This window comes from Kogia breviceps, chromosome 7 (genome assembly GCF_026419965.1).
Source record: "Kogia breviceps isolate mKogBre1 chromosome 7, mKogBre1 haplotype 1, whole genome shotgun sequence".
Lineage (NCBI taxonomy): Eukaryota > Metazoa > Chordata > Mammalia > Artiodactyla > Physeteridae > Kogia > Kogia breviceps.
The window spans coordinates 57,807,884-57,932,487 of record NC_081316.1 but is presented as its reverse complement, the minus strand read 5'-3'; the positions used below and the strand labels follow the sequence as shown (position 1 = coordinate 57,932,487).

Sequence of the window (124,604 nt, the reverse complement as noted above, 5' to 3'; positions counted from 1 at the left end):
CTCAAAAGATTTTAGTCGACTGGGTAAGACAGAAATATAACGGACAATTTCAATACAATGCAGTAAATGCGATGATAGAAGTTTTTAATGGATATTAAATTTATGTTGCTCTGGGAGCATGGCAGAGAATCAGTTAACCCAGCAGCATCTGTGGGCTGGGGATAAGAAAGGTCAATAAAAACTTACAATTTAGAGTTAAATGTGAAACTGTCACTATTTTATCATGTAATTATTTGTTGAATGCTTACTACATGCCAGGCACTATGCTAGGTGCTGGGAATTCAGAAATGAAAGTCAAGCTCCTTACCTCAGAAACTCATGGTCTAGAAGAGTAAACAGTTCTCTGATAGGGAGATAAGCTCGAAGGGCTAATAAGGAGCAAAAATGAAGAATCGTTTCTAGACATTCACGTCCTTAGCAGCACCTCGGCTGCACCCTGTAAAATCTTTCTGTGTCTCTAGTCAGCTCCCTTTGCCATTCCCCACGGCAGCTATTCCAAATCTTCACTCTCTTCATGCCACCAACCTACCTATTCTTGCCTCGTACTTCATGGAGATCACCTGTATTCCCTTACCTTCCCACACCCATACTTACCCACTTGGCTGTATCGACTCACCCGCAACTCTTCTTCCTCTAACCTCAGAAATAATGCACACCTCTTATTTAGTGCTAATCTTTCTTTTTGGGCTATTGATCCAGTATACCCATCTTGATCATCTCGCTCTACTGGCTCTCTCCCCTTCCCCCACTTTTAATTTTGAAAAGTTGCAAAAAAAAAGTTGAAAGAATGATACAATGATATAGCATCTATACATACGACCTAGATTCAGTCATTTAACATTTTGCCTTTTGTGTATGGGTGTATTTTTTCCATTGGTCTACAGATATATATAGTTGTTTCTGCTGAACCTTTTTTTTTAAAATTAGCTTATTTATTTTTGGCTGCATTGGGTCTTCGTTGCTGTGCACGAGCTTTCTCTAGTTGCAGCGAGCGGGGGCTACTCTCCATTGCGGTGCACAGGCTTCTCATTGTGGTGGCTTCTCTTGTTGCAGAGCACGGGCTCTAGGCACGTGGGCTTCAGTAGTTGTGGCATGTGGGCTCAGTAGTTGTGGCTCATGGGCTCTAGAGCTCAGGCTCATTAGTTGTGACACAGGCTTAGTTGCTCCACGGCATGTGGGATCTTCCCGGACCAGGGCTCGGACCTGTGACCCCTGCATTGGCAGGCAGATTCTTAACCACTGCACCACCAGGGAAGTCCCTTTGCTGAACCTTTTTAAGATAAGCTGCAGATATGACATTTTACCTTGAAATACTTAAGCATGAGTTTTCTTAAAATAAGGACTTTCTTCTATATAATTATTGATATAGTATCATTATCACACTAAAAACTATAACAGTAGTTCTACAATATTGTCTAATGTTTAGCCCATATTTAAGTTTTTCTACTTGTCCCTAAGTTGTAATTGTTGTCGATGTTGTTTAACCAGGATTTCATTAAGGTGACTTCATGGTGTTTGGTTATGTCTCCTGTGTCTTTTTCTAGAAGTTCACCTCTTTTTTTCCACCACATTGGGTTTATGAAAATATCAGACCATTGTTTTGTAGAGTGTCCCACATATAGATTTTTGTATTTGCTTCTTTGTAGTATCACTACCTTGTCTCTCTGTCTCCAATATTTCCTGTAATTAAGGTCTAAAGACTTGATTAGATTTAGGGTTTGGGCAGAGATATTTCATGGATTTATGTTGTGCACTTCATGTTGTATCAATGGAGACACAGTGTCAAGTTATCCCACTATTAATGATGCTAAGTAAGATTGCTTGCTTAAGATGTTGCCCACCAGATCTCTCTAGTCTACAGGTACTTTTTTTCTTTTTGTTTTTCCTTTTTTTAAGAGTAAAGAGTCATTATTATAGTTGCCTACCAGTGGTGTTAATGAGTTTCCATTTCCTGCTCTCTATCACTGTGTACTCAAGAATTTTTACTTACTCAATGATTTATAGTCAGTTTCACTCATTCTTTTTGATACTCCATGTAATACTTGCTCCCTCACTTCTAGCTACTGTTGTTTATAGCCAGTCTCCATCAAAAAATAGTCACTGTCAACTTTCACATCACTCACTATTCAACCTGCTGCAATCTATCCTCTCTCCCCCACCTCCAGTGGCTATGGTGTTGGTGGTTTTCTAACCCTCAAATCCAATGGATTTGTCACTCCTTATTTATTTGATCTCTTTGCACTCTATATATAGGTAACATTTTCATGGTTTCTGGTTTCTCCTAGTCTCTGATCAGGTATGCCTGCAGGGCAATTTTTTTTTTCTTTTTTGCAGGGCCCTATATAAACAATTTGATTTTAAGATGTATTACAAAATTCATGGTCCCATGTAAGGTAGAGTAGTTCATCAATGAAGATTTAGAATAATGGATAAGAAAAATATGTGCATTTATTGCCCAGTCAGTGCATGTGAAGATTCTTTATAGTATACAGGCAGCACCCCTTTCTCAGGCCAAGGATATAGTCTCTTCATGTTCTTTACTGTCAAATGTGCCATTCCTGGCTAATTTCATATCTCCCACTGTGATTAAAGAGTAGTAATGCAGTTACTATTGTATTGAACTATATAGATCTTATCTCTAAGTTCCCTAATATCATTTATTTAATGCTGGTTACATCTTTACTCATGATGCTGCATCCTTTGTGCCACCGTGAGTACTGGCTTCCAGTAACTCTCTCAAATGTTGTTACTCTGCTTCATTGATGATTACCAAAAATGCAGGTCTTACATAGAGTATGCAGGAAAATGTGAATGATAATTCATTTTCTGGTTATATTATATTTAGCATTTGGACTTTTCTAGCATAAATGTGGAGCATGTATTCTAACCATGTCTTCTCTTGAACTTTTTAGGCTATAATTACTGCATTCCCAAACTGTGTGACTTCTTGGCCACACCCAGGAAGAATAGTCAAGAGGCCCATGGATGGAGCAAGAAGAGTAGTTTCATTTGTGCAAGGAATGCCCATTCCTCCATCAGCATGGCTTAAGCCCATATGTCACTTAAGCACAATGTCACTGTCAATTGGAAATGAGAGGACATTGATTGGAAGAGCCAGTTGGCATAGCAGAGCAGCAGCCTTAAAAGGCCTCAGATTAGATGGGCCTGTCCTGACACAGTGCAGAACCTGCAGAGAGGGTAAGGGGACCTCCCTGGTGCCAGTGGTGGGAGGTGGACAGAAGTTAAGAACAATGTCACCATCCTCACAAACTTGGTGGTCTACAGACCAAAGACAGTCCCATAGTTGGAACACAGACCAGAGGGAGCCAATGCACAGACCCACACATACAACTCAATCTCAAGGGTCAATAGTTTGGTAACCCAAAACCCTGAATTCATTCTGTGTCCAATGTGAGAGTCACCTAAACACCATTCTGGCAGCTTAGTTTCATACTATTGTGTGAAGGAAATATTGCTTCGGCCAGTAGTAATGGTTCACTCTTCAGACCCAGGGAAATTCCATAGGCACAAGCTCCTTAGAGCATTTGTTCCACATGAAGAGTAGGTAAGTGGATTAGAGGGTCAGAGAGTACCTCAAATGGGAGAAATGGCACGTGTCCCAGCATCAAAGTGGGACTTGAAAATCCCAATAGAGGCATTTTGGCAACCAAGTCTACGTGGGGACCAGATCCAGGCTCAGGGTGCCTTAGTCCCAGGAACTGGAGGTGAATTTAGAAAATCTTGAGGAAGACACTCCAAAGCATCAGTCTCCCTGAAGCATGGGGCTGGGGCAGGGTCCTTTCTTACTCAGGTCTTAGAGATACTGTCTGATCATCCCCTCTTATTATCCTTGACTGCTTCATTTGCCTGCCTTTTAAAAGATGGTGCCTCTTAGTGTTCTGTTATTGGCCCGTTCTGTCGAAAACCCGAATGAACTTTCTGGCCAACCCAATACATATACTCTTTGGTTGAATTTATCCACTCATCTATAGTTACCACCCATAAGCTGTTTAATTCAAAGTCTGTCTTTTATCTAGACTCTCCTGAGACCAAACTTGTATGTTAGTGTTTTATTATTCAGCTCAAAGTGTTTTATAATTTCCATGTGGGTTCTTTGACCCCTGAATTTTTTACAAATGTATTTCTTCATTTCCAACAGAAAGGATTCTTTCCCTAGCTATCTCTTTATGAATGATTTCTACCTGAATTACACTGTGGTCAGAAAAATTATTCTATATTATTTCAGTCCTTTGAAATTTGTTGAGACGTTTTCTGGCCCAATCTATAGCCAGATTGTAAATGTTCTAGGTGTGCTTGAAAAGAACATATATTCTGCAGTTATTGGGCACAGAATTTTATATGTGTGTATTAAATATATTAATCATGTTCAAATTATTTATATCTGTACTGACTTTTCCCTTGTTTTATTAATTATTGAAAGAGGGATTTTAAAATCTCCCTCTATGATTATGAATATGTATATTTCTCCTTTTAGTTCTGTTAATTTTTATTTCATTTTGAGGCTATGTTATTAGACACAAATTCAATCTTGTGTCTTCCTGATGGACATGGGGAAAGTCCCGTTTCATTGCTATTAATGCTTTTTGTCCTAAAATCTAATTGTTATTACTGTGCTACATTAGTTTTGTCTTGGTTAGTGGGTTTTGTTTTTGTTTTTCATTTCTGTTTTATTTGTTTATTTATTGGCTGCATTGGGTCTTAGTTGTTGCGCACAGGCTTTTCTCTAGTTGTGGCAAGCAGGGCTACTCTTCATTGTGGTGCACAAGCTTCTCATTGCAGTGGCTTCTCTTGTTGCGGAGCGCGGCCTCTAGGGCACGCAGGTTTCAGTAGTTGTGGCTCGTGGGCTCTAGAGAGCAGGCTCAGTAGTTGTGGCCCACAGGCTTAGTTGCTCCGTAGCATGTGGGATCTTCCTGGACAAGGGATCGAACCCGTGTCCCCTGCATTGGCAGCTGGATTCTTAACCACTGTGCCACCAGGGAAGTCCCTCATTTCTCTTTTAAATCTTTCTGTATCTTTATGTCTTAGAAATGTTTCCTGTAAACCTCACATAGTTTGGTTTTGTTTTACTGTCCAGTTTGACAATCTTTGTCCTCTAGCTGGAATATTTCATCCATTAACAATTAATGTAATAATTTAAATATATTTGAGTTTATCATATTTCATGCTTCCTGTTTATCCTGTCTATTCAATGTTTTGTGACTTCTTCTTTCTTTCTTTTTCTTATAATCCTCCCCAAAGACCTTAAATGTTTTAATCCATTTACTATTTTGTTTTTGTTTTTGTTTTAGATTTACCCACATATTTATGATTCTCTTTGCTCTTCAATTTATGTTTTATCCCAGATCTTATGTCACTTTCCTTTGGTCTGAAATATACCCTTCAGAATTTTTTTTTAAACTTTTATCTGTGTAGTTTTTTCTTTTAATCCAGAGTTGTTTTTTGAGTTTTGAGTGTCCCAGCTTTGGCAGTTTACTGTTTATTTATTTATTTGGTTGTGCCGGGTCTTTAGTTGGGGCAGGCGGGCTCCTTAGTTGCGTGCGGTATGCATGTGGGATCACCAGCAATCAAACCCAGGCCCCCTGCATCAGGAGCACAGAGTCTTAATGACTGTGCCAACAGGGAAGTCCCCAGAATTATTTCTTCTGTTGAGATTTTCTTGATGGAAAACTCAGGTTTTTTGAATTTGCATATTTATTTATTTGTTTGAAGATGTCTTTATTTTCACTCTCAGTCTTTTTTTTTTTTTTTTTTTTTTGGCCGCTCCACACAGCTTGCAGGATCTTAGTTTCCCGATCAGGGACTGAACCTAGGCCACAGCAGTGAAAGCACCAAGTCCTCACCACTGGACCACCTGGGAATTCCCAATTTTCACTCTCAATCTTGAAAGATATTTTCTCTGGGTGTAGACTTCTAGGGTAGGGGTTATTCTCTTTCCACTCACAATGCCATTCAACTGTCCCTGGCTCTCATTGCTGTTGAGAATTCAGCTAACTGCCTTTTTTGTTTTTTTAAGTTGATATTTTTCTTTCTGGATATTTTTATTCTGTCTTTAGTGTTCCTCAGTTCTATTAATGATGTGTTGAGATATGGATTTCTTTTTTAAATTCTTCTTGAGATTCATTAAGTTTACTGAATCTGTGCATTAGTGCCTTTCACCAGTTCTAAAGATTTCTCAACCATAATCTTAAAATATTGCCTCTACTCCGTTCACTCTCATTTGAGAATTCCAATTAAATGTGTTATGCATTCTCACTCTATCTTTCATTTCTCTTAACCTTTCCTTGATTGTTTTCCTCTTTATATCTGTTTGTGCTATACAATTTCTTCTGACCTCTTCATCTGTGTCTAATCTACTTTTCTACCTACCCATTGAGTTTTTCTTTCAAAAATTATATATTTTCTAAAAGCTGGATTTTTTTTTTAATTTGCTAGATCACATTTTAAAGTCTTCTTTTTCCTCTAGACATTTTCAGGTTTGTCTGTTACTACTTTAAACACAGTAAGCATAGTTGTCTTATATTCTGTGTTTGACAGTTTCAGTAACTAAAGTCTTGATAGGTCCCTATTGTCATATTTTTTTTTCTGTTGGTTCTCACTCATAGTGCCATGTTTCCTTGAGGCATAGTTTAGCTGGAGCTACTTGTTTTCTTTGGAAAATTATTTATGAGAATTCTGAGGCCCAAGAAAATGTTTTCTGGGGAAGGATTTCCATTTGCTTCTGCCAAGTGCCTGGAATCACTACCAGTATAAAACAACTTAAACTAAATTCATATTTGAGGGCTTTTTATTTTTTTTATTTATTTTATTGAAGTATAATTGATTTATAATGTGTTAATTTCTACTGTGAGAGTTTTTTAGATCTGCCAAATGAGCTGAATTTGGGTTGCTAAATCATACAGGGGTCAGATTATGACTATAACTTCTTAGGGACTGTTTCCTTCCTCCACTGCTGAGGGTTTATATCTGATTCCCCCTACACTGAAGACCTTCTGAGGTCCTGCCTTAATGGGCAATTCCTAATCCTATTAGATTCCTTACCATGAGCAAGTTCTCTTCTGTCCCCCATACCTCACACAACAAATGAAAACTGAGTTAAGATTGTCCCTTAAGCATTTTGTCCATCTTTTATGGCTGAATTATTTGTGACTGTATTACAGTATTTGACCTGCCATGAATTATCATTTAATAATAAATGTCCCAGGATTTTTACTCCTTTTAGATGATAAAAAAAAACTACCCTCAAAGTTGCACCTACCTTATTAGACTGTTAAACAGTTATTAAATTTCTAAATATTGGATCTCATCAGTTCTTAGCATTTTAGACCTGGAGGGGGCCTTGGAAAACATCTGAATCAGTGATTCTCATCCATAGGCTGCTCATTTAAATCACTTGGGACCTTTTAGAACCATATTGATGCCTAGATCTCATCCCAGACCAGATTTATCAGAATTTGTGAGGGTAAATCTCACATATCAGTAGTTTTTGTAAACTCTCCAGGTGATTCTAATGCGAATCCAGGGTTAAAAAGCACTGCTCTAAACCTCATAGATGAGGAAACTGAGACCCAAAGATGCTAAAAGTCTTCCCAAAATTCACATTTACATAAGGTTGAGGTTAGAATGTGAAGTACCCTAACTCTTACTCCAGGACTCTATTGCCCCATTCTGCCTCCTTTATTATTGAATACTAAATAAAGATTGGCAACATTTCTTTTAATTCAATAATTCATACAACAAACATGTGTTTTCTGGGTACTTGTCACTAATGATAGGATGATTAAATAGAAAAACACTCTGGAAACTTAAGGTTAGAGAAAAGCTGATGGAAAACTAGAAGGATTATCTAGTTAGCATTTGTTCTTTAAAGTCACTGCCTAGTCTGGATCTTCTACCTAAGGTGCAACGAAATGTTTTGGTTATAATTTAATACCAGGGGCAAAAAACCCTGTCTTCCCATTAAAACTGATATGTTTAATTATTTTCTAATAATGAGAACTGCATCCTTGACTATTTTTCCTTTTTCTTATAAAAAATTCCAAATCAAACATGATGCTCAGTTATAGCCACTGTACTGGGCCTTATGGTTTGCTCCCTCCTTTTAAGTGATCTGAATTTTATTTCCATTTTTATTAACATTATGGCATAAGTACCCTTTATTATAAAAATGCCTTATATTGGTTTTGAAAGGAAGTGGTGAAGTAAATTTTTACATTTAAATTTAAAAACCAACCTCAATTCATTAATAGATTGTTACCATTTAATGAGTAAAATATATGTAAACTGCTGTTTTTTATTTCCCTAGAGTGTTTACCAAGGAAAACATTAAAATATAGGCTCCTAAATTTATCTAAGGGAGAAATTTTAGTACATGGTTTTCTCAATCAGCATTATTCATTTTATAGATTTCTTTGATAATTATCAGTTGTGAAAGTCATATCTATACCTATTAGATGACTGATTATGTATGCATATGTACCAGAATCTAATGTGATACCACGGCCAGCCAGACTTTTCTTTTAGCTGCTGGTCTTTAAAGAGTCAATAACCATTTCTTGATAACCATAACTTATGTGGCAGACCTTTGTTAGTTTCTATCATTCATTAAAAGTATTCAGCAAATTGTTTGTTGAGTTTCAGAATGTATCTGGCACTGTGCTATGTTTAAGATAACTGCTATCAAGAAGCTCACACTCTTAGTACATGATGTCACATACATTATATCATTTAGCTTTCATTCAATCCTGTGAAATAGATATTGTTATCCCCATAGCCTCTAAATACCTCTTAAAGCTACTGTGAGAGTTAAATAGACAATAAATGTGGAACATGGTTCCACATTTGATGGTTCCTGCCATCAAATTCAGTGTTCTTTCTACACCACCACACCTTCCAATACCAGAATATTCTGTTTGCTTTCATCTACCCCTTTATTCTTCAGATACCATTTTGAATTAGCATCTGCTCTATGGTTGTAATTCCTTTACCCAATTCCAATTCCTCACCTCCACCATGGCTTCTTCCCATCTTTCTCCCTCTATTAATATCCAATCCTTTTCTGACCCCTTACTTCCCCCTGGCAACCCAAAGTATTTTTGGAAATGATCCCTTATCACTGATTCATTGTTGATGGCAATGTAATTGGTATGAATTCTGTGTAAGATAATTTGGCATTATCTATGAAAATTATAAAAGCATTTCCACTTGTAGGAAGTTATCCCACAATTATATTCATATATAAAGAAGTATTAAAGATATTCCATATAGCATTGTTTTTAATAGCAAAATAGTGAAACAATCATCAACATTTATAAATGGTTTTATGTGTGTAGAATATTACTGGAAGGATACACAAAAACCAGTGAAAAAAAATTTTTAAGTGAAAATCAGTATATGGCATTATATGTATACACGTACACATATAGACACATATAGACATATATACATATATATCTTTCAGGAGTATAGTGATACTTTAAACACTAGGTGCCTTCAAATGATGATAGAGAACCAATTCATTATCTTGAAAACTGATAAAAACAAAGGGAAAGAATTAAACATTTCTCTTAATTTTCTTATATAAACTGTACCATTGGATAAGCAAATAGCTGTAGGGAAGTTCTCCTCATAAAGACTCCAACTAATACATTTCATAAATGATAGAAATGGAATATCACCATTTTGCAATCCCCAATGAATAATGGATGTGCTCATTGAGCATCAGTGGCTGCTAATATTCCAAAAAGAGACAAGGAGCACCTGTCCGTTTACTAGATGAGTTGCTGCCTTATTCATGAATCATTCAGTAAAGCCAATTAGATCTTCAAAAAAACAAGATATTATATGCTTCCAGATGAAAGAATATATCACTTCCTTTAATCTTTTTTTTTCTTAGATTCCATATATATGTGTTAGCATACGGTATTTGTTTTTCTCCTTCTGACTTACTTCACTCTGTATGACAGACTCCAGGTCTATCCACCTCACTACAAATAACTCAGTTTCGTTTCTTTTTATGGCTGAGTAATATTCCATTGTATATATGTGCCACATCTTCTTTATCCATTCATCTGATGGACACTTAGGTTGCTTCCATGTCCTGGATCTTGTAAATAGAGCTGCAATGAACATTGTGGTAAATGACTCTTTTTGAATTATGGTTTTCTCAGGGTATATGCCCAGTAGTGGGATTGCTGTGGGTCGTATGGTAGTTCTATTTGTAGTTTTTTAAGGAACCTCCATACTGTTCTCCATAGTGGCTGTATCAATTTACATTCCCACCAGCAGTGCAAGAGTGTTCCCTTTTCTCCACACCCTCTCCAGCATTTATTGTTTCTAGATTTTTGTGTGTGTGTGTGGTACGCGGGCCTCTCACTGCTGTGGCCTCTCCCGTTGCGGAGCACAGGCTCCGGACGTGCAGGCTCTGCGGCCACGGCCCACGGGCCCAGCCACTCCGCGGCATGTGAGATCCTCCCGGACCGGGACACGAACCCGTGTCCCCCACATCAGCAGGCGGACCCCCAACCACTGCACCACCAGGGAAGCCCTCTAGATTTTTTGATGATGGCCATTCTGACCGGTGTGAGATGATATCTCATTGTAGTTTTACTTCCTTTAATCTTGCCAAAGGTATTGAACCTGAGTCTAATCTCGCCTCTGTATCTAGCTGTCAATTTGCAAAATACACACTGACAAAAGAACATGCAGACCTACACCAATAAAAACGAAATCAGCAAAATCCAGACTAGGAAACTGCATATCAGACAATGCATGTTCTTCAACAGATGATTTTAAGGAAAACAAAAAGATGGAGGAGGAGCCTGTAAATCATTTAAAAGGCACATGAAATTATTTTTAAATGGGCAAGACTAAACTCCAGTGCCTTGAGATGCACACTTGTGTATGTCAATTCCTTGATCACTATGAAAGTCAAGATTGTTTCTTTGAGAAGGAGAGGAGATTCAGGAATGGTTGGCAAAGTTCTATTTCTTGACTCAAATACAGTGTGTTTACCTTATAATAGTTTACTAAATGATACACTTGTTTTCCTGCATTCATGTTTTTGTTTATATTTTTTAATGTTTTAAAAGTAATTGAAAAGAATGTAAGTAGGTGCATTGTAACGAGGGAAACAAAAGGCACAGACAGGTGGAGCATCTCTCTCTGGGCCAGTCCTCATAGTCATTTTCCATACTTTGTCATTTACAGAAGTCAAGTAACTCACTCAAGGCCAAGGCCACATCACTAAGTGGCAGAGCCAAAGCTCTGATTTTTCCAGTGCACTGCACCGCCTCTCAGGCCTTAGGGGGAATGCTGCATGAGCCCTCACCTCTTAGGCCAGGCATTTCTCTGTGAGACAGCTTCTGCCTTGTTGACCAGTGGCTGCAGCCACTTGAATAATTTAAGGTTGAAGGCAGGTGAAGTATTCTGCACTGTTTTTATCTGATCCATCACTTGCACTTTCAGCCTAAATTATTTTGTGATGTGATAAGAGAAAATCATCTCCATGGGAGAGAAATGAACTCACCTATAAAAATCTTGCCTTTTCCCTAATAGGATTCAATCTGTTTCCTGCAGTTCCCTTTAGGTGCCAAGCTGAAGTGTATGACCACTTGGCCTATCCCCCTTCATCACAATTCCTTCACTGGCCGAAGAATTTTCTGCTAACTAGAGCTACCAGCTCTGCCAGGAGCCAAGTGTTTGTCCATCCCTTGCCTGCCTTGGGTGGGAAATGATAACTCATGACATTGCAAAACCCAGGGCTGACCAGTGGCTTTTTCATTTTGTATACAGAAAGTACAAGGGGTCAGGGCCTGGGTTGATAGACACAGCAGCACCTGTAATTAGATCCAGGTGCTGTATACACTGGCTATTGACTATGACTCCAATAATTACAAAGTCAACCAACCAAAATAGATGTTATCAAAGATGGCTAAAACAGAGACCTAAAAATCAGCAGGAGCTGGAGAAGCATTTTCCCACTCTTTGAAGATGTAAGCTTAAGATACATGTGTTTGGTAAAATAGGCATTTTTTCAGCAGGACTTAACCAGATTACTTGTCTCAGGGCTTGCAGTTTGGCTGGTATCAGATGAAGGGATTCATTGAAAGCATAAGCTTAATGGACATGATTAAGTTAACTGGAGTCAATAAATCCCATTGACAGTATGTTACAACTCTCCTAGATCTTGGGGTATTTCTTATGTAACAAAGGGGAAGTGGATATGGTAACTCTCATATTGAACCTGTAACTAAGTAGCCAATCAGCCCAATTAACTAATACAATCTGCTGTAGACTGAATGTTTGTGTCCCCCCCACCCCTGAAATTCATATATTGAAACCTAATCCCCAAAGTGATGATATTTGGAGGTAGGGTCTTTGGGAGGTGATTAGGTCATAACGGAAAAGCCCTTATTAAAGAGGTCACAGAGAGCTCCCTCACCCCACCCCTTGTGCCATGTGAGAACACAGTGAAAAGATGGCCATCTATGAACCAGGAAACCTACCCTCACCAGATACCAAATATGCAGGCACCTTGATCTTGGACTTCCCAGCTTCCAGAACTGTGAGAAATAAATTTCTGGTGTTTATAAGCCATCCAATCTATGGAATTTTGGTATAGCATCCTGAAGAGACTAAGACACCATCTCTCAATGGCCTCCTAGATGACTAATTTTTATTTCATATATGTAGTGTTATTTATTATGTGCCTATTATATGCCAGACACAGTGGCACGTGTATTATTTCATTTAATCCTCAGAGTAGCACTAGTATTCTGAGCACTAGTATTAGCTCAATTTTAAAGAAGAGAAAATTGAGGCACAGAGATAAAATAACTTGTTCAAGGCCACAACCACTATATGGTAGAGCTAGGGTTCAAACATAGGTCTTTTGTCCATGCTCTTCCCACAAATGCTAAGGCAAAGATTGCTAATTCTCTGCTTCTTCCTTTGTAATAAAACCCCTGTTTTATTCAGGAGAGAAATACACCCTATTGAAAGACTGTATTTCCCCGCCTACCTGGGAGGTCAAGTTATGGCCAGAAAGATATAAATGGAAATGTTGTGTGGAACTTCCAAGAAGTTTCCTTAGAATGAAGGGATCAAGCCCTTCTTCCTCCTTCCTTTCTCTTTCTTCCTTCCTGCTGCTGAGACTGGGACGTGATGGCTAGGCCTCCAGAAGCCATCTTGGACAGGAAGGTGATCTTGAAAGTAGAGGCCAGAATGAGAGAGAGCCCAAGTCACTGATAACACCATGAAACCACAGTACTACCCATTCCAGGCTTCCAACCTCTAGACTTCTTTCACATGAGAAAAAGAAAACCCTGCCTTGTTTTCTCGGGTTTAGTATTATATGTAACCAAATATGCCACACATATATCTGTATTTCACCCACATTTTGCCTTGCACAATTATCTAAAGCTAAATAATTCTGCTCTCGATGCCCACTAATTAGTAAAACAGCTGTCTGTGGCTCCAGGTTGTTTAACTCTTTATTTAAAAGGCCCAAAGAGAAAAGAACATTTGTATGCCTTCTATGTGTTAGGTACCCATATATATTATATTATTTCACATTCTCACTATTTCATTCCATGATCATTCCCATCAGTGCAAATATATCCTGCTTTAAAAACAAAACTCTTTTTTGACTTCATATTCCTCTCAACACCCCTTATCAGCAAAAACTCCTTAAAAGATTTATATTATAGCCACTGTTCATCTCTCTTCTGAGTCTCCCGAACCCAAGCAAGGCATTCTCTCATCCCCAGCACTCTGATAATATAACTCTTTCAGCATCACCCATGACCTTCACCCTTGCTAACTCCATGGTCATCTCTTAGTCCTTGTCTTTCTTAATATATTAGCAGCATTTGACACAGGTGATTGCATCCTCCTTGAAATACTTTCTTCACTAGGCTTTCAGAATACCACTCTGTTTTCTTCCTGTTTCACTGGTCATGTGTTCTGTCCCTTGCTGGTTCTTTCTTATCCCTGACTAAGTGTTGGAGTTCTCCAGGGTTCAGTCCTCAGTCCTCTTTTCCACTTATATTCACTTCTTTGGTGACATCAGTTTTATGACTTTCAGTACCATCATTGTGGTATCAGCTCCCAAATTTCTACCTCCAACCTGATCTTCCCAAATTCCAGAAACATATATATAGCTGCCAACTCAGTATCTCTATTTGGATATCAAATAGACAATTCAAACTGGACAGGTCCTAAACCAAACTCCTGGTTCACCCTGCCCGCCATAACTACTCCTCCAACAGTGTTTTCCTTATAAATGTCAGTAAAACACTACCAGTTGCTTAAGCCAAAAACTTCAGTGTCATCCTTGACTCCTCTTTCTCTACATCTAAACCACGAGCAATGGGAATTACCTGGTGATCCAGCGGTTAGGACTCAGTGGTTTCACTGCCAAGGGCCCGGGTTCAATCCCTGGTCAGGGAACTAAGATCCCACAAACTGCTGTGCAGGGCAGCCAAAAAAATAAAACAATAATAAATAAACAAACCATGAGCAAGACCTGTAGGCTGTATCTTTAAAATATATACAGAATCCATGTTTGAGGGCATTAAAAATTATTTAAAACTTTTTAGATATGATTGATTATAATATTGTTGTCTTTTAAATTCTTTTAGTGATACATTCTGAAGTATTTTTAGATGAAATTACATGATATGTGGGCCTTGCTGCAAAACAATACAGAATGGAGAAAATCAGAATATAGAAGAAACAAGATTTATCATGAGTTAATTGTTGAAGGTGAGTGATGTGTACATGGAGGTTCATTATATCAATACTAGTCTACTATGGTTTACCTATGTTTGACATTTTCTGTAATAAAAAGTTAAATAGTTCTCATCACACCCAAAAAATATTGTTTCTGTGTGTGGTGATGGATGTTAACTAGCATTGTGGCAATCATTTTGCAATATATACATATGTCAAATCATTATGTTGCACACTAATACAATGTTATATCAATTATAGCTCAATTTTTTAAAAATATGAGTAGCTCTATTTTTTAGTATTTTATTTTTAATTTTTTTTTAAAAATTTATTTTTTAAAATTTATTTTATTTTTGGCTGTGTTGGGTCTTCAATGCTGTGCACAGGCATTGCAGTGAGCAGGGAATGCTCTTCGTTGCAGTGCACAGGGCTTCTCATTGCAGTGGCTTCTCTTGTTGTGGACCACGGGCTCTAGGCGCACAGGCTTCAGCAGTTGTGGCACGTGGGCTCGGTAGTTGTAGCTTGCAGGCTCTAGAGTGCAGGCTCAGTAGTTGTGGCGCACGGGCTTAGTTGCTCCGCAGCGTGTGGGATCTTCCCGGACCAGGGCTCGAACCCATGTCCCCTGCATTGGCAGGTGGATTCTTAACCACTGCGCCCCCGGGGAAGCCCCAAATCAATTTAAAAAAAAAAAAAGTTAAATAAAATAGAGCCAGAATAGGAGCACTTCCCACAATCTCCACACCTACTCCCATGTCCCAAGTTACCTTCTTTCACCTGGATTATAGCAGTGATCTCCTTAAATAGTCTCCTTGGTACTGCCTTTGCCTGTTTATAATCTACCCTCAACAGGGCAGCAGGGTGATCTTGTTAAAATATAAGTAAAGTCACTCCTCTACTGAAAACCCTCCAAAGGCTCCAGCTCACTCTAAGTCTAAAAACCAAAGTCTTTGCAATGGACTCCAATGCAATGATCCATGCCACCACTCCCCTCAGACCTTTGCCCCTCACGTTTTCATTTTGTTTTAGCCTTGTTGGCATCCCTTTGCCTTGAGGCCTTTATACATTCTGTTCCCTCTGCCTAGAACACTTTTCACCAAAATACATACACCATTCACTCTGTCACTTCTTTCAGGTCTACTATTAAATGACATATCAATGAGGGCCTCCCTTAACTACCTTGTATAACATATCAACACTCTACCATCACTGCTTCTCTCCTTGCCCAGGTTCATATTTTCTACCCCTCCCATGCTAAATCAATTCCATGAAAGTAAGTTGTTTTTGCTTTGTTTTTTTAAACTTTGTTCACTGCTATAGTTTCTGTGACTAGAACACTACTTGGGACATAGTAGGTGCATGATAAATAAATGAATACCAGTGTAAAGACCCACATTTTATAATGAGGAAATTGAGGTAAGAAGAGGTTAAATAACTTGCCTAGAATGCTTTCCATGTTCAAAGCAGGGTCTTAATCTTGTCTTCTATACCAGTGCATTTTTTTTTTTTTTTTTTTTTTTGCCACATGGCATGCAGGATCTTAGTTCCCTGACCAGGGATTGAACCCGTGCCCCCTGCAGTGGAAGCACAGAGTCTTAACCACTAGACTGCTAGGGAAGTCCCTACCTGTGCACTTTCTACTCCAAAAGTGCTGAAAGTATTTCACAAGTTTACAATCAGGATTAAATGTAAATATACACATCAGTAAACTTTATAGAATTTTAGGCCACATACAAGTTGTTAGCTCTTATGGTTTCATCTTTAAGATCAAAGTCAGAAAGACTAGCCTGTTTCCTCAAGCTTATTTTTATCTAGATGTGAAAATACAACTATTCTCTGGGAAGCCTGAATAAATTCCAAGTATTAAAATTTAGATAGTCTGTCTTATGTTACTAATATGTGGTTTCCTGCAAGTAATGGAAATAAGATATTTTGGTTCTTGAAATCTTCAGAGGTGAGCACCTGGCCAAAAGCACAGCCACATGATTGTGGTTTAAAAATAGCTCCAGGTTTCATCTCTCAGCTGCAGATGTGTTTGGGAGTATATAGATAGCATATAGCAAGTATAGTCTGCCAGTCAGAAGATGTGAAATAAATGAGTAAATTAATGACAGTGATCCTCAAGTTTTTTCAAAACACTGATTTCCAATTTGCCAGAGAATTGTGTATCTGAATCATTACATTGCCCAAATGAGAAACACAATGACCTAAACATTTAGATATTTGGGGAATAAACCACATTTATAATTTTCTTCCAGTGATCTGTACTGATTTGTATATGAATAAGCATTTAAAAATTCTATTCGAGTTTGCAGTTTGTTCCATTTAACTAATGGAAAAAACCAATGTGCAAGTTGAAATAAACTTGTCAAAATTCCCTTAATGGCAAAAAAAACCAACAACAGAAAGAAAACACTTAAGAGTCAAAGCTTCTCCTCCAACTGGTGGTATTTGCCTCCCAGTCTTGGCTGCTTACGACTAACTAGGTCATATTAGAATCATATGAAATTGCCAATATCTGACTGATTTTGACCTAAAAAACACAATTTCACATGGTTCAAATTAACATTAATAGTAGAACACTTTGGGCTTCCCTGGTGGCGCAGTGGTTGAGAGTCCACCTGCTGATGCAGGGGACACGGGTTCGTGCCCTGGTCCAGGAAGATCCCACATGTCGCGGAGCAGCTGGGCCCGTGAGCCATGGCCGCTGAGCCTGCGCATCTGGGGCCTGTGCCCCGCAACGGGAGAAGCCACAACAGTGACAGGCCCGCATACCGCAAAAAAAAAAAAAAAAAAAAAAAAAAAAAAAAGGAATAGTAGAACACTTAAAACCACAGGATATATAAATTCAGAAGAGAAATTCCTGCAAATACATCTTTTTAATAAACGTGTTAAAAGAGCAAAATTGAGTCTCATACCAACTGCTGAGAAGCTCTCATTGGACAAAAACAAAATTATAGTAAGTGATTTTGCAAAGCCCAGTATTTATGAATGTTAAAATGTTAATGTCTGGCTTCCCTGGTGGCGCAGTGGTTCAGAGTCCGCCTGCCAATGCAGGGGACACAGGTTCGTGCCCCGGTCCGGGAAGATCCCACATGCCACGGAGTGGCTGGTCCCATGAGCCATGGCCGCTGAGCCTGCACGTCCAGAGCCTGTGCTCCACAACGGGAGAGGCCACAGGAGTGAGAGGCCCACGTACCGCAAAAAAAAAAAAAAAAAGTTAATGTCAAATAAGTTTACAGATTGCCTATGCTCAGTTAACTAAAGAGCACCATGCCAGGGAGCCCAAAGTCATAGTGTGATTCCTTTTTATCCTGTTAACTCTACCATGCTCCATGACCCACTGGAGCAGTCTTAATCCAGGACATTTGTCTCTCAAATGCATATCGTAAGGCAGAGTGAGAGGCAAGAGGTGAAGCGGGGATGAGTTTCAAGAAAAGGTGCAAATCAGGTGACTCCTGCAGTGGAGGTGAGAGACATCTAAAAGCAGATTCCTACACCTACCCTATAGTATATGATCAATAAATGGTGAATGAATGAACGGGTGAATGAATGAATGCCTTATTAGTAATGCATAAGTAGTCTCATTCCTAATTATGAAGGATAATATTTTAAATGATATCTCCAAAAAAATAGAAGCATATAATGTGTTTTAGCTGGAAGGTATCTCAAAGATATCTAATCTAGTGCCCATATTTTACAGTTGGGAAAATTAAGGCTTGAAATTAAATGATTACCCCGAAGTCACACAGCTTCTCAGTATCAGCTGGGACTAGAATTTGACTCATGCTTCTCAGTGTAATAATACTCCTTCCAATATATGATAGGTTAAAACATTTTTCTCACCCTTAGAAATAATTAGCATATAATTTTCACATCCTGAATATAGCAGAGGAATCTTATTTAGTGTTATAATTGGAGGAGGCCTTACTCAATGTAGCCCCATATTTTACAGGGAAGAAATCCATGGTGCAAAATGTTAAACAATTTGTCTAAGGTTAGCCAGTTAGAGAATCGACATTCAAACTCAAGCCTCCAGATCCCCAAATCCAGAGCACATTTCTTGCTGAAGGACATTAGTGTACTTAAAGCTTGTATGCTTTTTACATAGTTTGATGGCATATGATTGTCCAAATGTGGGCAACAGGAAATGTTTATTTATTTACAAGTACATGGGAAAGCAATTTCTATTCACCTTTTTAAAAAATTCTGTTACAAATAAAAAGTTGTTAATACATTCATCCTTTGCACACAAAATACATTCTTTTTACTTTTACTCTCAGTATGAATTATTTCTTAATATAAACCGAAGCTACAATGGACGGTCAAGTGGTTGGGCAATTTGACAATGTTTTTTCAAGACGGAAAACCCAAACTTTAAAGGACAGTCAATATATGTAAAGGAAATTGTATATTAAAAGTGCTCCTTCATTGAATCCTAGAAGATTGAGTGCTGCTCTCCAGCATGATTTGTAGCCGCCCTTTCAAAAAATGTGGAGGACTTGGAAATTCTCTATATGATAACAACTCAATTTCTACAAGACTGAAGCAGTCTTCATGAAGTTGACTATCTGAATGATAGGCTCATAGAAAAAATCTTATAGCCATATTAGGGTGTTAGCCATTATTCAGGAATCTCCTAATTGACCAGTTGATCTAAGATTATAAGTTGTATTCTCTAAGTAGCATTTTAAGAGGCCCTGCTGAAATGAACCCAAGTGACTTTGATTTGCTAGACTAAGTAAAAGATGTGAAAACATATGCCCACACAGAAAACTTGTATACAGATATTTATAGCAGCATTATTTATAATAGCCAAAAAGTGAAAATAACCCAAATGTCCATCAACTGATGAATGGACAGGTAACATCTGGTACATATATACATACAATGGAATATTATTTAGCCATAAAAAGAATGTATTGACTCATGCTATAACATGAAACATGGTATAACATGAAACTTGAAAACATTATGCTAAGTGAAAGAAGCCAGACACAAAAGAGCACATATTATATGATTCTTTTTATATGAAATGTCCAGGATAGGCAAATCTATAGTGAGAAAATAGATTAGTGGTTGCTAAATGATGGTGGGGAAGCAGGGAGAGTGATTGCCAATGGGTACAGAATTTCTTTGGGAGATGATGAAAATGTTCTGGAGTTAGATAATGGTGATGGTTGCACAACTTTGTGACAATACTAAAAAAAACACTGAATTGTACATTTTTTTTTTTTTTTTTTTTTTTTTTTGCGGTACGCGGGCCTCTCACTGTGGTGGCCTCTCCCGTTGCGGAGCACAGGCTCCGGACTCACAGGCTCAGCGGCCGTGGCTCACGGGCCCAGCCGCTCCACGGCATGTGGGATCTTCCCAGACCCGGGCACGAACCCGTGTCTCCTGCATTGGCAGGCGGATTCTCAACCACTGCGCCACCAAGGAAGCCCTGAATCGTACACTTTAAAGGGGTGAATTGAATGGTGTATGAATTATATCTTAAGTTTAAAAAGAGAAATGCAACTTCATTTTAAAATATTTTGCTCAGATTCCTGCTCCCTCATCCCCCTGTTTAATGTTGAGTGAAGTTTTCACACAATCACCTTTCTATACAATGTTTTCAGCTAATTGCACTCAGGTCATCATCAGCTTATATTTCTAACAGGCATTTTATTAAAAAAATACATGAACACATAAGACATGATACAGCATCCTGTTAATATATGCATATTAACATTTAAAGTCAAGTATTTTGTTTGTGTTGAAATAGATTTTATATTCAGATGTATTCAGATATTACTGAGAGCCTATGCTTGAAACCAACAACCAATTAAAAGTTGAGTTCATATGATTCCATGATGAACATGTATGTTAAAACTATGTTTACATTTTGATTGAAAGAGATAGGAAAAGGGAAATCAGGGATTCTCTAAGTCTTCATAAAACAGCTTCTCTAAATATTTTAACTAGCTGCTGAGAAGACCTCCAGAATTATATATTTTGTATTTTACTTCATCCCTATACTAAAAGTCATGCATTAAAATGTATGCAACAATATATATGGGCACACTTTTTCCCTTTAGATGATCTAAAAAAAACTCAACCCTTTATTATCTGAAATTTTTTTTATCTGAAATTTTAAGCAAAGGTTTTTTTTTTTTTTTTTTTTTTTGCTGAAAATAGCAATTTTACTCACACACTTACATTTATGTAAGTGTATTTAAGTAGCTCCCTTACATATCAACAAAGAAGCCCCAACCTTCTGGTATGTCTAGAGGACACTTCAGTGAGCAGAAATTAGAAGCCAGCATTCTAGTCATTTGAAATTTTCTACAACAGGAACATGAAAGCCCCAACATACCTTAAAGGGATAAAAGGGTTCACACACAAAAAAATTTTTTTAATAAATCAATTGACATTCATTGTCAGGGAGCCTACAAGAAAGTTCTACTAACATTCTGCAACTGTATAGGACAAGAGAATATATATTCTTAATGATTACTTTCCAGAAAGCAGTATGTTTAGCAGCTGTTTTTCAGAGGGTTTATCAAGTTTTGCTATTGTTATTTAATCCAGGCATAACCGTGTAACCTTAAACAAAAGCTCTATACCATTCAACCAACTAGTGACAAATTATCCTAGCAGACCAGATTCGTATCTTTTGTTATTCTGTGCAGGAATTTTTGCTTTTTTAGGCATTTGGTATTCCAATTTTCACTTCAGAACTTAGTGCACATGTAGAAAGGGAAAGAAACCCTGCTAAATTTAGGTGTTAGTAGTTACGTCTATCACATAATGTCATGTATGAAATTACATCCTAAAAGCAGTTGACAAAACTGGGATTCATGACTCCATTTTTACCAAGAGGAGAAAACAAGAGCCGCATAACCAGAATAATTCTTCAGAAGCATACTTGGTTATCAATTATATGTTAACTAAAGAAGAAAATACATGGATAACTGAAGAGTTAATCAACAGTAAGATTGTGATCTAAATCTGATATCAATAAGAAGCTAAGAATTTATAAATACCTATCCTGACATTCCCCAAGGGAATAATAATTATCACCTTAATGAGCTTTTTCTGTCAATTAAAAAAAATTTGAGGCAGAAGGGCTGTAATAAATGGCAAACATGGCCCTTTAAAAAGAAAACAGGATCAACCCATTTTTCTTCTAATGGAGAATGGGATCAAGAAGAGAGAAGTTCAAATTGCACTGTGAGGTATCTTGGTAATAAGGTTAAGTTTCCTGATAATGAGTTTATGACCCTGGAATTGCCCACTGGGTAGAGGGAGAGAATACCTTTCTTGAAGTAGGTAAAGAAGTGGAGTCTCTTGGGTAACAGTTATGCCCTAAACCAGAAGAATGGATCAAATAAGTGATTTTCTTTTAAGGCCCTTTCAGAAATGGAGTTTTTTTTTTAAGTCAGGAGGATTCCTTGTTTTGTTCTAAGGATGCATAGTTATATCAGACCATCCAAAGTCTGCTCTTAATCAAGGAGAAAACTAATATTTGAGTGTTTACTGTTTACCAAGCATTTTCAATTTATCTAACTTTACAATAATTCTGACAGGTATTATTACTATTAGTCTATCTTGTGGAGGAGGAGGAAACTGCAAGAGATTGTGCTTTGCATAATGTTATAGCTAATTCATGGGAATATTAGGACTCCTCACACCTAGCCTAGTGTTCTCCCTTCTAAATACCTCCCTACATCACTCACTGAAGTGTCAAAGTCACAACCCGCCAAGGGAACTAGAACACAATACCTCTGAAAATTCTGCTTTAACTCAGTGGGAAAGTAAAATTTTGACTCTTGCATGTCACAAAGTCAGTTAAAGAAGAGAGTAGCTTTTGTGCTCTGACTTCTTATCCAAAGGAATCAAAGAAATTCTCACCCAAACTGAAGTGTTTCTCACCATACTGATGCAAGACCAATGACTTTTTTAGAAAGACCAGTGAAGAGCCATCTACCAGCCTTGCAAGGATGCAAGTTACCTTGCAGGTGGAATCACTTGGGTAATGGGCTTTATTAGCAAATGTTGCTTATAGTTATCTCTGATTTTCAAATCAAAGACCTGTATTTTGTTACTTTCTACATAAAGCAATTTAGCCTCCGTTTTTTAAAAATTATTTTCAGATCATGCTTTTTCAAGAGAATCAAACCGACTAACCAACTGTCATTTGAGACTTTTCCAAAATAGATTTGGGGGACTGCTTTTTGCCAGTGACCACCAGCGCATCTGTGACAGGAGCTGCAAAACTTTACATTGGTAATTTATGGGATTTTAACTGAAGATTCCGCTCTGCTAAAGAGGCCTATCCTGAAATCCTGAAGAAATACCAACTACTCAGTAACACTGAGCTTGGCCTATGTTTGGCAAGTGACAAATACATAATTTCTGTGATTTCATGTAGATTTCAACTTCTACTAAAACAATACCTTTTTAATCTTTAACTCGAGAACCAGTTTGTGATTTCAACAGGACATCAATGAATGGACTTGGAAAGCAATCCCAGCCTAGGGCATAACAGCAAGCCAGTCTCGACCTAATGACATGTAACCAACCTCCTTCCTGGAGAGTGGGATGCACTTTGGGCAGAAGAGCAAAGCCTTAAAAAAAAAAAAAAAAAAAAAAACAGCTGTGGGTCAACAGATATTTAACTGCACTGTGTTATGAGAAGCAAAGTACTACAACATAGAATTGTAATAGGTCATCTGGGCCACCCCAACAAACGCTGGGATCATCTCCACATCATCTTTGCCAAGTTCTTATCTAGCCTTTGCTTGACAGAGGCAGCCCCTTCCATGGTGAACCAACTTTTTGAGAAAGTTCTCCCTGACGTGAAGTTCAAATCTGTGGCCCTATGACCTCTATTCAGTGGGCCTCATTACACCCCTTTGAACAACAGAGTCTTGCTCTAATGTACTAACTGTTCCTCTCTCTTTCCCAAGCTAAATTTCCCTAAATCTTTCAAATGTCTTAAATTTTAAACTCCTTCACCATCTTTGTTATGCCTCAATTTGATGGCTCCCCAAAATGATTGCAGTGTTCCCATGGGTTTAGGAAAGGAGATGAAGTATCATCTCCCTTGCTCTAACATTATTAATGAGCTGTTGGAAGGGATGATAATTTCTTAATTCAGTATGCTGTCTCCCCAGTGTGAGAATGTAAAGGAAGCCAGTTTTCCCTCCAAACACAAATAGGCTCATGTCACAGATATGAAATCCAAAAAGAAGAAAAAAAAAAACAAACACATCCCTCTCTTATCCCAAAATTAGTGTTCAACCACACACTGCTTACATAGAGTACATTTTGTCAGAAGGATGAGATAACACATGTTTTTTCACTGCTTTTCATTTTCAAGTTAAGTCTCAAGAGGATTATAGTTGCACTGAAACACATGTCAGGGCCATGGTTGAGGAGAATAAGTAACCAGTTGAAGTTAAAAAACAGTTCTAGAAAAAAGAAAGGGTAAACACTATAAGAGCTCTTCTACAGGCTAATAGGGCAGTATTCCCTAAAGTACTTATGATTATGAAATACAGAGTTCTGCAGGATTAAGAAATAGAAAATGTCTATCTTTAAAGCTATTGGTTTGATACATGGGGCAAAAAATTAAATAGTTTTTTCCTGATTATAATATGATCTCATTCACATAGCTTAGTTTATTATAAAAAAAAGAAGTTTTCATTTTAGTCAGAGGACCAATTCAAAATCACTTGCAACTGGTATTTATTCAGAAAGATTCATTAACTGAAACTTGATGCTGGATCTGGAAGAATTATGGGATAGTTTAAAGGGCAAATGAGGCAAATCATGATCTAACACTGGATGTCACCAGTGTTCTCCAAAGACATAAATTCATAAACAGAAGAAGAAAGAAAAATCCAGCCTTTGGTTAAATTCTGCCTCCTCTCTCCAGCAAGTCTAAATTGTTTACAGGAAATAGCCCTAATCCAAGTGTCTTATTTTGGCCAGTGTTTTTTACCTTTCTTACCAAACTCTAACTCAGAAATGGACACATTGTCAAATCAATCCATTTCACTTTCATTTTTAGTTATTTTCTTTCCTCTTTACTCAGGTAGAGGTGCTAACATGAAATGACTACAAAAAAAACAGAAGGAAAAAATGGCCAGGAAAAACTAATGGCCTATTCTAAGTAATCCACAGAAAGGATAACTGGCCCCATATAATCAAATTTAAATGTTAATATAATTCAATAGATCTAACACAAGCACATAAAGGACTAAAAAGCCTTGCATAGATAAAGGACAAAGCATAAAATCCTTTGAGGATACAGTCTAGACAAAGCCATAATAATATCATTAATATAAGCAAACTACATGATTTCACAGATTCCCCAAATCTGACTGTATGACATGAATATGATGTGTTGTAAATTGAAGAAAAGTTCACCATATATTTAGTAACATTATTTAAAAAAAGAAAAAGATCACACCAAAATGGAGGCAGACATGGACTCGGGTAGTCTTATGAGTCATATCAAGCCATACTGAATTATGAGAAAGCAACCCTCTTTTTCATCCACCATTAAATGAGAATTCATTTTTATTCAAGAAGGCTCATCCTAGCAAATATTGCCAAGACAGTAAGGACTAGTAGGCAAATGAGTAAGTTTAGGTCCTGGCCTGGGTTAAGATGGCCACATTTAATTAGCGTCCTTTCTCAAGTTCTATTTGATAAATTTCTGTTTAACTGAAAAAGCTCCTCTGGGCACTAAGTCATTTATTCAACTAATATTTATTGAGCACCTACAATATTGTCAGGGCTTGTTCTCAAACTTGAGATACACCAGTGAACAAGTGTCCATAAGGCCTAATCTAGAATTCATACAACTAAGAGAAAAAAAGAAACAAAGCCCTACATTCTCATGTGTCCCTGCTGATGTGCCATAGATGGGTGACTGTAAGTACAGAAAGGCTGGGAAGGGTAACAGGGAAGAAAGGGGCCAAGAGCAGAGCTTTCTAGTACCCTTCTGAGTTTGGCCAAGAGTAGATAAAGGAGACTGAGCCCTAGGAAATAATCTCAGAATGCAAGAGTGGCCCTACAACCTGTTATTTTACAACTAAATTTGTCCAGTCTAACAATGTTCTATTCTGTAAGTTCATAAAGCAACTTTATTTTCAACACACTTGCTGCTGTGAGACAAAGGTGAGTCATGATGTGCTGGTGGGGACTTTGGACTTTTGCCCTAAATGAAAGATAGTAAACCTAAACTTAGGGACATTTCCTCAACATTTCAAAAGAGTTCTGCCCACTTGGATGAACTTTTCTTAATACCTTTACTTGCTGGCTTGGTGGGGAAAATGGGAAGGGAAAGGCAACCATGATAAATTATTTTGTTTGGTGTTTAATAAAATGATTTTTCTTTCCTATAGAGATAGGTTCTAAAATAAAAGCAATTCAAACTTCTGGGATCACTTTCTCTTACCCATAGGATCAGGACAAGCATGGTGAGGCCAACCATAAGTATCAGTCCCTTAAACAATATGTACAGTTCCAATGTGCAGATAGGTCACTCTGAAACCTACTAAAGAAATGCTAGAAAGGCTTCACCAATACTGTGTCTCTACATTACTCATTGCTTTAAAACTCAATAGCTTTCACACATCAATAGATCAGGACCAAGACTGCCACCATCTACAGCAACAGTGGAATTACGTATCATATCCTTATCCCATTACTCATCCCTCAGTCATACTAAGCAGCAAGCTACAGAAACATCTGACAGCATCAACAGCAAATAGGTTTAATTATTTTCCCAATTTGCATTTATATCAGTGAACAAATTGGAAGGTATCAAAGTATGGCACTGAAGAAATAGTAACATATTCAGCAGCATGGCTTCCATTTTGAGTTCTGTTTTTAAATTGGCTAAGTAAAGGCATATATACCTCCATTTGAATTGGAGATTTGCAGTAACACATGTATATAAGGAAGGGAGAGAAGGAGGGGGATAAGGAGGAGAGGAGGTAAAAAGGGAAGACCAGGAAAGAAAGAGAGGAAAAGAAAAAGAAACAGGAAAGAATGAATGGTCATGAGTCTGAGTAACATTACTACAAGGAGATGACAAATGACTACTCAATCTGCTTCTACGAGCAGAATTTTTCTAAGGTTATCACTGCAGATATAAAAATCGTGAGACTTTTCATCTGTTGCTATTCTCATTTACCATACTAAAAACATCTACAAAATCCTAAGCCTTGGTCTGTCCAAGATGGATAGTACCAGGAAGTAAAAGATGTGATCTGCTATCAAGGACTGTGCTCTGCTTGGAACTCTGCACGGCAGTCCATTAATCCACAGTATTTTGGTCAGATTGGGTCTGTTTTCTCATACTACTCATAATGTCTTAGAGCTAATCTTTTATGTTAGGGTATCCACCATTCTCTCTTATTTTTTTTCCATTTCTCAAACTTTTTCATTTACTTAAAGGGCAGGAAAGATGGGAGAATGGAAGAAGAAAGTGGTAGAGATTTAGAGGGGAAAAGGAAAGGAAAAGTATTCCCTTTCCCAACAAATCTACCCTAGAAAAGGTGATAATGAGACTTTGAGAAAGACAGCTGATTACTGGACTTCCCTTTTTTCTTTTGTTTTGTTTTGTTTTTATTTCTATGAAATGTATTTAAGGACATCAATGTACTAAAACGTTTGGTCTGTGAAAGAGTGGAATCATTAGCACCAAAAGGAGTCATGGAGCTTGTATACATTAATAAAACAATGATTGCTACTGTTGTCACAGGTAAAGGCTTCATTTCATTTTTACATCCCAAAGTTCTTGAAAGTGCCCATGGAAAAAAGAAATAACACTTTTCAAAATCTCCATGGAGCCATCAGCACGCACCAGAGACAGGACTTGGCGTTCCCAGTTTTGGTTTACCTGGTAGACAAGAAAACCAGGGCCCCCAGAAGCCCTAAAGAGCAGCCCCCACATGCACCCACTGACGTGCAGGAGGGATCCCTACAGTACGTCTCCCCCTGGACTGTGTTCAGGAATGCGATTTACTTGCTTTTTTAAAAAAAACAAAAGCAACATGCTCTGCAGATCATGGAGCGCCTAGTGCAATTTTCTCCTTGATCCGACTCCAGACTGCAAAAGGGTGAAACCATTATATGTTCTGCTAATGCTGGCCTGTGGACGAGGCCCTTGGCCTGCCATGCTTTGTAAGCTCAGGAGCCCACAGGAGTCAGAAGGTCCTTGAGCAGGACCCATAGTCATTGCCAGATCTCCCCAGCAATTGGTGGCCCATCAGGGTAACTGCTGATTCCTCTTGCTTCTCCTTGCCTCAGCCTTTAGTTGAAATTACAACAAGTCAAATAGCTGATACTTTTCCCTTCTCCAGGTAAGGGTGAGGATACATTGTTCACAAGCGTGTTCTGCCTGGCTTCACTGATGAGGCGGCATGCCAAGTCAAGGAAGAGTTTCTCCACGTTATCGGATTCCTTGGCTGAGGTCTCCAGATAATACATGTCCTGAGCTTCTGAGAATTCTTCAGCTCTCTGCTGGGAGACCTCTCTCCTTTCTGCCAGATCAATCTTGTTGCCTAAAATAGCAGTAAAATCAAAGAGGGAATCGTCATTTGACTTTTTTGCAAGTTTGGAAACATCAAAATTCAACTTTGTATCTGAAGTCAAACCAGAGAGATGGGCAAGTAAAGCAAAACAAATGTGACTGTCGTTCCTGGATTGTTTATTTTAAAATACCAGTGCCATTTGTAATGTCAAAGAACTGGAAACAACCCAAAAGCCCCATCAGTTGGGCACTGGCTGAATAAACTACGTCACATCCATAGTTATTTGGAGCTACTTAGCACCATAAAAAGCAATGAGGAATATCTCTGTAGGCTGCCATGGAATGAGACATTAGGATATACTGTTAAGCAAATAAAGCAAAGTTGAAAAAAGTGTATACAATATACAATTCTTTAAGAAAAAGGGATGAAAAAGTACACTTTATTCTTATGTTTTTAATGGGAGACTGAAACAAAATTTTAATTTTAAAGATAATGGTTACCTATGAAAGGAACAAGCTTGAGGATGAAAACCAGACCTTTCTAAATATACTGCATTTTATAGATTTGACTTCAGAATCTTATCAGTGTTTCACACGATTACACAATTAATATGAAATTAAATTTAAAAAGCAATTCCTGGGCTTCCCTGGTGGCGCAGTGGTTGAGAGTCTGCCTGCTGATGCAGGGGACACGGTTTTATGCCCTGGTCCGGGAAGATCCCACACGCCGCGGAGCGGCTGGGCCCATGAGCCATGGCCGCTGAGCCTGCGCGTCCAGAGCCTGTGCTCCGCAATGGGAGAGGCAACAACAGTGAGAGGCCCACATACCACAAAAAATAATAATAATAAATAAATAAATAAAAAGAAATTGCTAAAGTTGAAAGCAAAATTCAACAAATGAACCTATTTATCATGAAGTGGCATAACAACACAAAGAGGAACTATTTCAGGTGAGTTGAAGATAATTTAACCAGTAATTTAACCATGTATCTCCAGTGGCACATACCCTAAGGACAAAAAGAATTGAAGGAAAAAATCTTGAACTGCCGCAGTAATTATCTTGTCGGTGGTAGTGTTGGCATCATTTTTCTGGGGCTGCTATACATGTTTTAGGGGATAAAGCAAATGAGTAATTATGCCAATGGCATTAGGACAGGGATTTTTAGCATGGGAGAAAGGAAATACGGATATAAGATTAATGAGGTTAAGTAAAATTTCTGTAGTCCTGAATTACAAATGGAAGTATCAGTGTGAATAATTCATGGTGTTATTTTATCTTTAAAAAATTTTCTATTTCTGTTTTGGAAATCTGACAAAGGTGATAGATATGTCAACTGTGTTACTTCCCAACATTGCTCATGGTAAAAGTGACCCTTGATTGATAAATTCCATCCGGCCTGGGAATTCTATGTATGAATTATAAATACCTAATGGAAAGCCTTAACTTTAGGCTTCCCTGAGTGTGATGATTCTTCATCTGAAGAGACCCTGAAAGTTAGGCCTCTCGGGTTGTTACAAGAGAGATGGGCTCCTATGGGGCATTGAGGCTTCTAGCCAGAGCAGATCCTACACTTGCCTGAAGTGAGCCTTTTCCCTTCACATCTGAACTGTCCCGGGAGGTCCTGGACAGCTCTGTGGACTGCTATGAGGGCTGCTTCCACTGAAGAGGAATGCTTGATGCTGGCTTACTACTAAGCTGTGTTTCCTGTCCTGTATCCTTCTAAGTGACTGTGATACCATGTGGCCTGTGTGGTAGTCTTGTCAGTCAAAATGTTTCACAGAGCCTAATGAGACAACCCCCTGTGGATGCTACAGAATTCACCACATACGCACACACACACCAGCTCTGTCCACTGAAAAGCCTAAAAGCCATCACCTAGTAAAGACAATTCCTATCACCTTGGTTGTAGCCTCTAAATACAACTTCCCATTGAAAAGAAACAGTGCTTCTTGAAGAAATGGCTAATTCCAGATCTGGGGCAGGAAATGCACTGGATGTGCCTCGAACACTTGTCATCACAGAAATCAAGAAAATTTTCAAAGATTCCTGGGTCATGTCAAAAGGACTCAGGAGCCCACTTGAAGAAGCTCCCGCTGTCAAAGTTGGAACAACTGAAGCATCAATAATAATAATTGCAAGGGGCTAGAATACATCAAATATATTTAAATTTATAGCAATATTCAAAATATAAACAAACTTTAATAGTTGCTTTTGGAAGACTAGGGAACCAACTCATTACTTTGGAAAGTAATAAATGGAAAAGAAAGAATGAAGCATTTTTCTTGACTGTCCTATGAGAACAGTACCTTGGAATACCAACTATAAAGTATATCTGCTAAAACGAAAAACAAAACCTAAATCTGACCAGGCTCTAGATCTACCTACGTATCTGCCAGAAATTTAGGTGATAAAGGAACATATCAAATGATATACCACCAGGGTGAAATAACAAAATTCAGACTTGAAAACTCCACAGGACAAACAAATGCTTTAACAAATAAATTCCCAGGGAGCAAAAATGGAGGGATAAGCTACAGCTAAAAGGAGAATCAAAAGACATAAAAATTAATTACAACATACAGACCTCATTTGGATCTTGTTTGAATAAATTTCTGATGGATGAGTCAATCAAGGAAATTTGAACATTGCCTAAATTTTTGATGCTTTAAGGAACTGTTAATATATTTTAGGTGTGAGAATGGCATTGTGGTTAGGTTCAATTTTTTTTTTTTTTTTTTTGCGGTACGTGGGCCTCTCACTGTTGTGGCCTCTCCCGTTGCAGAGCACAGGCTCCGGACGCACAGGCTCAGCGGCTGTGGCTTACGGGCCCAGCTGCTCCACGGCATGTGGGATCTTCCTGGACCGGGGCATGAACCCGTGTCCCCTGCATCAGCAGGCAGACTCACAACCACTGCGCCACCAGGGAAGCCCTAGGTTTTCTTTTTAAAAAATTTTTATATCTTTTATAGAGATACACAGTGAAATAATGTAAATTGAATTAATATGACATCTAGGATTTGCTTCAAAATAATCTGAAGGGGAAGGCAGACAGAAGAGATGGGGAAAAGATAAAATAAGATGGGCTATGAGTTGTTTGTTAATTGTCAAATCTGAGAGATGTGTATATGGGTGTTTATTATACTGTTTTCTCTATTTTGCTTATGTTTAAAATTTTCCATAATAAAAAATTTTTTAAAAGCCAGTGCTGGAGCCGCATAGCACAGGGAGATCACCCCTCTTTGTAACCACCTAGAGGGGTGGGATAGGGAGGGTGGGAGGGAGACACAAGAGCGAGGGGATATGGGGATATATGTATATGTATAGCTGATTCACTTTGTTATAAAGCAGAAACTAACACACCATTGTAAACCAATTGTACTCCAATAAAGATGTTAAAAAAAAGAAAGGCCAGTGCTGAGACTTTCCTGGTGGTCCAGTGGTTAAGAATCTGCCTTCCAATGCAGGGGAAGCAGGTTCAATCCCTGGTCGGGGAACTAAGATCCCACATGCCACGGGGCAACTAAGCCCTCGTGCTGCAACTACTGAGCCTGTATACCATAACTATAGAGCCCACGTGCTCTGGGGCCCGCACACAACTAGAGAGAAGCCCACGCACCAAAACGAAAGATCCTGCATGCCACAACTAAGATCTGATGCAGCCATAAATAAATAAATAAACTTTTTTTTAGAATAAAAAATAAAAAGGTAGTGCCTCTTTCATACTGAGCTGCCTAATCATGTCCCCTCATATCTTCATTTAACTTCCTTAGATAGATTCCCAAGTAGTAATGCTTTGACTCATGTTCTCAAGGGCTTTATGTCCAAAGTGGAGGGCTTTCAAGCTCTTCACAGCAAAAGTTCTCCAGTGTGCAGGAGGGTTTTCAGGACCGAGCATGGAGCGTTAGCTCATAGAGAGGCAGATACTTAACCCAGCAGCCTGAAGGAAAAGTCCAGCAATCTGTTACAAGGCAGCACGTTACAGTTGGATAAACACAGGCTTTGAAGTCAGTCTTACATGCTGAGTGACCTTGGGGAAAGAACTTCACCTGGCTGAGCCTCGCTTTCTTCATCTGTAAATTTGGGATCATGACACATAATATTCCTAATATGACTCCTGGACATATACACTAGCTATAATGCTTTATATAGTGTTTAACTTACTGTTAACCATGATTTTTAACTTAATGTTTCTGAGGTTCTCTACTGGATTTCCAAAATTCAGGTCTTTCTAGAATATACAACGTTCCTTCTTAGGAAGAAAACTTTGTTTTTCTTTTCTTTTTTTTTTTGGCCACACCACACAGCATGCAGGATCTTAGTTCCCTGACCAGGGATCAAAACTGTGGCCCCTGCAGTGGAAGCTCGGAGTCCCAGCCACTGGACTGACACGGAATTCTCGGGAAGAAAACATTTTAACAACCAAATATTATTAACATTTTTCCATCACCACTAGAGGATTTTAACAATCTAATCTGTCTTGCTGCAATTTCATTTTTAATGGGTGCATTTGTCACCACAAAAAAAAAACATGGGTTATTTTCTGCTTTCCCCCCATACTAAATAGAGGTTCTACCCTCCTACAAGAGGAAACAAACTGCAGAATTTCCCTTATTCTTTCTGAAAAGTAGAATTTTTCAAATCAGTATAAATGTAAGAAGGGAAAAAATTAACCAAAGTCCATTTTTTAGGCAAAAAATAATTGCTTCAATAATGAATTCCTTATCAATGTAGATATATTTTACTTCTAGACCAGCAGTTTCCATGGCCTAGATTTTTTTGTAATGTTCAGCAGCCCACATAACTTTCATGGCAATCCACCTTCTTCCCTAGAGCGTGCACTATAGGAAAATCAATCAGCAACATTTTCTACTTTACTTTTCTAAACCATCACCATGGGGTAGGAGCTATTTCATTTTCTCTTCAATTTCATTTAGAAGAACTGAATGTTGACCACATGAATTATACAGCTGTAGACTATACTCTCGGAAGGTACCAAGACACATGGCCTTATGTGATTATAAATTCTCTTATGCTCACAAATCAATGTCCCTCCTCATTAGTCCTTACTTACCCACTAGCACAGTGATGACCTTGTTGCTAGCATATTGTTCTATCTCCCGCAGCCACTCAGGAAGGCAACGGAAGGATTCCTCACAGGTTATGTCATAGGTGAGGATCAAGGCATTGGCGCTTCGGTAATAACTCTGGGTGATGGACCGAAATCTCTCTTGACCTGCTGTGTCCCAGATCTGAAGCTGTAAAGGCATAAGAGAAGGATCAGGTTGGTGAAGCAAAAAAGAAAGACAGCACTGCCTTGCTTTAGTTTAGAAACAGAAGCACCTTCACCCCAATAATTTCATGGTTATTTTTTGCCCTAAGAAAAAGGCACCTACAATTTTTTTAAAGATTTGTTGGGTGAGCCTGGTTAAAGATAGAGATTCACTTTGATTTTTGTTTTTTCTTTGTTAAATTATTTTGAGTTTCCCCTTTATTCTTCTTTTTAAGGCATTTAGATTATTTTTGTATAACTTCATTTAAAAGGTGAAATTAGGGTATTAATAATCTACTTAATTTTTATTATAAGCCTATTTCCCATAAGAATTGCTTTTTTTATCTGTAGACTCTTCATTGCTCATATCTTTAATTTTCCATTTTGTTTATTTTCTAAATCAGAAAGTATATTCCTATGTCTTGTTAAAGATTTACATTCACATAACATTTCAAACGTTCTCGTTTTGGTTATAAGCAATCCCCTCTATTCTTTATAAAAAATTTTAAAAAAAGACAACCAAACTATTGAGCACTTAGATGCCAAGCTCTATTCTAAACACTTTACATAGAATAACTCACTTAACCCTCACAACAACTCCATGAGGTAAGTACTATTCCTATATCCATTTCTTACATGAGGAAACTGAGGCACAGAGAGATTAATTAACTTGCTCAATGTCTCACAGCCAATATGTCCTAGAGCTGATTCAACCAGGCAGTGTGGTCCCAGAATCCCTGTTCTTAATCATAATGCTCTATTACAAAAGTCAGGATCCAGGGCAAGCTGTCACTGTGACTGTTGGCATTTCAGTCAGCAACTGGAGAGGGAAAAAAAAAATCCATTCAAATGAATATATTAAGGTATTATCTTTGTTAATGAAAACAGGAACAATGCCATGGCAGACAAAGAAAATAATTTACCTCCACCACTTGTAAGCTCTGTGACCTTGGGCAAGTCACTTAATCTCTTTGGGCTTTGGTGGTTTCTTTACAAAAAGAGGTTAATAATATGCAAACCTGCTGAAGTCATTTACCTGATGGTTCTAATAACAAAGAAGGCAAAACACTTCTTACTTCAACCTGAATTTCCCTGCACAGAGCAGACCTCTGAAAGAGAACTCTTCCCCAGAGCAACTGCTGAGTGCACAACAAATCCGAGGCCTTGAAAAATCACACCAACAATAATCTTCCCTTCTAACTGCATCAATTTCACATGTCACAAAATGCCTTCGCCCCCATTAACAGAACATCATTTCCTCAGGAGAGACCTTCTGGAACCTTCAGATTAGGCCAGATTCCCCATCCCCACCCTCAAATAATCTCTCCTGCAACCTACCCTGCAATTCTCCCTCACAGCACCTGACACACTTGAATCACTTAGTTACTTGAAATAACTTGTTTTAGAACCATCTTCCTCACTAGACTGAAAGCTTCATGAGGGGGAAGTTGGGGTCCATTTTACTCTCCGTTATCCCCTATACCAAATACAGTGTCTGGCAAAGAGTAAATGTTCAAATATTTATTCACGGTCTCATTTCATCCTTACAACAACCCAGTGAGGTAGGCAAGTTTATGCCTCTCTTTCATTAACAGGTTACTTGCAAGGCTGGGACACAGACTCCAGGCCTTCTGACTCCCAGGAGACGACTCAGTCCATACACCGTGCTGCTTTGCTGCCAGAGACTAATTTAAATGTACATCTGCATCCAAAGAGGATGAGGCAGTTGGTATCACCCTCTGCTCAGACCAATTTAGCTGAGGAGACTGATGAGTGACCGGTGGTCCCTGCCGCCAATCAGCAGCACACAGGCTCTCCTTTGATTTGGAGTCACAGCTGCCCTTTGATGATGTACATGAAAGCCTGTGTATGCTGAAGGCAACCATACAGATGTTACAGCTTTTGCCAGGACAAAAGCTACTTCTCTTCTCTGCCTCAAACCTAGGGACATGGTTCCCCTCTGCCAGGCTGTGTCTTAGAACAAGAGACTATTATTTTAACGCCGCACGGAGCCTCGAAAAACACTTGTGATTGTTAATACTGCCAATCATTAGAAATCAGTATGTTCTCATGACTGGCACATCTTGAGAACAGCTCTAAGAAAGAAAACCACTGAGATATTTTCTAGAATAGTGATTGTATGTCTTGGCTGAGAGGTAGGCTGTTTTCCCAAAGGGGCTGCCTGTTTCTAGCCTTATGGTTAATTCCTGAGAAGATCCATATTCCACTGCCTTTATTATCCAACTTGGTTTCACTATTCTCTCTGCAATTCATTTGCTCTTTTTCAGCATTTATAGATCATTAACAGATGCAGAACACTGTGCTAAGCACAGAGAGGATGCAAAGATAAATAAAACACAATCCCTGATCTCAAAAAGCTCCTAGTACAGGGAGGATGAATACATAGTTGACTAACCATGGTAAGATATGAGATGTTTTATTAAAGAGGGGCCAGCAGGAGAGTGTCTCCTGGTGTTAATCTTATGTCCATGAATATGTTCTCAATACCACTGCCCTGGGCTTTCTAACCATTCTCACCTCCAGTATGGGGCTGCACCATTGTCTACTCTCTTCTTTGTACCACCACTTACACCTCTATTGCCTCACTGCTACAAGAACGTACTGCAATCATTGGTTTACTACTATGTCCCCTTGTTAGACTAGGTTCTCTAAGGGTAAGGGCTGCCTTTTATTTAACCTTATATCCCTTGTGTCTTCCTAAAACAGGCCATGGTACGTGGTGGACACATTGGAATGATGGCTAACTGAATGAACAAAGGATGGTGCAATCACGAAGGATGGATTCATTCTGCTTAAATGATTAGCAGAGTATTAAAGAAGATTTCACAGATGAAACGTTTCAGCAAAATGACCGTAAGTTACTAGGGAACAAAGATGTTTTATCTAACACAGTGCCTGGCACAAAGCATCCACTCTAACACAGGATGGCTGGATAAATGAAAGGATGGACAGATGGCTGAAAGAGGAAATACATATGCATACTTTCAGGACTTTCCTATCTATGCAATATATACCTGATGAGAGAAAAATCCAGCAAATCTTCTACTTCTATTATAATTAATCTCCTAAGGTTAAAATGTCATTGACTGAGCTTATAGTTTTGCTTATTACTCATTACTTTATGATAGGCTAAAAAAAATCAGAAGTTAGGAGAAAATTCTATATAAGTTTGAATTATATTTTCTACCCAAGGTCACCTTCATAACACAGACCACTTTAAGAGAAGGGCCTCTTCCTCAACTTTGTCTCTACTGATTTGGCACTAGGACTTAATAGCTATGAGAATCTTTCTAACACCTTTGCTTAGCTGCCTGTGATGTTGGGAGTCATCCTAGAAAGAATGGGACTTGTAGGAGAGGCTGAGGGTGGGTGATGAGCAGTCAGGAGAGAAACCAGGGTTCTGGTCCTGCCCTGCCACTCACCAGGTGGGTGATCCTGTACAAACCACAGGTGGATTCTCTTTCCATTGGCTCTGTGGGGCCCTGAGAAAGCCTGCAAACTACTAGCAAAAAGACACTTAACTCTCACCAAGAAGAGGTATTCGGTAAATGCTAAAGAACACCAACAATAATAAGACAACAACTGCTTCCTTAGTGAAGCCTGGGCTGCTCTCCTCACGTGTCCAAGTGTTAATGAGACCCTTGGACTAATGTGGTTGAAGAGGGTTATTTTCTATCTTGATTCTACATATACAGCTAGAAAAAAATCGCAGGCAAATTAATTAGGACTGGATTTCGGAGATGAACCAACTCTCACTTCTCATAGACGAAGGTCCAGAAGCCTAAAGTGATGATGGGAACGGGCACTGTGCTGCGATACAAAGATGAGTAAGAGATAAACCTTGTTCTTGAGGAGCCTGTGGTCTCGTGGTAGAGTTCGATGCTATAAAAAGATGGATTTTAGCTGAGCATAATAAGTACTTAAAAATGAGGTTATGGTTCACAGAAAGTGGCATAAATGTAATACCTAAATCTGGGGATTCAGGAAGGAAAAATAAGGCTGTTCTTTAACAATGGGGACCATTTCTTATTCACTGCTATCTATTCTCAGGGCCTGGCACATGGCAGGCATGAACCTTTCTGGTCAAAGGAATGAACTCATACATATATATGTATATAAATGGGAAACCCAAATATCTGAAAATAAAATGCCTACAACAGAAGTTATCTTAACCCAGCTCCCTGGGATGGCACCACCTGCCTCTGCTGGAACAAGAGAGAACTACAAGTGGCTCTTCTTGCCGCTGCCTCTTGAGTGCACACTCCTGGCTCCCTTCTCGCCCCACCCAGCTCCTTCTTACCACCCCAATGCACAGTTTTTCTGACCTTTCCAGTTGGCTTTTATGTGGATTCCACACCCTGCTTTTATTTTCCAGAGCCCCCAGCTCTCCATCACTATTGCATTTGGTATAGATGTCTTTGCAGTAAAAAAAAAAAAAAAAAAAAAACCCTTTGAAGAGTCAGGGCTGGAAGAGACACTAGGCAAGATTCTGTCCCCCACTCAGGAGCCTCATCCTAAACACATCTCTGTATGTCTGTGACATGCTGTAAGAGCACCCCGGAGCTTCTCTGCCCTTCCTGAGGCATCTGAAGGTGGGAGTGCAGGTACCTATGTGAGAAGGATGCAAGTGACATGGACTCAAACTTGGGATGCTGAGGTTGGGATCTGGCTGGAACTCTGATGCCATGGTTCTCACTGTGCTGCTGAGGGTCATCCCTTCTTTCCATGGGACTCAGCTCTGGAAAGATCTGACCGTGGAATTTCACTAACTCTGAGGGGCACCGTGCCAAAGATCAGTATCTCTACCCTCCTTCCAAGTAATTTAGTCTTTTTTTTTTTTTTTGCTTCTTTTTTGGCCACACCACGCGGCGTGTGAGATCTTAGTTCCCTGACCAGGGATCAAACCCATGCCCCCTGCAGTGGAAGCACAGAGACTTAACCACTGGACCGCCAGGGAAGTCCCCCAAGTAATTTAGTCTTACTGCACACTTCCTTCCATCACCTCCCTCTTTCCTTGCTCCGAGATAATGGGCTTACTATGCCTTCATTCCCCCCTGCTCTCAGAGCAGTAGAGACCCCCGCCAGGGAGGCAGTGGGGTGCACTGGCCCACACAAAACTGGTTCAGATCCCGCCTACCTCCCTTGCTAAACTGTGTAGCTGTGGATAAATAAGTCACTCAACCTCTCTGAAAACTATAAAATGAAGACAATTTACCACTTACCTCACAGAGTTTACAATAAGGATTAAGTTAAATGTAAAAAGAGGTAGCAGGGGGATTGATGCATATTAGGCACTCGAAAAAGACTACCTCCCTTCTCCTGTTACTGAACTCAGACACCATAGCTCATACAGGTACGAAACCATCCAGAGGCCACAAAGGGGACGGGACCAGATCATGGACCCTTCCTGGACCCCTCATTTAGTATTCCTCCCTTACTAGGGATAGGGGTAGGGTGGTAGACAGAATAATTCTAATAAATGATTTATACAACAGAATAACCCATAATGAATGTAGGAATCAGGAGGCTCTTTCATGAAGCAGGCTGCTATTAAGAAGAAACAGGGAGCTCAGGTCTGTGCTCTGTGATGACCTAGATAGGTGGGGGAAGGGAGGTTCAAGAGGGAAAGGATATATGTATACACATAGCTGATTCACTTTATTGTACAGCAGAAACTAACACAACATTGTAAAGCAATCATACTCCAATTTAAAAAAAGAAGAAGAAGAAGAAATAGCTCTGCATAATGGCCCAACTCAAGAGATCCCGAAAAGAAATTTCTTCCTTGCTTTTTTTTTTGGCCATGCCACACAGCATGTGGGATCTTAGTCCCCTGACCAGAGATCGAACCCATGCCCCCTGCAGTGGAAGCACGGAGTCTTAACCACTGGACCACCAGGGAAGTCTGACATGACAAGAGACAGGACAAACTTGCCTTAGCTCTTCTCTCGCTGTCTTCCCATTTGTAAACACATCACCCATAACCCCTTCCTGCCCCTATAAACGGAAGAGAGGAACTCTGTTTGGAAATAAGCTGCCATGGCTGAGTATGTTTTAGGTGTGGGTTTCCATTAGGTGATTTAATAAATGTTATGAAAACACTACTTCCTCTCACACAACACAATGAAACCCTTATTGAACACTTAGTATCTTACCTTTACTTTTTCACCATTAATCTCCACTGTCTTAATCATAAAATCAACTCCAATTGTGGCTCCTTGTCCTGGGGGGAAAAGACCCTAAAGCAGAAATAATAGAAAATAACAATAAGCAAATCTTTCAATTAAATGAGATTCTCCCCCCACCCCACCCCATTACTACCCATCGCCAGCTCCTTCCTTTGGCTGAGTTAACTGGTAGAAGAGAGAACTCTGGTTAGTGTCATGGGAACCCTGTTTAATTTAACTTTGTGTGTATGTTTTGAGGGGAGGAGAAAGGAGGGTGAATGGGGGAGAGAGAAATGCTGAAAGAAGAAGGAAGGGGAAAGGGGGACAAAGAAAGGAGGAAGCAGACAGAGAAGGTAAAGGAAGAGAACTGGGAAAGGATGGGGGACCTGACTTCAAAGAATGAAACAGAAAAATCAGACACAAGGATAAGACACGGAGCTGCAGGGATGAGATCGGGATGGTCTGGGTGGGGGCAAATGGACAGGTGCTCTAAAAGGTAAGATCAAGGAAGATTAAAACTGGCTATTAGTCTAGGGCATTGGACAGCCATGGGGGTGAACAACCAAGATGAAAAAACAAACAAGAACTCAACACAAGAAACATGAATGAGACAGTGATCCTTTGAATTTCCATCTGCCCTGAGAGTGATAACTATTTCTGTACCATACAGATATAACTATATGAGATCAGGGCCAATGACCCTGGGAAGATAACTGAAGAAAAGCAGTCATCCAGGGAGACAGTATAGTAGAAATAGCACCAAACCCGGAGGCAGCAGCCAAGGATCTCTGAGTGACCTTAGGCAAACCAGTCCTTCTCTCTGGTCTGATGTAAGTATTTCAAAACAAAGCTTTACATAAAATTGGAAGCTGAACTAGGAAGGTATGATTTTAGTAAAATTACATGTATAATGTAATTTACTGTCATATAATATTTCCTATAAGCTTAAGGAGGGAGTTGAAGGTGGGAAGGAATTCTATCAAGAAAGAACCCTTCACCTAGTTTCTCTTCCCTCTTCACATTCATACTCCAGAATTTCCAGAAATTAAAGTAAAATGGACTTTATTAGCTCTGGGAGCTAAGACTGGGGCTTCTTTAATTAAGTCCATTCCCTAACAAGAGAGTTCTTTAATTAAAGTTTGAACTTAAAAGACTGAGCATCAAACCAACATACACTGTTCCATTGCACGTCTGCAAAAGATGTAAGTATAAACATTCATAACTTTGCTTACAAATATTGAATCAATTTTCTTCTATTTTGGTTTGGCTCAAACACAAGGCTGCCAACAAGCTTCAAGTTTATAGCTCCAGCTGTTTTGCAGTATAACAAATGCCAAAAAATAAAACAAATCCTTCCCAGTGTCTCCCTCATCATTTTGTTCCCCAATTCCTCATGCCTCAAAAACAGCTGAATCCAATTCATTTTAACTGTCTACTAAATAACAAAACTAAACATAATCCTGTCTATGAAATATGAACTTTGGGGGGAGTTGAGGGACTGGGAGGGGTAAAAAGTAAACAGAAAAGAAAAGTAAGAGGTGGTGTGCTTATTGGTAAAAATTACTGTTTAAAAATCAAAGTATTTTTACCCCTAATGACAAGAATTATGCTTTTAAAAAGAAAAGCCAGACTCTTATGGTCTCAGAGGTTAGAACATGCAAAAGATAAAAAAAATATCACGCTGTAGGGCTTCCCTGGTGGCGCGGTGGTTGAGAGTCCGCCTGCCGAAGCAGGGGACACGGGTTCGTGCCCCGGTCCGGGAAGATCCCACATGCTGCGGAGCGGCTGGGCCCGTGAGCCATGGCCGCTGAGCCTGCGCGTCCGGAGCCTGTGCTCCGCAACGGGAGAGGCCACAACAGTGAGAGGCCCGCGTACCGCAAAAAAAAAAAAAAAAATCACGCTGTGAACCAGAAGATCTGGATTCTAATCCTAGCCTTGCCACTAACATGAGATGCTAATAAGTCATTTCATCCCTCTAAGACCTGAGTTTTTTACCTATAAAATGAGAAGAGTGGACTGAAAAGTCTCTAAGGGAACTTTCAGTAATTAGACAAGGTCAAGGGAACTTCTGACAAAGGGACTGAAAACTTTACATCTCTGCAGTCTTGTCCTCCTGCCAAAAGCAGAAAGGTTACTAATGGTAGGGGGAAGTAAAACCAGTTGAAGTTTCCAATATTACGCCATGGCGGTTGACTGAGCCCAGATGCCTGTCAGCTTGTTACTTTTGATTTCACCAGGCCATGGCTTAGTAAAAAGTCCTATTCTGCGTTCATTATCATAGGAAAAACCTTGACATTTCCAAAGGTGACTCTGCCCTTAAGCTGTTTGTGTTATCCAATCTGTCTCTCCAGTTTTCCAGAGAACCACAGACTGTCAGAGCTAGAAGGGGCCTTGGAGATCACAGGGAGGCAGGAAGGCTCGGCAAGGGGGCGGAATTTCCCCAGGCTCATGGGACAAGAGCTGGGACAAGGGCCTGTGTCTCCACTCTCGAGCCAGTGTTCTCTCCTGGGCACCAGGTTTGCCCTGTGCCTTGGACAGAAGAGCTATTCTCAACCTTCCCCATTAGCACTTTATGAAAATGCAAGATGCATGCATGATAAATACTGAAAAGGATGCCATTCATAATTTTCCAGGAAAACACAGAAGATGGTCAACCTCAGAATGATTTCCCACCCATTTCTGTGTGAAATCAAGTATATAATCTCTGGCAGTAATTCTCAAAAGGGCAGCCCCAAAGGGAGCTTGTACTTACAACAAATGATAAGGACTCAACCCAGAGGGAACATTTAATTTAGTTCAAATAGTCCTTCACTGTTCTCATTTCATTCCCGTGGAATAGATTAGAAAAATCAGCATATTTGGTTGTAAACCAAAACAATTTGATCAGTTTTCTGGGAGGAACTGAGAGGGCATCAGCAGGGAGCTTGAGGGGTTTAATTTGAATTTGAGTTTTTAAAAAGTTAACATTTAGGTTTAACTTGACATCCAGATTCATTGGTTTCCAACTTTGGATTATTATTAACAAGTAATCTTTTTTTATCTGATAAGCTATTTTTGATACTGCGGACTGAAAGCAAAACCACTCACCCCTTTTACTAAAAGAAGCCACAAGAGGCGTGGGAGGGCTGATGGAGACCCACTGAGCCGTGCTCTCTGGAAATGGTTCAGAAACTCTAGTCTATACAAACTCTTACATATAAAATAAGCTGTGAGGATATATTATACAACACTGGGAATCCAGCCAACATCTTATAATAACTATAAATGGAGTCTAACCTTTAAAAATGGTGAATCACTATGTTGTACACCTGTAATATAATATGGTACATCAACTATACTTCAGTTTTTTTAAAGTTAAAAAAAAGAAAGGGAAGAGCAAAGGATATTTCACAGATAAAATAGTGGTCATGTTCACCATTGCTGAGACTTCAAATAAGATGAAAATTTTTAAATGTCGAAAAAAAACCCTCTAGATTAGGCTATGGAGCTGGTACACTTGCAAAGGGCTCGTTAAGCATTGGCAGCCAAGAGGCTGGCGTGGGTACCACTCACCCATCCTGTCAGGATTCCCTAACCCGACCCCAGACTTCAGACTTCTTACCTGAGTGAACCGTCGGACTAGGCACGTCTTCCCCACACCAGCATTGCCGATTAAAACAATTTTAAACAGGAAATCATAATCTTCCATACTCATTTACACAGCTGCAAGGCAAACACAGGCACGAGTGAGATGGGCCTGGTCAGACTTGCCCACAGAGCTCAAGCTGCACCAGCCCGTCTCCTCGGGAACAGCAGGGCTGACTCATTTGAGGAGGAATTTAATGCTCCCCTCTGGTGACCCTGCCAGCGAGAGAGGAACACAGGTGTTTGGTCACAGACGGACTTTATTCCTTCCCAGTAACCTCACGCCACAAAGAGCAAATGACACAGATGTCATTTCACCTGGTAAACTTTATTCTTCCAAGCAGTCAGGTCGCAGGTCTCTCATGTGATAAGATGTTTTCTTTCAGCATCAAAAGGAGATTGCAAATCTCTGTGCAGACAAGCTGGGGGTGCAAGGAAGCAGAGCAAAGGGGAGCCCATCCAAAGCTGAAAGGTGGTTTATGTACATGCTGTGAGTGCCTCTGGGAGGAAGGGCTAGAAACTGGGAGACTGAACAAAGGGAGGAAGCTTCCAGTCTCCTGCAGGTCCTGGGGGTCTTGGGGTCTTACCAATGGGATTACCGCCATCTTCCCTTCTATCACCACCCTGTTGCTATACACCTCCTGCCAGCCTTGCTGATGCTGCAGTATCTCCCAAGGTGCTGGTCTTTTCATTCCTATAGGCTGTGTACATGGTATTTCCTCTACCTGGGATGCCCTCCCGCCTACCCTTTCTGTGTTGTGAAGTCATCCCTTTAAGGACCAATGCAAGCATCTCTTTCTCTCTCAATTTTTCGCTGATCTTCCCCCAATAAACACGTTCATTGTTCCTCTGTCCTGAAACTTCATACAATGACGTCTGCCTCATCCTTGAGGGAAGGGATGATGTCTTTCAGCTCTATTTTCCTAGCCCATGGGACAGAGTTACACTTAGTAAATATCTTCTCTGTAGAATTAAATAATTAATTAATGGACCTATGGCTGAAGTGTAGGCCTTAGTTTCTTAATTGTGCTGAAAAGAATACTACCTGCTGTGTCTACTTCAGAGGACTGTGGTGCAGATTTGAAAGAAAAAAAAATAACTATACAAAAGAGCCTTGGTTACCCATAAAGCCCTATCCTGGTAAAAACAATTATTGTCTATTGAGTACCTACTACAGCACTGTGCTAGTCACCATAGGAAATACAGAGGTGAGACAGTCTCTGCCCTTGAAACCAACATGAGAAAAGTTAAAAAACAATAACAGGGCTTCCCTGGTGGCGCAGTGGTTAAGAATCCACCTGCCAATGCAGGGGACATGGGTTCCAGCCCTAGTTCGGGAAGATCCCACATGCCGCGAAGCAACTAAGCCCGTGCACCACAACTACTGAGCCTGCACTCTAGAGCCCGCAAGGCACAACTACTGAGCCTGTATGCCACAACTACTGAAGCCTGCATGCCTGGAGCCCGTGCTCTGCAACAAGAGAAGCCACCGCAATGAGAAGCCCACGCACCACAACAGAGTAGCCCCCACTCGCCACAACAAGAGAGAAAGCCTGCTTACAGTAACGAAGACTCAACATAGCCAAAAATAAATAAATAAAATAAATAAAATTTTTTTTAAAGTAACAAAGTTAAATAAAATTGAAAAAAACCAGAAAAAACCTCATTTCATAAGGTGAAGGCAGAACAAGCCCGAGGGACTCTGGAGGAAGAGGAAAAGGATGATCAGCGAGCCCAAGACAGTAAGGGTGCCTGGGAGACTAGAGCAGCCCGGGGTCACTCCTACCAGCCAGCTGAAGCTCAAAGGGCTGAGGGATGCAGGGTGGAAGGATGGAAGGAGAGTCCACTGCACTGCGACTTGTGAAGGAGACAGGGGAGTAGATTCCCTGTGTGCAAAGGTGGTTTCTATGTGGATTCCAATAATCCTTGGAAAGATGACTGACAGCCAAGCCTACGTGCAGGTGGCAGCCCAGGGGGTTCTATCTCTGTTCACCGGGACTGTGAAGGAAAAATATCTCTCTGTCAAGAATCTGGGTCCATAAACAGTCACTGAACTCACTATATGCCAGGCACTATACTTGGCACTTTATGTCTATTTCCATTTGTTTTTACAAGTTTATGAGGCTGGATTTTATGTTACCTGTTTCGCAGGTGAGTAAATTGAGGGTCACCCAAAGTCATAAAGCTAACAGCCAGACTTCAAGTTCAGAAGGTATACATGCCATCAAAAGAAGCCTCACTGCCATATGCTCCCACAGTCCCCTCCCCTGCCCTATAGTAACACTCACCAAGTTTTACTGCACTTAATTATTTGTATCTGTCTCACACTCCAAGTTCATCCCTCAGCATGCACGTGCACACGCACACATAGCTGTGAGATGCATGACAGCAGTGAAGTCCCTGTCTGATTGAGTCCTGACCCCAGCCCCTCCCTATCATCATCATTGTCACCGTCATCATCATCATCACCTCATTCTTTTTTTTTTTTTTTTTTTTTCAGTACACGGGCCTCTCACTGTTGTGGCCTCTCCCGTTGCGGAGCACAAGCTCCAGACGCGCAGGCCCAGCGGCCATGGCTCACGGGCTCAGCCGCTTCGCGGCATGTGGGATCCTCCCAGCCCGGGGCACGAACCCGTGTCCCTTGCAATGGCAGGCGGACTCTCAACCACTGCGCCACCAGGGAAGCCCACCTCATTCTTTACTATTAACTTACTGATTCTCACAACACTCCTATCAGGTAGACACTGTTAGCATTCTAACTTGACAGATGGGGAGACTGAGGCACTGGAGAAGTTAAATAAGAAGTCATTAAGGCCCTACTTAACGGTGGGTCCCACTTCACTGATGGAAGTGAAATTCAAACCCAGATAGCCTGGGTCCAGCTCCCACATCCCTGAAGCACTGCCCTACAGAGCCTTTCACAATGCCTGGCTTATAATAGCATCTTAAGAAAAATCTGAAGAAATGAAATGACGAAGGGTAAGACTCAATAAATGTGATTTCCTTTTTCTCTTCCCCTCTGGCTTCAAATCCAGCACTCTTTCTGCCACACTGTAGCAGTTTAAATAAGAATCAAGGTCAGACTCTGGCTAAAAATGCAGGGATTAAAACTCAATAAAGCTGTTAAAAGTGAAAAGGAAAAAAATCTCAGGGCTAGGTGCAAGGAGAGCAGGAAGATGCGAGGCTCTGTGGCTCACACACGGACCACAACTCACTACTTCCTAAGTCAACAAAAAAAGAACACAGTACTGGGCCACATTCTTTTTCTGTGCTTAGATCGTTTGCAACACATTTATTTCTCCATCTTTGGCAGAGGTCAAAGAAACAAAGCAGAATCGAGAGAAGAATGTCCAAAAATAAAGACCTGAGAAACAGGGCTCCTAAGAGAAGGTCAGCAGTGCCCAAATTATGCACCTTCAGGAAAGGAAGGCAAAGAGTTACGTGGCCAGAGTCACATTCATAGTCAAGTCTCGGGTAGTGACCACCTGGAGCAAGCCACAGGGTAAAAGTGAAGGCCCTTCTCCTTTCTATAAGAAATTACTTCAATGCTCCGTTGAATGTTTTTTTAAATAAACTTCTGGGGGGAAAAGTGTCTGGTCTCTTTAGAAATGCAGGCTGCCTGGGGCTACGGCTGGACTGTAAACTCCAGGTTACTGGCTGTGGTTACTGTTCTAATAGAAAACACATTGCTGGATGAAAAGCTCACAAAAATCTCTGGAAACTACGTTCTGAGGAAGGCTTTCTGTTTGGGAAGTAATGTAACAGCTCAGGCATCACCAATCACCAAGTGATGAGACAGCATCCAAGGAGGGGGATCCCACTCAGTAGTAGTTAGTTACACGCAGCCCTAAAACTGACAACAAAAGTTGCACCTTGTCTGGGGAGCAAACATGTCACAAGATATGCTACTGGCCAAGCACAATTCTAAGAACTGTATATTCTATTATTGTTCATAATAGCTGACACTTAATTCAATGTTTATTATGTGCCAGGTATTCTTCTACATGTATTCACTCATTTAATCCTCACAACAACCGTATGAGGTAGGGTACTATGATTACCATCCCTAATCATAGCAGAGGAAACAGGCACAAAGAGTTTATCCTAAAGTCATGCAGCTAGTTAGTCTTAGGACCAGGACCCAAAGACAGATCCATCTGACTCCAGAGCCCCGCTCCTACTGAAATAGGATGCTGCTGCCCCCTGCCTCGAGGTTGACAGCGTTGCTATAACTGTCATGAGGGCTGCAGGGTCAGTTGAATGTGCCGCGAGGTCCCTTGGAGCTGCAGTGTTCTGGAACATCGCTGGTCTAGGAGCAACGCACCCACATTGAAAGGACCACACACTGATTCTAGGTCGTACAAGCACAGCTCCTCATGATGCCCTCCAAGCCCAGGTCTCTTTTAGGAGCTGGACCCAGACTTTTCCTTGAAAACCACACCCACAATTCAGTCACCATTTGTCCCTGTAACCACACAGTATCAGCACAGGGAATATAAACAGGAACACTACTCAGATAAACAAACCAAACCTCAAATAGCATCATCACCACAACAGCTCTAAATAAATGGATATGTACAGAAGATTCAAAAAAAGGAAAAATAGCTGAAAAGAAAAAAATGAGTTTAAAAAAGATAAGGAAACAAGATGTACTATGAAAAGCTTAAAAGAAAAAAAAATTCTAAGCAATGTGATTTTGGCAACATAAACCATTTATCAAAGTGAACCTTTTAAAAAACAAAACAAACTCTATTCACTGCTATACATCAGAACATTTTTTCCCCTTGCCCTTTTGGGCTCAGGGTAACAGATAAAGTCAAGGCTTCTGGTGAACACAGGGCCAGATCCCTGCCCTGCCTTCTGACCCCCAGCCCCAGAAAATGATACTCAGGCGACTTGCCCTTGTTCAAAGACGGTGTGTCTCATGCAGGTCCTTTTCTCTTTCAAGGTCTCAACCTTGGTCTATAAACGGAGGGGGTGGGTGAACAGGCGCCAGGGCCCCTCCTAGGACAGCCCCTCCCCAGGACAGCCCCTCCCCCAGGACGGCGTGTGCTGCCCCTTCTCTAACCCAAAGAGACAGTATGAGTGCTGAAGGAAACCAAGAGACCTGGGTCTGCCAGAGAGCCGTGTAAAGTTTCTGAACCCCTAAAATCGGGAGAGTATTAGAACCTACACCACTGAGTTGCTTGAGAGGCAAATCAGGTAATATATGGAAAAGTGATACATAATCAAATGTATAATAATCAAATGTTTTAAAAATATAATAATCAAAAAAAAATTTTTTTCCTCAACCCTCTGATAAGAGTCACATATACTGATTGCAGAGCATACAGCCAAACAAAAAGGAAAGAAAATCACCTGGGGAAAATCTTTCTCCCTACCCACACCCCGCCTCGGGGTAAGTCCAGTTAATATTTTTGCATACATCCTTCTTGTTTTTTTAATATATATATATTCTCACATCTATGCATTTTTTAATTTATGGATTTTTTAAACAAAAATAATCATAATATTACAAAAAGTTTTTTTGTTTTCTACAGAGTGCTATTTTCCCAAAACCCAGAATCAGAACTCACAGTATACAAAAGAATGGACACCCAGAATGTCCATCAGCCTTCACTCAACATTTGCTCCTATGACCCTAAAAACTCAGGAAGGGGGAGGGGGAAGATAGTGACATAACTGAGAAATACTAAATACTATAACCCAATGTTGGAGATTTAAAAGCTTTTGAAAATTTCCACAATGAAGAAAACTGGCTAACTGTTTAATCCAGGATTTACCAAACATGACTTTAGCTGAAAAATCTTTTCTTATATTAATACCTTTTAATATCCCTTGCTACTAAGCCTCCACAAAACATTAGTGTGGTAAATGTTATTTTATAGCATTTGAAATCAGGGCTACCCAGGTGGGGTTGCTAGAGGGAGGGAGGAAAGAAGGAAGGAAGAGAAGACCTAGCTAAATTTCAATTTGAGATAGCAACAAATAAATTTTAATATGTTTGCTCCAAATATTACATGGGACCTATGAATAATTTTTTAGTATATAAGTATGACCCAAATACTTCCTATGACATACTTTTTTTAGGCTGAGCTGGGTCTTCGTTGCAGCACACGGGCTTCTCTAGTTACGGCATGCGGGCTTCTCTAGTTGCAGCACGTGGGCTCAGTAGTTGTCACTTGGGCTTAGTTGCGGTATGTGGGATCTTAGTTCCCCAACCAGGGATCGACCCCGGGTCCCCTGCATTGGGAGCATGGAGTCTTAACCACTGGACTGCTAGGGAAGTCTCTGGGCATTCTATATTTTATCTAGCAATGCCTACCCAGGGAAAATTTGACTCAGCAGGTCTAGTAGAAACAGAGGCCCTAAGCACAACCCCAGCTGTGGAGGAAGATGGGCAGGACATGAGAAACATCAAAAACAACCAAACAAGGAATAAAAAAGGGCAGCAAGTGGGCTTCCCTGGTGGTGCAGTGGTTGAGAGTCCGCCTGCCGATGCAGGGGACACAGGTTCGTGCCCCAGTCCGGGAAGATCCCACATAACGCAGAGAGGCTGGGCCCGTGAGCCATGGCCGCTGAGCTTGCACGTCCGGAGCCTGTGATCCACGATGGGAGAGGCCACAGCAGTGAGAGGCCCGAGTACCGCAAAAAAAAAAAAAAAAAAAAAAAAAGAGCAGCAAGTAACATGTGAAGAAAGCATTACTGAGCTGGGGCTCTTCAGAATCTGGGCCAGATTCCAGGGACTGGAGAGCTGAGCAAGTGAGTCTCTCCCTCCAGGACAATCCCAGGGCACTGTGGACCTTCCTCCAAGTACATATCCACACGTGCTCTGTCTGGTGGAGGGGGCCATGCCCTACACGTCTATTGCTCCTACTATCTGTCCTTAAAGACAAGGACCACGCTTCAACAAGATACTCGTGTCTGCGTACTCCACTGGCTGTGTTCAAGAATTATACAATGAATTGGAACTCTTTGATCTGTCTTTTGCTCTAACAAGGTTCTGTCTCAAGAAGCTCATTATTGCTTAATTACTAGAAGGCAATTACTAAACATTACTTTAATCAACTGCTGCAGCTCACTTGCTTTACATCAGCTGCTAATTTCAAGTTTCTGTAAATTAATTATTCTTCTTGGCCAGGGAGGGCAAACACCCACCTGTGCGTGGCTGCTCCTCATTCATCTGGCCATAATCCCCAGTATTTTCGTACGGCCCTTTACAGTTTACCAGATGCTTTCACAGACATGATCTAATCTGGACCTGCCAACAAGAACTGGTTCTTATCATTCATTAGGCAGGAGAGGAAACGGGAGGGTTTAGGTGATAAAGTGATTCATCCTAAGTCACACACTGGTGAGTTGCAAGGTGACCTCTGTATCCTACGCACCTAGAACTTCTCCCCCTTGCGTGAACACACTGTTTTCCTAGGTTCCTGGGTATTTGGAACATGATTTGAACACTTACTATGTGGCAGGAACTGTGCTGTTTCCATATATAATCTTACTTAACTTTTTCAACAACCTCATTAGGTAGGCTTATTTTTTTTTAACATCTTTATTGGAGTATAATTGCTTTACAATGGTGTGTTAGTTTCTGCTTTATAACAAAGTGAATCAGCTATACATATACATATATCCCCATATCTCCTCCTTCTAAGTAAGCTTATTATTCTTATATATAGATAAGGAAACTGAGGTTCAGAGGAGTTAACCTATTGTTCAAAATTACACAGCTAATGAGTGAAAGTATCAGGATTCAAAATCCATGTTTTTCTGTGATAAAATTAAGTTGGAACTCTGTGAGAGTTATACTAAAATAAATTCCAGATGGATTAAAGATTTGTATTTTAAAATGAAAACATGAAAGTGCTAGAAGAAAGCAGGATATACATAAATATATAAAGCTTAAAGTGGGGCAGGCTTTCTAAGAATTTCTCAAAATCAAAGCCATAAAATAAAGATATTGACCCATTTGACTAATTTTTTTAAAATTCTGCATCGCAAAACAGTAAAAGATAAACTGACTAAAATACCTGAAATGCATATAACTAAGGGCTAATTTCCTTAAAAGCATAAAGAGTTCCTACAAATCAATAAGAAAAAATGAATAACCCAATAGAAAAAAAGGGCAAAGGACATGAGCAGATAGTTTACAAGAAGGAAATTAAAATGGTACTTACATTAAAAAAAAAAAAAGATCAGCCTCACTCATATAGTTTGAGTAAATTCAAACTATAATGAATTTATAATTATAAATAATAATTTATAATGAAAACTATAATCAATTTGTAATCAGAGGCCATTTTTCATATCATATGGCAACATTCACGCTGTATTGGACAGAGTGTAGAGAAATGGGGCATTGAGTACTGCTAGTGGGAGGCAAATCAATGCAACTTCTATGGAGGGCAATACTGAGTTAAAACTAAAAGGGCTGGGCTTCCCTGGTGGCGCAGTGGTTGAGAATCCGCCTGCTGATGCAGGGGACACAGGTTCGTGCCCCGGTCCAGGAAGACCCCACATGCTGCGGAGCGGCTGGTCCCGTGAGCCATGGCCACTGAGCCTGCGCGTCCGGAGCCTGTGCTCCACAACGGGAGAGGCCACAACAGTGAAAGGCCCACGTACCACAAAAAAACCCAAAAACAAACAAACAAAAAACTAAAAGGGCTATTATAACCCCTCTGACCCAGTAATTCCACTCCTAGAAATCTATCCTACACTTATACTGATACACATGTGCGAAGACACATGGAGGAGGATATTCATTACAACAATGTTTGTAATAGCAAATAAGACCTAAATCCATCAGCAGGAAAATAATTGTACAGATGGTGAAAACTATACATCAGTATACCACGCAGACCACTATGGATATCTGTAAGATACATTAAGTGAAAGAAGCAAGGTGGAGAATGGTGTGTATAGTATGAAAAGAGGGGCATATAATTATTTATCTGCATATGCATAAAATATCTCCGAAAAAGAAAACTAGCAACAGTGTTTGCTTCTGGAGAGGCTGTAGTATGAAGCTCTATCTGAGAAAGAAGATAACCTCTAACTCTTAATAGACTCTGCCCTTTCATTCAGTCTACAATAGTACTTAAAAGGCAAGGTAGTTGTCCTAATACAGAGAAAGCGGCCCTTTAAAAAATGTCTGTTTGGGGGCTTCCCGGGGCTTCCCTGGTGGCGCAGTGGTTGAGAATCCGCCTGCCAATGCAGGGGACACGGGTTCGTGCCCTGGTCCGGGAAGATCCCACATGCCGCGGAGAGGCTGGTCCCGTGAGCCATGGCCACTGAACCTGTGCGTCCGGAGCCTGTACTCCGCAACGGGAGAAAAACTGTTTGGGGTGCTCTTTTTTTGTTCTTCTCTTTGTCTGCCCTGCTGCACCCCTTCCTGTGACAGAGAGTCAGGAAGGAATGTCCCACCCAGGTTCTGCAGTTGCTTTTTCTAGTTCATGGTGTATATTAAAACATGTCCAAGAGCAGCGAGACTCGACATGTAGGCTCATTCTTTCACATTAACTTCCCTTAAAACAAAGTACCCATCGTATGACAGCCAAATCCAATGGACAGAAAAATAGTCTATTTGTGTTACTAATAAAAACAAAACTCTTGCCCATGTAAATCATGTATTACCACTCAGAAATTACTCTCACTGTATCCTGACACAGAATCTTCCAGAGGAAGCAGGAGAAGCCTGTCCTTTTCTCCCCATCTCACAGAAATGGCATTTGAAAGCAGGAGAGTGACTCGCCTCAGGCCACTCAGCGTGCAAGCAACAGAGTCAGAAGAGACACGTGGGTCCCCTGACTCTAAATCAGAGCTGCAGCCAGGACAAAGTCTGCAAATATAAATCCCTACTGGGCGAGGCCACGGGCCTAACCACCAATGGAAGCTGGCATGGACCTGTGGATGGGAGGCAGGTCAAAAGCAGCCCTTGGCTTGCTTGCATTGGGAGGGATATTACGTCCAATAAAAGGAATCTCGAAGAGAGGAAAAAGAAAAAAAAAAAAAGCAGCCCTTGGGAATAGTTTTTAAGACATGCAAATAAATAAATAAATAAATAAAGTAGGCCTAAGAGCTCCACAATATTACTTTCAAAACCAAGACAATAAAATATTTCACCTTCTTCTTTGTACATATTGTCTTTTATATTTTCCTTTTTCCTCGAAATACAAAATGGATTTGGGATACCAGACAAAGAAGAAAAATGAAAAGTAATCCAAGAAACAGCATTTCATCAGAATGTTAACCAAAGCACGGGGTGTCCAAATGATCTTGTTTAAGTAAACAATGCTCTTTCACCTTCCACAGTGAGGAGGTGTCACTGCCCTGAGCCCAAATGTGTTTTACCACATATAAGTGAGAAGAGGAGGGCGGGCCACTGCTGAGGACCCACTTGGGCCCCCATTCAGTTCACTCCCCAGGCAGAGCTAATTTGTTTTGTACCACAGCACCTGTAGGCAGGTGCTTGACCAAGAGCCTTGGATGCACTTGGTAGTATTGGCACCTTGATTTCCAGGGGAAAAGGAAGATATCCTTTCCACTCATTAATCCCTTTCCAAGATTGGGAGTGTCATTCTGCAAAACATGTTTGTTGCACTGATCTAAAAAAGGCCTTCCCCAGACCCAACTTGCTGTTTCCAGCTTCTGCACAAGCCCAGGCCAGGCTCCCTCTATTGTTCTCCTCCAACAATAAACAATACCACCCACAAAGATCTCCGGGGATGGGGGGCAGGTTTGTTCCCCCGTTGTGTTCTCTAAATCGGGGATTGTGTCTAATCTTTCCTCTGCAGAAGCTTTCCTGCGCCTGTTTGGCTGCACCGGAAGGGCCTCATTATCAGCATCTTTAGGCTCCTCCCTCAGGGTGAGCGCACAATGTGGCCCAGCCAGGAGGCCAGAGGTCACAGCTGCAGCCCCAAGCACTTCCCTCTGCCTTAGGGACCCAAGGCAGACCAAGGATGGAGGTACCTCCTAACCTGTCACTCCAGGCTGGACCCAACCCTCATCTGTTTAAGCTGATTCCCTCCTCACTGGAAGGAGATAAAGGAAAAGGGAAGCAAGTGTCCACGTGCTCTATGACTCAAACGGATGAGGATAAAATGTAGCAACTCTCCCAAGTTTATCTCCCAAGATCGTGCCAGGTCCTGTGTCAACACAGGAGAATGACTATTTGCCTAGAGCTTAGAGGCTTCATACACACCAGCCCATTTCATCCTTGAAACAGCCTTTTGGGTGGGATTTCGTAGTTACTATCAATAAGCTTTTACATCTATAGAGCACCCCAAGTTTGCTAGGTGCTGTCCTGTAAATTACCTTATCTGCATCCTGGCAAATTCCTATCTGGAAGATGGGGTAGATATTCTCCCCCATCCTGGTCCCCCAACACACACATACACGCACAAGCACAGAGCCTACCATAAGCCATTTGTCACCAAGGCCTGCAGATGTGCTGTCAGAAATGTATCTTGAATACCCCCCTCTGCACTACCTTTGTCTCTACCTCACCAACCTGGCTCAGGCCCTTGTCACCTCTCACCCAGCCAGTGACGTCTAAGCAGGTGAAGTATAAAGTGGCACGACTTTCCTCACTAGCAAGTTTTCAATATTTATCAAAAGCCTTAACAACATCCACACTCTTTGATCTAGCAATTTTGCTTCTGGAAATTTTCCTAAGGAATGATTCCAAGATGTGCACAAAGGTTTATTCACAGTAGCACACACAGAAAGTTCATTCCAGTATTACTTAGAATAGACCCCCGAAATGGAGCGAGTAAAGCCTCTATCCAACAATGGAAAAATGGTTACACTTTTACTGAGCAACATGATATAACATTATGAAATATATACTTGGAAGAAAATACAGTTTTTTGGGTTTTTTTGTTTTTTAAAAATATTTATTTATTTATTTATTTTTGGCTGAGTTGGGTCTTTGTTGCTAGGCGCGGGCTTTCTCTAGTTGCAGCGAGCGGGAGCTACTCTTTGTTGTGGAACACGGGCTCTAGGCATGCGGGCCTCAATAGCTGGGGCACATGGGCTCAGTAGTTGTGGCTCATGGGCTCTAGAGCGCAGGCTCAGTAGTTGTGGCTCACGGGCTTAGTTGCTCCGCGGCATGTGGGATCTTCCCAGACCAGGGCTCGAACCCGTGTGCCCTGCATTGGCAGGCGGATTCTTAAGCACTACGCCACCAGGGAAGCCCGAAAATACAGTTTTTAACAGATCTTTATTGGAGTAAAATTCCTTCACAATACTGTGTTAGGTTCTGTTGTACAACAAAGTGAATCAGCCATATGCATACATATACCCCCATATCCCCTCCCTCTTGAGCCTCCCTCCCACCCTCCCTATCCCACCGCTCTAGGTGGTCACAAAGCACTGAGATGATCTCCCTGTGTTATGCTGCTACTTCCCACTAGCTATCGGTTTTACATCTGGTAGTGTATATATGTACGTACCACTCTCTCACTTCCTCCCAGCTTACCATTCCCACTCCCCGTGTCCTCAAGTCCATTCTCTAGTAGGTCTGCGTCTTTATTCCCATCCTGCCCCTAGGTTCTTCATGACCATTTTTTTTTAAGATTACATATGTATGTGTTAGCATACAGTATTTGTTTTTCTCTTTCGGACTTACTTCACTCTGTATGACAGACTCTAGGTCCATCCACCTCACTACAAATAACTCAATTTCATTTCTTTTTATGGCTAATATTCCATTGTGTATATGTGCCACATCTTCTTTATCCATTCATCTGTCGATGGGACACTTAGGTTGCTTCCATGTCCTGGCTATTGTAAATAGAGCTGCAATGAACATTGTGGTACATGACTCTTTCTGAATTATGGTTTTCCCAGGGTATATGCCCAGTAGTGGGATTACTGGGTCATATGGTAGTTCTATTTTTAGTTTTTTAAGGAACCTCCATACTGTTCTCCATAGTGGCTGTATCAATTTACATTCCCACCAACAGTGCAAGAGGGTTCCCTTTTCTCCACACCCTCTCCAGCATTTATTGTTTGTAGATTTTTTAATGATGCCCATTCTGACTGGTGTGAGGTGATATTTCATTGTAGTTTTGATTTGCATTCCTCTAATGATTAACGATGTTGAGCATTCTTTCATGTGTTTGTGGGTAATCTGTATATCTTCTTTGGAGAAATATATATTTAGGTCTTCTGCCCATTTTTGGATTGGGTTGTTTGTTTTTTTGATATTGAGCTTTACGAGCTGCTTGTAAATTTTGGAAATTAATTCTTTGTCAGTTGCTTCATTCGCAAATATTTTTTTCCATTCTGAGGGTTATCTTTTCATCTTGTTTATGGTTTCCTTTGCTGTGCAAAAGCTTTTAAGTTTCATTAGGTCGCATTTGTTTATTTTTGTTTTTATTTCCATTTCTCTAGGAGGTGGGTCAAAAAAGGATCTTGCTGTGATTTACACCATAGAGTGGTCTACCTATGTTTTCCTCTAAGAGTTTTATAGTGTCTGGCCTTACACTTAGGTCTTTAATCCGTTTTGAGTTTATTTTTGTGTATGGTGTTAGGGAGTGTTTTAATTTCATTCTTTTACACATAGCTGTCCAGTTTTCCCAGCACCACTTATTGAAGAGGCTGTCTTTTCTCCATTATATATTCTTGCCTCTTTTATCAAAAATAAGGTGACCATATGTGTGTGGGTTTATCTCTGGGCTTTCTATCTTGTTCCATTGATCGTCAGCATTTATTGCTTCTAGATTTTTTGATAATGGCCATTCTGACCCATATGAGGTAATACCTCACTGTAGTTTTGATTTACATTTCTCTAATAGTTTGTGATGTTGAGCATCTTTTCATGTGCCTCTTGGCCATCTGTATGTCTTCTTTGGTGAAATGTCTATTTAGGTCTTCTGCCCATTTTTTAATTGGGTTGTTTTTCTGATATTGCGCCCCATGAGGCATTTGTACATTTTGAAGATTAATCCTTTGTCCTTTGTTTCTCCCATTCTGAGGGTTGCCTTTTCATCTTGTTTATGGTTTCCTTTGCTGTGCAAAAGCTTTTAAGTTTCATTAGGTCCCATTTGTTTATTTTTGTTTTTATTTCCATTACTCTAGGAGGTGGGTCAAAAAAGATCTTGCTGTGGTTTATGTCAAAGAGTGTTTTTCCTATGTTTTCCTCTAAGAGTTTGATAGTGTCTGGCCTTACACTTAGGTCTTTAATCCATTTTGAGTTTATTTTTGTGTATGGTGTTAGGAAGTGTTCTAATTTCATTCTTTTACATGTAGCTGTCCAGTTTTCCCAGCACCACTTATTGAAGAGGCTGTCTTTTCTCCATCGTATGTTCCTACCTCCTTTGTCGTAAATTAGGTGACTATATATGCGTGGTTTATCTCTGGGTTTTGTATCCTGTACCATTAATGTATATTTCTGTTTTTCTGCCAGTACCATACTGTCTTGATTACTGTAGCTTTGTAGTATAGTTTGAAGTTGGGGAGCCTGATTCCTCCAGCTCCATTTTTTTTTCTTAAGATTTCTTTGGCTATTTGGGGTCTTTTGTGTTTCCATACGAATTGTAAAATTTTTTGTTTTAATTCTGTGAAGAATGCCACTGGTAGTTTGATAGGGATTGCATTGAATCTGTAGATTGCTTTGGGTAGTACAGTCATTTTCAATATTGATTCTTTCAATCCAAGAACATGGTATATTTCTCCATCTGTTTATGTCATCTTTAATTTCTTTCATCAGTGTTTTATAGTTTTCTGAGTACAAGTCTTTCACCTCCTTAGGCAGGTTTATTCCTAGGTATTTTATTCTTTTTGTTGTAATGGTAAATGGGATTGTTTCCTTAATTTCTCTTTCTTATTTTTTGTTGTTAGTGTATAGGACTGCCAGAGATTTCTGTGCATTTTGTATCCTGTGACCTTACCAAATTCATTGATTAGTTCTAGTAGTTTTCTAATGGAATCTTTGGGATTTTCTATGTACAGTATCATGTCATCTGCAAACAGTGACAGTTTTATTTCTTCTTTTCCAATTTGTATTCCTTTTATTACGTTTTCTTCTCTGATTGCCATGGCTAGGACTTCCAAAACAATGTTGAATAAGAGTGGCAAGAGTGGACATCCTTGTCTTGTTCCTGATTTAGTGGAAATGCTTTCAGTTAGAAAATACATTTTAAAAATGCTTAGTCTGGGTGGTGGGATTATAGATTATTTTCTTCTTTATATATTTATATCTTTTCTAAATTTTCATCAATAAACATGATTCATTTAGAAACAATACACTTTATTAAAATACACGGACTCAATACTGGTGAGTGAAACAGGAGATAGGTACACACAAACCCAGCTAGTGACCATCCACATTTTCAACTGGCTCTTCTAGAAAGCAGCATCTTCCTTGGTACAGACCAAAAGCCATAACAGAGTTCAAACCTTCCATGCCAAGAGCTCACTACTGGGAATTCACTTTAAGAAAAGAACTGAACGAACTCAAAAAGCAACATGATCAAAAATTCTCATTACATCTTATCTAAAAGAACTGGAAACAATCCAAATGTCCAACTCAGGATAGTTCTGTATGGAACATCAACACCATGGAATGCAGGGCAGCCATTAGACATGCCAGCTATGAAAACTATGTAGAAATATGAAATAATGTTGAAAATAGGCTGTAAAATTAAAAGAATACACAAAGCTGCATTTGTCAGAACTGCAGCTGTAAAAAATAAGCATGTATGTGAACAAGGGCATTTCAAAAGAACATATACTGTGTTTGGATTATGAGATCACAGGGAGCTTTTTGTTTTTGAAGTTTCATTCTCCCCACACCAGCTTTTTAAACAAGTTTTTAACATTTTGCATGTACCACAGACACATTTTTTTAAAACATAGAAAAAGGGAAAAGGAATTACCAAAAGGAACACAATCACTGCCAGCATTTTGATGTGTTCTTCCCTGTCTCTTTTTCCTATGCACTAGATGGTTTGGTTTGGTTTTGATCACTGTAAACATGACAACATTTTCTTTAAAGTAGTCACAAAATCATTTCAATTTTTAAAAACCGGAGAATGTAACATAGACCTGTAGGAACATACAGCAAAGGGTTTTTTGAAATACTATCAAGAGAAATGACCTCATACAATGTCTGACTGTAAGCAAAAAACAGCAATATCGCACCCCTGTGACAGAACAGATGGAATGATCAAAGTTCCTAACACCTGCGGAAGACTCGCAGGCCAGTATCAGTAACCATAAGTGGGGAGCATGGAGAGTGCTGTGCTACTAAAGTTGACATCGTTGGAAATTAGATGGAATTTTCTCAGACTTGGAAAAGATAATAGATATAGCAATGGACTAACTTTTCAGATCAGAAAAAGCTTGAAGGGATCAAATCCAATTGGTCAGCTGATCCAGAATAGTTAACCTCCTTGATATCTACTGATATCCACACCAGCATGGACCCCTCCAGGGAGAGAAACAGCAACAGGGAAAATCACTATGTAAGCAATGCCTGGGCTCTGCTGCCGATTGAATGTGGTCCCTGGAGAGAGTGAAGGGAGGCTGAGTATGCTGTCTTCACGGTGGGGCTCAGTTTCTGCAGGAGTGTGACACTTTGGGGCTTTTCAAACAACTGACAAAGGATTAATCTCCAAAATATACAAGCCTCTCATGCAGTTCCATATCAAAAAACAAACAACCCAATCCAAAAATGGGTGGAAGACCTAAATAGACATTTCTCCAAAGAAGAGATACAGATTGCCAACAAACACATGAAAGGATGCTCAGCATCACTAATCATTAACAGAAATGCAAATAAAAACCACAATGACATATCACCTCACACCGGTCAGAATGGCCATCATCAAAAAAACTACAAACAATAAATGCTGGAGAGGGTGTGGAGAAAAGAGAACACTCTTGCACTGTTGGTGGGAATGTAAATTGATACAGCCACTATGGAGAACAGTATGGAGGTTCCTTAAAAAACTGAAAATAGAACTACCATATGACCCAGCAATCCCACTACTGGCATATACCCTGAGAAAACCATAATTCAAAAAGATACATGCACCCCAATGTTCATTGCAGCGGTATTTACAATAGCCAGGTCATAGAAGAAACCTAAATGCCCATCGACAGACAAATGGATAAAGAAGATGTGGTACCTATACACAATGGAATATTACTCAGCCATAAAAAGAAACAAAATTGGGTCATTTGTAGAGATGTGGATGGACCTAGAGACTGTTATACAGAGTGCAGTAAGTCAGAGGGAGAAAAACCAATACTGTATATTAACACATATATATGGAATCTACAAAAATGGTATAGATGAACTGGTTTGCAAGGCAGAAAAAAGAGACACAGATGTAGAGAACAAACATATGGACACCAAGGAGGGAAAGCAGGGTTGGGGGCGGGGTGGATGGTATGAATTGGGAAATTGGGATTGATGTATATACACCACTATGTATAAAACAGAGAAGTAATAAGAACCTGCTGTATAAAATAAATAAATAAAATTCCAAAAAAAATTCTAGAAATGGCTCAATCTATACATACTCAGTAAAATTTGATCCATAGTTCAACCAAATTCATGGTAAAATAGAGTTTTGAATTGTAAGATTTTTTAAAAAGACATGTACCCCAATGTTCATTGCAGCACTATTTACAATAGCCAGGACATGGAAGCAACCTAAGTGTCCACTGACAGATGAATGGATAAAGAAGATGTGGCACGTATATACAATGGACTATTACTCAGCCATAAAAAGAAACGAAATTGAGTTATCTGTAGTGAGGTGGATGGACCTAGAGTCTGTCATAGAGTGAAGTAAGCCAGAAAGAGAAAAACAAATACTGTATGCTGGGCTTCCATGGTGGCGCAGTGATTGAGAATCTGCCTGCCAATGCAGGGGACACGGGTTCGAGCCCTGGTCTGGGAAGATCCCACATGCCGCGGAGCAACTAGGCCCGTGAGCCACAACTACTAAGCCTGAGCGTCTGGAGCCCGTGCTCCGCAACAAGAGAGGCCGCGACAGTGAGAGGCCCACGCACCGCGATGAAGAGTAGCCCCTGCTCACCGCAACTAGAGAGAGCCCTCGCACAGAAACGAAGACCCAACAAACCCAAAAATAAACACATAAATAAATAAATTTTTTAAAAAATACTGTATGCTAACACATATATATGGAATCTTAAAAAAAAATGTTCTGATGAATCTAGGGGCAGGATAGGAATAAAGACACAGACATAGAGAATGGACTTGAGGACGTGGGGAGGGGGAAGGGTAAGCTGGGACGAAGTGAGAGAGTGGCATGGACATATATACACTACCAAATGTAAAATAGATAGCTAGTGGGAAGCTGCTGCATTGCATAGGGAGTTCAGCTCAGTGCTTTGTGACCACCTAGAGGGGTGGGATAGGGAGGGTGGGAGGGAGGGAGATGCAAGAGGGAAGAGATATGGGGACATATGTATAACTGATTCACTTTGTTATAAAGCAGAAACTAACACACCATTGTAAAGCAATTATACTCCAATAAAGATGTTAAAAAAAACAGGACCCCTCAATACAAACTGACTATTCATCTCTTTAATGCATATCTAGCAAAGCCTCTGTCTTCTGTTGCAAGGTTGGGGGAAAGCTGCTGGGCTGATGAGATGCCACCGCTAACATAGCAAACCTCACTCAGATGCTCCCGACTTCAAGGAAAAATGTCATGCTGCACTCTTCGCTTCAGAGGCTTTTAGACACTAACCCCTTGACAAGATGCAATGCAACTCCACTACATTTCCAAAGAACAAATCTGACCATGTCATTCCCACACTTCAGTCTCCTCAAGGCTCCCGGCTGCCTAGACAAGCCCTCTGTGAGAGGAAGGATGGGACCCTGGTGAAGAGGGCGAACATAGGAGCCAAACTGCCTGAGTCTGAGTCCTGCCTCTGTCCTTCATGAGTTGGGTGACCTTGGGCAAGTTCCCTATCCTCTTGGTGCCTACATTTCTTTATTTGTAAATAGGGATAATAACTGTACCTACCTCATAGGGTTACTGTATGGCTGAAAAGAATTAATACAACAAAGCACGAAGAAGAGAGCCTGGCATACAGGAAGGACCCAATAAATCTTAGGTGTTGCTCTTATTATTGTCACTGTTGGAGAAAGTTCAAATTCCCTAGCAGGGCATACAGAGCCACCCATGACCCAGTCCCTGCTCATATCTCCGGCTTCATTTCTCATGACCTTTGAGTTACCATCACCACGATGATCACATAGCCATCCCCAGCTCCCAGAATGTGGCCCCCAAGGCAGGTTCATCCACAACTTTACTCACATGGGGCCATTCTCTCCTTGTTGCTGGCAAGCAACCACATAGCTCTGGAACCTTCCTCCCCTCTCCCTCCATGTGAATTAGCCACTCTCTCCTTTACGCCTCCACTGTGTTCTATGGAGACTCTCTTCATAGATACTTTATTATCCTCATTGGTTTAAGTATCCTGCTTCCCCCACTAGACAGAGGCCCTTATGAATTCCTATCTATATCCCCATTGCCTGGCACTCAGTAGATCCTGAATAAATATTTATTAAATAAATGCAAAAGAAATATTGATCAGAACATGCAAAAGCTAGGAATACTTTTCAGAGAACCTAAACACCAGGATGAGGAAAGCAAACCCCAAAACACTTTGATCCTAAGAAGAGTTAATTGGCAAAGATCATATAACCAAAGAAAAGAAAATGATAATTTCCCAGGGGAAAGCCAAACCTTGTTATAATGAAGTGTCTCTGTGTGTACTGGAGGAGGGGGAGGGAGAAGTGACCTTAATAATGGTTCTAAACTAACTGATGTTGACTAGTCATTGAACAGCACTTTTTAAACCTTTTCTTTAGGGAAAAAAAAAGCTGACTGGGAAGTATTTTTTACCTTGTTCAGAGTGCAGGTTATTTCAATATAAAATATTGCAGGGGTCCCAGACTGCAAGAAAAAGAGAGTTAATCTTTGCTCAATGTCTATAATGAGCTAGATACCTTAAAAATAATATAGTTTCTTTTATTAAGCAGAAGGTGCCAGACACAGAACCGTTCACTTTAGACGCATTATCAAATTTGATAACGCAAGTCCTCAACAACTCTGAGACATAAGTATTAGCCTCTGCATTCTACAGATGAGATAAACATATTCACTCATTCCATACACTTGTAGTGAGCACGTACTATGTGCAAGTCACTGACCCAGGAGCAGAGGATACAGTAATGAACAGGCAGACAAGTTCCCCCGCCACACACCTTCATAGAGTATACATTCTAGCTGGGCAGAAGAGAGCAATGAATGAATGCGGAAATGAGCACATACATAAATAAACAAGAAAAGTACCAGATAGTAGCAAGCGCTAATAGTGAATAAAAGTTAAAGGAAGGGACAGAGTGTACCCAGACAGCAATTTTAGAGTGAGTTGTCAGAGAAAGCCTCTCTGAGGTGGCTCTATTTAAGATGAGATTTGAATAAGAAAAAGACAAGCACATGAAGACTGGAAGAGCATTTTAGGCTGAAGGAGTAACTATGCAAAGTGCACTAAAACAAGAATGGACTTGGCATGTGCTAGGGGCCAAAACAATGAGGCTGGGTGCATGGTCAAGGAGAAGAGAGCTGAGATTGACATGGGGCAGGTCACACAGAGCTTGGTCAGCCAGGACAAGGAGTTTAGATTTCATTCTGAGTGCAACAGGAGGCCACCTGGAGGGAGAAGGGTGGTTAGGAATGTGACATAAACCAATTAACATTTTTCAAAGATTTCTCTGGTCCCTGCAACGGAGGGTATTGCGGTATAGATACCGGTTGAAGCAGGGCAACTAGTTAGGAGGTTACTGCAAGTAGTCTAGGTGAGAGATGATGTGGCTTGGACTAGGGTGCTGGTAATGAAGATGGAGGGAAGGAGATAAATTTGGGAATGTTTCTAAAGATAGAGAAGACAACTTGCTGAAGGATTGGATGATGATGGGGAAGAAAGAAAGAAATCAAAAGTAATGCCTAGCTATTTTGGCTTGAGCACTTGGGGGGAATACTAGCACCACTTACTGAGGTGGGGAAGATTGAAAGAAGAACAAGTTTAGGGTAGAGACTAAATCAAAAGTTCTCTTCCAGCCACGTCAAATTTGCAATGTCTCTTAGAGATCTACCTGGACATGAATCTGGAGTTCCAGAAAAAGTTTGAGGATGAAGCTACAGATTTGAGGGTCATTAGCAAATGGATGTTAGGGAAAGCCATTGGATTAGAAGAGGACATCTGTGGAGGGTGAATAAATAGAGAAGAGAAGGGGGCCATTTCAGAACATGGGGCATATCTCCATTTAGAGACTGAGGAGAGAAGGAGACATAAGGAGAGTCCAGAGTGGTCGGAAGAGACCCAGGAAAGTAGAGTGTCAAAGAAAACAGAGATCTGCTTTGTCACATGCTGCTGAGAGAATAAGTAAGACTAAAACAAAGCAGTGGCCTTCGACTTGGCAACATCAAGGTCACTGGCAGACACAGACAGGAATAGTCCCCGTGGAATGATGAGAAGAGATTAGAGTCAGGGGAAGCAGTCAAAGCCAAAACAATGGACAACTTTTAAGCTTTACTGAGAAAGGGAACAAAGAAACTAGAAGATAGCTACGGGGGGAGGGGGATATAAGGTCAACAGTATTAAATAATGAATTTATTTTGTAACATTTGAGAGACAAAATTAGAAAACATTTTGGATTTTTGGGGGGTGGGGATTGTTTTCAGGTAAGAAATACTAGAGAATGCTTATTTGCTATTGAGAATTATCCTGTGATGAGGGTAAATTTCATGATGGCAGAGAGAGGGGGCATAATTAGAAGATCAAGGATCTACAAGACTTGGTCTTAACTCAGTTAATAATGTGCCTAAGGCAAAAGAAATGGTAGGCAGGAAAATAGGATACTAATCCAGGTCTGTTTTGACTCATACATGCATACTTTTTCCACCACACCAATGACTGTAATCTAATAGAGTAGCATTTGCAAAAGATCACAACTCCAAGCTCTGAAGGTAATCAGAACAGAGTTAGAAGGGATCTTAAGAGAACCTGGGAGAGCTAACACAAACACACCGCTTCTTGTATGTAACCAAGCTCTGTTCATCATACAGAATTCTATTATTGAATTTTCACTCAAATGTCATTCATGAGTGCACATCTAGCTGTAGTTCTACTAGCAGCAGAACCCTCCAACATTGCCCTTTAATGTAAAGAGTGGGTTTGAGGAGGGGAAGGGGACACTGAGATAAATCACAGAGCAGAGTAAGGGGGAACACTGCAGGGAACAAACTCTCTAGTGACTGTAATAAGGTAGTTAAAAATACTTTTAGAAGGTTAGTTGTGTATTTATATTCAGCAAAGTGAAGACGGAAATCATTATATGATCGTTTTGTTTCTTTCCTATTTACATAGCAACCTCAGGAAGCAAGTGACTATGGCTGTGCCAGGAAGTGGCCTCTTGTCATCTGTTTCCCCCCCATGCCCACTCCTGCTCTACCACATGGGCATAGCACCACCCCTTCAGACCCATCTTTCTCTCACCTGGTTTCTCACTACCTGTTCTAGTTTACTTCTTCCTTCACAGCAACATACATGCCATCTCCCCCATGACGTCCTCCCTGATTTCTCCGTCTCTGAAACTTTATAGCACTAAGTATTAGTACCATGTAAATTTAGCTCTTGCTCACATTAAGCCTTTTTTTTTGTTTTTGTTTTTTTGTGGGGAGGGGAACAGAGAAAGGTTTACTGCAAGGTCCAAGCAAGGACCTTGGGAAAGCCATTGGACCTTTTGGCTCATGCTCAAAAGACTCGAACTCCAGGCTTCCCTGGTGGCGCAGTGGTTGAGAGTCCGCCTGCCGACGCAGGGGACACGGGTTTGTGCCCCGGTCCGGGAAGACCCACATGCCATGGAGCGGCTGGGCCCATGAGCCATATACAGGCCGCTGAGCCTGCGCATCTGGAGCCTGTGCTCTGCAACGGGAGAGGCCCACATACCGCAAAAAAAAAAAAAAAAAAAAAAAAAAGACTCGAATTCCTTGATCACATTAAGTCTTAAAACTGTTCTCTGAGTCAAATATCAGAATGAGAGTACTTTTCAGTAGGAAATTCAATGCAATTGTTGGCCACTGTTACTTTGAGAGGAAAGATCCAGATTTGAGTTGAAATCGTGGCTCTGTTCCACTTCTGATACACTGAGTGATCTTGGGCAAGTCACTTTCTGAGCCTCAGTTCCCCCACCTAGAAAACAGGAATACTACAACCTACCACCCAGCACCTGGGTAGGTATCCAAAATGTGCTGGACAGCCCACTCTTCCGCTAAAAACCCTATGATGGCTTCCCATGGTTTTCAAAATCAAGTCCCAAACTCTTCAACCTGTTTATTACATCCTATCAACTTCTCCAACCTTATTTCTCACCTACCTCACATCCCGTACTCTAGTAACAATGAATTCCTCATGATATTTCTCACCCCCATGCTTTTGTTTTTTTGGTCCCTGCTGTCCCTGCACTCTTAACCCACCTTGCTCAGGCATCGCTCTCCTCCTGGGAGCCTTCCTGGATTTGTCAGCTTCCACCCTTTCCCCACATACACAGGTTAGGTTCTCCCATTTGGTTCTCCCATATGACTCTGACCACAGCTTAATCTCTGTAGTTACCCCACTGTTTATAATTATTTATTTACAGGCCCACCTACTCCATAAAACAAGGGTTCCTTGGGGAAAAGGACTGGGCTTTATTCATCTTTGTATCCCCAGCACAGGCACTGACTTCTGCTTCACCTTTTTGATGCTCCATTTCTGCATCTAGGAAACAGAAAGAATTTCACCTACTTGAAAGGTCAGGATCAAGTTTAAATATTCAAAGTTTACCGCAGGGTGTCAGGCACACAACTGGCCTTCAGTACATTTGATTTATATTCTCAGCATCTCCAGATTTTTCTCTTTTTCTGTCCTTCATGCCCAGGCTCTTACACTAGCCCTGTGCCTTCGCTGTGAGCCCTCTCCTTGATCCATAGCCCTGGTTCCTACTCCTGACAGTGCCCTTTGAACTCTGAGAATGACTCAGTTAAGGCACTAAAGCAGTACTGCAACCATCTCTTGAGTACCTCTGAGCAAGACAATGTCCCAGACGCAGTGAAATTGATACAACATGTACAAGGAATTTATGACCTACTAGGAGGTAGAGAAGAGGTAGGGAGACATTTAGACAAATGAAGCCTGGGCAATTCAAAGAAGGAAAAGTTTATATATCTCTAGGGGAAGATGGGAAGGCTTTAGAGGAAGTGGCATTTCAAGTGGACCTCAAAGGATGAACTTAAGTTGAGGGGCTGTTTCTAGAGTTATATGTGTTCCATGAAACACGTTACTAAAATGCTCTTGGCCCCTCAGATGAAAAGTAAACTAAACTTAGGAAATTCTGCCTACTGCATACCCCTCTAGGAGATTCACAATACACAGCAGCAAGCCTCTGGGAGGTCTTGAAGGGACCCTATTTAACTTTGTTTAACGTAGCATCCCATATTTGTTTGGCCACTAGTTCTCCATTTCTTCCCCCCAACCCCCGCAAGATATTTATAGCATCTTGAAGATCATACTAAGAAACAAGTTAAATGTTACCCTTTCAAAGTTATATATTTGCATTTTAACAGGACCTCTCCAAAATAATATCTTAACACCATATTTCTTTAACAATATCATCAGCAATTTAAAAAATTATCCTGGCATCATGTCCAAAAGGAAGAAGACCCTGCAGGGCTGAGTGAGTAGCTGAGACAGAATGAATTCCCTCCCTTCTCTAGTGAGAGGCAGAGTGTAGACTGCAAGCCTTTCAATCAAGGGAGGGAAAACGACCCCTCTTCTGAGTGAGTCCATTCCTTCTTTGGTAGGATGTATACACCCTTACAGCCGCCCTCCCACCCTCACCAACCTGCTGACTGGGTAGAAAAACACCAGACTTGAAAGCAAAGGGAACAATGTTGCATAACAACAAGCCGACAAGGCATGTTTTGCTCCTTAATATTTATCAAACAGTCATGACCTGTGAGAGGCAAGAAGAAAAGGGGCATTGTCTGCTTGCCTGTCCCCACCCTGGAAGCATGGTGCTCAATTACCCGGTCTGGGGGTTAACAAATGTTTACTGGGGTATAATTGCTTTACAATGGTGTATTAGTTTCTGCTTTACAACAAAGTGAATCAGTTATACATATACATATGTTCCCATATCTCCTCCCTCTTGTGTCTCCCTCCCTCCCACCCTCCCTCCCTATCCCACCCCTCTAGGTGGTCACAAAGCACCAAGCTGATCTCCCTGTGCTATGCGGCTGCTTCCCACTAGCTATCCACCCTACGTTTGGTAGTGTATATATGTCCATGCCACTCTCTCACTTCGTCACAGCTTACCCTTCCTCCTTCCCATATCCTCAAGTCCATGCTCTAGTAGGTCTGTGTCTTTATTCCCATCCTACCCCTAGGCTCTTCATGACATTTTTTTTTCTTAGATTCCATATATATGTGTTAGCATGCAGCCAGGGCTGAGAACTACTGCTATCATTGGTCTTAGCTAAAGCAAAAAAAAAAAAAAAAAAAAAAGTTTACTGGGAGCAAGGCACTGTGCTCATGGTACAGAGAAAAACAAAATATAGTCCTAGTCACAAGTCCTGCTTCCCAGACCAACAGGGAAGATAGGTAAAAACCTCTGCAATGCAGCACGCGGAGCTCAGGCAAACAGTGCTAGAATCAGAGATGAGGACAAAATGCCAGCAAGGCATAAATGCAGGGACTCCTTAACTTTGCCTGGGCATAAGGTCAGAAGAGAGGCGTGTTAAAACAAGGACATTCTTCTTACTTCTCAGAAGATCGGAAAGGAGTTTTCCAGGCAAATAAATCAATCATCTGTAAACAAATAAAAGAGGGTTCTAGGTTTGAGTAGAATAGGGATGGACATAGCAAAACTGAAAAAAAAAAAAAAAAAGCAGCCAATCTTCCTGAGAAGGGGGCACACTGAACAGATGCATCTAATTTCACCGACCCCTGCTTTTTTTCTTAATAACAAAACCGTTCAGGCCAGGGAGACAGGAGAGATGATGGTGTCAAATTTGGGAAGCCTGGGAAACATATGAATAAGTAGTTAACAGACTTAGCAGACTCAAGAAATCTGAATCCTAAACCAGATGCAAGGAAAGCTGAGAATTTGGCTGATTTAAACCACAGAATCTTTACCAGGCCCAGGACTGGCGGTACCAGGTATCCCTAGAGCAGGCATATAGGATGCTTAGAGACCACAGTGAAAGCTGCCTGAAAAGAAGTTAGAGCCCCAGACACCACTTCCAACTCCCACCCCCGCTGACTGACGAAATTCTGGAGGCTCAGTCTCTAGAAAGCATAAAACAGAAAAGTCTAGTATGTGCTTTAAAATAATCTGAGGAAGGGGACGGGGGATACAGATGAAAGGAAAATGTTCATGAAGGGATCATTTTTGAACCTGGATGATAAGAACGTAGGGGATTTTTGCACTATCCTCTCAACTTTTTGTAAATCTTTGAAATTTCCCATAATAAAAAGTAAGAGTGTCTCTGGCCCAGGAATACCCAGCACAGTTGAAGGTGAACAGAAAAAGACAGGGCGCTGTGTCTACTGAAGGTGAAATGTAACAGGTTTTCATATGCCCTCTCCTCTTGACTGCCAGAACGTTGTCAAGTGGACCACACTCTGCTAGGAGGATGGAAGAGTCCTCCCGGGTGAACAGAACCAAGGGAAAACCTGAAGATGCTGTCCCAGGGGCTCCCAGCAAACAGCCCACCCAGATCAAGCTACAGGGAGGCCCAGAGATAATGATCTCCATCCTATATTCGCTTTCTTGAAAGCTTTTTTTTTTTTTAAATCAGCAGGTTCTTATTAGTTATCCATTTTATACATATTAGGGTATAAATGTCAATCCCAATCTCCCAATTCATCACAGCACTGAAAGCTTTTTTTTTTTGAGAGTTTTATTAAGATATAACTCAACTCAATTCACCCTTTTAAAAAGTGTACAGTTTAATGGTGTTTAGTACATTCACAGTTGTATAACCATCACCACTGGGGTGGTTTATTAAGCTATAATATTAAGCTTTATTAACATGTAATTTACATACTCGATTCAGTTTTTTAAACTGTACAATTCAGCGGTGTTCAGTATATTCAGAGTTGTACAACCATCACCACAATCGATTTTAGAACATTTTCATCACCGCAAAGAAAATCCTATAACATTAGCAGTCACCCCACTCTCCAGCCTCAGGCAACTACTAATCTATTTTCTGTCTCTATGGATTTGCCTATTCTGGACATTTCATATAAATGAAATCATACACTACATGGTATTTTGTGAGTGGCTTCTTTGACTTACCAAAATGTCAAGGTCTTAACAGCTTTTTTTATCCAACCGCCCTGCCCTTAATTAGAAGCAACCCAACCAAGGATCACATTCAGAGTGACATATTGGGGAAGTCTCTAATGAAGATACAGACCACAGCAAACACATAAAAGCAACTTGAAGGAAACAGCTACTATGTGGAGAGGAGTGGGGTTTGGGGCAGGGAATACCATTAATATTCTCACAAAAATGAAATAAAACTGTGCCCATGAAACAAAAATAGGACACTATAAAAAAAGACACACTAAGAGAACAACAACAACAAAAGAAAACTTTTAGAAATTGACAACTTAATAGCAGAAATTTTAAAAATTCAACAAAAGGATTGAAGGATAAAACTGAGGAAATCTCCTTGAGAGTAAAATCAAAAGAAAAAGACATGGAAAACAGGAAAGAGAAGTTAGGAATATTCTAGAGGACCAGTACAGGGGGCCCAATATCTGAATAGGAGAATTTTCCAAGAAAGAGAAAACAGAAAAAAGAAAAATTATAACAAGATAGTAATTCTCAACAGCATCAATAAAAACAAGAAGACGATGAGCAATGCCTTTAAAATTCTGAAGAAAAATGATTTCCAACTTAGAATGAAATCTAAGAACCCAGTCAAACTATCGATCAAGTATGAGAATAGAACAAAGCCATTTTCAGGTATATAAGATCTCAGAAATTCACATTCCATGAACCTTTTCTTAAGAAGCTTGTGTAGGAGGTCCTTCACCAAGCTGTATAAAAGAAACAGTGGATCTAGTAGAGACAGGCAACAGAGGACCCCAAGAGGACCACATAAAGAAGTCAACCAGACTGGAGAAGTACAACTCAAAGGGCAGACATGTTGAAGACGGTCATCACCAAAAACCCCACTGCCATTAAACCCTCTTTGCTATTGTTGACCTAAATATTTAAAATATATGATTATAAAATTTTCAAACATACTCAAAAGTAAGCCCCTGATACCCATTACCCAGATTCAACAATTATGAACGTTTTGGCCTATTAATTAATCTATCCTCTTTTTGTCTATTTTTTTCTTTGTTTAAATATTTTAAAACAAATTCCACATCATAGCATTTCACCTCTGCATACTTCAGAATCCATCTCTACATTACCATTTTCTAACACCACATTACTATTATCGTGCCTAGAAAAATTAATGATAATTCCTTTTTATCAGTCTATAACAAAATTTCCCCACCATTTCAAAAATGCCTTTTTATACTTAGGCTGTTGTGGGCTGAACTGTATCCACCCTTCCTTCCCCAAAATTTATATGTTGAATCCCTATGTGCTGGAATACTTCAAAATGTGACTATAATTGGAAATAGGAGTTTTAAAAAGGTAACTAAGTTAAAATAAGGCATTTAGGGTGGGCCCTAATCTAACCTGACTGATGTTCTTATAAGAAGAAAGGAGATCAATGTAAAAGAATATGAAAAAGTACATATATATGTATAACTGACTCACTAAGCTATATAGCAGAAATTAACAACATTGCAAAACAACTATACCTCAATAAAATAAATTTTTAAAAAAGAAGAAGAAAGGATATTAGAAAATACAGAGAGACACCAGGGCCACATGTGTGCAGAGGGATGACCATGTGAAGAGGCAGGAAGAGGGTAGCCATCTGCCAGCCAAGGAGAGAGGGCTCAGAGGAAACTAACCCTTCCAGCACCTTGATCTTGGGCATCCAGCTGCCAGAACACTGAGAAAATAAATTTCTGTTGTTTAAGCTACCCAGTCTGTGATATTTTGTTATGACAGTTTTAAAAAACTAATATACAGACTATCTGAATCAAAATAAGGATCATGTGCTACATATGGCTACGATTCTTAAGTCACATTATTATTTTTTTCAGATTCTTAAGTCACATTATCTTTTTTTTCATGCTGTTGACTTGTTGCAGAAGCCAAGTCAGTTGTCCAACACTCTAAATTCATCTGTTTGCTTCCTTAGAGTGTAATTTGTCACCCTTTCCCCTCTCTACTAAATCAAAGTTGGCACCATAAAAGAGTAAATCCTAAGAGTTCTCATCACAAGAAAAAAGAATTCTTTTTTTTTGGGGGGGGGGCCACTCCATGCAGCATGCAGGATCTCAGTTCCCTGACCAGGGATCAAACCCGCATCCCCTGCAGGGAAAGCACGGAGTCTTAACCACTGGACTGCCAGGGAAGTCCAAAAAATTCTTTTTCTATTTCTTTAGTGTTGTATCTATATGAGATTATGGATGTCCACAAAACTTATTATGATAATCACTTCATGGGATGAGTAAATCAAATCAGTATGCTGTATACATTAAACTTATAGAGTGCTGTATGTCAGTTACATCTCAATAAAATTGGAAGAAAAAAGAAATTTGCAGAAATGTAAACAAGGCATTCTTGCTAATTTCTTTTTGTTTTGGCAAACTTTTATTTACGTTACCATATGATTCAATTTGTTATTGTTATTTTAAAATAAATTAGTAAATTTGAAAAAAGTTAGCTCTAGAGGCTTGATTGACTTAGGGGTCAACTTTTAGGTAAGAATATTCCATAGGTGGTACTGCATACTCTCTTTTTAATCTGACAAAAATGACAGGTAAACTTGGTGCAGACTCTTTCTGGCACTATTGACCTTGACCATATGCTAACGAAGCATCTGCTCATCCCCTCCATGCTGTCCATCTGGATTAGCTGAGGGCATTTACTTCATCCCACAGAAGAGATGGCCTGCTTTGGCCTACTTGCTGAGAGCTGGAGGTAGGCCACAAAGAAAGCAGAAGTAGAAAAGACATAGCAGTCCATTCTCCGTGCCCATATCCTACCGGATGTCCAGTGTCTGGCCCACACTGAGCCCCGCCAGATGCCCCAGGAGCGGTGAGCCTTGTATTTCCAAGGATTCACTCACAGCCTTGCCCTCTGACTTCCCCATCAGGATCCTTTGTAAACCCCAGGGAAGCTACCGCCACACTATGAACCTGAGTCCGGTTCGGTTTATTTTTAGATCTAATAGTGGCAATGTTGCCCTTTTTCAACGGGTTTGTTATATTTGCACTCGATCCTTTGTTTTAAAAAAACTAAACAATGTATAGTTTAGTAATACAAACATGGGTGGTTAAACCATAAAGAAAAGTAAGGGAATACTCAACACAAGAGTCAGGATAACCATTGCCTTGATAGAAAAAAAAAAAAAAATTAAAAGAAAAAGCGGGGGAAGATGTGATTTTAGGATAGAGGGTACACAAGCAGTTTCTAAGGAATCAGTAATGTTCAATTTGATAAATTAGATGGTGGATATACAATTTTCACCTTATTGTTTTTTACTTGTAAATATATATTTAAAGCATTCTTTGGTATGTATGATAGTTTTCATTTGAATTACTTTTATGTGAGCAGTCCACTGTGGCTAGAACATAGGATTTGAAGAGTGAAAGGAGAAAAGACTGGAAATGGAGTTAACTCTGAAGGCAAATGGGAGCCTCCGTGATGCTCTCTTGGGAGGATCATCAAGGACATGTATACCCAAGATCAATTAAAATGGCTTTCTCACAATCTATCCATCGAGAAGGATAGGAAAATATTTTTTTTTCTTCTAAGTTACCTGAAGATGAAATATCCAACGTTGTAAGCCTCTCATGGGGAAACATCATATGGTTTTGATGTATTTTTCCAGTGAAAGGAGATTCAGCTTGCCCTAGGGAACACATTTGCCTCAAATTCTTAAAAGATGCAAAGCTGAGAGGGACACAGAACAAATGTTTTAGATGACAGAAATTGGGATATATCTTGGTGAGCTGGAGTGACAGGTCAAATCTAGCCCAATTTATCTCAACGTCTACCATCTACTGTGAACATATGATATGCCAAGAGTTTAACAGAGTTTATCTCATTTAATCCTAACAACCCCACTGGGAAGCTGAGACCCAGGGAAGTCACTTGCCCAGGGTCACAGAGCAAGTCAAGAGCAAAGTCATGATTTTGAACCTAGATTTTCAGATTCAAGTTTCAGTCTCAAGTGAGATTTCTTCAGCTACCACAAATTAACATTTAAAAACAGAATCTTCTTTACTCTAATACCGTCTGTCAGCCTCAGAGAAGTGACATCCAACCCCAATCCTTTGGGCATATGAGGGCATCAGCACCTTAGAAAAATGATTCAACCGGACTGATTTCATTCATTAAACATTTGGGGATCCTCTGACAGCTGCCAAGAAACCTTTATCTGCTCTCAAGAGCAAGTCTGTCATTAGGAGTAAGCTCTAAGAGGATTCTCTCTGCTACCAATTCCCAGCTCAGCTTTGTCTATCTCCACATCGGTACTTAAGAATCTGCAAAACTCGAGTTCTGCAGTTGTGGATGGGGGTCCCGTATCACAAAGACTGCTGAGCAAGACCCCTTAGCCAGCCTGTTCCCCACCTTCAATTTTCTCTCATCCTCAGGGCCACTGTGATTTGATGGGCGTGTGTAGCTGAGAGAACAGCACAACTGGCTCTATTGCAGAGTCATAGCCAATGACTATGGAGCAATCCCAAAAGACAGCCAGAGAATTTTAATGAAAACCAGAAAACTCCTGGCCACTAAGTCCAACTGCAGTCCAGGCCCACCAGCCCCTCCCCCTGCTGCTAGGAATCCCTGAGTCAGCTTCGCCCCAAATAGCAGGGAGGAAGATCCATTTTGTATTCAGCAATGCTTTCCATAGCAGCCACCTTCCAGGGTCATTTAGGTGAGAGGCAAGGCACATGCTAATTGCAACAGGACCAAGGGACCCTGAGAAGCACAGGGTGTGGCAGCAGCAGGTCTGAGCCAACAGATTATGAAACAGTCATTAAAAAAAAAAAAAAAAAAAGGGCCTCTTTCCTTCTGCCAAAGCTGTCTGAACACAGCTGCATACGAGGCTACTGAGGAATCTTAACAAGTTTAAAGGGACCGTATTTCAGATACTCAAGAACCAAAAGGGAGGAAATGAATATTTTGATCACTTACTACGTGTCAGGTGCTCTGGTCTCATTCCACCTTGACTATGAGGTGGGAATTATAAACTGCATCGAACAGATAAAGACCCTAACTCAGAGAAGTTAGATAGCCTGTCCAAGGCACACAGCTGGCAAGTGGGGAACCAAGACTCAAAGTTCAATATGGGTGAGGCTCATCGTAAATAAACTCAAAATCCTGACCTGTCCTGTTTAATTAAAAAAATTATGTGCCTGGAAGTAAGCTTTCTGTACACACTATATCATCTACTCCTCACAGCAACCATTCAAGATAGGTGTCAATGGGGCTTCCCTGGTGGCACAGTGGTTGAGAGTCCGCCTGCCGATGCAGGGGACACGGGTTCGTGCCCCAGTCCGGGAAGATCCCACATGCCGCGGAGCGGCTGGGCCCGTGAGCCATGGCCGCTGAGCCTGCGCGTGCGGAGCCTGTGCTCCGCAACGGGAGAGGCCACAACAGTGAGAGGCCCGCGTACCGCAAAAAAAAAAAAAAAAAAAAAAAAAAAGATAGGTGTCATTATTATCCCCATTTTCGATGAAGAAACTAAGGCTAGATGCTAAGTAACTTGGCCAAGGTCATGACACCACCAGGATTTGAACCCAGGTCTATCTAATTCTAGAGCCCACTCCATGTGAAACCATTCACCCTACAGCCTACAGATGGGAATCACAGAGGCCAATCATGCCAAGCAAGCAAGTTTCATAGAGACTTCTGCCAGCTTCTCAGCAGGTAATTCACATTCTGGGGTTACCTTTCAATTCCTCCAAGCAATCCACAGAATCGTGGCTCTGGGAAGGCTGACAGGGTTGTTTCCCATGGGCTCTGTTGACACTGCAAGTATGAAGGAGAAGGCCACCACCGTGACGGTGTAGCCTGTGATACCTGTGCATGTAGAAGCCGACAGCTCCTTTTTGCAGGCTCTGCTCCATAAGCCCACACACCTCACAGCAACCCCCCTCCCTCTCCCATCAATAGCTCACAGGCCTATTTTGTATTCCTAACAGGAGACCATGTACCTTCTCTTAGAGCAACTGTGATTTCCCAAGGGAGGCTACTGTCTAGACAGAGCATCCCAATCCATCCTGGCAAGAGATGGGCCACACAATGTCATGTTTGCTCATTGAGTTTTTTGGGAGTCTGTGTTCAGCAGCCCAGTGAAGGCCCTGGGCTTGGCACCCCTGAGTTATCTGACCGAGCAACACTCTGTACCACAGCCGATATGCAGGGTTGGAACTGTCTTCCCAGGCAGGCAAGTGTTACCTGAGGGAAGTCACAGGCATCTTACACCCAGGCTACAGGTCATGCACACACAGGCACACCATAAAAACAGTTCCATTAATCAGGCTGAAACTTGATAGAACTCTTCTCCACACGTTTAGAATCAAGCACCAGGCTTGGAGGAGGACTGAACCCTTAATACCCTCAGGTGCTGTGGCAGGTACCTTCACAGCCGCTATCTTAATTAATCTTCATAACATGCTGTGAGGTACATAAGATGGCTATTGTACAGATGAGGCACCTGAAGCCCAGAGAGGTAACATAATTTGCCAAAAGTCACACAGAAAGTGGCAAAGCTCAGATTCAAATGCGTTTTTTTTTTTGTTTTTTTTTTTGCGGTATGCGGGCCTCTCACTGTTGTGGCCTCTTCCGTTGCGGAGCACAGGCTCCGGACGCGCAGGCTCAGCGGCCATGGCTCACGGGCCCAGCCGCTCCGCGGCATGTGGGATCTTCCCGGACCGGGGCACGAACCCGTGTCCCCTGCATCGGCAGGTGGACTCTCAACCACTGCGCCACCAGGGAAGCCCTCAAATGCGTTTTTAATAGGACTCCAACATTCAATCATGAGGCTATGCATTTATTCCTCAGATAACTATTGAGCATCTTCTCTGGGAAGCTATTGTGCCACTTGTAGAAGATCCGACTGCTAACGTGTGATGTAGGTCCAGTTACCCAAGAACTCAACGTTCTCAGGAGGAGATAAGACAAGGCGATCTGAAAGAGAGGTGCAGGTGATGAGATTAGGACCTCAACTGGGTGGTCAGGGTAGGCTGCTCTGAAGAAGTGGCAGTTTACCTGAGATCTGAAAGATGAGAAGGAGCTGGGCATTTGCAAAACTAGAAGAAGAGTGAGGGCAGAAAGGATATGCTAGAAGGGCAAGTAGAAGGCTTGGGATGTCTGAAGAACATAAAGGAAACCAGGGACCAAGGCTGAGTGAGCAACAGGCAAGAAAGAACATGTGAGATAAGGCAGGGCCTTGCTGACCACAGAAGAGAGGTTGGATTTTGTCAGGAGGTCCATGGGAAATCAAAGAAGAGTTGTAATTAAAGCAGTGACACGATCTGATCTGTGCTTTAAAGAGATGATTCTGGCTGCTGTGTGGAGGAGAGAGAGCAGGGAGGGGGCAAGAGTTAGGAATCAGGGGAGAGGTTATGGTGGCTTGGCCCAGGATGATGGCAGTAGAGGTGGGTTTTATATTTGGAGATAGGTCTGAACAGACTCGATGATGAACTGTATATGAGTGGGGAAGGAAACAAACTCCTGGGTTTCTAGGTTGAACAACTGAGTAGATGGAAGTACCATGTATTATGAGAAAGACTAGAGAAAAAGCAAAATGCTCATGAGGTGGCATGCTTTTTATTCTTATCACATCAAGAAGAAAAAAAAAAAGTAGACCCAGTTGTTGGTTCAGGGAAAGCTGTGAATTAGAGGCTTGAAGCTACTTAATGGTGAAGAAAAGGTGTTGGGGGTGAAAATGGAGAATAAATGCCTTAGGAAACAGGGGTTCCACTTACTTCATGGGCCATCCATCACTGCCACACCAGGACCAACGGATGGACGGGAGATTTAGGAACAGAATTCAGTTATGTATAAGGAAGGGCTGTCTCATGGTCAGAGCTGTGGGAAGTGGAATGAGGTGCCCTGGGGTGATGATGACTTCCCTGTCACTGGAAGAGTTAAAGAATAAACCAGATGACCCCTTGGCTAGATGGTTAGAAAATTCAATAATTGGGTGGGCAAATCCTTCGAAACCTAAAATCCTTCTAAACCCTACAATTCTATGGTTTTACGATAAAATTTTATTAATCTGACCTTCAGAACTGGAGTTTGCCCAACAGCGCAGAGCTCTCCTACCCTCTAGAAGGTAAATGAGAACAATATTAGCTTATTTCATTCACTGTAAAGTGACTCCTAGTTTACTTCTAAGTGTCATATAAGATGATGAAAGGCTTTTTGTATAAGCAAAAGGTACAAGCTATGGAATCAGATATCCTAGATCTGCAATTTATTAATTCTGTGACATCTGGCAACATATTTAAATCCTTTAAGTTTCAGTTTCTCTCTTTGAACAATGAGAAAAACAATACCTAATTTAGGATGTTTGTTGTATGGACCCAAGTCCAGCATCTGACACATTATAGTGAGAATAATAATGATAACCAATATTTATTGAGCGATTACTACATGCTGGGCATATGCTGTGTGTTCTCAGTGCATTTTTTCCATCTAATCCTTACAACAACCCAGAAGGTAGGCACTTATTAACCCTGTATTAAAAATTAGAAAACAGACTCTAGAGCTTAAATAACTTATCCAAGCGTCATATAGCTAATAATTATTCAAATTAGGAAAAAACAAGCAAATAAACAAACTTCAATAAAGGTTGAAAGAAAAAGACAAAGAAGCCATATTTCAATAATTTGAAAAAAAAGTAACTTACTGTTAACTTTCACAAATGATTCAATCCATTTAGTAAATATTTTTGAACATATAAATGAATGAATGAATAAATGATTCCAACAAACATTTATTGATTTCCTTCCAGGCACAGCATCAAGAAACTAAGGTTATAGAGACTTTACATCGATTCAATTGAGAATTTGCCTTTAGAACCACAATCTTCAAACTGCAGGTAACTATGACCCATAGTCCATGAAAAAAGGTACTAAGAAATGTCATTCTCATACAGACCAAAAGAAGCTGGAATTACTGTTGTTCTTAGGTCAAAACTGTTAGAGGGACACTCAGAGCAGGAGACAGATGACCAAGAGCACACAATAAATGGAAGCTGAGGAAAGAGAGAGTCTCAAAGAAAAGATGAGTAAGACTTCCAAAGGAAGCAGAAATCTAAGAGAACAAAGGCTAACTTAGTAACTCGGAGTTTGCTGAGGAACTTCACTAGAATGGTGAGAAAAGAAACCAGGTCGCATAAGGCGTTTGGATGAACGGGTTTAAAGAGGAAGAGGAGGCAGTCTTTTAAGAAGTTTGGGGATAAAAAGGAGAGGGAGGGCTTCCCTGGTGGCGCAGTGGTTGGGAGTCCGCCTGCCGATGTAGGGGACACGGGTTCGTGCCCTGGTCCGGGAAGATCCCACATGCCGCGGAGCGGCTGGGCCCGTGAGCCATGGCCGCTGAGCCTGCGCGTCCGGAGCCTGTGCTCCGCAACGGGAGAGGCCACAGCGGTGAGAGGCTCGCGTACCACAAAAAAAAAAAAAAAAAAAAAAAAGAGAGGGAAAGAACAGCAGCCTGATGAGGAGAGACAGAAGGACCACTGACAAGTATAGAAGGTTAAGGAGCAGGAGCCAAAAGAAAAGGAGAAAGTGAAGACAAAAGACAGATGGAGGAGACAGAAGAAATAGAAAGAGGACCAGACCCAAGGAAGTCACGAGGGGAGGGACAGAATGCATAGGGAAAGGCTATCCTTGGGATAGGAGAGGTCACCTTCTGCTCTGGGACAGGAATCAACAAGCAGAAACTGGTGTCTGGACATTCTGCAAGAGACTCCAAATCAAGCTGGATGAATACAGAGTGATCAAGTTAGATAACACCATTTTGAAATCAGTATCAAAATGACATTTATTTTCTTAATACTCAAAAATTAGTATTAAAAAAGATAATCATTTTGATATAAGTTCTCTATGGTTAAATATCAGACTTACTGAGATATGCTTATATCCTGTTTCTTAACCTGGGTACTGTAACTCTGGTATGTTCAGTTTGAAAACTCCATCAAGCTATATGCTTATACGTGCACTTTTCTGTATGTACGTTATACTTCAATAAAGTTTTTATAAACCAATCATTAACTTAGAATCACCACTCCTGTACTCTGTTCAGTTTTTTTTTTCAACTTTACTTTTATTTAAAATAAGGCCATATTTTCCTCTTATAAAAAGAGAGTTCAGGGCTTCCCTGGTGGCGCAGTGGTTGAAAGTCCGCCTGCCGATGCAGGGGACACGGGTTCGTGCCCGGGTCCGGGAAGATCCCACATGCCGCCGAGCGGCTGGGCCCGTGAGCCGTGGCCGCTGAGCCTGCGCGTGCGGAGCCTGTGCTCCGCAACGGGAGAGGCCACAACAGTGAGAGGCCCGCGTTACCGCAAAAAAAAAAAAAAAAAAAAAAAAAAAAAGAGAGTTCAACTAGAACTGTCAATTTTCTCATCTGTAAAACAAGAGCACTGAATCAGCTGACTATATTCATTCAGACCTCAATTTCTTTATCTTATGATCACTATGGTTCTCCCTAAATCTAATATACTAAGGTTCTAAGGAAAGGAAAATATATTACTAACGACATGTTTTTATTTTTATTTCTTAGAGTTCAAATGTCCACCATTCACCTTTAAGGAACCATTCAAGGGGATACAATGCAGATGGGAGGAGAAAACAGAACCCTCACACAAGCTGTGTCGTGTTGCAATCAGGCTTCCGTTTGAAAAATAATCTTCTCTATAGCTTTAAAGTGATAACTTTGTACCGGCAATGCTTCTTGTTTCAAACTGATTTTCTCTGGCTCTTCCTGAGCACTTTCTGAGGAATCATCGACCACTTCGATTTCTGAGGAGGAAGGACTGTCACAGTCACAGGAAATTCTGATGGACCTTTGCTAACATAGTTAAGTCTCTCTCTCTCAGAACTAGCCCAATTAGCTCCACGTTCCTTAGCGCACCCCACGCACTTACACAGCATTTATGAGCTTTACACAACTGGAAGGTCACATCTTTATTTCTTATCGCAGGAACACAACTTCTGTAAACTTTATTTCTGTCACAATCTGTCTCGCCAAGCCGTGGCTGGAAGAAGCTCTGGATACAGATTAGGGGCAGAGGGTGCTCAGGAGCAGTGCCCAGTCCACCCCGCGGAGGCGGTCAGCGTTAACTCCAGCAGGCCCTCCCGCAGGGAAGCACGCACGGCGGGCAGACGCACCAAGTCCTGCAGCGCGCACAGGTCCTCACAGCGCGAGAAGAGGTCGGCCGCGCAGCTTCACCAAGTGATCATGGCCCGAGCGCGGCCTCGGGGACGCTGGCTGCGGACACGATGCCCACACCCGCCTGGGGGCCCTGGCTCGCCTCCCGGCCCATCCGGCGCCCACCGCCCAGTGGCTGCGGCCCCGCAGCGTGCGCAGGACCGGTGTCGCAGCCAGAAGACATAGGGCCACGGGCCCCAGCTAAGCCGGCCCCTCCATGCCGCGCTCCGGAGCCCCCGCGTGGCCTGGTGTTGGCGCCGACACCTTCTGTTCAGTTTTTAAAAGAGTAACTCAAACTCAAACTATATATTCCTTCTGACAGTCAACATTCCTTACCATTCTTTTAGATTTGCCATAGCACTAAATTCAAGACTAGATACACAGTAGGTATCTAATAAATACATGTTGATGTGATTGAAAAAACTTTAGCACCCAGTGTTTAGATTTAATACAAATCTATCTATAGGAAATGGCACCTTTAGGATTGCAAAATCTTGCAGACCCTACCTTAGCCAAGTGATTACACTGAGTACCACCAATAATGGGGTAAACTAACATTATGTGCCTCCCCTTGTGAAGCAGTGGGAAGTAAACAACATCAGCTATTTAGAATTCTTGCCAAAAATGGCTAACCTGAATATAATCATGGAGAAATAATTAGACAAATTCGGACTGTGAGATATTCTTAAGAAAACAGGCCTAGGATCTTAAAAATATCAGTGTCATAAAACACAAAAAAAGAGGAAGAGAGAATCATAGATTAAAAGAGACTCAAAGGGGACTTCACTGATGGCGCAATGGTTAAGAATCCACCTGCCAATGCAGGGCACACAGGCTCGAGCCCTGGTCCGGGAAGATCCCACACGCTGCCGAGCAACTAAGCCCGAGCTACAACTACTGAGCCCATGCACCACAACTACTGAAGCCCACGCGCCTAGAGCCCGTGCACCACAACGAAGAGTAGCCCCCGCTCACCACAACTAGAGAAAGCCCGTGCGCAGCAACAAAGACCCAACACAGCCAATAAATAAATATTTAAAATAAAAATAAAGAAATAAGAGAGACTTACAGAGAGAGACAGAGAGAGAAAAACTAAAGATACATACCTAAATTTAATGCATAGTCCTTGATTAGCTCTTGGATTAAGAACAATTAACTGTTATCAGCATTATAAAATTAACAATATTATTCCTATTATTTGGACAATAGGGGTGTGACAGATTGCTTGCAAAAATGCCTGCACTTGTTCATTCCCCTGTATCCATGCCCTTGAGCAATATGACTTTGCAGCACCTCCCTTCAAAAGGAGCTTGTGCCTTGCTTTGGCAAAAAGACTGCAACAGAAGTTATGCTGTGCCAGCTCCAAGCCTAAGCCTCAAAAGGCTTTGCACACCTCCACTCTCTCTCAGAATCTGCCTGTGTGCCGTGGATAAGTCTGGGGTGTACTGCTGGAGGATGAGAGACCCTCTAGAGTAGAGACCACCCATCCAAACTGAGGCAACATAGACCAGCCAGCCCCTAGTGGATCCAGCACAGATTGCAGATTTTGAGGGGGCCCAGCCAAGGTCAGCTGAGCCTGATCCACATTAGAAGAACCACCCAGCTGACCCACAGAATTATGAGGATTAATAAATAGTGGTTGTTTTTAGCCACAAAGTTTTGGCAGGATTTATTATGCAGTGAAAGGTAACTGATCAAAAGTGAGATTTAAATATAGACTGTATACTAGACAATATTATGGAATCAATGTAAGTTTCTAGGGCATGATAATGGTATTGTGGTTACGCAGAAGGATGTCCTTATACTTAGGTGATAAATACTGACAATATTTAGAGACCAAGTATGACGATTTCTGCCTCCCCAAAACATAAATCTGCATATAGAGAGAAAGCAAATGTGGCAAAACGTTAACAATTAGTAAATCTAAGAGTTTTTGAATGTTCTTTGCACTAATCTGTTCATTTGAAATTTTTCAAAATAAAAAGTTAGAAAGAAAAATTATCCACCTGTCTCCAGAATATGGTGACATTAAATATTTATCTGGTAACCCAGCACACCACTATGTAGTGAACAGATCCTTCTCAACCTTCTTTTGCCATCCTCTGCCTCTCATCCCTTTAAACAGATAGCGACTACTGTTGTTGAAGGGGGAGACAGAACAGATAGAAACTGCAGTAAACCAGGGGTACTGCAGTTTAAAAGTAGCAAGCAATCCCTAAGTGAGGTTTCCTCCCTGATACAATCAGAAAAAAATTGTGGCAAGTTGGCTAAAGCATGAAAAGAAAAAAAGCTTTGGCAAAAACCATGGGCAATTCTTTGAATTATTTTGTGTTAGAAACAAATATCACATGTTTCTCTATTTTAAGGGATTTCTCAAATGCCTACAAATGAGAAAAGAATCTTGTATTACATCTCTTCCCCCTGAAAATCCCTCAAGATTCTTATCAATAGAGTGGAAATCTGTTTTTTCACAACCAGATAAAAGCCTCCTTTATTTAATTTGAATTTCCCCCCAAGAAATATGCAGCAATTATTAATGCTGTGTATTGACTTATATGAACCAACCCAGGGGCCTAGGTTCAAAGGATATGGCTTTCTGAGCTGAAGTCCAAGGACCTCGGCTTTCCTGTGCCATACAGAGGACGTCTGCCTACAATGAACAGCAAACAAAGCCCACACTGTTCTTTACATAAAAACAGTAATCTAGGTAGAGTGATTAATTTCTTAGAACAATCTCTACAAATCTATTAAAATGTCTTCGACTTCAAAAAACTCCATTCAAGCATTCCCATGTGTTACCATTGTCAGGTAAGAAAAACATTCAATTTATATAAGAAAGGAAAGAAAATGTCTCAAGGTACTGTACCTTTAATGAGTTGCTCTCATCCATCAAAACTGAAAGTTTAATGCAGCAAAAATATTTGTTTCAGGCATTATTTGACTCAAAGCCAAATCCATGCCCACTTTTTCTTACAGAATCCCTCAGTTCTCTAACCCACAAACCCCAGGATGTCTCAGACTATAGTTTGAAACTAGAACTTTAAATTAAAATGGCTGTGCAAAAGGAAGAAGGTACCACATACAGACAGCATCTTCCAGTGGCTCCACAAACTTCATCCGAATTAGAGAAACCAACCAGGCTGTCATGTCTTCAAGGGACCTTTGATGTTCAAAGAGAATTCTGTGCACATTAATTCTCAAAATTGTTCACTGACACTGTAAAGACAGCTGCAGAATGATGGGTTTTCCTGGCCCACGTTTGCATATTAGCATATGAGTCTGGTAGAAGGACTAGACATCAGCAGACCTGGGCATGGGTCGGCCTCAGCCAGAGTCCCCATTTACTTGTTACTGGAAGTGTTAACTGCTTAAAGCATGGGTTGATTGATAGAGTCATTGATTCATTCATTGAGAAAACATCTGTTGAGGAAATTTTACATGCCAAGCCCAGAATGGGGAAACAGAGATGAAGGGGACATGGCCCCTGCCCACAAGGAGCTCATAAGCTAATGGAGAAGCACAGTCCAAACACTTAGACAAGCTGGAATAAAGGGCTCTGAGCAGGTTAAGCGCTTGAGCCTGGACTTGAATCCTGGCTCTACCACTTGGCTGGGTGAATTTGGGCAAATTTATTTAACCTCTTCAAACTTAGTTCCCTGAGCTGTAAAGTGGGGATAGTAATCATATCTCTTACATTGAGTTACCATCAGAATTAAGTGAAATAATATATATTACTATACATGTCAGTAAACTTTCAGTAAATGTTGGCTATGATTATTATTATTTATTATTATCTGGGTGGTTATACTAGATATCTTTTTAGGTCCTTTATAACCCTGAGATTCTATTAATTAGCTGTGACCCAGAGTAAGAAATTTAACATCTCTGGGCCTTACACTCTTTATCTGTTAAATGAAAGGGTATAGCTAAGGGGCCTCTAAAATCCCTTCCAGCACTAGAATATTAAAAGGCTCTATGACTGATCTTATATGATTTCATATGTGTCTCAGTAACACTGCTTAGATAAACTGGTACAACAAATAAACCATCTTTCTCTGAGTCGTTTTTCACTTTTGTTCCTTTAATCTCATAACCTACCTATGCATATATAGGATGTGCACAAGGTAGCAGTCCCCAGAGAGAAAAATAGGCAAGTGCAGGGGAAGCCAGGTCCCTGTCCCCTTCCTTTACACTGGGTAGTGGTTTCCAAAATACAAGTGTGGGAGGAGCATTGAATGGATTCATTCATTCATCCACACAAGCATCCCACAGCCTTCCTGTGCTCCCGTGGCACCCAAAACTTGTCCCCTATGCTACTCTCCACACTGCCATCTTATCTGCCTGCACCAGCAATTAAATTGATTGAGGGCTGGGACTTTGTCATGCTAACTTCACATCCTCAGTCCCAAACACAGTGCCTGGAATGTGGCAGACACCTAATGACTTAATTAACTAAAATTCAAACTTCCCTCAAAACCAAAACTATACATTTGCAAAGTTACTAGGCATTTTGAGGTGTGGGCCTGAACCTCTGGGGAATCTTTACAAAGGATCACCAATCTAGTAGTGTCAAGAAATAGCTGTGTGACCCTGTGTGGGAGGGGGAGGAGGGAGGCACGAAGGGGAAGGATCATTTCAGTTTCCTCTTTGATAAAATGAGGGAAATGGATTAGATCAGAGGTTGGCAAACTATGACTCCTGGGCCAAATCCAGCCTATGGTCCCCCCAGTTTAGAGTGATTTTTACATTTTTAAAGGGTTATGAGGCAAATAAAGAATAATATGCATCAGAGACCCCCCCTAAGCCAATGCGGTTCTCTAAACGAAACGTACTTACTTTCTGGCCCTTTAAAGCTTGCTGACCCTGGATTAGATGAGCTCTAAGGTCCCTTTAAATCCAGAAATGTTAGCATTCTAATTCTGCTTAATCCCATTCTGGCTCTGCACACAGAGCATTCCCAAGTCTGAACCAGTATGCACAGCAGGAGCTCAATTGTTATCTGTCTAATTGAATAAATGGATTCTGCAGCAGTAACGCTAAGAACTAAATCCCCCACCAAGAGGGTACACTGGGTCAATGTGTATCAAATGATACAACATGGGACCGTGCAGCAGCTCTACTGGCCCTCTGGATGACAGCGGCACCAAAAATGGCCCAGAGCTCAGATAACCAGGATTAAGATTCACCTTGTTTCACCAAATAAAACATACACTTAGGCGTCCCCTGAACAGACGCCTTGGGCAAATTGTAAAGCTTTCTAGAAGTAGCTCTCAGAAACACAGATCATCTAAACAGACAATCTTAATAGCCGTGGGCCCAAGAGAATAAATCCCATCCAAAATAAGGCATATAGGATAATTTAGCTCCCAACATTCTGTTTCTCTTTTCCTCTCTTGTTAAGAATACATAATACCAAAATAAGGAATTCAAACATTTATGTCAGGGCAGCCAGCCAAGGAGAGTCTAGAATATATGATCCTATTATCACTAATGGAAGTTGGAGCAAGGTAACAGAGACAATAAGGCCTACCTCCACTCTGACTACACATACTTTTCCAAAATAAACAGCCAGCAGTTATTCTTTTAATGTTCCTTCTCTGTACACCCATAAATCACTCCTGGGCATATACTTTTTGCAGGTTTCAAACAGGGGTTTCTGGTTTTTCTTTTTTTTTTTTTTTTTTCTTCTTCCTTACCTTCACTCTTCTTCTTTCTGGATGCTACCAAAGAGTCCTGAATGGACCTGGGGTGCTTGTCTACAATCCCTCAGTTGAGCATCTCCAGTCCACATGCAACACACACAACCCCAACCTCCCTTGTCAGACTATCCCTTACGAAAACCAAGTTGATCTGGAGATTCTGCCCTCTACATGCTCTGCTAAAGAAGCTACTTGGAGCTCTCTCTTCTCCCAGCTGATCAGAGAAAGCTGAAGGCACCCACACCCAATGAGGAGGTGGATTCATACACCTCAAGGTAGCAGATTCATACACCTCACTCCTACCCTCAGGCACCATGCTCCAAATATACTGGCCCGGAAGGTTAAAACAACAACCACCTGTATATTTCAATCCTTAATTCCAGGCTTTTCAAAAACCTGAGAAGAACAGTTTATTTGGATTCTCTTCCTGACTCATTAGGTAAGTTTTTTCCAATAGCCAGAACAGACAGACAGACACTGACCCTCTGCTGACCTCTGCATGAGCTTCAAAAAAAAAAAATTAATAAATAAATAAAAATCCCATTCCTTCTCGGTCTTGTTGTTTTCATGGGTTTTTCAACCAATAAAAAGGGTTTAATCCCAGTGGGCATCTTTGCTTGAAAAATAAGAAACCAACACTTGGGGACTTCCCTGGTAGCGCAGTGGTTCAGCATCCACCTGCCAATGCAGGGAACATGGTTCGATCCCTGGTCCAGGAAGATCCCACATGCCACGGAGCAACTAAGCCCGTGTGCCACAACTACTGAGCCTGCGCTCTAGAGACCACGAGCCACAACTACTGAGCCCTCGAGCCACAACTACTGAAGCCCGCTCACCTAGAGTCCGTGCTCCTCAAAAGAAGACACCGCAGTGAGAAGCCAGTGCACCACAACGAAGAGTAGCCACCGCTCACCACAACTAGAGAAAGCCTGTGCACAGCAATGAAGACCCAACGCAGGCAAAATAAATTTATTTTTTTAAAAAAAGAATCCAACACTTTGATTATATTATCAAAGCTCTAAGACCCTCGGCCCCCCGCAATGATCCCTGGGCCAAATAGCCTCACCCACATTTTCTCCAAATACCATCACTGTAATCCCTGCTGCGGGACCCAGCACAGCCCTGAGCACCTGTTCCTGGCTCTTCTCCCTGCTGGAGCATGTGATTCAGAACCGCTAGGGCCAAAAAAAAATTATCACGTGGTTTAAAAAATATCCCTGGAAAGGGCTTCCCTGGTAGCGCAGTGGTTGAGAGTCCGCCTGCCGATGCAGGGGACGCGGGTTCATGCCCCGGTCCGGGTAGATCCCACATGCCACGGAGCAGCTGGGCCCGTGAGCCATGGCCGCTGAGCCTGCGCATCCGGAGACTGTGCTCCGCAACGGGAGAGGCCACAGCAGTGAGAGGCTCGCGTACCGCAAAAAAAAAAAAAAAAAAAATCCCTGGAAGGAGTCTAAGTAATTAACGTACAGAAATGCAGACTGACTGCCTCCACCATAAGATAAATCTGGTATCTACTCACTCTGTCTCTATAAAAGGTTTCGCAGACTATTCATTATCATTTGAACAAAGAAAAGAGACCCACACGTGCCTTTTGAATGTAAAGTTTCATAGGAAGCTTGAGGTGATTCAAATAGATGTTGGAAGACACATTGGACTACTCAGATATTATCATCAAGTATACATGAGAAAACTGCATATTAATACTCAAAATACACTACTGCTTATTCTTTTAACAGTGCACAATCATCTTAGTAAACATGGTACAACCATTCTCACTCTGTGGGCCCACTGGACCCTGTAAGGATGTTAACAACAGGAACTGTGACCCTTTATTTACTCGTTTGTTTGTACGATCATCTCCCCACACCCCACTGCTTCCACTACCCCAGGCTGTAAGTCCCTTGAGGACAAGGACCCCATCATATTCTTTTTTTAAAAAAAAGTATTTATTTATTTATTTGGCTGCGTCAGGTCTTAGTTGCGGCACGGGGTACCTTTCGTTGCAGTGCACGGGCTTCTCTCTAATTGTGGCGCATGGGCTCTAGAGTGTGCAGGCTTAGAGCATGTGGGCTCTTAGTTCCCCAACCAGGGATCAAACCCGTGTCCCCTGAACTGGAAGGCGGATTCTTAACCACTGGACCACCAGAGAAGTCCCCCATATTCTTTCTTGAGTCCTCAGTGCCCAATAGACTGCCTAGCACCCAGCAGGTACTTCATAACACCAGGATGAAAAGCAGGAGATGCAGTAGGTACTAAGAGAGCAGAAACTGAATCTGTCTTATTCGTTGTTACCTGGCCTATACATATTTTTTGAATGAATGGATGTACCGAAGAAATTAAAAAAACAGTGGTACTAGGGCATGAAAGTATAGAGCTTGGTTATGGAGTAATAAATATCATCTTTCGTCAATTCTAAAAACATGTTTTCCTACAGTTTGACAGCTTAGAAATTAGGATACATTTTACAATGGATGGCATCTTGGCATTGTGTCATAGTTTATTTGGAACCTTCTCTTTCTTTCTCAGTGGTACATAGAATAGTCTTACACGTTCAAAAATAATAGTGTCATAGATTCAGTGAAATAAAATCATTTGATGTAGCTGCAGTAAGAAGGGTTGGAAAGATGAGTGTAAAGTTGCACTGAATTTTCCACAAGAGTAGAAACAAAAAGAGAGCTTGGGACTTTTTAGTGGCTGGCAAGTGGAGTGACTATTTCTTTCAGAATGACTGCCCCTTCTTTAAAAGCAGCCCAATGGCCAGTCTCTGCTAAATAACCCTGTCCTTCTGCTGGCCACTGATTGGTCCAGGGGTGGACACATGATCCAAAGTGAGTCAATCATTACTCTGAGATTTTTTTTACTTGAAGCCAATAAGAGTGTAGGTCAGTTTGGCTCTGGTGTTAGCAACAGTGAGATTTAGCGTTCAGGAGCAATCCCTGGCCATGCTCCCTGCCATGTAGGAGAGAAACAAAGGCAAGAGACAGAGTTTTGATATTATTTGAATGCCTGTGTGGCTCAAACTAGCTACATGCTCACCAAACCCATTTCTTTTTCTTCTTAGGCCATATTTCTCAGCCTCCTTTACCATTAGGTGGGGTCATGTACTGAGTAATAACTGATGGAATGAGGACAGAATATAAGCCACTTCCAGACCTGGCCCATGAAAACCTCACACGTGAGATCCTTCAATCTTCTTCTCCATCTTCACGTTAAAAGGAGAGAACTCTGAGATACCCAAAAGAGAAGGGAGCCACAAGATGGCAGGAGCCTGGGTCCCTGAAACATAGAAGGTAGCCTAACCAGAAAAAAACTATGTTGAACTGTTGTATGAATGAGAAATAAACTTCATTTGTGTTAAGCACTGAAATTTGGGGGGATTTTTAAGGCAATTACCTGCACTAATATTTCCTGGTCGCAGCTGCACCCAACGTTCCTATGGTTACATGAAACATGCCAGGATTCTTCCCATAAATTCCCTCTTTGCCCAAGCTAGTTTGAGTTGGGTGTCTTTAATTTACAACTCGAAGAATTCTGAAGAACACAGCCAAGAAAAACGAACTGCAGTCATTTGAAGTGGCAAGAAGATAAAAGTAAGCAACCATCCCTAAGTGTAAAGGGAACACCTAGAAAATTTCTCAGAACAGAGTAATAATTCCAACAAACTGATGACAAATGACAAAAGAGTCTTTTCAGTTTCTAAGGGCTTCTAGCTCTGAACTCATAAGCCACTTACAGTAAGATACTCTCTCCATTCTCATTTTATTAACAGAAACATGTATGAAGTTGTAATAACCCTGCCTTAGGGTATACCCTCATGAGTTCTCACCCATCTAGAATCCTAGCAAGCAAGATAAATGTCACTTACCATACATAGTCAGCCCTGCTGTCCCAGGATTTATTGGGAAACGGATCCACATGTAACTCCAGGAAGTCAGATAATTACTCTGGGGCACAGAGCTCTGGGTATGAGTATACAAGCCTGACCAGAGTTTTCAAAAATAAATATTCAGGAACCACCAAACCTTAAGAGAGCATTTATAAGACTATAAATGAAAAGATTACAAAAATAAACAGAAGAGTAATGCCATGAATGCCTATGTGAGCAATGAAAAGTTTTGCCTGAACTGGGAGCCAGAGATGACAGAGCATGCATCCTGCTCAGTTTCCAGAAATGTCTCTCAATGAGCCCAAGTTTGTTTTATAACAAGCACCGACATCTATAATACTTTCTAGGGGCTCGTTACAGAGCACTTCTACACTATACATTGAGTAATCTGACTCTCACAATGACAGTAGGAAGCTGGGATTGCCGTCAGTTCTCCATTTACAGCTAAACACAGGCTCAGACAGGTCAAGTGCTCACAGCCCCAGGATTTGTGGTTTGAGCCAAGACTTGAGCTCCAATTTCCTGACCCCATATCCTCTGTCCATTTCATTGTCACACAAACTATGGAATGCCAGGGCCGAGAAAGCTGGAGAAGACTTTTCCCCACTGCCGTAATTCATCATCAACCCATTTGGAGGGTAGTTTTCTATGTTTCATGCAGTCATATGTGGGAACTTTCCCAAAGGGGTGCGGGGGAGCGTTAAAGGGCCTGGGATAAATGCCTGGTCTGCCTGCAAACCCAGCTGGGAAAACACTCCCTGACAAGACACCACAGCTCGTGCCCACAGGGAGGCCTTGACAGAGGAGAAAGGAGCCTGAAGCAGGGGGTTAGGAGTGCTGAGACCCTCATGTAATCCTGGCAGAACCTCATGGTTGGAAGCCTCTGAGAAGCAGGCAGCAAGCTCTCTCAGGACCCCAAAGATAGAACGTGGAGCAAATGAACTGAAGTTACTCTTTGCTGGGGAGGGAGAGGGGATCAAATGCATAAACTTAGCTGGCCTCAAAAAGCATTCTCTCAGATGATTTTCATGAGCCGCTTCTGAGAGACAAATTGCCAAGATCAAACACACACATATTACCTGGGAAAGACGAAAAAGGAAAAAAAAAAAAAAAAAAAAAAAAAGCTTTAGTAAAAGCCATTTATCCCTGGCAGCGGGTGATCCACCACCTCGGAAAGAAGACATGGGAAAATGGGGGAGCTGCCCTTTGGGGTGTTGGGAAAACTGAGGAGTGGGCCTCTCCTGAATATCACTATTTCCCAGGCTCCAAGGATGAGAGGGAGGTCCTGTACCCTGGTACAGTTCCCCCAGAAATAGAAAAATCCAGAATCATGAAGAAACATGGGATAGTGGAAGGAGTAAAGGTCTTGATTTGAACAACTTCGGCTTGAGCCACTGCTCAGTCTCTTGGTAGCTGGGACTTTAAGCAAGTCACAACCTCTTTGAGCCTCAGTTTCAATATCTGTAAAGGATACAACACTGACCTTACAGGATTGTGGGGAGGATAAAACAAAATTATTAATGTAAAGGGCATAGCACAGTGTCTGATATATAAGAGCTGCTCAATAAATATTAGTTCTTTTCCACCTCAATCCTCACTTCAATTCCTTAGTATTAGAATTCTAATACTTGGTCATTCTAATTCTTAGTAATTCACCAGTCCTTTGTAGTCTTGAGAGGATCATGTATATTATCCAATATCTTGGCCATTTCACTTGCCTCTGAAATATAACCATCTGTGACTTTAGCTGTGAACATCTCAAATAACTCCAGGCCCTAGGGCCTCTTATTAGTCTACTTCATGCTTACTAAATTCCCTTAGACACACAAACAAACAACTGCAGCCTTATAATCTTTCTCCAGTCTGAAAGAGAATCCAAACCTTATGGATATTTGGCACATAGCTGCACTTAACAACTGGCAAATTCGACTAAACTTTCCACAAGGCTTAAAATAAAAGAGTTTTGAGTTCACCAAAGAACGTAGAGACAACAGGAATGATGAGGATCTTGTGGACTTCTTCATTATCTTCCTGGTCTTTGGGACCATTTCCTCTTTTTTTTTTTTTTTTTTTTTTTTTTTTTGCGGTAGGCGGGCCTCTCACTGCTGTGGCCTCTCCCGTCACGCAGCACAGGCTCCGGACGCGCAGGCTCAGCGGCCATGGCTCACGGGCCCAGCCGCTCTGCGGCACGTGAGATCTTCACGGACCGGGGCACGAACCCGTGTCCCCTGCATCGGCAGGCGGACTCTCAACCACTGCGCCACCAGAGAAGCCCGGGACCATTTCCTCTTGACACCCACCTATCCAAGACAGGGCCATGCCCCTCCTCTAGGTCTTCTGTATATACCACTACCAGTGCTTTGACTGTACTACACAATAGTCATCTATTTTATGCCTCCTTCACTAGTCTACAATCTCCTTTCAGGCAAGAACAGTGTTCTACCAAATCTCGATTACAAGAACCTATCAACACAGTACTTGGTGTGTAACAGATACTGAATTAACATTGCATCAATGGATGGATAGATGGATGAATAAATAAATAGAGTTTTTAGATCTGGGAGAAACCTTAGAAATAATCTAGTCTAATACAAGGGCTTCATTTCACAGATAAGGAAGCTCAGGCTCAGAGCTGTAAGATGAATCAGCCAAGGTAGCCTCAAAGGCAGCAAGAAGATGACAAGTGGTGGCAGTCACATGCCATTTTGACTGTGAGTTCAAAGGCAGACATCACATCACACTCAACACCAAGGGGAGGCAGTGTAGCTTGGTGGACACAGCATGGGCTCCCCGGTGACATCTTCTGTTACCTATCAGTCATGTGATTTGGGATAAATTGCTACATCTCTCTGAGTCACAGTGGCTGCATCTGTTAATTGGGGCTATTAATAACTCCAGGGTTGTTGGGGGTATTAAATCTGCCAACATACATAAAGTGCCTCGCCTAGCGTCAGCACTATGTGCTAAACAAATGTTTACTGAATGAATCATGAATGAGTCCCTGTCTAGCATACCACGACTTCATGATCCTGGCTTAGACTTTATACTTAAATCTCTGCCCACGTGGAAGGTGGCTGGGACTCCCCTAATTATAGAGCCATGTATTGTTTCTTGCTGGAGTTGGATTTTAAAGCCAAGTAGCCTCTGTAATGTTGTTCACTGTTCCTTTCACCTGGGTTGCCCTTCCTACCTTCCTCATTGCCACACAACTGTTACCCATCTTCCATTACCCAGCTATATATGCCCTGTCTAGAAAGCCCTCTCTCGTTCCTATGACGTCTTCAGTCCTTCCTGTCTCACTAATTACTTTCCACCCTAGAGTAGAGGGGTGTATCTGTTTGTTTTTTTAAATTGTGGCAAAATACATATAATGTAAAATTTACCATCTTAACCATTTTTAAGTGTACAGTTCAGTACTGTTAAGTATATTCACATTGTTGTGCAGCCGATCCCCAGAACTTTTTCATTTTGCAAAACCAAAACTCTACACCATTAAACAACGACTCCCCTATTGTTTCCTCCTCCCAGACCCTGACAACCACCATTCTACTTTCTGTCTCTAGGAGTTTAATTACTCTAGGTACTTCATATAAGTAGAATCATACAATATTTGTCCACTTGCATCTGGTTTATATCACACAGCGTAATATCCTCAAGGTTCATCATGTTGTTGCATGTGTCATAATTTCCTTCCTTTTCAAGGCTATTCAGCGTTGAACTACATTCAAGGCTGAATACATTGAATGATTATTCAATATTCCATTGCATGTACATTCTACATTTTGCTTATCCATATATCTGTTGATGGACACTTGGGTTGCTTCCACTTTTTGACTATTGTGAATAATGCTACTATGAACATGGGTGTATAGAGGTATATCTGTTTTATCTCCTCTACTTAAGTGTGAATTTTTCAATGACAAAGAGTGGGTCTCAGTCACCTCTATAGTTCTCAAGGTGTCTGACACATGATGAGCACTCAATAAATACCTATCAAATAAATAAGACAGAAATCTGCTCCAAAGATGAAGTAAAAAAGTAATGATCTTCCACACAAATTTGCAAAATGGCAGTATTACACAGCAGAAAAGCACAGTCTTTGCAGTAAGACAGTCTTGATTTCTGGTCTTGGATCTGCTTCTTCTTAGTCCTGTGATCTTAGACATGTTGCTTAAGCTCTCAGAGCTTCAGTTTCTTTATGTGGTTTTTGCCACAATTAAATACTATAACTTATATAAAGCAGTTAGCACAGCACTTGGCACACCATAAACTCAAAAAATGTTTGCCAATATTATTATTATAAAGTTATATAATAAAAGTAACTTATTGCACATACAAACATGCCATTTAGCTTCCTGGCCAAGATGACTTTAAAAGCAAAGAACATACAGAATTCTGAAACCAAACAATTTATGACAAGTCATAGTCAAAACAGAAAGACACTATACAGCAGTTACAATGAATCCAGATTGGTATCACTAAACATGGAATCTTGAGCTATACAGCTGCGGTTCTGGGAGCTGGAAACTTTGTCACATCAAAGGGACAGACTTAAATGTTGTACTAAGAATCATCTCACTCAGCAAAGCAGCCTAAGATCTCATAAACATTTTTTGTGTTTGTTTTTAATTTTCTTTTTTAAAAAATAAATTTATTTATTTATTTTTAGCTGTGTTGGGTCTTCGTTGCTGCGCATGGGTTTTCTCTAGTTGCAGAGAGCGGGGGCTACTCTTCATTGCAGTGCATGGGCTTCTCATTGCAGTGGCTTCTCTTGTTGCAGAGCACGAGCTCTAGGTACATGGGCTTCAGTAGTTGTGGCTCACGGGCTCTAGAGCGCAGGCTCTAGAGCGCAGACTCAGTAGTTGTGGCACACAGGCTTAGTTGCTCTGTAGCATGTGGGGTCTTCCCAGACCAGGGCTCGAACCCGTGTCCCCTGCATTGGCACGCAGATTCTTAACCACTGTGCCACCAGGGAAGTCCCTCATAAACGTTTTTTTAATCAGGATGACTTGAGGGGTTTTTTGGTGCCTGGGCTAAATCTATTTTGAATTTGATCATTCATGTTTTGAACATTTTAACAAAACGATGAAAGAAATAAATAGATCTTTATTACTATTTCAGACATAAGTATTTATTTCGATCTGTCTCAAAGGAGATTGAGTGTCCCTGCCCCACTCTCAGATCTTCTTGGACATGAATTCCTTTTGAGGTTGCTATCCAAATTTTCCAGACCAGAAACATTCCTTCCAAAGTTAGCTCTTAGAAAGTAGAGTTCTTAAATCTTAGAAGGAAAAGCTTATTCAAGTTTCTTTTTGTCTGCCAAAACAATTAACATTTGCCATGGCTAATTTAAATGGCTCTCTGAGACAAAATCAGAAACTCAGTTGTGTGGTGGAGGAGAGGGAAGGGAAGAAAAAGAGAAGGTAAGACAGAGTTGCCCGAATGCTAATATTGGCCCGAATGTGACCCCAAGGGACCATAACTCCTAACTTTCCTAGGACAATCATGACTTCATGTAAATTTAACTCTATACTGAGATAATCTGTTAAATGGATGACACGCATATATTTTGTAAGACCTTGCAATTAATTTATAAATAAGGGTAAAAATTATTTGTCAGATCATGTGTTCCAATTTTGAATTCAGAATAATATTGTTCCCATATGCTACGTGTCAATTTTAATTTGGCTCCCAAACAACGGCTAAGGGCTACTGCTGCCTTACCCACCTAGGATACCCAAATGACGTCAAGGCCCATTAGGTTAAGGGCACCAGCATGAGACTTGAAACACAGGACCCTGTTTAATCTTCACGACAACACTATGCTCTAAGTATTGATTTTGGTGATGACTGCACAACTCTGTGAATATACTAAAAAACTACTGAATTGTACGTACAGTTTAAATGGGAGAATTGTGTGATGTGTGAATTATATCTCAATAAAGCTATTTTAAAAGTCAGCATTATAGGGCTTCCCTGGTGGCACAGTGGTTAAGAATCCGCCTGTCAATGCAGGGGACAGAGGTTCCAGCCCTGGTCTGGGAAGATGCCACATGCGGCAGAGCAACCAAGCCCGTGCATCACAACTACTGAGCCTGCGCTCTAGAGCCCGTGAGCCACAACTACTGAAGCCCGTGCGCTTAGAGACCGTGCTCCGCAACAAGAGAAGCCTCTGCAATGAGAAGCCCGTGCACCACAATGAAGAGTAGCCCCAGCTCACCACAACTAGAGAAAGCCCCCGTGCAGCAACAAAGACCCAACGCAGCCAAAAATAAATAAAATAAATAATTTTTTAAAAAAATTTAAAAGGCAGCGTTATATAAAATCGTAAATCTTAAGAAAGCTCACTATGTACACACACACCCCACTCACTCCTACTGCCCTGTACCTGTAACCATTCTGTTATCTTATATCCTTCCAAATTCAAATGTATTTTCTTATCCCCACTTCTTTCACAAAGTATGCACTCTTCTACACCAGCGTTCTTCTTTTCTTCTTTTTTGGGGATCATCCTTCTTTCACTTAAAATATGCTTGGAGATCTTCGCATATCAGTACTTAGAGAAAACCTCATTTTTTTTTTTAAAACCTCATTTTTGTTTGTAGTTTAATAGCTTTCCCTTTTGTGAACATACTCATTTAATTAACCAGTTTCCCACTGATGCACACTTAAGGTTGTTTCCAATCATTTGCTATTAGCAACAATGATACTATGCTTGTGCTTTCTTTTTAACTTGGTTTTATCAGGTAACATTCTGCTCCTGGACTGTCAGGAGACAGCACCAATACCAGGAACCACTTCAGAGTTAGTTGGAACCGGGTCTGCATCTAACCTCCTCTGCTAACTAGCTACTAGCTACATGCCTCTAGGAAAGTTACTTGTATTTTCCGAGTCTTAATTTCCTCACTTCATAAAGTGGGCAAAATTCCACCTACTTTATCAGTTTGCTTTTTAGGGCTCAATAAAATAAGACTGGCTCCCACTGGCCAAACTTGGGACAATTTTTGTATCAAAAAGCATAAATATTGGGAGAGGGGAGGCAGAAGGTAGGTAATGGATTATATAACACATGGGGGAGAAGAATACAGAAATCCAAGTGATACTAAAAAATAAAATAAAAATACAAAAATAAAAGAGGAGGGGAGGGGTCCCCTGGTGGCGCAGTGGTTGAGAATCTGCCTGCCGATGCAGGGGACACGGGTTCGTGCCCCGGTCCGGGAAGATCCCACGCTGCGGAGTGGCTGGGCCCGTGAGCCATGGCCGCTGAGCCTGCGCGTCCGGAGCCTGTGTTCCGCAACAGGAGAGGCCACAACAGTGAGAGGCCCGCGTACCACACACACACACAAAAAAAAAAAAAAAAAAAAAAGATGAGGGGACCTGAAAGGTAATCTATCAGAAAAGTGCCAGGAAACAAATACAGAAAAAATTCACTGCCTCAATTTTTTTAAATAAAATAAATAAAATTTATTTATTTTATTTTTTTTTAAAAAGAAAAATGTCAGACTCTGACAAGTACCTGTTTCTGGTAACTGACTATACTGCTGAACTGAATGAATAAGCATTTTCAGAACTCTAAGGGAAAACTGATGAATTCATAAAAGTTCTAAAAAAGATCAAGATAAAAAAAAATTAATTACATGGGACTAAGTGAACTGATGAGGATGATCATAATTTTTGTGACTTTCTGTTTGAATAAAAAAAAAAATCCCACAAGGACTCAGAGGCAAAAAATATACAAATCAATTTTCACTGCAAAGTAAAGGAGCTGTTACAGTGGAGGATCACTGGACTGAATGTCAATATTATGACATAGTATGAGTGTGTTTCGTGTTTGGTAATTGCAATCATTGTTGCTTTCCTTTTGGTCATCCATTTACAATGCTTGGTGTCAGTTTATCTCTTGTAAAAATAAAATACAGTGTGTGTGTGTGTGTGTGTGTGTGTGCATGAAAAAAAAAAGAAAAAAGAAAAACGTCAGGAAACAAATACAGAACGGAAGAGCGAATTAGAAAATCATCCTTTAATAGATGTTAATTAACCTAGGCCAGGATTATCAATAGATGTTTAAACCATTGAACGAAAGTTTTTGAGGAACAGGATATCCAAACAATCTCAAAGTAACACCCCACAGACAATTTTATTAATTACAAAAAGAAAAGGGTTCCTTTACAATGCCAGATATCACGCAATGTCACCTCATCCAAAATACAAACCTCACGTCACCAGTGACATGACAAACTGACAGAATGTGTCACCTAATGTGATGCAAGAGGAGGGATGCTGCATCGCCTCCAGGGAATTCTTACCAGGAATATTTAATCTGAGTCTAAGTCAGACAAATCCAATCTACAGTCTACAAAGCAGCTTAGATCAAAATGTCAATATTATGAAAAACAAAAATGGCAGGGAAACTTTGCTACATTAAAAGAAACTAAAGAGACACGACTACAGTGTATAAGTAATCCTTATTAGATCCTAGGTCCCCCTCCCCCCAAAAGGTTATAAACAACATCGGAAAAACTGGGGAAATCTGAAAAATATTATTGTTTCAATATAATGATATTGTGGTTACAGGGGAGAATGTGCTTGTTCTTTAGACATACATGCTCCGGTGCTTCAAGGTAAAGTGTTGTGGTGTCTGCAACTCACTTTCAAATGGTTTAGAAAAAAAAAAGTGTGTGTGTGAGTATATGTGTGTGTGTGTGCGCGCATGCGCAGAATGGTAAAGAAAACAAATCTAGATGAAGAGTGTAAGAGTGTTCACTGTAATACTTTTGCAATTTTTCTATATGTTTGAAAATTTTCAAAATAAGTTGGGGAAAAAAAATCAAACCAAACATGTAAACCACCTGACACCCAGTAGGTGCTATGATTGTTCCCATAATGGCTTCAACTAACTCAATATATCTACAAAAAGCTCCTCCCCCGTGCCCACAGGTAAAAGAAACCAAATCAAAGTAAACACCATCAGCCAGCCAGTCCTGCCTTCAGAATGCTTACACTTTTGATCAGATGGCAAGGCAAAAACAGGAAGCAGCTGGAGATGAAGTAAGGTTTCTGTTCCATAAAATCTACCTGGGGCCTACAACTGCAAATTTTTTTAAGTTAGGTAACTTTAAAAAACAAAACGAACCAGTTGCTTAACATCACTAAGAATTGTTTCCTCATTTACATGGAAAAGTGGAGCTAAAATCTACCACCCAGGTTGACAGAATAAAACAGCATACATAATACACCTTTGTAAAGCATATATTATTGAAGACTCTTATTAAAAGATATTAGTCTCCTAGAATCAAAGCAGAGAAGGAAAGCTCCTGGATGGTTCCACCTTTGTTTCCCTATCAGAACACCAGCAGAAGAATTTGCATTTAGCTTATGCCCACAAATATTGGATGAAGACGTAATAATAAGACATTATGAGACAGAATGCCTAAAGTCTTTTGGGAAACAGAGGCCACTGGAATTAGAGGAAAGATTAATATGAGCTGGCCCAACCAGAGACAGCAACACCTTAAAAGCACATATTTATGTGCACATAAATTTGCCAAAACCCTATTACACACATTATCTCATCTGAGCCTCACAATAATCCCCATTTTGGAGATGAATAAACTGAGGCTTGAAAAGACAAATTACCCACTTAGCACACAACTCAAATTTGTGTTTGCTCAACCGAGCCACAGAAGAACGAAAATAACTGGCTAAAAGAATGGAAATAATTCACAGCTCAGCGATCCCAGGGTCTCTGTTGGGACAATGAGTCACTGATGGCCACTCCTAAACTCAGACCTTTTCTACAAAAAAAAATGCCAAAAATCTGCCTTGGGATTGCTTCTATGGATATTCAGAAAGATGAAAAATCAGGACTTTTTACCACGTGCTTCAGATATTAAAACAGTGGAGCTTAAATTCCCCTTTCTTGTGTGGTTATGTGACGGAGATGGAGAGGAAGTGAGCAGAAGAGGTTATTTTCACTTCAGGGTTGATGGTGTCCGCATTGTAGTGAAGTTAACCTTAACTTAAAAATAAAGTTTTTCTGCAGAATTTTCTGGGGGAAAACTCTTGGCTGCTTTACTATTTCAGATCACTTTTTAAACATCCTGCTGTGTTGCAGACTGGGAAATATATTTTATTTCTCTCTTCAAGAGGTTTCCATGTTATTTACATATCCACCTTTACTACAGCCATCACAAAAACCAGCAGGGGGACTTCCCTGGTGGCGCAGTGGTTGGGAGTCCGCTTGCCGATGCAGCGGACACAGGTTCGTGCCCCGGTCTGGGAAGATCCCACATGCCGCGGAGCGGCTGGGCCCCTGAGCCATGGCCACTGAGCCTGCGCGCCCGGAGCCTGTGCTTCGCAACGGGAGAGGCCATAACAGTAAGAGGCCTGCGTACAGCAAAAAAAAAAAAAAAAAAACCAAAAAGCAAACCATCAGGAACTCTTAATTCCATTTTTCCCCACTTTCTGTCCACCCATCACAACTTCCTTCCCTTAGTAAGAAAGGGTAGCCCAAGTGGCTAATGGACTTGACAAATGGCAGTGTCAAAGACGGTGATAAGAATTTTTTTTAATACTTATTTTATTTATTTTGGCTGCACCAGTCTTCGTTACAGCATGTGGGATCTAGTTCCCCGACCAGGGATGAGCCTGGGCCCCCTGCATTGGGATCTCGGAGTCCTACCCACTGGACCACCAAGGAAGTCCCTGCGATAAGAATTTAAATCAGGGGGCAATTAAAGGGAAACTGTCCGTGCCCTTTGACCCAGCATTTCTATCCCAGAAATGAATCCTACAGAAATATTCGCACAAGTTCATTACAAAATGATGCATGCTCAAATGCTCACTGCAGCAGTGTCCAACAGCCACTGAAAAGGGCAAGTTAGAGGAACATGCAAATACATGGGGCAAATGCCTGAAATATATTAAGTAAAAGAGCAAGCAGAATACGTATTATAACAATATCATTAGCATATGTGTGGGACAAAATGAGAGCCATATACATCAAAATCGCAACAGTTGACTAAGGGGGGGTGGAATCAAGGGAATTTCCCTTTGTACAGTAGTTCGTTGTATTTTTTTTTTTTTTTTTTTTTTTTTTGGTACGCGGGCCTCTCACTGATGTGGCCCCTCCCGTTGCGGAGCACAGGCTCCGGACGCGCAGGCTCAACGGCCATGGCTCACGGGCCCAGCCACTCCGCGGCATGTGGGACCTTCCCGGACCGGGGCACGAGCCCGCGTCCCCTGCAATGGCAGGCGGACTCTCAACCACTGCGCCACCAGGGAAGCCCCACTGTATATTTCTGTAATGAATTTTGCTTCATCTTATGTTATGTCTAGAATCAAAAAACTAATTTAGGATATATATTTATGTGCTCTTTCATGGCCTTTCCTCTTTGCAGTCAAACGCTCTACTCCTGAGTTATAGCCCCGCTTATCTTTGCTCTTTACTTTGGAAACAGCTAGCATTCTACCTGCATTAATACCTCTAGAAATAAAGAGTGCTGGCTGTAGAAATTTGCACTCTTAGGGAATGACAGAATCATGGTTAGAAAGGACAGAAAAGATCACCTACAATATCTGCCAACAAATGGTATTCCAGCCCATAGGCTAATTAAATATGTGCAGTGATCAAGAAAATCACTAACTTCTGAAGCAAGCCTTGATGTCTTCTAGCTTTGCTGTCACATTCCTAAACATGACATTCAGGAACGGGCAACTGACCTGGACACCAATATCCACAATGTGGCAGGCTAAGCAGACAGAATCATTATCACATCCAAGAAAACTAACATTGTTACACTGTCATTTCCTATGCAGCTCCCATTCAAATTTCCCCAACTGTCCCCACAATGTCCTTTATAGCTGTTTTTTTTTTAAGTCCAGGATCTGATCAAGGGTTGCATGTGGCATTTGGTTGTCACAGCACTTTAGTCTCTTTTAATCTAGATTAGTTCCCCATTCATTTTGTTTTGTTTTGTTTCTCTTTCATGACATTGACATTTTCGAAGATCGCAGGCCAGCTGTTTTGCAGTATGTCCCACAATCTGGACTTGCCTGATTATTTCCTAATGATTAGATTTAGGTTAAACATTTCTGACAAGAATTCTACCTTGGCGATGTTGTGTACTTCTCATTGCATCAAGTTGTCTAGTTACACTGAGTTATCTTTTTCTTCATGTGTCACTGTGGGTACCAAGAAAGCATCAGCCAATAAATAAAATATGTAAAATAATAAATAATGTCAAAAACAGCTTCAATGAGCACCAGCTATTCCAGGCACAGTGCCAGACATTTCAAAATGTATTATCTCATTTAAACCTCACGACAATCATGCAAAGAAAGAGGTTCAAAGAGGTTAAGTCACTTGCCCAAGGACACACATGTAGTGATAGAAAAATGCACACATGCACATGTGAACTCACTCACACATGCGCGCGCACACACACACACACACACACACACACACATACAAACAAACGATCTCTGGGGTTCATGGTCTCCCTGAGGATCTTCCAGGGACAAGTTAAGAAGCCCTACCTTAAACTAACCTTGAGGAGTCCTACCTAGCTTTCAAGGGTTGATTCCTGTGAAGAATAAACTGAAAATAAATTATCTGTGGTCCATACAAAATTCTTCCACACTTGGAAATATTTGGAGATGGGCCACCTTTCCACCATAGCCAAGAAAATAGGGCAATGTTTCCATAAATTATTTTAACATTCTGGTATCTGTCTTGTTTTTTTACTATTCTGCAACAAAATGAAAAAAATAGAGAATTTTTCACAAAACTAAATATATTTTTAATTTTAAAATTATGCTCTTTCTACAACTTTTGATATAAAATGTCCTTTATTTCATGAGATAAAGCGAAGGAGGACATATTTTTTAAATACCTTTTTTTTTTTGCAGTACGCAGGCCTCTCACTGTTGTGGCCTCTCCCGTTGCGGAGCACAGGCTCCGGACGCACAGGCTCAGCGGCCATGGCTCACGGGCCCAGCCGCTCCGCGGCACGCGGGATCTTCCCAGACCGGGGCACGAACCCGTGTCCCCTGCATTGGCAGGTGGACTCTCAACCACTGTGCCACCAGGGAAGCCCTAAATGTCTTTACTATAGAAAAATAACCATTGGCAACAACTCACCCAATTTTATCTTATTTTTTGTATTTTTACTTATCTATAAAATTCAAAAGTCTGAAACCCATTGATCTAGGGAATTCTATACAATCAAAATTATTTTTGAGAAACTAATTGGAATAAATGAAGTTCAGCCCAAAAAGAAACCAGATCTGAAATATTCTGAAATTTCCCTTTAAGTCATCCAAAAAACATTTCAAAAGCTTGGGTGTCCTCATTTTAATGCATTTATTAAAACCATTTTACATTTTATATTTGCATTACTCATTGCCATCTTCTGATATGTTGATATTTCCTTTTGAATGGGCCCTTATGACATAGTTTATTCAATCTACAAACATTCACAGAGTCCCCAATTTGTGCAAGGCACTCTATTAGGTGCCTGGGAACCCAGACTGGTGAGTTTTTTCTTGCCTCCATGTCTCAGGTCAAAGGTCACCAACAACTTTGTGAACACAGCTCCTCCCCCACCAAGGAAGCATGAAAGTCCCACTTGGGGCTGTGCTCTCCTAGCACTGCCTACAAACCTCTTTGTGTGTGATTATATGTTTATGTTCCGCTCCCTCACCTGAACAATTTTTCCAAAGCAAATACTATCTTATTCAATGCTGTATTCCTAGCACAGTGCACGTATACCTGGTGATCAGTATAAATAAGTGGGATAAATATATCTTATGATGAGGAAACTAAAGCTCACCAAAAAAATATGACGTGTCCAAAATCATACAGCTAATAAATAAGTAGTACTCGGTCTTAGAAAGCCTCACCAGAGCTCTCTTCCATTCCACCATGCTGCATCCTACACACAGACAGGGTGAGTGAAAGATCTTAGATTTCTTCCTGGAACCTCAAACTCAATATGACCAAAAGTCCCTCCTCGTTGAAAAAACAAACAAAAATCTGGTCCCCAGCTAATGTTACCTTTCTCTTGCAAGCGGCATCTCCAGTGGCTCAAGGAAAAACTCAAATCATCTCGACTCTCTCTTTTCCCTATACCCACATCCAATCAGTCTACAGTCTTATTACTTATAATCTTCAAACTTAGTGTCTCTCCAATCTCTTCCCTTCTCTCCTAGCCCCTGCCACAACCCTAGATCCAAGCCACCACCATCACACACGTAGACTACAAAAATGACGTGCTACCTCATTTCACGTTCACTTTGGCTAATTCTCTCCAGTCTCTTTCCCACTTAACAGCCACCTGATGGTTTTAACATCATTCTACCTGCATATGTAATTCATCTAGCTAATTAAAGCCATTCACTTAAGATAAAGACCAAATTCACCTATGGCTCAGAAAACTGCCCACTCTCTAGACTCTGTCCCCCTCTCCAGCCTCATTCGTCTTCATTCTGGTCTCTCTCCCTTGCTCTGCCCCCATATACTAACCTTTTAAATCCTCATATTTATCGCTTTCCTTTGTACTTTGAACATGCAGTTGCCCTTTGTCCCCATTCTCAGCACCTCCCATTGCCGTCCTAAATTACTTACACTCACTCTCTAAGTCTCTTGAAATGTCACTTCCTACAGGAAGCCTTCCCTGATTCTCCCAGACAAGGGAAGCACACATTAGGCACTTCTATCCCACCTTGTAGTACATCCCCCTTTGGCAGGAGCATTCATCACACCTGCAATTACTTCTCCAATGATTATCTCCCCTATTAGAACATAAGCTCCATGATGGCAGTGGAAGCGTCTCTTTTCACTGAGGTATCCAGTCCTTAGAATATAGTAGCTGCTCACCATATCTGCTGACAGAAGGACAGGCTGAGGCCATAACATCAGGCCAAGTAAACCAAGGGGAAAGGATTCTTATCCCTTTGCAAAGGATTTAAACTAAGAGAGAGGACTTCCCTGGTGGCGCAGTGGTTGAGAATCCGCCTGCCAATGCAGGGGACACAGGTTCAAGCCCTAGTCTGGGAAGATCCCACACACCGCAGAGCAACTAAGCCTGTGCGCCACAATTACTGAGCCTGCATGCACTCTAGAGCCTGCGTGCCATAACTACTGAAGCCTGTGTGCCTAGAGCCTGTGCTCCAAAACAAGAGAAGCCACTGCAATGAGAACACGTGCACCGCCACAAAGAGTAGCCCCCGCTCACCACAACTACAGAAAGCCCGCGTGCAGCAACGAAGACCCAATGCAGCCAAAAATAAATGTTTAAATAAAATAAGGGAGAAAGAAATGCATAGTGTTTCAAGGTCACAGAGATAGCAGTGATAGGGCCAAAACTAACCTTCCATTCTGCTCATTTCTCCTCCCTAAAACACTAAAAAGCCTAGGTAGGAGAGGGCACAGCTTAGAAGAAGGGATGAAAAGATGGTGAGTGAGAGGTCCAAGATGACAGCTTCTGAATATGCCTGTCACACTAGTTGCCTCCAGATGGGCAGCAGTTAGACTTTTCATGCCTAGAGAAGCACTGTCTTACACAAACATAACCACTACCACATCCTTCTCCTTAATAGGAAGTTTATAAAATAACAAACTTCTTTCATCCACAAAGGAGAAGAAATAACAGGAGGAAAAGCTGTTGCTGCTCCAAGCACCTTAAGAAAACAAAAAACAAAAAACCCCAAATGGCTAGTTTGGCCACCTGGACCTGCTCCTCAGCAATCAACAGGGAAGGGAGGGGGGAAAGACAGCCTCCCCACCACATACTAAAGCAGGGAAAGGGGAAAAAAAGTATTAAATGAGGCAGAAACCATTCGAAGTCTATTTATTCTTTGGGAATTATGAGAACATTTTGTGTAGAGCATTTAAAAACCTTGCTAATGCATGGGCAACTCTTAATACAGGTACCAAGGAAAGGGAAAGTGGCATGAGCTCAACTGCAACAGTTCACTGTCCACGTGCTGCTGAGGCCAAACTATGTCTGTCACAGAAGCCACAAACCAGGCCAAGGGGTCAGGTTCGTTGCTGTTCATCCTGCCAAGCACCAACTGCAAGAAAAAGAAAAGGCAAAGCCTCTTCAATGAGGACTCTGTAGAATAACTATTAGCACAGTCTCATTCACCCTGGAGTTTCTGGGTGAAGTAGAGAAGGGATGAGAGGGTATTCAGAGACTGGAAAGTGACTTAGAGAAAGAGATGTCATCTACTGGTAATAAGAGGGAGATTTTGAAACACAGAGGAAAATGAGAATTGCAAATGGAGAGTCAGGGAAAGAGACTGGAAGAACTTCAAGAGACACAGAGGGGTGGGGAAAGGAAAGTACAGCGGGAGGGATGCTCAGCAAAGCAGACAGTAAGCAACAGAAAAACAGAGAGAGAAGCAAAGTCAGGCAGTCCATCTTTTCCCAAATCCCAAAGCTGTTCATTGCATTCCAATAAATCACTCTACCACAAAGCCCATACAATGGACTGTCCTTTGCATTCAGTAACAAGCAGCATTTAACGAAGCATCGCCCAGCTGCAACTTTGGAGACCCAAGGGTCTGAATTAAAAATGAACAAAATTGGTTCAGCAACAGAAGACAACCAGTAATGACTTTCCCCCAATGCCTGCCTTGGCTATGAAAGGTTTAGCGTTTTGAAGTTAAGCATAAAACACTCTGGCATTTCTCCTTTTGACATTCCAAGAGGGGGTGTGGTTGACCCCAGGTCCATTCATTTCCAAGGTTGTAGATCTCTCAGCTAAGACTGGCCCCATCTGTTCTGGAGTCAGCCAGCTGTTTATTTCAAAATAACATATTTATTGTACTAATCATCCTACTAACTCTTACAAGAAGAGAGCCAATATCATACGGGTCAAAATGCTCTCTGTCTTGTTAAACGTGTCAGTTTGTTTAAAAACCAAAACCAAAAAGCAAAAAAAACTCTATTATCCTCCTCGGTTTCCACCTCCAGGATCACTCTTCCATGCGTACCTTTCAGTAATGGCAAATGAAGGTTAATGGCGCTTCTAACTTTTCCTTTTCCTAATGCTTTAAAATGAACCGGAGTGTCCCTAATGATCCCTTCTCCAAACCGTTATTTGTGACTGGTGACTGTGCCTCAGGAAACGGCAGCTCATTATGGTACCATTGTCAGTGACAAGGAGCCTATTGCAATGTAATTTAAAACACTCACACAAGCACAAATCTGTCGGCTCCACTTCCAAACAATCCTGAAATCCTGCAGTTGGGAGAAGAAAAACACTTAACAAAAATGCTGCATCTAGAAGCCCAAGAGAACCTTCCCCAGACACGTGAAATGTTTCTGACAGGCACGGAGTGCACCATTAAAGGACACTGTCACCTCAAATCAGCAGAAAAGGCGAGACAAACGACGTAGGCACACACACACACATAAAATAAAGCCCCACAAAACTTAACCTACTCAGAAGCACGCTCATCTTAAAAATGAATAGTGTGTTCTCGCCCAAGTGACATGAAATGTTCCAAAGTAGTGCGACCACATTAAATCACTGTCTCCATTTCTCCCCACGCATCACCCCTTCCCACTCAAATCTCAGCACTCGGGCCGTGTGTGACAGGACTGCAGTCCCCCAACCTCTGTCTTCCTCTGATTTTCCAAGAGCACTTCCCAACGTCCTCCCCAGCCCAGCCCCCTCTCCCAGCCTCCAAAAAGGTTGAGGGGAGTTGCGACTAGGGAACTGGCAGGCATCGGTCCTCCGGCGGGGGAAGGTTGCTGGAGTTGTTCTTTGCAGTGACCCAAATTGCACAGAGCTTTTCGCTTAGCAGCGTTTGCAAGCACCTCCCCAGTCCTCCCGCCCCCATCTTCCCAAAAGAAAGCCTTGAGAACTAAGCGGGAGGAATAACTTGGTAAGAACCATTTGAATAAATCACATCAACTCACCTGGTTTGGGATTTTTCTCCCCACCCCAGGCATAAACAGAAAGGATGTGCGAATGAGTCACGCACGAAAGGGAAGGTGTTGCGATGTCCTAAGTCCAAGGGCTGGAGTCAGTCCCTGCCCTGGTGCTGCTGCTACTCTTAGCTCAGCTGGAGCGAGCGGCAATCGCAAGCCTAGCAGCAGCAGGGGGGTGGATAGACCTTAGCACAATGAATGCAGTGGGGTTTTTGCAATGACATCATCCCTCTGTCCAAAAGGCCCCAATAGCCATGCTCAGGTGCTGTGCAATCTGGGAATTGTAGTCTACTCAAGGCCTGGCGGGGACACCGAGGCTATTGCCGGAACTACAATGCCCAAAATGCTCCAAGGTCAGGCGCGCCCAGAGTGGGCAAAGGGAGCGAAGGGGACTCGGCCGCCATGTTAGGAGTGCCAGGACGTTTACGCGGAGCCGGCTGAGGTTTTAGGGAACGCGGGAGCCGAGTGGTGGTGCAGAGGGGACGGTGAGGAGGAGGACAAGCCTGTCGGAGAGCCTGGGTTCCGAACCTGGGCACCGGGAGATGGAGGCGGCATCTGGGGACGGAGTAGGACGCGTCCGGCTGGTGGCATGAGAGACCGAGTAGGCCTTGACCTCACGGTCTTGCAGGGGTTGCGGAGGCCCTCTGCCCTTCTTGCTCCATTTTATAACTAAGGGATTGAGGGAGTCAGTTTACTCCTGGGCTCAGAGCATCATTGAGACCGGCTAACAGGATAGTCGGGGCGGTTGTGATTTTGGGGGGGTGCGGGGACACCGGGTGGCGATTCTGTCGCCTTTGGTCGGAGAAGCTTCCACCTACAGAGTTGGGCTCTCCCTCCCAAATTTATTTTTATCTTCTTGTCATTCATTTTTCAGCCATCCTTACCCTTTCCCAGGGTGTCGTACCCTCATTGGTTTTTCATACAGGAATGATTTGCAAAAGGTTGCAAAGAAATCGATGTTGGAAGGTAGCTAAGGTGGAAAGGGGCGGTGCTTTGGCCTCTAAATAAAGAAAAGACAGGAAGAGTCCTACAGGAGTAACACACACTGTTTAAAACGACATCTTCATACCTGCCAGCGAAAGCAGGGAGATGTTAAAAGGGAATATTGATGATAGACCTATTGGCGGCTGGCGATTGGTTCCGGAGTAACTGGGATTCTTGAATAAACCTAGAGTGTTATGCTAAAAATACTGCGGAGACGGGATCTTCAGTAGCATGGATCACGGACTTATTTTAAAAATACATTTAGTGTTTAATTTGTGGAACTCCATATATACGACCGCTTTAGGAACTAATTTTCTCTTAAACTAGGTAGCTGAAACCGAAGTCATTGGTCTTTAAGTTGTTTTGCCCAGTATTTCAAATGGACTGTGTTTTTTTCCCGATTGTGTTACTAAAACAATACTGTGTGTTTGTTCTTTTTCAGAGTCTGTCTACACTATGAAAAGATGGAAATTTCTTTCTTCCTGAGGGTGTCCGAAAGGCTAAAAATGCCGATATATTTGTGCTGTTTTTCTTCTTTCCTTTTGTGTATTATCCTGAAAAACAAAATTAACTGACACTTTGGGTCATTAGGGGTATGCACTTCACCTGTTAGGAGTTAAAATTATAGCCTTAAATGGATTATCATATCAAGGAAAGACTAGGCAGAGTGATGATAAACGACAAAAGCATGGTCGAAACGTCTCAAATGTATGCAGATGATAACTACAAAAACAGTTTTATAAAGAATGATCTTATATATGTCATGTTTCTGGGAACAAGTCAGATGAGTGGCTTTGTTTCATTTTTAAACAAAGGTAGTATGTATTGGTCTCACTTATCCATGGATACAACAATGGGAAGAGCTTATGAAATTATTTGTTATTCAGAAATACCTTCTTTGCAAGTAATGTTGGTAAGTATAGGAAAAGGTACAAAATGTTTACTATTTTCTTTCTGATCATCAGTATAACTATAGACGTGTTTTAAGCTTAATAGAGATGAAATAGACTGAACAGGTTTACATTTAGGCTTAGTTTCAAACTCTTACAAATTATTTTTAGGGCTTGGTGATTCAGGGGTGGTGGTGTGTCTTATATGAACTTATCTTGTTCATTTTACAGTACTTCTTTATGTAAGTAATAATCTCAATTTGAGTTACTATGGAAGACAAATGGCGGGGGGTGAAGGGGGAGGGACCTAGCAGATTTCACAGAAACACTGTATGTGAGAAATGAGACCTGTATAATGTAGTGATTTCTATAATTTGTCATATGATTGGGTAGTTAGAAATTTTTCCAGCCTTATATCCAATGGACATCTAACCATAAAGAAATGAAACAAATCTAGTTACTATCTCAAAAAAACAACTCCATGACCCTTAATTTTTAGGGGAAAAAAATTATGTATTCTGTGTAGAAATTTCATTAAAAATATTAGTATTAGAGGAATTGATGATGCCAGCTTCTGAAAGAATAACCTCAGTGTCCCAGAGAAAAAACTGGGTTAGAAAGCTGAAAAGTGGAATTAGGAATGCCTTAAGTAGATAAAGAAACCTACCTTCTTTTTTTCTGTCAAAAGAGAATTAGGACATTGATTTGTATTATAATTATAGGTAGTTCATTGAAGAGTATTGAGTTAGTTGCTATTATATCAAGGGTTTTTTCAACAGGGTCAAGTGTCTGGATCACCTGTAGAACTCTAGAAATGTGTAGCTGTTGCCCACCATTCATCCAGCTGAATTATTGTCCACAGTTGTAACCAGCTGTTGTGTATTTTTAAAACACTAGAGGTGAGTGTACAGGGGTGGGGTAGAGCAGCCTTCCACATCCCATAATTGTGGTTTTTTTGTGGTGTGTCACACAAGTAATAACAAAGTTTTGGCAAGGATTTTAGGTTTATTATTAAATATATTCATAAATGAATTTTGAAGATGTGTAGATGACCTAGGGATCAATTTATGCATGGTGTGGAGGAGGGGACATCAATTTTAGCTTTAAGAATACCACAATATCCTGACTTCCTGGATATTTCTTAGAGTGAGGGTTTAGTCTAATACTAAGAAAGTCTGATCATAAGAGACACTTAACCAGTAAGAGCTCAAAGCTATGACAATTATGGTAAAGTTACTCACATATTTAAAAGAAACAAGTATCTAGACAGAGGCAAAAAGATATTAGAATTTTCTGAAAATAATTTTTCTTTAACTCCTTGCCCTAAATCCTAATTTTTTTAAATTATTGATGTTATTGTAGTATTCTTGGTATTTGGGTACATGATATATAAGAGAGTATCTTTTTTTTTAGCTCAGAATTCTTTGACTCATTACTACATTTGTGATCTTTACGTTCAAAATCATGTAACATTCTTTCATTCATATTTGCTAAAGGATAAAGACAAGACAGAGAACAAGCATATGAAAATTTTAAAGCAGCCCCAAGAGTCAAATACTCAATAAGTCTTCCTTCAGAGGAGGGAGGTCCTCTTGGAGATGGTATATGAAGACTGACTTTAGTGTGTTGGACAGTAATATTAGTGGCCTTTCTGGACTCTTGTTGCTTCCGTTAAATCTATCTTGAATGGCTTGCCAATTTTTTACAGAAATTCATAACATTCTAAGCCTCAGTGGTAATAGCAGCCTCATGGGGGTGATGGTGAGGATTAAACAAAGTTATGTAAAACATTTAGCAGAGGACTTTGGAACATGTAAGTTTCTTGTGGATTTTTTTTTTAAGTTTTTAAAAAGTAGTCTCAAAGTACTTAAGACCCAAGGACAGGGATTACCTCAGCTGAACTCTTAACAATTTGTTGATAAGTCAAACTTGTATGACCAAATTCTTAGGAAAATACAGTTCCAGTTTTTCCTTTCATAAAGTGATGATATAGGGCAACAGTTTTTTTCAGCCCATACCATGTAAGGAATGTAAAATTCTTGCTATTGAGATCGTAGTAGTGTCTCGGGTGGCTGAAGTCAAAAAAATTACATTTACAATAAAATTTTGTTTGTGTTCTTGTATAGTTTGAAAAATCCCGACAGTTGATTAGCCCTGTCTTTACTGAGAATCAGTGTAGTTAATTCTGTAAAAGATGATGTCCTAAATTATGAAAAATGTTAGAATTGTTTCATGCCTTCAAAGTTCTAAAATGCTTTTATATTTTAAGCTATGAAATTTGAGAGAACAGCCGTCAGTTATGTTGTCCACCTGTCTGTGTCTCTTCCAAAATAGAATCAATTTTCTTAGCATTCTCAGAAATAAAATGCCAGCAACCCAAAGGTGATGTAAACCCAGCAGTTACAGTAAGAATTATTTTAAGCTGATCACAGAATTGAGACAAACTTAAGGGGGAAATGAAAAACATTTTACCAAAAGTTATCTTTATATTATATATTATAATTATAACTTTATATTGAGTTAAATGTTTTCGACAGCATGTATTTTTAAAGTAGACACAGATGAGCCTGTCATACAGGGTTCAGCAGTTGGAGTTTCTCCAGGGAAGATCTTTAACTCATTCAGCAAACTTTAATGTTTCATATTTTAAGCATTTTACTTTAACAACATACAGAAAACTAAAACATACGTTTTCTAGTCTTGTTTAGTTGACCCACTGTTGTGTTTGTAACAAGTTGGCATAATTTTACCTGCTGGATTTAATATGCCACAAAAGATATATGTAGTAAATATACATATCCCAATGTCAAGATGCAAAATCAAGATGCTCATAGCTAATGATTAACCAGAAAAGTGAGCCCTCTATCTTATGATTTTTATTTCTCAGTTTTTAATAGGTTTGGATAATTAAAGTGGCACTAGAAAAACATTTCTTTGCGAGAATATGAAGATGAACTTAATCCAATATAAATATGTTCATGAATATAGCCACTTAAGGAAAGTGCAGAGATATACAATTGTAAGCAATTAATGTACAGTAAGTTGGTACGTATTCGTAATTCTTAATTTGATATGGACTATTTGATGGTGCTGTATGTTTTTGAACTTGCTGTAAAGATTAGTCCTGAGTGAGTTCTGTCTTAAAACATTTTAGGAAATGTTCATCAGAGTCACCCTCTCTACACCCAAGTCATGATTTGATGAATTTGGCACATAGGTGCTTGTAAATGGAACAGCTTGGGGACTTCTTGAGCTACTCCACCACCATAAGATAAAGTTCAGTAACCATAACCCTTGGCATAACCTAAATGATAATTTTTTTCACCTTTGAGCCAAAATAAAACTCAGCTTTCCTCCTTGCTTACCCTGCACCACCAGACTTTTAGTCATTAATGTAGTATTAAGTGGGATCTTTCATAGTTTCTTGGCAGTTGTCCCCATTGAACTGGACAGCATTTATGCTGTTGGCTCAGTGTTAGCATATGTAGAGCCATTTTCTTGTGAACGTTTCATAATATTTTATATACAAGACAGAAAAATTATAGAAAAGCTTATTTTTTAAACATGCTAAAATAAAGCAGTTGCTTAAGTGGTGATGTACAAAAGTATACAATTGCAAATAACATTAACATAGTAGAGTACTTCATTGCAATTGCTAAGCTGCAACTAAATAACGTCTTACGTAAGTGTGATATAAATGACCTTTACCAGTCCTATGCTATTTCAGTGGAATATTTTCCTGATCATAGGATGGTACAGCATTTACTCTGTCCCCAAAATTGAGAATGTAGTGAAAATTAAGTGCTTTTTTTGTTTGTTTTTTGTATTTCAAGTCGGCACATGTTTATTGAGCATCTACTATGTACGAGAAATATACTTTTCTAATACTGCAGTGGATTAAAACAAACATCTGAAATACAGTTCCTTTCATCAAAAACTCCATCAAAAAACATAAGATACCTCTGAAGTAATCAACAGTTCTATATGTGTTTGTGTAATACCCTTTGGGGATTTAGCAACATTTACTAAACACCTAAGCAGATGTATCAGAGTGATCTGTTAGCAAGCATTCTAAACAGAACGATCTGAAATATTAAAGTAACAGCGCAGAACTGACAAATATTAGTCTATTAACAAAGATTTGATGAATGAATAAAGAAATCCATACGAACTACTAAAAGGAAGGCTTGAAAGGTGCTTCAGAGGAGATGGATTTTCTTCTTGGCTAAATAAAACCTGATAGAAATGCTGGTCCTTTTCTGGGGGTAGGCTTACTAAAAAGCCTATACTTGGAATTTATGACATTTTTCTTTGAGCTTGGGATACTCAAGTTGCAAAGGTTGGAGAGTTCTGACACAAAGCCTGAGGACAGCTAGGTGGATTGGTTGAAATCTGGTCCTTGAGATGAAGGGACAGAAATGTGCTGTTCTGGGCCCAGCATGGGTAACACATCTGTAGGAAGAGAATTGGCCTGGAAGGCAAGAAACCTTGGTTGAAAAGTTGATTTTGATACTAACCTAAAGTCTCAGTTTTTTAAAGGTCATCTGAAATCTAAGTACATGAAGTACTGTTTTTGATGATGAACTTTACATTTATTTATTTTACATTTGGCAAGCACAGTGGAAGAATCTCCATTTCAACTCTGCTTTGTTTATTCTTTGTATATTTAATATCAGGTATTATGCCTCTTGAGTTTCAGTCCCATGACTATTCTGTTTTCAGTATTCATGTTTTTGTCTTTCTAAAATTGTTTGCTTCTTTGTTTCTTACTAGTCCTGAGATAATTTATGAGCAATTATTGTAGCATTTCATCTGGCAGTGTATTTGCCTAAGATGGGTTGCTAGATTTTCTTGTTTTCCGGATAAACTCTGCACTTTCGTCTTTCTCATTCTTGGAATCCGTTTTGCATTTGTTGCAGTTCTGGGTTCTTGTATGGAAATTCTAATATTTTTGGAGTACTGAGAGGAAGCCAGATTTCAGGAGTTTAAGGAGTGAGTGAAAGGAATGGGGAAAGAAGTAGGCACTGCATGTAGATAATTTTTAAGAAGTTTGGCTCCAAAAGAGGTAAGAAATAAGAGTTTTCAGAGGGCATGTGGGATTGAAAGAGGAGTTTATATTTAAATCTTCCTACCTCGGGGTCAAAATCACATTCTGCTTAACGGCAGTCTGATCATTTCCCAAAGGAATCAGGACTTAAAATTCTACCTTGCCCTGAAATCAGGCCAGGAGGAGAGGGGGAAGAGCTCTGAAGTATTTTTGTGATTTTTCTTTTGTACATAATACTCAGTGCTTTTCATTTGATTTGATTATTTTTCCTTCCCAGTTTTCAGGTCTTTTCATTTAACCTAACTTGTACTCCAAGAATAGTGGGTTTTATGACAGTTCCAAAAAAAGCATAGCAATGACCATGAACCTCAGCTTCTTCTGAAAAATGCCTTGTTCTAAAAGGTGGTATCTGCCCTTTATACCTATATCATTAATTCTTCCTAGCCAGACAGACTGGGATGATCTTCACAACCACTTTTAGAAAAAATGGTGCTCAGTTGAACCAGGAGGTTAGACTTGAACAAGACATGTCTGTTTCTTGCCCAGCTAAGATTTTATCAATGTACATTTACCTAAAGGAGGAGAAATCTGAGATAGTCAAATTTCTTTAGATTACTTAAATTAGGAGGGCATAATTGTCACAAGGAGAGAAAAGCAACTAACACCTTAGGGCAACCAGGCCCTCCACAAAAGTGGAAAATACAATTCTGACTGATACGAACTAAATTTTCCATAACCTGTACTCACTGTCATCCCATTACCCAGTAATGTAAATGAGCTGCTGTTTCTCTCTGGGAGTTTACCTGGCAGAATAAATGGAAAGATGTCAGCAAAAGAAGGAAGCAGGTAAGACAGATAAGATTTTGTATAATCAAAAAATATATCAAAGGTGTTGGTTAGGGGCTTCCCTGGTGGCGCAGTGGTTGAGAGTCCGCCTGCTGATGCAGGAGACACGGGTTCGTGCCCAGGTCCGGGAGGATCCCACATGCCGCGGAGCAACTAAGCCCGTGAGCCATGGCCGCTAGGCCTGCGCGTCCGGAGCCTGTGCTCCGCAACGGGAGAGGCCACAACAGTGAGAGGCCCGCATACCGCAAAAAAAAAAAAAAAAAAAGGTGTTGGTTATTACTAGATCTTGGCACAGTAACCCAGGTTTCATTGCTTTTCGTGAGATGTATCAGAAGAAATAACCTGAGGTATTTCCATGAAAAGACAAACATGGCTACCCGTGAATTGCTCTCTGCTATAAGTTACATTTTGGATTGCAGTGCATAGTGCAAGCCTTCATACATCCAGCAAGATGCCCCATTTTAGGCTAAAACTTGACTGTCCGGACTAATAACCTATTTCTAACAAATTTAAGACTATCTCACAGTCTCCCGCCTCTTCAACCATCTGGAGAGAGGAAAACATAAAACAACGTTACTAGAGTGATTGTCATGGGCCCAAAGTTATACCCAGATTCAGAAAGTTATTGGACACCCCTGTTTACTGCTGAGTTAATTATTTAAGGTGTTTAGTTACTTAAATAATTGTTAATTATTAATACCTGCTCAGTGGTCTGATAAAGATAAACTTCATATAGGCTGTTAATTTACATACCTGAACATTCTGCTTTTCAGTAATCTGAGTAGAAACTTATGTGTAACCCATCGTAGCTTGAGAGAACCCTAAATTTCTAGAATATATCTTGATACTGTGTAAAGTTCACTTAAAATGCACTTAACAGTTCAACTGGAAAATAATTCCTCTGATAACACTGGCAAGGACATGCTGTTAAAATATTTTTGTGCCAGTTGAAGTCAAAACAGACCTACATACAATACAGCCTGTCTGTCACATTGTATTTGTTTATATTATACATTATGATGGTTAAATGCACTTAAGATCCATCACCATAGGATCATGAGTTGATTTAGTAGTTGAGAGTATGAGCGTTAGCAATGGAAAGACCTGAGTTTGAATCTCAGTACTTATGTGATTTGGGGTATATTCATCAGTCTGAGACTTTGAATCCTATAAAAATAGTATTTGTCAGCTCCAAAGAATTAAGAAAATAATGTGAAATTTAATAAGCTCTCAAAAGGCAGTATAGTTTAGTGGCTTAGATCATAGTCTCAGAGCCAGTCAGCCTGGGTTGAAGTCACACTTCTGCCAGTTGTGTTGACTTTAAGCAAGTTATTTTTAACTCTGCCTCAGCTTCATCTGTGCGGTGGGAATAGTACCTCCCTCATTGGCTTGCTGTGAGAATTGAATGCATATATATATAAAGCAGTATCACCTGTGAGATCACTTTTGAGGCAAAAAGTTGTTTTTTGCAAATCTCACCAGGTATTAGGATTCACTGAAAGTAAATATATCCTTCAAAATTAAACCATTTTTAATCATGAAGAGTGATTCTGCTTTAGATGTTATAAGTTAATGCCCCATCAGTTTTAACAGTTTACCAAATACCTAGCTTAGTAAATGATGCTATATATTTTATGCATAACATATGTGTGATATTCATACCATAATTTACAATTAACTGAGGGATTCTATCACTGACAATTTAGATATTGGGAAGATAAGGAAAGTATTGTCTAAAATAAAACCATTTTCAGGGTTTGGTCTGCAAATACCTGAAGTGAGTTCAATCTTTATGGTTCACTTTAAGGATGTTAGGTCTGTAAGACATTCCAAAGGCATAGCTTGAAAGAATTGCCTTTGAGTCAGGCCTGGGTTCTTGATTTCTGGTCTAATAAACTAGTAAGTAAGGTATCAGCTTAGGCAAATTAACTTTTGAATCTGTTTCCTTATCTTTAAAAATACAGTAACATTTAACATAGAATACCATATACATACTTTTTTTTTGTTTTTTGGCCACATGCCACATGGCATGTAGGATCTTAGTTCCCTGACCAGGGATCAAACCCACACCGCCTGCAGTGGAAGCACAGTTTTAATCACTACACCACTAAGAAGTCCCTGGGGACGTGTATTTTTAAGGCACTCACCATGTGATTTCCTCTTCACCTAGTTTTACTTGAAAGCACCATGGTAAATTAACTTGCCAAAGTCAGGCCTCAATACATAGGCCCCCTCTCATTTTTGTGTTCCTAACTTTACTTTCCATTGTGCTCAGTATTTCTTATTGCTGCAATTCCAAGACACAGTTGCCAAAACTTTTAAAATGGTTCTTTGTAGGTATGTTCAATGAAGAATGTAATCCAGCCACATCAAATATTGCTTAATTCAGGTGTATAAAGTTTATTTTAGGGAAATGAACAAATTATATGATCCATGTCTTCATCTAAACCATTTGATAAAAAATTTTGAATAAGAAGCAGCCCTATGGTATCCTATCATAGACGTCCAGAGTGTCAGTATTTGGGGATAGGGGGCGCTGTTTGAACCAGTTCTAAATCCATTTCCTTCGTTCTGTACATACGTATTGATTAGTTACTAAGTGAGAGGCTGTGGAGGTACAAAGATTATATAGACCCTTTAGACCATTAGACTCAACCTTTTTACTGTCATGTACCCCTTGGTCAATCTAGTGAAGTCTATGGATCACTTTTCAGAAAAGTGTTTTAAAAGCATAAAATACAGTATATTGGATAATAATGGGAGACAATAATATTGAAATAATTATCAAAAAAATTTTAAACAAATTTTGAACATAGAAATATATATGCTTTATAATTCATTAGCAAACTCAATCAAGTTGTCTGCAACAACTGTAATAGGACAACATCAGAGTTCAGCTGTGACACGTTTACGCCTAACACTACTGTGATCTGTTGCCTGCATTCAAATTTTTTTAGAAGTTATTGAAAATAGAGATGTAATTGTTTCCCATCCAGTTTCATGGACCCCTGAATTCTGACTATGAACCACTGATTAAGAACCCTGGCTAAATTTTTTAATGATAGGAACTTTCTCTTTTTTTTTTTTTTTTTTTTTTTTGCGGTATGCGGGCCTCTCACTGCTGTGGCCTCTCCCGTTGCGGAGCACAGGCTCTGGACGCGCAGGCTCAGCAGCCATGGCTCACGGGCCCAGCCGCTCCGCGGCATGTGGGATCTTCCCGGACCAGGGCACGAACCCGTGTCCCCTGCATTGGCAGGCGGACTCTCAACCACTGCACCACCAGGGAAGCCCAGGAACTTTCTCTTTTTCACTGTTGTACCCAAGACCCAATTAAGATCTTTAGAGACCCAAGCACTTAAAAATTTGTGACGCTCTACCTCATATTCAAAATCAAAATAGTTGCCTGTAAAGTGGACTTAAGGAAGTTCTCAAATTTCTCATGTTGAGGACATAGATACTTTTAGAAAGTACTAAATTATCTCCATTTGTTTTGTGTGGGCAGGCAGGGAAAGAGGCTGTTTTGCTGTTTTCTGAAAGTATCCAAGCTTGTCTATATCTGCTATACTTGGTACGTGGTTAAGAGCCTGATAACAGAATAAATCAATGAACCTTTACCATAAGGGGTTCACAGTTTTAGAGAATATTAAATTCATCAAGGCATAACATGAAAAATGGAATACCATGCTAGGGAGTACATGCTCTGCTCCATAAATGAACAGATTGGAGGTGTTTATAACTAGTATCTCTTATAGATGGAATGAAAGAATAGGGCTAGTATCTTCAAGTGGTCGCACTGAAGTGTAAGCTCTCTGAGGGAAGGATTTTTGTTTGTTTTTTCACTGTATCTGATAAATTCCAAACACCTAGGAAAGTTCCTGGCACGCTCAACTAGTTTATCCTTACCTAATCGGCCTCAAATCTGTGGTACCTCTATTTCTCTAGACACTGCTTGAACATTTCAACATTAACCTACCTGCAACTATGGAAATTAAAAATACCTCTTCCTTAGATATTCAATAAGTGAATCGAGGGATATTGTTTTTCTCAGTAGCAAGCTAGTAAGTACTGCCATAAATACATGTTTAGCTACCATTTTCATTCAACAGTACTTCAGGGTAGAAATCATCTGCATTTTAAAATTAAGGGACAAATCAACTGAGGGTCACCTGTTAACAAATAGGAATTGAAAATAGAACCCAGGTTTGTTTGACATTTTTTAAGTCTACACAAGAACTGCTGCTAGTATCTTTTGCTTTTAGGTGAAACAGAAAAGGAAAAAGTAAATGTCCCAGACCTAAGTAGCTTCCATTTGGCCAAGACTACAAATGTAGTTTTTTCCCTTCATTTCCCAAAGAGGTGCAACAACCATGTGACAACAAGGCCTTTTGATGACAAAACAGAAGTTCCATAACTATTGAAATCACATTTTTTAAAGTCTCATTTGAAAATACATATTTTTTAAACTTTAAATATAGGTAAGCTGTAGTTTATGCTGCAGTCTCTGCTTTATTTTCACAATGTATTAATACTTGATATTCTTTTCATCTTTTCTATTCTGCCCTCCAAGAAAAACATTTCAAGGTTTCTGGGGTTTGTGTTGGTAATTTACAGCTAAAAGGATTTTAAAATGCCCATTCTCCTACCTTTACCCACCAATATAAATGGGTATATTTTCATATAGCTTGTTTAGAAGGCAGGAAAGCAGCTTAGACAAAAACATCATTGTTTATACTAAGGAAATGTTTATGAAAGTGGAGTGATTTTCAAGCCCTTTTGATCCACGTGGGGAGCACTAGACCAATATCTAAATTAATGCATTATACAGATACATATTTCAGTTCTGACTCAGCATTCATGTTGGTCAATCCATAACTTGGAGAAGTTCAATAGAACTTCATTTTATATATGAAGAAATTGGGTACCTGGGAAGTAAAACCTGGCTTGGCCTGTACTTATGTGAAACCATTTATAGGCTTTATCCATGCTGCTTAGTGTGAGCATTCATTCACTTCACTGCAGAAATACTGTTTGATCACAGCATGTTGCCCCAGTCCCTGCTGGAGACATTCCATAATATGCGGTATATGGACCTTATTGCCATTGTAAACTATAAGGAATTCTGAATTCTGAATCACACCTGGTCCCAAGGGTTTACAATAGGGATTGTTGACCTGTAGTTATTTTCTTTCCAAAATAGTCATCTAGGTGATTTGGTACTTAGAAGCATAAATACAGTGACAATATTCTACCTTCTAACCTCTCCCCTTTCAGCGCAAAGCTGCAACATGACTGGGTCATAAACCAGTAAACTGCCTTTGGCCACCAGATGTTATTGTTACCAGTAGGTAATACGCTCTTTTCTTCTTGCCTGGCACATACGCAGTTAGGCATGCAGCAATTGTTTAATGGATAAATAAGTTGTTAAATTATAACACTTTGATGGATTGCTTAATCCTTTGAGTAATAATTGACTTACATCACCTCTTATGACCTGATTTTTTTGTGACATTTTAGCTAGTGAAGTGGACTGTTACAGACAATGAAGGAAGTAGAACATTGTTTATGAAACCCTAGATGGCCTGGACAGGAGACTAAATTGGAATCCTTAATTCCCAGTGCGGAGAGGGCCTTGATATTTAAGAATAAAAATGTTAATAGCTGAGCTTTATATCATGTGTTTAATGTCATGACCATAAAGCCATTACTGTAACACTTAAGTTTATCTTCTAAAGGAAGCCTGTGAAATGTTTCCAGAATGACTTGGTTTTAAGTGATATTAGTTATTGTTTTCCTTTGGGACCTGATTCTTTGTAGATTCCAAGATGATGCAGTTTCGTCAAAGGCTGTTCCATCCTCAGTTTCTTTAAAAATAAAAAAATACTCTGCAATTAGGTAAAACATTTTTAGATAGACTACCTCCATCTGGTCTCTTTTCCTGTCACCCAGGTTTTTCATCAACCACAGCTCTATGAAAGGACATTGAAGGGTCTCCTGTTACACACAATATACTAATGCTCATTATAGAACATTAAAATAAGATGACAGCTTCCATTATCAGCCTACACAAAAATCTTTCCCTACCTTCTGTTCTCTTATTTCCCACTTAGTCTGTGTACTACTAACTATATTGAGGTAACATGACCACCAAGTTTGAAGATTCTTTGAGACCAGGAGCTATACTGTATTTATTTTCACATTTCCTTCTGTGATTAAAACAGGACTTCTGTTTCTTTAGTAAATATTCATTGAGTATCCACTAGGTGTCAGATATTATACTAGGTAGATTCTGGGGACACCAAGGTAACTAAACAGGGAACATGACATTCGGAGTCTAACAAGTCTTGTGGGGGAGAAGTGGAAAAATAGATCTGTAAGTCAAAAAAGCTGCAATGTAATATTATAGTGGAATAGATGATTTCCTGGTTTAAGAGTTCTAAAAAAATCATTTCCAAAAACATCTCCCCAATAAGTCTGACTCAGTGACTAAATTTCTACCACTAGAATGTCATTATAAGACATTGCACTGTGGTTGCCTCTGGGCAGGAAAACTAAAGGATATTAATGGGCTGTGAAATCACTTTTTTATTCCCCTTTTTTAATTTTTAGATTTACATAGTACAATTCACTCTTTTTGATGTATAATTCTATAGATTTTGGCAAATGCACAGTCATGTAATCACCACAATCAAGATATAGAACAGTTCAATCACCCCCCCGAATTTTCTCTTATAATTTGTGATAAAAATTAATTTTATTTTTCAAAAAGTAATGCTTGAATGTCTATGTACATCTACTCTTAATTCAAAAAAGTATGTCTTTTGGGACAGCACCTTTTATCTTAAGCCTCTTTAGAAATACAGATGTCCAAGGAGGGGCTGAATCATTATACCATTGTTAGTCATCCACACCTTGGTTTATAGATGAAGCTGTTGAAAGGAATTAGGACTCAGAAAAGGTAAAGGGTGCATGGTGTATGTAGTGTGTGTGTCTTAGGTTAGAAAGAGGATAGGGGTCAGTGGGCAGAATTGGAGATTAGGGCCTGACAGTGGAACAGTGTACATGGAAGGGTAGATATGGGTAGTGTGTTTTGTGTTTAGTATGAGGGCCCTGGGGTCTCAGAGATAAGGAACACCAAATAAAGAGATGAGCCCTGAAGAGGAGGCCTTCATGCGAAGATGAATTTTTATCTGGAGCTACAAAACTGGGATTCTAGTACTGATTCTGCCAGTAACCTGTTCTCAAAAAGTCACATCCCCTTTCTGGGCCTCAGTTTCATCATCTATAAAAAAGTTTGGATTAAGTATTCTAAAGTCCA

General features: G+C 40.6%; 1 protein-coding gene and 1 long non-coding RNA gene across 5 annotated transcripts; one reads left to right on the top strand and one right to left on the bottom strand.

The window, feature by feature from the left end:
• Positions 1-27,502: 27,502 nt before the first annotated feature.
• Positions 27,503-109,747, bottom strand: RAB30 (RAB30, member RAS oncogene family). 3 transcript variants are annotated; one of them, XM_067038402.1, is made up of 7 exons: positions 109,511-109,717; positions 108,782-108,826; positions 43,683-43,829; positions 43,342-43,442; positions 39,729-39,812; positions 33,355-33,538; positions 27,503-28,313 (listed from the first exon to the last, which is right to left on the bottom strand). In XM_067038402.1, the coding sequence occupies exons 4-7, from the start codon at positions 43,432-43,434 to the stop codon at positions 28,063-28,065; spliced, it is 612 nt and encodes a 203-aa protein (XP_066894503.1). In that variant the 5' UTR covers positions 43,435-43,442; positions 43,683-43,829; positions 108,782-108,826; positions 109,511-109,717; the 3' UTR covers positions 27,503-28,062. The 3 variants fall into 3 exon arrangements, with proteins under 3 accessions (XP_066894503.1, XP_058923823.1, XP_058923820.1); XM_059067840.2 differs by lacking the exons at positions 108,782-108,826; positions 109,511-109,717 and adding an exon at positions 74,372-74,414; XM_059067837.2 differs by lacking the exons at positions 43,683-43,829; positions 108,782-108,826 and having other exon boundaries at positions 109,511-109,747.
• A 164-nt stretch (positions 109,748-109,911) lies between these two features.
• Positions 109,912-114,941, top strand: LOC131759157 (uncharacterized). 2 transcript variants are annotated; one of them, XR_010841394.1, is made up of 4 exons: positions 109,912-110,007; positions 110,949-111,419; positions 112,176-112,295; positions 114,284-114,941. It is a non-coding gene; the product is annotated as an uncharacterized lncRNA (long non-coding RNA). The 2 variants fall into 2 exon arrangements; XR_010841393.1 differs by having other exon boundaries at positions 109,912-110,123; positions 114,284-114,436.
• Positions 114,942-124,604: the final 9,663 nt, after the last annotated feature.

Bases quoted from the DNA above. Each gene is read 5' to 3' on its own strand.
- RAB30 (XM_059067837.2), bottom strand. From the start codon at position 43,434: ATGAGTATGGAAGATTATGATTTCCTGTTTAAAATTGTTTTAATCGGC. The intron at 39,813-43,341 runs GTAAGAAGTCTG...TTTCTGCTTTAG, and splicing joins TAGTCCGACGGTTCACTCAG to GGTCTTTTCCCCCCAGGACA. The intron at 28,314-33,354 runs GTAAGTAAGGAC...CTGCTATTTTAG, and splicing joins GGTCATCACTGTGCTAGTGG to GCAACAAGATTGATCTGGCA.